This window comes from Corapipo altera, unplaced genomic scaffold (assembly GCF_003945725.1).
Source record: "Corapipo altera isolate COAL_440 unplaced genomic scaffold, ASM394572v1 65, whole genome shotgun sequence".
NCBI lineage: Eukaryota > Metazoa > Chordata > Aves > Passeriformes > Pipridae > Corapipo > Corapipo altera.
This window is the reverse complement of record NW_020884891.1, coordinates 1404125-1548303: the sequence shown is the minus strand read 5'-3', so window position 1 is coordinate 1548303 and position 144179 is coordinate 1404125. Positions and strand designations below refer to the sequence as shown.

The 144179-nt window shown below is 37.3% G+C and overlaps 1 protein-coding gene across 3 annotated transcripts; it reads right to left on the bottom strand.

Moving 5' to 3' along the window:
• Nucleotides 1-57915: 57915 nt before the first annotated feature.
• On the bottom strand, nucleotides 57916-134002 carry KLHL4 (kelch like family member 4). 3 transcript variants are annotated; one of them, XM_027645446.1, is made up of 12 exons: nucleotides 133916-134002; nucleotides 94214-94628; nucleotides 75706-75876; nucleotides 75132-75268; nucleotides 74425-74621; nucleotides 71407-71619; nucleotides 70211-70397; nucleotides 66735-66959; nucleotides 64723-64885; nucleotides 61699-61911; nucleotides 60212-60383; nucleotides 57916-59523 (listed from the first exon to the last, which is right to left on the bottom strand). In XM_027645446.1, the coding sequence occupies exons 2-12, from the start codon at nucleotides 94249-94251 to the stop codon at nucleotides 59464-59466; spliced, it is 1776 nt and encodes a 591-aa protein (XP_027501247.1). In that variant the 5' UTR covers nucleotides 94252-94628; nucleotides 133916-134002; the 3' UTR covers nucleotides 57916-59463. The 3 variants fall into 3 exon arrangements, with proteins under 3 accessions (XP_027501247.1, XP_027501245.1, XP_027501246.1); XM_027645444.1 differs by lacking the exon at nucleotides 133916-134002 and adding an exon at nucleotides 95270-95387; XM_027645445.1 differs by lacking the exon at nucleotides 133916-134002 and adding an exon at nucleotides 95270-95387 and having other exon boundaries at nucleotides 70229-70397.
• Between the last annotated feature and the right edge of the window lie 10177 nt (nucleotides 134003-144179).

The following is a 144179-nucleotide window of genomic DNA, read 5'->3' as shown; positions in this document are numbered from 1 at the left end:
TGATTCTTGTTTCCCTGCAAAGGCCATGAAGCCCTAACTCATCTAACCAAGGTTCTGATAAAAGAAATACTAATCAAAACGAATGGTTACTTTGGGTAGTGGATTCCAAATTTTTAAAATGAGCTTTGTGTTGTAATGACTTTCATATCATGTATTGATATAAAATTAATCAAGTTTATGTCCCCTGTCAGTACTCAACCATAATAAATGACAGGTTCCTGTGGTGCCAAACCATCCAAGAAATTATTTGCTATAGGCTTTGTCAGAAATCTGCTGACATTCAATGTGTTCTTGACTATGGCTCGGATATGAAATTCCAGCTTTGTGTCATATATGCATGAGTTCTTCTTTCAGGCTGTTTTGGCTTTCTGCAGCTGTTAAAAGGTCAGAGGTAATCAGATAAGCCAGTAGGATGCTATCTGTCATTCTAATTGACTTGAACCATCATACGTAGGAAATCATGCTGAATATCAATACTGACATTTAAAGTGATGGTATAGTGGTCGTGTTATTACAAATGTACCCATGTTTAGCTACAGCAGATCCTGAATTTTTCTTCTGTGTAGAATCAAGTGCTGCAAGGTGTTACATTTTTATGTCTCCTTATCTGTTGAGAATCATCTCAGCTACCCAGAAATTATGTTCCCAGAATGATGTGATTGGGTTAATCTAGGTTTGAGACATCACTGTGCACAACATATTTTATTCTCAGATGCATAATGAAGGTATTAGTAAAATATAACCCTTGCAGTTTGAATGTTTCTACCAATGAAAAAATGAATAAAGCAGTCAAAACTTGTTTTCCACAACACTGTTAAATATTTGTCATATTGAGTTAACACCAGCTATTCATGTCTTTTGCTACCCGGTGAACACATTGCTTGCAATTTACGAGGCAACAAGTCAGGGTTCTGATAGTGGTTCTGTATGTTCTCCTCCTGAGCAGATTGAGTGTGTACAAAATACCCTGTATACCTGTATTTTAGCTGCAGAGACAATATTTATTATTATTTAATATATTTATGTAATCTTTAATACAAAAAGGTACAGCTAAAAAGTATTTGCAAGACTCACTTGAGGAAAATCACTGAATTTTGTTTCAGTGTTTGAGTTTCTCTGTATAGTTTTATACTACTCAGCACTGTCTGTGAAGGGTGCATCTCAAGGATCAAATTCAATCCTCTTTCCATTCCCTTTGCCCATTTAATGTAAGCACAATTCTATATGAAAAGAAATTGGAACAGCGAAATGTTTGAGGACTAAACCATCAGATATTTTGAGGATTTTATTCACTATCATGATGGAGAAGTCTTTTTTTAATTTCCATACAAAAATGTTGATTTTTCTGCAAACCCAACTGACACATGTCCTTATAGAATGTAGCAGCTTTTGTGACTTATTCCTTGTAAGTAAATTAAATATTGGATTTTCTTGGTTTGCTATAGCAATCAATTCTTAAACCTGAATTGTGTACAAGACATGCAAGAAATGTAGGACTTTGGCCATGAACTTCCACTGCTCTTACTTATAAGTGCTCCTTACTCACTGAAAGTCAAATCATAGCATTTATTTTAAAAAATCTTCAGCTATTGTCCTTATGTTGCACAAATGTTTCGGCAAAGTGGCTGAGTTCTCACGTGAAACATAAACCTAAACAGAAACAAATTAGACAAAATTTCAAATTGCCACCAAGACTGAAAACTTACATTATTTAAAGAGTCATTAAGTAGCTTATCTATCAGTCTAATCTCAGGGGTTTGATCTGGAACAATGACACAGTATTTTCACTACTGAAAATCGCCTGCCTTTAAAGGATGGGCTGTGGTGCGTGAGAAGAACAGGAAACTAGTAAAACTCAAATAAGGAGTTGCTCATTTTCCTGTGGAAGCAGCTTTCCAGTTCTTCAAATTTGTCATTCGATCTTCCATCATTATGAAGGTGTCTTAACAGATTCTGCATAATTTTATTTATACACTCTACTTTATCAAGTTCGTCAGTGGCCTTTGTCTTCTCCTTAACAATTCCATGTGCTTTTCCTGGAAGGTTATCCATATTGCAAGCAATCATAACTTTCAGTGTGTCTCACTAAAAAGAAAAGATGGACCTTAAATTCGAAGTTTTCAAATGACAAGTCACATCTCATTTTCATTAATGTGAGGCCTCTTCCTGCAAATTGGAGAAGACTCTCCCATGGGAATTAAAACCTCACTAATTAATCCCTAGGTAAAACAGGCTTCTGCTGATAGCATTTAGCTGGTACTGTGAGAGCAGCTTTCAGCTGTATTCTTTTATATTCTATTATGTGTGAATGAGAGTTGTCTGTATTCCATGCATGTGAATAGTGATTCTGTACAGCATTTCTTTATCATAGAACCAGTAAGGTTGGACAAGACCTCCAATATCATCAAGTCCAACCTTTGAACAAGCACTGGATGACAAATAAATCCTTCTGGGACAGATGTGGCTTAGGGGGTTAGGACAAAATGTGAGATATTAACATTACCAGGCCAAGGGCTAAACTAATTCCAGTTTTTCCTGAATGCCATTTTTTTTTCCACTTCGGAAAGATTAATATGAAAGGTCATATGGAAGCTTGTAGGTCTGTAACAGCTTCACTTGAACTGGTCTAACACACTCATTGCTGTCCTGCTGCCTGGTTCTGGGTAGGTCAATACGTCTGAACTCTGCTGAAATAACAGGTTCCCATCCAGGGTTCATCTGGGGGGCTCCTGATGGCACATGGTTTGACTGTATGCAGAGTTGGTTTGGAAGTGTTAATTAGCATGAATTGGAGACATATGTAACAAAATATAATGTGATCTATGATCTCTATATATAATCTGACTGTAATTTGACATTGAAAATAGTAAAGGGCCACAGATCACTGACTGAAAAGTGATGTAACACACCTTTGTTAGTATTATCCTGTCTTTGCAGAAAATAAAGTAAAAATAATAAGGCAGTTTTTTAAATGGTTCAAAAACATACTTTTATGAAAGTGATGTGTAAACCTCAGTGAGCTGAGCCTCATCACACCAGTCCAGAGTATGGTTTGACATATGGCAGCAGATTCTGAGTGCTGTGCAGGACACTTTGGATATTAAGCTAATAGACTTTTTAGGAACAAATAAGCATTGTTCTGGTTATCCATGTCTGGGGAGGAAGATAGGACGTGCTGCCTCAGTATGCTTTTTGCCTGGGTCAGTTAAGGCTGTCTCAGTAATGTGGCAATAGCAGCAGTGCAGGGTGCTGATTAAACCCAGCTTAGACAGCGATGTACTTCTTTACAGCTACTCAATACAGTTGGATGGAATCCCATAGTTGATAAGGGCTTTCTTTTATTTTTGATTTCTTTTTTGTCTTTTTTTTAGTTATTTTCATGTTTTATTTTAAGCTTTTTTTCCCCCTAAATATTAGCCCTGAAAAAAGCTGATAAATTAAATGGTCTACCAGTTGGTGAATCAACATGTTGATAGCCAGTAAGAGCCAGAAACAATCTGTGTGAGACACACCAATAAAATATGCTGATCAATTCATAATGAATATTCAGTCAGAGACATAACAAGAGAAATTCATGAAGACAAATATGTGCTGTGCTTTGTAGCATCATCTTTCCATCTGGAAAACTTAGCTACTGCTAGATTCCCAAAAAATAAAACCCTGCACCCCAAACTTCTCACATCACTGTAATACATTATTAAAACTGGGGTTTGTATTACCTTGGCTCCTGTTAATTTCTAATGGAGAAGGATTTGTAATTGGGAGAGGTAACAGAAGTGCTGTAATTTGGAGAGAGTAGAGGGGAAGTGCAGTTTTGAAAGTGCAGAAATTCCCCTCAAGGAGGACAAAATCTGCCCAGGTTGGTCCAGGTGTGAAGGGGTAACTGAGCGTGAGGGAACAGTGTGTGTTTGGTCGGGTGGTGCTGATACAATCCCCTTCTGCACTACTTGGCTACAGACACTGAAATACCTGAGTCATCCTTTGGCAGTAGGTTATTTAAAATCTAGCAGGCTTGATGATGAGAGATCCCTGACTTTTTTTTCATGTTAAATATATTTTATAGGAGAATGGGAATGATTGCATCGAGTGTTGAGCTTTGAAGTTCCAGAATATGTAATTACATTGCTGCTTTAAAATACCTGTTAATTTAATTTGTGAACCCTGTCTCCTTGGCTCCACTTGCTCTCCTGTACCATTCCTTCCCAAGGAGCTCAGGAACACAGTGATTGTCTGAAGTCTTTTTGTGAGGATTGCAATATTCATTTAGAGTAGCCAGTGGTTTCTTGAATAATCCCTTTGCACTAGTAAAATAATAAATATATAGGTTAGAGAAGTAATTCTTGGAATACAAAAAATCTGCTGTTTGAACAATTATTTAAATATTCTTTATCAACAAAGGATTTAAAAGATCAACAGATACATTATCTTCATTGTCCTCTTGTAGAAGTTCTTATTTCTCTATGCAAAATACTACAAAAGTTGAATGGCTGCACCAAAAGGATTCTTACCTTAAAAAAAAAAAAAAAAAACAAACAACAAACTGCCACAAGTAGGGTTGTGTGCTGTGGGTTTTTTGGGGGAGGGGTTGTTGGTTTTGTTGGTTTTCTTTTTTTAATAAGTACGTATTTCTCAGATGGCCCGTAAGTTGTATAAATTCTCCCTAAATCCTTGGATCCTCCTCAACCACCAGAAAAATAAAGTTCAAGTATTTCTTTCATCACTGTCTGGCTGATGTGTTGCCATTTTTAGTGGTAGCCAAAAATTAAGGAAAATGACATTAGGAAATGCAGTGTTAGTTTATATTTCATTTCATTAGAAGTAGCTAAATGCTTGATCATGTCCATTAAGTTTCTATGACTAGAAACACAGTGAATAAATCTCTCTAAATTTCCTTTACATTTTATGTGTGTATATAGTCCATATTTTACAAGAAATTATGAATTTGTATACTGATCCATGGACAGATAAGTGTGTGAAGGAAGCAGCAAATAGACCAAGTTCTACAGAACAGTCACATAAAATTGAAATCAAATGTATAGTTTTAGGTCTAAGATTAAATTAATCAATCTTAAATAATTATTTTTTTTTGCAATTTCATATTTTTTCTCTAAATGGAAAATTGTGGTACTATATTTTCTGTCTTGAAAAACTCCTTGGAAGTTCAATGCATGCATAAAACTCCTGAACAGATTGTGAATAGCAGTTACAACTGTAGTAAAGGAACCAACCTTTGATAAGGAAACCGGGTTGAACTCAGTAGAATAAATCAAACTCAATTCAGAATCTAACAAATATTATCCCAGTATCCTAAAAATCAGGCATGGCATTTGCTTCCCTGGTCATCCATGGTTTTTGGCATTTGTATGAGGTACAGCTATTAAGTTGTGACTTCATTTTATGTTCTGAGTGGAATTTTAGGTTAGAGGCAAATCAAAACCAATGTCTACTTTCAGATTTCATTATATTGGAGTAATGAGGTTTTGACCCTAAATGAAAGAAATGTCATGGGATCAGCTGACTGCAACGTGATTTATTTCCCCTCCCACCCCTTGTCATGGATTACAGAGAATTCTCAAGAATTCATCATAAATCCAACACATGATAAAAAATGTAGCCCTTTTTAGTCATTTTCTGACAGGGAATTGTTATATTTACGTCTTGAGATGGTAGTTCTTGGAAATGTGAAGTTTTCAGATATCTTTTAGCCCATAGAAGTGGGCATAAAACACCCTGCAGTGTCAGTGGTGGTGTCCAGAAGAGGGGCAGTTGTCCCTCACTCCCGGAGCAGGGAAGCAGGGTTGCTGCTCTGGGATTGCAGCTCAGCCATCCCATCCCTGCAGTCTCTCCAGAGAACATTAACATGCTGCTTTTACATCGGGAGATATGTGTTGTTTGGTCTATTACCTTCGATTTATTTACAGCTAACAAGACGTGTTGGAGAACTCTGCTTTGAATTACTGTAACTCACTAAACCCAAATATCCAGTGATAATGTTGGAAGTTGTCGGTGTGTTTTCAGCTCCTTTAGTCTTGTAAGCCAAAGTGAAGGTTGTGAAATAATGAGGCTCTCTTGATGTATATTCCAGCCAGGATGCCCACTTGCCGTTTGTGTTTGATGGGGAAGTGTTTGATATGCAGAAAACATTGTCAGTATTCACTAAGTGCCCTTGTAGGTGCAAGGATGATGTTATATTGCTGTGATAAATAGTTTGTCCAAGTTTGGTGAAAGGCTTTAAAGTGATTAAAACCCAAATCATTTTTTCACTTACTACTTTACCCTGTAATATACAATTTGGACCAGAGCTTTTACAACCCCCCCTTATTAGTGATTTGCATACTAAATATGGTTTTAAATGAGGATGCATTTGTCCTTTGTTATTCTACTACCAACTTAATAAGCAAAGGGAGAAGTTCAATAGTATCCTGCATCTTGCACTTCAAAAATATTGTAGTATACATCTAATGTAATTTAAATTTTATTCAAATAGAATACTAAAAATGACATATTAAGTTTACTCCTTAACCCCACCATCTTCTAACCTCTCTGAAAGAGGAAAACATGTCCTTAGCTTTTCAGTTTATGAGACTTTTCCTTTCTCTTTTCTTTCCCTCCCATAAGAAAATAGGATGTTGCAAGGAAATAAAAACCTGTGTTAGAATGAAATAACCCTCCATGACCAAAGCTGATGTGATGATACATTAGAACCCCGAACTGGAACACAGTTATCATTGAACTATTTCTTGAATGACACAAATCTTTGTTATCCCTTTTTTGTGCTTGTCACCAAGGCACAATCCAGTAGCACATAATATGCCAAGGTCACTGTGGCAAGCAAGTAGTTCCTAAAAATATTTATTTCTACATTGTTTTCAGTGTATTATGGGGATATGAAGCCATATTAGTTAAATTATTCCTACCAGAAACAGGGAAGAATTTTTTTCATTGCAGAGTAAGTGCAGAGAGGACCTTGAACACCATTTATAGCTGGTCTCCCGTGCTCAATACAGAGGAATGCAAACTGAAACATACATAAAATGGAACAGAGCAATTTTATGTAAACAGCAATTTTATATAACCACTGATTTCTTTAGCTGTGTAAGATATGAATTTTTGCTTGCCCTGAATGCTGCAGAAGCTCAGAATAAATGTTACTGATGAAATGAGAAAAATAAGTGGATTGTCCATGTAAAAAAGCCTCACTAGAAGCCAAAAGATGTTTCTAATTGATTAGTACTAAGGTTCTACAGCCTTCTGCTGGAATTAGAGAGAGCAAAAATCCAATTACCTTTCTGTTGGTCTGTGGTCAAATGGATGATGTTATTGCATAAGGCAATAACAGTAAGGAACTAGATTAGATATATTCTATTTTCATGAATTTTCACTGTATCACTTTCCAGGAAGAGATACCAGTGGTGTTTTGCTGTTACAAAGCATCTCTAGAAGGACATGGTTTTTAGGCAGAGCTGATGTCTCTGATTATACCAACTGATATGACAGGGAGGGGGAGGAAGAAAGGCTACAACCAAATGCAGGAACACATTAAAAGGAAAAGGTTTTATCTTGTAAATTAAAATTTTAAAATTAATTAGAGTAAGTATCTTGAGAGCAGTGATGACCTAAGTAAAGCCTTAAACAGATGGAAAGGTCAATAAAAGATTTGAAACAGATTCTATTGTGCAGTTGCCTGTTCTAATAAGGGATTGTTTTCAGTGATATGTATCTAGAAAGAACTACTTTTAGTCCTAAATGTTCACATCTCAAAATCTCATCTCTCTTAGATGATATAAAGAGCTTTTAGATGAGTCAGGAAATGAATAGCTTATAATAAGCTCTAATATAAGGTTTATTGCCTTGGTTTATAGCAGTTACATCTGTAGTTGTTAGGAAGTCAGTGCTGGACTGTAAGTTCCTGGATGCCCACTGGAATTCAGTGTCTGGCTCTCTCTTGAGGAAGCCCAAAGGAAGTGGATGTGTCTTGGATTGTTATTCTGAGGTGTTTCCCTCCCTGTAAAACTTGCTGTATCTTACTGCAGTAAATGCTACAGCTGCAACCAGTTTGACCCAGCAGTCAAACCTGTCTGAATGACACAAGGTGACTCTTTAAAAGCCAAACAGAGAGCTTTTAAGCCCTTTTGACAGCAAGCGGCCCAGGAGGGAGGGAACAGTTTTTCAGACTACTTTGATTTGCCAAACTATAAAAGTTTTCTGGGTGAGAAGAGTAGATTTATGTAAGAAAAATGAGGCTGCTACTGTCAGGACTTGTTCTTAATCACCTTTCATCATTAAAACAATTTCTCCAGACTCTCCAGGCTGTGTGCACCAGCTCTCAAAACCTGAATCTTAAATGCCTTATTTCCTACCAACCAGAAATATGCCCGAGGCAAATGGGTGTTCAGTCACCTGAAATCAAACTCTTTCAATCATTCCTGTTGAGGTTACACAGCTAGTGAATCTGAGAAAACTAAAAATAAGTCTTTTGCTTAATGACCTGAGCATGTAGGCTTGACTGAGGTTCTGTTTCCTGGCCCAATTAATGTTTAGAACACACCTCGGAAGCGGGTCCTGTCATGGCAACTTTCTCATTCTTCTTCTCTAAATACATTTTCCTTCCCTTTAACCAATAAATCATTCTTCTGCTTCATCTAATGTTTCCTGCTTCACTGGTTTCTTGCTGTAAAGATACAGGAAAAGAGTGGAAACAAACATATTTTTAAGCTGAGGATCAAGAGAATTAATTCCATGTGATTTATTGGTTGAGGGTAGAGGAAAATTCAGCAAGCTCTAAGGACTAGAAAGGTCTCATGGTAGGGATCTCAAACAGCGACACCACATAAGCAGGAGTCATGAGGAAACTGTGCCAATGATTTTGAATAACGAGATTAAGTGGTTATGCACTTAGACTTCAGTTTCCCTTTAGTTATCATGTGCACAGAAATAGGAATTGGCAATCCCTCTCAGTGGGAACGAATCAAGGTGGGGTTGCTATCATCTGGGAGAGAAACAAGTGCTGAATCTCACTAGACAATCAAAGGGAAAAATGCACTGATACTCTTACTGAGAAAATTTGTGCAAATAAAAGCTATTAAAGTAAATCTTTTTTTTTTTCAGTGCAGTGATGTAGTTAGTCGGCTGTCTATATGCCTTCTTTATTTAATTACTTATATAGTGGAATGTAATACAATACTGCCATCTAGTGAAAGAATGAAAAATATCCAGCCAAACATAAAAATGTAAACTTGGTACTTAGAAATTAACACTTCAAAACATTGGGAGTGTGCAACTTTGACAAGCCAATACCGATAAGAACTTGTAACTTAGTTTGGTTTTGTTTGCTTGGGGGTTTATATTTGTATATTCAGTGGAATTCTTTGTTGATTTTCTGCACTATTTTTCACCTCCTCTACTTCCTGCATAACTGTTTGTATTGTGTTGCCTGCTAAATCTTCCATGTGATTTCACTGCAATTCCATGAGAATATCCACACTCATATTTTAGCATAGTTCCAAATCAAGGGAAAGTAAAAATATCTTGCAACAATTTACCAGGGGTTTCTGGAGGGGTTTTTTGTAGGGTTTTTTGGGGGGGGGTTGTTGGTGGTTTTTTTGGTTCATAAGAAATTTGCTTGTTTCACAAAACTGTGGATCTGCCCACAAGAACCACAAGCAACTGAGTCACCGGGAAAGTTTGTCTCACTAGCAGATACCGGTTTGAGATTCCTCATGTGTGTTCCCATTTGATTCTCCTGTTGTGAAAAAGCTGCTTAAGCTTTGTGTTACCCAAAGTGTTCAGTGATAATCATAACGTTTGCTTCCATGTTTAGGAAGAGACTGCAAATGTCAGATGATGTTTATACAACACTTAGAAGGTCTAAAGATCATTTAATTGAATGCAGAGAAACTCCATGACAAGGGAATTCCCAAATCATGTGGCTGAGCCTTGCAGTATCACCCCGAGTTTGTGTTTATGTGCTGTTACCCAGTGAGACTGGGCAGTTCACTTTTATAACTATTTGGGGGCAACAACCATGACCTTGAATGATAATTTATTTATTTTTTAATCCCCTAACAAAATATTTCAAAGATAATATATACAGCTCACAGTTGCCCCAGTAATTTACTACAGAAGGAGATACAGCAAATAGTAGTATGAGAGAAAGTGCATTCTTGGGGATTTTCCTCAGTGCAAATCACTGAAGCTTTGTCATCTTTATCACCACTGCTGCCTTCAATGCAGAAAGGCCTTTTGCTGCACTCTGTAAATATGTTTTCACTGGTCCAGAGGCTGCAATGTCAATTTTTTATTAAATGCAGTAAGAGACAGTAGAAGCCAAGTGTAACTTAAACCATAACAAAGTAATATAATTAATTGTGTAAACAGCACAAGGTGAATAATAGATGAGTTTGGAATACAGTGGTATAACATTGCCTTTCTTCACTTCTCTGGGATTTCAGTCCAAGATAATTAGTTTACTGATCTCATAGAAAGGGTGGAACTGTTGGCTTAAATCTTAGTTAACTCACAGTGGGCTTGTAGGTCTGCACATTATTTATTTAGAGATCTGCCTCTCAGATACACAGGTTTGTCTGTTTGGACCAGCTCAAGGCAAATGTAAGATCCAGCATTCCCAGGATGTTCAGACATGAATTGATACAGTAGAGTGATTTTTCTTTTTTTTCTGAATATATAAAATCATAGAATGATTTGGGTTGGAGGGACTTTAAAGCTCGTCCAGTTCCAACCCCTTCCATGGGCAGGGACACCTTCCACTAGCCCAGGTTGCTCCAAGCCCCATCCAGCCTGGCCTTGGACACTTCCAGGGACGGGGCAGCCACAGCTTCTCTGGGCAACCTGTGCCAGGGCCTCCCCACCCTCATACAGATGGGGTGGAGTAAAGGTGTTTGGAATAAAACCAGCTGGGATCAAAGGAGTTTGATATACCTCAGTTATGAAGAGTTGTATATTTGTGTAAAGAATTAGCTTCTTTATAAAAAAGGCTCTACTTGAAAAACCACTTTGGTTTCCTAGTACCAAGACTGCATCATATGAATCATAAGATCCATATTTTGAAGCATTCTTTCCTTCTTCAGATGATTGTTTTTTGCCAGAGGTATTCATATTTTGAGTCTGGATTTTACAGAAGTTTTCAAAATAATCTATAACAGGGATGATAAATCACATATACTTCTCCTGTAATAACCAGTACTTTTCCAAAGCGACTATTTTTTTTCTAAAATTATGGCTTTGCATTAAGAAGCAAAGATGTCATTTCTTGAATTACATTGCATATGTTGGCAATGTTTTTTAATGTGAATTTAAAAATACTACAATTTGTTTAGATAAAATGTTTTCTGCAAAAGCTCAAACAATTTTTGTCAGATGCTGACCTCAATTGCAAAAGACATTTTCAATTAAGGAAAACGTTTATATAGTTAGCAAGCTGTCATTCAGTAAAACTCATTTTTTTAATTAAACAGATGGTGATAACAAAGAAATTAATGAACACATACTTGCTTGCCTGCTATCCTAATTTGCATTTCTAAATTATTCAGGTTATGCAGCAATTAAGCTTTAATTGCTTTTAGACAAATGAATATCTCAGAATGAATGACAAATTATGATGAAATTGTCCAAGAAGCATGGTGGATTCTAATGCATGCGCTATTTTATTTTGTGACAATTTTAGAAGCCTGAATGTGGGACTGGAACATTGGGATGCAGATTTACTGCGCCGGTTCTTTGTTCCATCTGCAGCACATCGTGTGCCACTGGCCTGTGCACAGGAGATAAATGGAAGATGCAAAATCCACATGACTTTCCAAAGTGCAGTAGCACATTTGAGGCGGTGGGTTGGTGTTTCCAGCCCTCTATTCAGGAAGGGACAGATGATGGAATGACATGTGACCATCACAACTCTTCCAGTTAGGTTTCTACTGCTGCATTTATAAGCAATACTTGAGAAAGAATATATAACTTACCAAAAATGCAGCTATTTTAGAGAGGGAGTACACTAAAAGCCTGTTTTAAGATAAAAACTCACGCAGTGTGAGGGTTAGTCTGAGTCCAAAGAAATCTGATATGATTATAATACCCTTGTTTGCTTCTTTCTCTCATTTGTGATTACCTTCATTCTCTCTGGAGCAGCTACACAAACTAAACACAAATCATGTGATACCATTGTCATTATTTCTGTATTTCTGTTTATTTTCATTGATGAAACCAGCTAAACATTCAGCTCCTCATCAGTGGGTATGAGCTCACTACATTTGGGGGAAACATATTATTTTATAGGTTTTTATGCTCTAAATATAGCAGAATACTTTTGCACTAAGTATTCAAGCTGAATATTTAACTGGGGGCTTGGAACTAGATGGTCCTTAAGGTCCCTTCCAACACTAATTGTTCTATGATTCCATGATAGCTGGCAGAAGACAGATGTGTGAATGGACTTAAATGCAAAAAAAGACATTTATGAAAAATGCTATGATTGTTTTATAGCCTGTTCCTTGCTAAAACAAGGAGACAGGACAGCATTGGACAAAATAAATTTTTTAATTACTTTGGTTTTTGTTTTAATCCTACTTTTAAACAATCCATATAACAATCTTAAAGCCAAATTGCAGAAGTGTCACAACATATTTGGTATAGACTGTATCTGAAATGCTGCATGAAGTCCTCTTCTGACCTATCTCTAAGCATTTGAAAGGGGCAAACATCTAGGAACACTATTCACTTCATATTTTCATTATATTTAGTGAAGAAAGGCATGGGCTGAGCTAGTTTAGAATAAAATGGAGACTACCTGATAGCTGCTTCCTGCTGATTACAGGACCATGAAGTTGAATGAATCAACAGTGGGTTTTCTGTTGCAAGGAATAAATCTCATTTGCAATCACATGGACAGGACAGCTGCCTAAAGATGTAGAAATAATCAGGTGCTGGTTTAGGCCTGTGATTGTGATGGAGAGTGATAGCTGCCAGAGGGGGAACAGCTCAGAAAATTGGATAACCTGAATAAATCCCACTACCTGAGTCTGGACAGCACAGCAGTGTGAGAGGACTTGCAGCCTGTCACTTACAAAGATCTGTATTGGCACAGCAAATTATGAATTTACCCTCTGTACATCAGTTTTAGAATAGGAATCAACCTATTTAATCAGGGCAGATAATGAAAAGTAGAGGAAAAAACCCAAAGTAACCAACTTGAAAAGGAAGTGTCTTCCTCCCTGGCAGAACTTTAGGGTCTAAAGCAAAAATTAAGCTTTTGTCATAACACGGATGTCAATGACATTGAATGTAAATTTCTGTTGTCCAAATTCACAATGTTAGATGTATCAGGAAAACTTAGGCTAGGATTTAGAGGATTAATGGTGACACTTTTTGTGGCAAATTTCCATTCAGATCAGAGAGAATCGAAGAAGAAAAAAGTATTTCAACTCTTGCCTTATCTTTCTTATTTAGAAAGATTTATTAAACATGAAAAAACCTGACCTTGCTATCAATATAAATGAGTCACTAATAATAGCATGCCAAGATAGATATGTTCTCTGATTTTTCATTTTGAATAAGGTTTCTTAGCTTATTGGAGATCTTGTTTCACGCGTCTCTCCTGTGAGTCGATATTCCTCACCTGTCTTTGAATATCATACTCTTTTTCTTTCCTTTAGGATCTTGAAGTATGATATATAAACTAGTTTCATTAAGGCAAAAATCTCTGAATTGTTTCAATAAGTGCAATATTACCACTTTATTAATTAGTTCAGTATTACTACTTTCTTACCATCCCCTTTCAAAGCACATACTTAAATATTTATATATATACCCCATGTAGGACAACATTCCTATAGACATTTTGACCTAGAATTACATACAATATTATTACCTAATCAGAAAAGGAGAAAAAGATCCCCTTTTAGATAGCTGCCTCTGTCTTTCTATGGTTTTATGGGTAAGGCTGGTGAATAAACAGAAGTATTTACCTAGGATTTATTTCTGTTTGCACAGTGCTCACAAGGTATTAATGGTCACTGTTTGGAGCTTGAAAATTTTGCAGCTGTGTATTCATTCACGACCTGTCTAGGAAAACAGGCAATGGATTTTTCAGAGGACATCAGCACTTTTTCTTGCCAGGACAAGTCTTAGGAGTGTGACTGCATTTCCTGTGAACACCTTTTGCACTGTGGCATCCTGAAGTGAAGTTTATCTATGTGCCCAAGCCTTACCTTGGTGACTCCAGCCCTGAGACTCAGATCCTTGCAAGGATTTGGACATAGCAATGATGTCACTTGTAGGAAGTGTTCTCAGGATCTGGTCTAAGCACCTGGAGATCCTCAAGCTTGATTCTTATGTCACTGAGCTACATAGCTCTGTCATGGCTTGTCATTAGCTTCCTAGAGAAAGCTCTGGGAAGGCCCTTGGTACCTGTTTTCTGCAACCAGCTTTGCTTGATAAAAGCATTAAGGAGCCTCAAAAATTAATTGCTCAATTTCCCTCCTACAAGAAGTCCTACGTCCTCTTTATGCGTAAGATTTTAATGCAAGTATTATACTCATATAGTAACCACTGGTCTATTTTTGGTACAACTTTCCATTGCTTCTTAATAATATGTATTTATTAAGTTACAAGTGCTTAAAATTAACTAGTAGCACTTCTAGAAATAGTGAACAAACGAAGCTGCTTTTCAGCAAGTGAACTCAAAGATGCATATGTTAAAATGATGGCATTTCTTAATATCCCTTTTTATCACAGGGAGTTTTTACATTTTAATATCGACAGCTAAAGTAGCTCCATATCTCTCAAAAATCCATTGCAAAATGTTTATTAAAAAGTTAAGAAATTCCAGTAAGCTTTTTTCCAGATACTTTAGAATCTTTGAATGTCATTAAGCTAGTATATATGCTTAATGTGAAATAAAAATTAAATATTTGTATTAGGTTAAGCATTTCATCTGCATATGTGTTCTATATTAAAATTATAGTCTTAGTGATCAGCAATATGGCTGAATTAGCAAAATACAAAACGCAGAACAAGTTATTAGATTTTGGATTTTCGCTGGTTTGATTAGAACAACCTCATAAATCTTATAGGAAAGATAAATGACTCACCTGCACAAATAAAGAAAAAAAAGTTGTCTGAGTCATAATGAATCCTTCAACACCAGACATTCATTATGGCCCTAACACATGTTGCCTTTAACACAAGTGCATGATCTTGAATATTATTAAGGTTTAAACAAATTTAAATGTGACAAGCTCAAGATTAAACGTGGCACACAAATGAGTTTAAACAGCTAATTAGGTTTTGTTGGTCCATCCTATGTTTGACAGATATGTAATAGCAGTAGTGCTAATTAGAGAAACTACAGTACCAAACACATATCAATTTTATCATGGAACTCCATGTACCACACACTTCCACAGGAGCCACTTAATCCTGTCTGAGACATTTGGAAAACTAAAAGAATTCTGTGTATTACAGTTTCACAGTGGACATCATTTTATATGAAATAGGTCTCATCTCCCTAAAAATATAAGTTCAGTTCTTCTGTTTTAGAACAGAATTCCATCAGATGTATGGTCTAACTTCAAACTTAATTTTTCTTTTATTTTTCCTTTATGTATTTTTTATTTCAATTTCACAATACTGAATATGAGCATTAATATTAATTATTATTTGCACTACTGATTTAAAAAATGTTTGGGATAGAAACTATGTTTTTTAAAAGGAGGTCAGGCATGATAAAGAATCTTATATATTAATATATAACTTATCTGAAAATTTTTGATACTAATGCATTCATTAATGGTTAGTCATTCAATCAAATAGCTGTCAAGTGGTATTTATGGTAAACCACAAACTACTTTGCTGGGTGATAATGGAAGAGACTGGGAAATATAATATCATTTTTATTGTTAAACCATATTCTACTGTTAGGGTAACCCAAAAAAGAACCCCTGTAAAATCAATCCCATTTTAAATAAAACATGTCCAAAACTTGTATTATCCCAATTAATATAAAGTCCAAGTTAAAAATTAAGCAACATTTAATAAAATAACATAAATCTAAATCCAGAAGCATTGTCAGCACGTAGTGTCCTGGGTCTCAGGCCCATTTCAGACCAGGAGACATTAAGGTGGGATCCATGAGCCCTAAATTCCATCACAAAGCAACATCTGTCAACACTGGAATGTTCCAGCTTGGCACAGGAAGAAGTTGCAATTCAGGGACCAAAACCCAAAGTAAATCTTGAGCAGAGAGAGATGAGGAGATGAATTTAAAACTTCTACCTTATTATCCAATCAAGCTCCAGTCTTACAAGACTCCACAGAGTAAAGCTTGAACTGTCACCGCTGGAACAAAAGGACGGTGGCTGAAACAATCACATCAACATCTATCAAATCCTTGGACAAAAATTGACTATGTGACACAAAGCTGCACAGGTTAGGGATTTAGTAGATGCCACAGAATTAGAGATTGATGCCTCCACGATGGCCTGAAGTCTGACTAATAATCCAGAACCAATTTGTCACAGATGCCAACTCTTAAGTATTTGGTTAAGCCCTGAGCTAATAGTCTGTATTTCATCCCCTCACGGTGGTTTTATTTGAGCTGCATTGCTGTAAGCAGCTATTCCCAACACTCCTTTAAACCCTCTATTCCTAGTGCTTCTTTTTACCCTGTAAGTGAATTTATTAAACTAAGACTAAGCCCTGTTTCCTCCAAAACAGAAACAGAGGTACAAGCTATGCACCAGCATTTTAAAATCTTCTATTACGGTGATCTTTAGAGAATAGTGTTTTACTGTTTTCCAGTAGTCAGAAGATGAGGATTCCTATTTTAATTTTCTTTCATATTTCATGACATTAAAATCTCATCACATGAGATTTCATCTTTTAGTTCCAGACTATGAAATAGGAAATAGTGAGAATGAGAGAAGATCCATCATTTTCTTCCACCTCCTCCTCAGAGTGAGTAGATGGAGGTCAGGTGAGGGAAAACTTCTCTGTTTTCAGAGGCTTAGTGATTTATTTGTACCTTGTGCTATACCATCCAGGTCTTCCATATTTTTCATTTCTGCTTCCCATCTGTGTTGTTTCTTTTCTAAAATGAATTTAGCCATTTAGAAATTGTAATAATCTTTCTTCTTCTCTAAGCCATGGATAAGATATTTCTTAGCAAAGCACTCATTAAGGAGTAGTCGCCTCAATGCTCTCTACCACTTGTGATAAGAAATCAGGATACTAATTCTTGTGCATTACTGTAGTCTTAATATATTGAGCTAATAAAAAATAATCTTCAACACATTCTGGGAATATTCAGTGAGATTATCTTCCTCTAACACAATTTGCTCCTAGGAGACTGATTTAATAAAGCTAGAAAATCCATGTCTTCTAATGGTATTCTATTAATCTTCATTGACAAGTTATTTTTCTATTAATAATATGATTTTGAAATGTAATTTTATGTTGATAAATTATATTTGCAACTATTATCTGGAGCCCCTAGCACAGGATTCCAGACTTCTGTACTCTTTATCTAATCAGTAGATAATGATAATTAATAGCACTTGGAAGTGGGGGGAAAAAAATTATAAACTAGTTAATTGATTTAAAAAGAATTATTCAAAACCTCTGCCACATCTCTATAGCACAAAGATACTTTGAAATAAGAAAGAGGGGTTATAGATACTTTGAAAAAAGAAAGAGAGGTTATTTGTTTCTGGAAACAGCCTTAGTTCTGTCGTCTGATGCCATCACATTTTATAGTTTGCCAAATGACTTTAAAATGCTTACGCTCTCCCTGTCCCCCCATATAAATGAGCATCAGAAGCTGGTTTTTATCTTGTGCACTGTTTGTATGTTGTGCGTTTGAGTGCTGAGTGGTTGTGTAGCACTACCCCTGCCTGCTAAACAGGATTATTAGATTGGGCTCTGATTTGATTCTGTACATGGAAATGTAGAATATTAGCACTGAGGCCATCAAACTCAGATTTATTGATCAAGTTGCTATTGCCAATTTAACCCTGGCTCTTATGGCTTATGCTGAGCCATATCTTACTGGCCATGTGATTCCCACAACATACTAAATATGAGCTCTTTCTCATGGGATCTGAAATACTGGTAATCCACTGTTACTTGTCTAAGGAAGCAGAACTTGACTACTCTTTGAAGTTTTTGCTTGCAGTGGGTGAGACATTTACCATGAATAATTCATTTGACAGATTTTACCCCTTTAACTGTTCAATTATTGATCACAGAATGAAAATCCTCCAACGTACTAATTATTTTAAATGATTTGTGAATTATTATGGATATATTTTGCCTACAGATTGTGAGGATTGTTATGAATATTCAAAAACTTCAACTATGAGTTGCATAAATCATGTGGGATTGATTCTTTTTCTTACAAAGACTTATACTGTAACAGAGAGTATGGCCTGAATTACCCTTTGACAATTGACATAATTGTGCAACTACACTAAATGACATTGCAGTCAATAAACTTAAGTATTTGGCCTAAATTTCGCTTTTTACAAGTATTGCCACTAATAAATCTCAATTGCTATGGGGTGCTTAGGAAGTGAGAAAACATAGGGGGGGAAAAACCCAATATTTTGAATTTCTCTGCAGTGAAATTACTGCAACAAATTAAATGCAAGATCTCATTATACAAAATCTTTAGCTGAGTTGATTTTACCCAGTCCACACTCTGCATGTTCCAGGGTTGTGTGTGCATATGAGGAGTTCAGCAAGGAGAATTTGTTCACGATGCAGGGGACAAAGGATCCCTGCTGGCAAGGGCTGCCTGTGTCTTTCCAGTCCCTATTTTCTGGAAGCACCAAACTGATGTTTGTACAGATCATTTATATGCCATTGGACTCATCAGTTGTAGTGGAGTTTTATCTCTGGAGTTTGCTTACTCCAGCTCTCAGGAACATTAGGGCACTGCCTGGTTTTCCCTGGCTCAAACAAGTGTTTGAGTGATATATTTGTAATCTGCTTTCCTGTCGAGGAGCCTTTTCACCCCCTCCTGCACCTTCCATTCTACTGGTTTCAGAACGAAGGCCTTGGCACAGAGACATCTCCAGTGGTATTTCTGAGAGTGGTGCCATGGAAGTGGTGTCCAGGAGCAATGTCCTTCAGAACTATTCCTAGCTGTTCTTATAACTCCTGACTCTTTGCTTTGGGTGCTTTAACATGAATTTCCCCTCATGCTTCGTTCCCAGCAGAGCTGCTATTCCTGTGACAGATCTCTACGTGCAGATCGCCATTCACAGAAATGCCTGTGGTATTTCCTTCTGTCAGTACGTTGGTAACATGTCACTGACCTCTTCAGAACCTGTTAATGTGAGCATATTTCTCTGCCAGGTGTCCCAGGATGCCTGAGACACAGATAGTGAGTCAACAGCTGCTTTGCTGTCAGTGCTGTTTTCCTGAGGAGGGCTAAAAAAACCCTTAATGAGTTCCAATATATGAGAGCTACATCTTTGCCAAATTCAGAGGTGTGAATGTCTGAAAAACAGAACAGAAAATCATTTTATTGAAGAAGAATGAGGAGTTAACAAATCTATCTTGTCAAATGATTTTTCTTTCAGATACATCTGACATTGTCAAGTGCTTTCTCCATTTACATTTTCAATATCTGAAATACTCCTCTTCCAATCCAAATACTTTGTCTGAGCTAGGAATTGGTATCAAGAATGTTTTTCAATACATATGAGAGAGAGCATTAAATGCCATAGTCCAGTGGGAGGACTCAGAATCTTCTAGAGGGTAAGTTGCCATAGGTGCCCTGCAGAGGAGTCCATCTCTCTGCTGACAGGGTTGCAGGGTTTGTTATCTGAAGCACCTAAAGTTAATAATTTAAGACAACCCTGTGGGTATCTGTCACCAACCTCTGAGTTAAATCTCCTTTACTTATTTTACATACTTCAACTTTTTTGTAGACCTGCTGCAGTTCATGAAATAATTGAGAATAAGTGGAAATATAGCTCTATGTCAGCTGTCTCCTATGTTAGAATTGGTGATGATTTTGTTTAGAAATAGAGAGGTTGAGTCTTGGTGTTCAGCTTGATATCAGTTTTTAAAATTGCAAACAATAGAACAAAAACCAAGAGGCATCAGGTCATGAATCTGATGCCATATTACTTATATTTACTGAGATTTAACAATCAGCATCATAGTTATATAATAGAGCACAAGTTTAGGCCAAATATGAACACGGAAACAATAAAAAGCACCCCCTCTCAAAAGAAGTACTTTATTGAGAACCTGCATCTGACTCTGCTTTACTGAGATCATTAAATGTGTTGTCTCTTCTTCATTAGCCCTGTCCTGACTGTGGAAGCCTTCTCTACTATCTTTGCTTCTAATCATAATTAGGAAAGGAATAATGTGATTTAAGTAACTAAAAGACCTCAGCCAAGACTTTCAATAAACCCCAGCGAAGGATCACAGAGCTCACGTGGTACAGCAGCTTTGAAACCTGAATCAAAGAAAGTGCAACTGGGGAGAAACTTGTTATACTCAATTAAAGACTGTCTACAGCAAAACATGGCTCAATCAAGGTGAAACACGTCCCTTTCTTATTAGATGCACATTGAGGTTCCCTGTGGGCTCCAGAGCCTCTGCTGTGTTTGTTTTACTACCTGATGCAGAGAAAAGACTCAGAGAGTTGTGTTAAAATTATGTCATGGGGGAAAAAACCTCACAATTCAGATGTACTTGGAAAACTTCCGTAATTAACCTAAATACTGTCATTGTTGTAGACTGTGGTGGGTGACTGGACGGCAGGTGCCCTCTGAAGCTGCTCTGTCACTCCCCAAAAAGTATATGAAAGGCTTGTGGGTCAAGATAAAGACAGGGAGGGATCATTCACCAGTTACTATCATGGGCTAAACAGACTCAACTTGAGGAAAATAGTTTAATTTACTAGTGATCAAATCGAAGTAAGATCAGGACAAATAAAAACTAAATCTTAAAACACCTTCCATCTATCCCTCCTTTCTTCCTGGGATCAGCTTTGCTTCCAATTTTCTCTACCTCCTCCCCCTGAGTGGTGAAGTGGGACAGGGAATGTGGGCTGGAGTCAGTTCATCACATGTACTTCTGCCCCTCCTTCCCCCTCAAGAGAGGAATCCTCACACTCTTCCCCTAATCAAGCATCTGATCCCTCAGGTGGGATACAGTCTTCACAAATTTCTCCAGCCTGAGTCCTTCCCACAGGCTGCAGTTCTTCACAACTTGCTCCAGAAATGTCCCCATGGGGTCCTGGAGTTGGCTGACATGAGCTTTATTGGACACAGGGAAATCTTGCAGCAGCTTCTCTCGGGAGCCAGCTCTGGAGCCCCCCCCTCCCAAAATCTGGCCACACAAACCCAATCCATGCACAATTTCCGCTGCTGTCAGACCCTAGAGCTGTGTCTCTTCGCCCTCTGACAAATGCTGACTGTTGTGGCTCAGTGCAAGCCTTTACATGTCTGATTCTCTCTCTGGTTTGATTTCCATCAAATATTTACAGCTTAAGAAAAGCAAATTTACTGTAAACACATACACAAATCTAAAGCTGGTTAAAAAACACTTTCACCAAATAATCCCCCAAAGGGTGGGTCAGGAACTGACAACTGATCTTGGGCACTGATTCCACTGACAGCAGATTTAAGCTGTCAAAGTGCAAACACCGTTTGAAAATTAATTGGGTGCCTGTTGGAGCTCCCCAGGCTACAGAGAACTTTGCACCTACTTGGCTGCTTTGGTTTCTTCAGCTGCTCAACCTCAAAAGACATGTGTAATTCATGCAACTTCTGGAAGGATTTTGTAAGAATCTAAAGGGTTGAATATACTTTGAGGTCCCTCAAGAGAGATGTGGTCCTAAATATTGCTGCTATGGCCACAAGAAATGCTGAAGTAAAAGAAATAACACTTTATGAAAACTCAGGGTTGTGATACACCCTATGATATACCTTGTTGGCTTTGCACAGTTGAGTTGTTCTGCACACTTTTATCCAGAATTTGTTATTTAATGCTAAGAAAATCCATTTTCTGACTAGTAACTGGAGTTAAATATGTGTTTAATTCAGATCTCATTTAGCACTTACATTTTGTGTGTCTGCAAATATTTACTGGAATCTGGCAACAAATCTTGGTTCTAAGAAGTTGTTAAGGTGGAGTAAAATAAGGCTTGTCTGCAAATAGTGAGGGTTTCAACAGTGGTCCCCTGACACTGACAAATTCTTCTTGCCCTAATTGAACTTTGATATACACAATTGATAAAGCACCCCAGTGCATTAATAGAGAACATTTAGATAGTTCTTAAATAAAAACAACTGTCCAGCTTCCAGCTCATTCTGTGAAATAGTTGCAAACAATTTTCCTACTGTTTTTAAAAGAAAAATTCCTCTTTTTAATTTATTACCTATTCCTTGATATATTTCTAAAATCAATTTTATTAGGGTTAGTATTATTATTTAGTATTATTATTGCTATTAGCAACAATAATAAATAGAGAATGGGGTCTATAAAGGCACTGGTGGTTTGTTTTTAAAACAAACAAAAAGCAAACCAATGTCTTGCTTGTGATAAGGAGCATGCAAACTATTAATTGCTTTTGACACAAAGTGACTCGAGCACCTTTGATATATAATTGGAGAGCGATGCACTTTAACAAGTTTTAATTTCTGGTGCAGCTGGAAGACAATAAAGAGAAAGCATGAGAACAAATTAAACAGTATATAGGTCAATCATTCTATTAGCAGTCTTCAGGGAACACACATCTAATTTACATAATTGTATTTCTGCTGCAACCAGACATACTGCTGTGCTAATACGTGTTCTTGGTGAGTCCATAAAAACAAGGGAGATGGCCTTTCCTACATGAAAGTATGGATAACTAGGATTACAGCAGCAAATGCATTATTAATTTTATCTAATCAGTATTTCAAGGTTATCTTGACCCAATCTACAAAGGGCCCATCAACTCCACAGGTGGTGGTTTATTGAATATTTTCCCTCAAAGCAAAGATTAAGTTCTTATGTTTCTCACACTTATATGCAAATAAACCAAATTACCAACTTTTTGTTGTAAGTTTGTGAGAAGATTCTAGTTCTTTGTTGCCTCCTTTGTTAAATTTAAGCATCCTGCACTTGGGAAACTTGGTTGGAGTTTACCTGGAAGTTATACCTTCAAATTCTCATGAAGGGTGCTCAGAGACTGAGCTCTTTAGAAGCTAAAATAGTGTATTTCTATTATTTTTGTATTCACAAAGACAGCAAGTTTACCTTATATTGTATTTTTAGTAGAAACTCATAAAAATACAGAGAGATATATGTGATTAGAAGATACTTGAGACAGAAAATGCAATAATGAAAAGCAAATAAATGAACAGGAGGGGAAGACTGAGTGGGACTGCTGCTTTACTGCCCTTTCCACTAAGAAAAGTATCTAAAGCACTTCAGCAACATCTTGGGTTTCAGCTCTTTTTTTTATCTCTAATCTATGCTCTAATCCCAGTGTTCTGGATCCAGACTCTCTTTGCAAGCATTTCATCTCAAAATGCATAACTGCTGGTTATAGAGTAGAATCTTTGCCCCAATATTTTATTTTATTTTTTCATTGCATATTTTAGACAATTCTGAAAGCTTTTAATTTAAAGAAAGGTGTTAAGGTACAAATGGCACTCTAAAAAAAAACCCCAACAAACTACCTCACCACCCTGAGCTCCAGTGTTTACTTAATTATTACAATTAGTGAGAAACTTGGTGGTTGTCCCCTTTTTAACTCCAACTTCTGGTTAGTATAATAAATGATTTCCAATTAAGGACTAGCAGCACTCATGACAAGAGAAATCTGTGTCAATTTATTCTACACTGGAATAAACAGTGTAGAACATTAAAATGTTGTGTCAGGAGTGTATGCTTAATTAAACTTACATTAGCTAAGTAATTCTTTATAATTTAATAGTATGATTTTTCTTTTTTAAGTAGATTTCAGATCTGTACTTGTAGAAAGAACAGACTTTCAGCAAATTTCTGTATTCCAAATCTGGCTCATTTTAACAGCTAAATGAGCTGGAGTTTTTATTATTTAATTCATTTATTCACTCATTATTATTAGTGTATAAAGATGAAATTAGTTGTAAAAAATCCTTGCTGTTTTTTATAATATATAATAGGCAACAAAATGACTACACTTAACTGGAGGGATTGGGATTTAAGGCTTTATGGCTTATGGGTAATGCTAAACATCTGGATTTGCAAATCCAGTCCATTGGTTTTATTTTTTGAAAATTGATAATAAATCTTGTACAGAGGATGATCATCATCTTGAATACTTTGTAGAACGAAGGCTGTTAGAAGAATCTGTCCTCTGAGAAGGAATGAGTCAGTCTAAACCAAACAGAAATAGAGAAGCTACTGTGTTGAGTCATGATGCTCTTTAAAGGCAGTATTTTCATTAAATTAAAAATAACTGAATTTAAAATCAGATTTCTGGCTTACTGCTTATGTTGGGAAGGTTATTGTTAATAAAAATAGACTACAGAGATAACAAGCACTGATTATGATTTATCTCTTCACCTAATCAAATTCTGAAAGAAGTCTGGTGTAATTTGGGTGGTATCATCTAGGAAGATTACTTTTGGAGGTTCAGCTTTTCTTGATGAAATGATGTTAAATATTGTATCCTATCGTATGAATTGGTTTACATACAGTCTTTCTGCAAAAGAACATTTAATCAAAAAAAAGCTGATAGTATATAATTTGCTTAACGTATGCATGACTGTATTTTAAAGGAGTGTTTTCTGAAGTGATATTTCTTTCAGAAAAGGCATCACACTGATTTTTCTAAAATCTATAATGACTGTTTTAGTAAATGTGAAACATATAGTGCATCTGACAAGTTGGAGACAGGGATCTTTTTTATTCTTTTCTGCTACAAATTGTAGCAGAACTGCACATCTCTTGTGCCTTTCTCTACCCAGGCAAAGAAGAGCAAAAGGAGTGTAACTTTCTCACGGAGAAAACGAGAGCACTAAGAAAAATGGAGACATGAATTTAAATGGAGACAACTTTTTGAGTGTACAGTTCTAAATGTGCAAATTGAAACATAATTTTCAATTAGGTCTGGAGATGTCTTAGCACTGTCAGTTTATCTCTTGCCAACATGAAATACGGCAATGTGACCATTGCCAATGTGCCATTTGACTTGTTGCCGCTCCAAAGTTGGCAGGATATGGAATTTCTGCTCTCACCCCGGGGCAGTGAGCTTGGGAAAGGAGCACAGAGCAGCCATGGAAGATAAAATTTCACACACAGATGGAGATCTGTAGTCAAGACATGATTACAATATGCATACATATTCATATATAGACATGGTATTACTAGTTTTAATGAATATGGGTACCTCAGGTTACAATTACTACTTTTTTCCCTAAGATTTATGAACAAAATAGGGAAAATATTGCAAATAAAAATGACCAAGTAACTAGTTCACAAAAGTAGTAGTTAAAGGTTTTCTTACTGTTTTCCCTGCTCATGTGTTTAAAATCAGAGCACCTTTTTCAGACCTAAAACTATAAAACATACTTATTTTACTGTGAAATAGTAAACAAGGATGGTGTAAAATTAATGAAAGTAATGAAAGTTCAGTTGCAAGACCAACAGCCTGATAATTCAGATGAGGCAAAGAAACAAAGCATTTGATGTGAATGAAATACAGCTATGGAAGTTATTACATGTAAACCAGCTTCTTTAGCACTGCACATCAGTAATCCACACTGAACCATTTGTGAGGAAACATATGAACTGAAACCCCAGTGTGAATTTATGCAAATTAGGAAAAGTCCCATATGGAGCTCTTAGGATGGGATGCAGGTTATGATAATCACTGCAGGCGTATCAAAGAAAGACTTGGAAATTTGGCATGCTCTGAAGTACTTCTGTAAAACAGGGGTCACAGTCCTTCCTTGGTGCTATGTGAGATCTTGTAATCATTATAATCAATTTTGAAAGTGGATTTCCTCTTGGCCCCTGTTTCCTCCTCCACAGTGATAGTTCTCAGTCTTTAAAATACTGTACCAAACTACTAAAAGTGGTTGTGACAATGGCACAGCTCTTTCCTTTTCCTTTTTACATGTGGTTTCTACTTTTTCTTTTGATAAACACGAGAAGAGAGTTACAGTGCAGTACAGGATGCATTTGAGAGACACTGAAGGTCGGAGCTGTTGTTTTGTGGTGTTCATCATTGTTAAGAATCCCAGTCAGTAACTTTTGATGTGTTTAGAAAATCAGTTATTGAAGAGAAATACTTTTCCTAACATTCCGATATTTTCCCAGAAGCAGTCTGAGGTTTACAGTCCAGTTTCAGGAACCACAGCCTCTGCTGGCTGTAAAAGTTTCTCTTGAATCTCTAGTTTTAAACCCTTGTCTAGCTGAAAGTTCAAATGCATGATTACTACAAAGTATTACACACCCGAATTAATGCAAGTACCTGTGATCAACTTCTCCAGTGTGACATGCATGCTCTTCCCTTTTTAGGATTGTGGATACGTGTTTAAGAAGCAGTGACTGGTTTAATATCTAGTGAAATACTCATAAAGAAAACTTCTGATCATAAGAGGAAAAAAAAAGAAGCAATGAATGACAAGGGAAGGAGAGAGTTCAAACACAACAGACAGTAAGGAAACCAGAAGAAGCGAAGGCAAAATAGCCTGTCATCAATCCATCACATTAGCTCTAAACTGTCAGAGAAAAACATGGGTAAGCACAGCAATAAAAGCAACAGGCCCTTTCTGATTCAAAATTCACGTGGAAATACAGTCTGCCTTGATCTTTTAGAGCACTATTAGTATGGTTTCATCCTCAAATTTCTGATTTTAATTCTCTGTGACCTTCTGTGTCAGACTGCATACTAGAAAGCAATGTGACTTCCAAATTTCAGCTTCTTTATTATATGATTTAAAACCTGAGGGCCTGAATTCTTTGGTGCAGCAAAATACAAATGAAATAGCGGCATGTATCTGTGTGCTTGGACAGCAGCTTTACCTGCTCTACGTTCTTCTGGAAAGTAAATTATCATTCCTGGCTCTTGTAAACACTGAGGCAAAAGCTTTTGGGTTTTGGTGATTTTTTTTATCTGAGCCATATATGTGTAATTGCATACAGAGCATATTTTTTCTCCCATCATTACAAAAGGCTGTTTGTCATTAATGTTAATGAGCCACATGCACTTACCTGCAGAAAAGATCTCTAATTAATTTCATTATCCTTCCTTTATCATACCAAACAGTACTTTCTCTTAAAAATGGGTGAGGATATTTTGATTTTCGCAAGCTATCTAATAGTCCCTGAATGAATCAGTACTGAAATGTGCTGGTTTCAGCTGGAATAGAGTTCACAATAGCTGGTATAGGGCTGTCTTTTGGAATTGTGCTGGAAACAGGGTGGCACAGGGGATGTTGTTGTTATTGTTGGGCATCACTTGCAGTAAAGTCGGGGCCTTTTCTGCTCCCTAGTCACCATTTGGTGTGAGGGACTCCTGCTCTCCTGGGGCTGGCTGAACACCTGCCTGGGTTGCAAAGTGGGGAATGAATTCCTTGTTTTGCTTTGCTTGTGTGCAAGACTTTTGCTTTGCTTAGTAAACTAGTTTCATCTCAACCCAAGTTTTCTCCCTTTTACTCTTCCTATTCTGTCCCAGTTCCTGACACAGGGACAGTGGGTGGGCAGCTGTGTGGGGCTGAGCTGCTGACTGGGGCTTAACCCCAACATGACTAAATTCTTACTAATAAAATAATTAATTTGAATTCACTGAGGCTTTTTGGGGTACTTGTATTAAGATGTGCCTATGCATAAAAAAAGTCAGATCTTGTCTCAACAGCAAGTTAATTCCTAGTCAGGAAATCTCTTCCTTGCTCTTCTCCTGGTTCCTCTTCCCTTTTCCTCAGCATGTTAAGAAATACTGTCAGAATTTGCACTACTCTTGGGATTCATCTCCAATACAATTTTTACAGCTCAGGCAGAAAGAAGGACAAGTTAGTTCCCTTTCTGAAATTTTCATGGAGTATAGTATTTCATTAGGCATTACATGAACATTTGTTCCTTTCTTATTCTGAGCACTATAAATCCTTCATAATGTTTTGGCTTTCCCATGAGTAAGTTTTTTCGTGAATGGATTCAAAAAACAGCCCCTTAGGAGACACTGTACCATCCTCATCTTGTTGTTTGGCAGGAACTGGCTTCCTGTGAAAGCGCAAATAGGATTAAAGCAGAATGCTTCAAGAAAAATGTCAGCCTCTTCACTGAATTTAAATTATTTTGTCCTAATTCCGAGATGAATGTTTACAGCTGTAGGAACAAGTGCTCTACCATGTCTAGAAATACATTTGGTGAAAAATCACCTAAAATACAATGCAAACTGCCAGACATATGGAAGAAAGGAAAATGTGAAAGAGCTCTTCTGACAAAAAGTCATAGACCCTATTCTGACATGACTCTGGCATGTCTTTCCAAATATTAAGGAAGACTTACACAGAGCAGAAGTGTTTGGTATAATTTTAGAGAGAGGATGCTACAAAGCTCTCTCTGGTGTCCCCTCAAGCTGTAGGACTGATGAGAGAACACAGGTACCATGGCAAGTGACAGTATTGCAATTACTCCTACTCAGCTGAAAAATTCAAGATGTGACCTTTGTTATGATGTCATCTGAACCAGCAAATATTTATTGTGCTTTGGACAGGCAGAAAGCAGAAACACATTGCAAATTTTAATATGCTAAGGATCATTAAGTTGATTGTGTCAATTTGTTAAAGTGCCAAGTAATGATTTTACAGGTAATTAGACTTTAACAGGCAGAAACAAATTTATGTCCTTCTTGCTTTTATGATGTATGCAATGATAGATATACTATCATACAAGCTGTTGTTTTTAGGTACACAACATTTCTTAATGTCCTAAAGCAAATGAAATATTACATGTCAGGAACTGATCAGTGACTGTATAAAACACATTAGCAGCTTTTCTTCTTTTAGCTCCTTTTAATCGAACTTCATTCATCATGTCATAGAAAGATGGAATGTCTCAGGTTATTCCTGCTGCATGGAGAAATGGTAGTGAACCTTTAAGGTCAAGAGGAGAAGACAATAGTTGCTGGTTATTACAATTGTTTATCTATGGCTGATCCTCACGAGGCTATGGCAAATTTTATTGGGATTATTTCTCTGTGTGAATAGGGAAAAACACATCTCGGGACTGAGCTGGAAAAGGAGTTTGTGATTTAGTTGTGTTTCCACAGCAGCTTGTGTATTTGCTCTTTTCTGGCCTTTGTGTACCAGAACCACAAAAAAACACCGTGGTGGTTTTTTTTAAAACAGCATTTATGATGGTAGTAACAATTAGGGCCTTTTTCTCTCACAGTTGCACATCCGAAGTGGTGATCACAGCTCCTTAGCTCTGGAAATCGAACTTACAGTAATTATGAACCAGTAGTAACCAAGGAATAAATATGTATGTGCAGATTCCTTTGCAGTTTCTCCTGGACCCAGGAAGAGTGGCTATCAAAAAATGTACTGTAGAAATTGGCCAATTGTTACTCTTTTGTGGAACATTTCAAACTTGATGTTCATTAAAGATGGGGCAATAAGCTTTGGCTTTCAACTATGTTACTATTTTTTCCTACAGGAAGATAACATGAGGGGAGTGTAGATGGTCCTTATATTTTTCATGGCTTAGAGAAAATAAGGTTTTTGTTATGTTTTGTTTTTAATAGCCTAAAGCTTCCTATCAATCAGCTCTATTGTTAGTTGAATTGATTACTACTAAAATATAGAGCTCTAGTCTGTGTGATGCTGCCTGTTGTCTGACATTTCAGAAATTAGATGTTTACTTCAGTGAATTCTTATATGTAATTACAGTGTGGCTATTCATGACAGTGTAGTTAAAAATATGTCACACCATTGAAAGAGCTATTTTAAGTGGTGAAAACTGGAATGATGATTTATCTGTGACTGAAATTAAGTAAAAGTATCATCTCGGTGCCCTCCCTGTGACAGCTACAAGAAGACAACCCCTCTTTTTCCTTTGTGAAATTCAGAAGACAGTGACTGTTTACCTGAGCCTGGAAAAAATACAGTCCAACAGCCTGTGTGCAAATAGAGTTTTTGTGTTTCAGCCCCGAATAGATCTGCATTTTGCTAGAAAACTTTACCTCTCATCTCTTTATAGGGACCTGATTTAGTTGTGCTTTACCATTAAGTTGGAATCCAGTGGTGTAAGCAGTCCTGGTACTTTTTTAGTAGAGTCTGTTTTGGAAAAACCTCTTAATGTCCAACATAGACATAGCACTGTTCCTTTTAGAATTTATTTTTTTTTTTTTGTAATACATTTTAAATAAAGCAGTGAAAAATAAATTTAATTTAGGTTAATTCAGCTTCAGCTTGTGTATATCCAGTTACAAACAAGTGTGAGCTGAGCTGTGGCTGCGGTCAGGGAGCTGGTTTTATTTTAAATAAAAAATCTGGGAATAGAGCCTGTTCTATATTAGATACTAAGTACACTTGTGCAAAATATGGGTTTCATTATTTGCTTTGCCAAATTGAGGGTTTTGACCATTTCTCTCTTTTTAGCTGTACAAATTTCTCTTGAAGCAGCCCTAACTAACGTTTTTTTCAGGAAATAAGAACTGAACTCAGATCTTCTGTTCACTTTAACAAGCAGACATGTTGAAAAGTATAGAAATAACTGATGTTCTGTTTAAACTTTTTTTGGCAACAGAGGATGGTGGAAGTATTCTCATTATTCATAATACTGAAACCAAAGCAAGTGTATGATAAGCTGTTTACAAATAGTAATTGGGGTACTGTTTGTCTTCATTACCCTTAATTTGGACACTACTTTGGTCCACAAGAAAGGACTTACATTCCACCTTAGAAAAATAAATGTGCAATTTTTGCCACATAGGCTTAAATGTACCAACTGACTTGCAGTGCATTTTAAATTTTGAAATGCACAAAAAGAGCAGAACTAGACAGAATTTTTACTCGGGCTCCATTATGAGTAATTATCTCTGGGATCAGAGCCTACAGCTAAATTCTGCCACCAAATATTACTCAAGTCTTCTTGAATATGTTATTTTTACTGTTTTGAGTCTACTCAAGTGATTCTGTCTCCTAAATAAGCTAGTTACTCTGCTTTTGATCATGCTGTTGTTACTTGATTATGTAATGAAACTAAAATGAATGATATTATTAGCTGTGATCACAGCAGAATGTTAAATGTTTTACATTAAATGTGTTTATGCAGCGTGGTGAACACTGTAAATATTGTAGTTTTATCCTTGCATGGGTTCACAAAGAACCAGGGGGACTGTCCACAGCCCTGCTCTTCACTTATTTGTCAGACAATATTACTTGAAGTTTACAAATATCAATTGTTTGGCACTTGATAAAATATTTGCACTATATGAATTACATTAGCTTGTGACTAACACTGTGTTATTCACAAATTAAAATGTAGTATCTGGAGCAATTACAGAAACATCTATAACTGAAGGTGTGGTTAAAATCTGCATCCTCAGAGATATTCTGAATTCCTGAAAAACTTGGTCCAGCTTTGGGTCTAACTGAAATTGCTTTAAGTAAGTACAGGACCCAAACCAACCTAAAGTGTTCTCTCATTGTAAGTAAATAAAAGCAAAAAAATTGCCATTAAATTGGAAGAGAGGTGCTAATATCCACAAAAAAGGCTGCTTACTTAAATGCAGTTATTTTTCTACAGTCTTCCACACTGCCCAGACACCAAATACCACTAATAACCTAAATTCTAGAAGTATTTGAAAAGTGGTTTAGATCTCTAATTTTAAAAATCATTGACACTGCTGCTCTAGAAATGTAATTAGATTAGTTTAAGATTATAAAAACATAATTCCACATGAATCCAGCTCAAAACAATTGGTTTGACCCCAACATCCTTTGCAACCTCTCTAGTGTCCCTAAAAAAACCTGCTCTCACCAAAGGAAGCTGAAGTACACTGTTATTTTAACTTTTACTTTGGTCTGTACTATTACCCTGTAGCAATTTCCAACAGCAGGTCTGAAAGGCTGCTGCTTTCAATTACTTGTGATTTGAGTGAGAACATGACACCAAAATGCTTTAGTTTAAAACAAAACAAAAATAAAAAAATTCAAACCTGCTCCAGCCATTTGCTGATTGTTGCTGTACTTATAATTTTTCCTGTCTGGTTTATCACGAACAAATTACATTTTCTTATGATGATTACTTTATTTTTTAAATAGGTTGTTCCAATATACCAGCCTATTTATGCTGTTAATGCTCTTAACAAAATTAAAATGTCTGGGCTTCTAGCAAAGATCTTAACTACTGCATATAATCATGAGTTTTTTTCTTTGCAAACATTGAGAAGCAACTTTGTTAGGTTGTTTTCTGGTTTCTTTTCTTTTTCTATCTTTTATCCAGCCACAATCAAATAATTCATAGTCCTATAACTTCCCATTATTCAACAATGTGTAATGTACATCTGCTTGAGATTACAAAAGAGAAAGTGCTTTGAGTAGTTACAATGAGATTTATACTTTTCTGGTCATAAATTGTTGTATTTAAGTAATACTTGGACAGTTACTTTTATAACTTAGAAACTCCTGTGTTCAGAGACACCAGATACTCTTGCAGTGTGTGTCTCAATTACTCCATATAAAGTTCCAATAAATTTTACCAAGTCAAATGCCAGGACCTTGCTTATCCTTTTGTTTAACCATGAGAGAGTCAGTGTAAACTGGCTTTCACTATCCCATTCTTATCAAGTCGGTTGCTTCTGCAAATTGCAGTTTGAGGATACAACCCTTAGCCTTTCCTAGTTCAGAAATAGTTTCAAAATCCTGAGAGAATGTGGTACAGTAATTTCATATTCTTGGTGGTGGGAAGTGGGAAGACTCTTCAAATGACGATCCCCTCGCACAGACGTCAAGATGCAGTGAGAATCAGCATTTGGAGAGCAGATGCCTCTAAAAGCTACAGCCTGGTTTTCATAGTCAATTTAGCTAAAAAAAGAGGCAAAAGGAGGAAAAAGCCTGCTGCCTTTGGTCCCAAGTGCAGTCAGGTAACAAAATGTAAGGAGGCTGTGATATCTTGCTTTAATTTATGGCTTTTAAGATTAATGGGTTTGTGAATGTGTGTTTAGCATTTCGCTGGAACATAAAGTGGTCCAATATCTTTTCTTACATACTTGACCTTTGGGCTAACAATGAAGCATTGCATGAACTCACTGCCTTTATCTGACAGGTCTGACTTATTTTCTCCTTCAATATTCTTTTCTTCTCGCTGTTACAAATTGTTGCGTGTCCTGGGAACAGTCTGGGTTCCTGGTGCTTGGATTTTAATCAGTCCCTTCTCCCTTTTCCTGACAGCACCATTAAGGGAAGATATTCTTCCACCTCTGTGTTAATGCTGCCCTTTTTAAATGTTCTCTGTTTACTGAGTGGGAAAAAACCGGTGACCTGTGTTTTTAATTGAGCTGACACTTGGTAGGTGTAACAGCTCCTACACCCTCAGTTCCTCACTGACAGGTCGGTGCTCCTTGGCAAGAGGTTTAATTTGTAAGTTGGTACACACAAGGGCTTGCAGTTTCCTCCTGGTTTGGGAAGATGATAGAATGTATAGATACATTTTTTTATGATTTATAATAAAATTTTTTGATGTTTTATTTCTTGTATTTTAAGAGATTTTGCTCAGTAACAATTAATCTTATTCTTTATCATTTCCATGAAGTAAGGCCTTTCTTAGGCACAGTGCAATCAAAACACCCTGTGGTGAAGAGTTTTAATGATACAGAACTTTGATTTACTAAAGAAATTTTAATTTTTAAATTTAAGAAATCTACAGTTGAATGAAATCTGAATTTTGAAAAAGTAATTTTTAAGGAATGCTCTCTGATTTGCCCATATATTCATCTTAGTCAGGTTCAGCCTTTGCTTGCTATTTTGATAGTAAAAATATTTGGTGAAAAAGATAACCTGTAAGTAAATTTTCTGCATTTAATTTCTGCTTCTACAATAACTAAGACAGCTGAGGAGAGGGGAAGGGATGGACTGTTACAGAAGCCTTTCTTCACAGCACATTTCTTTGTAGGGAATGTGAGGGATAAACAGTTGTAACAACCACTGCTGGGTTGCTTTTACACAGGTATAATGTACTCATGTTGTGCTTTGTGTGATATAAAACTCAAAAATTAACTGGACACTGTGGAGTGTGGGAAAGGCTCGTGTCAAATATCCCATAATCAGTGGGATTGTGGCACTCACCAGCAGCACCAGCAGGGTAGTGCGTGAACAGACCCTGAGTAGCTGTGGTTATCTGTAGTGTTATAACTGCACCGATTTTCAGTCCACAATCAGGGCTTTATTTTTCTAGTTCCACCAAATAATCAACAGTAAAAGGTCTTAGCAACTGGTGATGTGTTATAGGAAATGAAGAGACAGAGGCACAAGGCAGTATTTCTATAGTTAATTTTAAAAGGGAAGAAGAACCTTTAACAGTGGATTCTACTCAAAGACAGAAGTCCTTTGCATATAAATGCAGATGTTATGAAATGTAGAGGAAAAGCATGTTTTAGTCAGGAAGAAAATTGCTTGATATTTGGAAGATTTGTAGGCTAAACATCAGAGAAAATACATTCCAGGAAAAAAAAAGATACAGTTACTTATAGTCATCTTTCAAAGGTATCACACACAAGGTGATAGGTATCAGATGCTAAATAAGGTTACTACTACTTATGCCATAGGTATCAGAAACTTCCATGTCCAGCAGAAATGATTATTACCACCTCTAGCAAAACAATCGTTCACAAGAGGCTTTTGTGTCCACTTTAGAAATATTATTTCTTTCCTTAAGCTTGTGGTTTATGAGAGGAAAGATTCTGTGTGGTTACACAGACACATCGAGAACACGATCAGAGAATGATCTATAATCCAGTGTTTTGCTGTCTGAGATTCCTGACTTTCCCTATTCCCTTCATTTAGGGCTTTCAGAGTCTTGGACTTCAGCTTAAGCTCCCATCCAAAGCTGGGGGTTTTGTTTTCTCCAAGCCCAACATAAGAATCTGCAGCTGTTTCTCTTTGCTAAATCTCCCAGAAAGGGTTGTTAAAAGGATTATGATTCATAGTCCCTCTGCTGTGCTTCATGGACTCATCACTGATTTCCAATAAAGAGAAGAGAAGGATGGGCAAGGGAATATTCTGGAAAGGGATTGCTGTTGTGTGTTTTAATTAGTGACAGAAGAGTGGGAAGAAAAGGTAGAGCTGGAACCAAAGAATTCCTAGAGGTTATTTTCCATGTTGTGATTTGAATTTGTAAATTCTTTTTGATTTTGTAGCTGTTATGCAATTAACCAAGGCACTTCACAAGCTCAGCACATGGAAATTGTCTGCAGTTCTCACTGTCTGTGTAGAGAATCACTGTGTTTTCACAGCGAAACCGTAATAGCTCAGAGAGCATATAATGATTTCTCCATAATGCTTCCAAAGGATAACTGATTTCAGATTTGCAAATTAGAAATTATCTTCTGGATTGCCCTACTGAATGTGAAAATAAGCTGATCTTAAGCATTTCATGTCAGTAAAATCACCATGATTACAGCTCTTACTAACTGACTGCATTTGGTTAAATGAGTTATTTGTTATGTTTGACTGAAATTAGCATCCAATTTTGACCCACTCAGTATAAAAGGGAAGCTGTCTGCCAGGAAGGTGCTCACATGCCAACTGCACCTCAAATGCAAGTTCTGTATATGAAATTTAAGGTTTGATCCATTCTGCAATACAGCTTCAGCAATTTGTGTTCACTGTGGAACTGGTCTGAATTGATTAGAAATAAATCCATAGGTTGTCTACTCACTGAGTAAATCATCACCTCAGTGGCCTGGTTTGTAGATCCCAAAGACCTTCTACTACTTGTCATGGTACCAACAGCACTGATTCTACAGCAACTGTGCAAAACAAGTTTCAAGTTATTTTAAAGAATTTTTATCCGGGCTTTTTGCCTGAGTGTTAAAAGAGAAAGCAGGGAAATTGAGTCCATTATAGAACACTCAAAGATAATTAGATATTATAAAGGAAAACAGGGATAGACTTATTTACAGGAAGTTATTTAGAAGAAACAACTTCTTAGGTAGAGGCATGAGGGATGGAACAGGAGTGTGGTAGGCATTTGACATTAAGACTATTCAAGATTATTGAAAACGTTAATGTTGCTGTCCTGCTCTTAGAGGTAGCTGAGATTGTTTACACAGAGCATTCTAGCAGAAATTATTTGGAATAAACCATTCTGTGTTTATCACTTGCTAATAAAATATACATTTAAATAATTAGAGAACATTCTGTCTCAAAGAAAAATGTAAATAGGCATTAGTTATCTGTTAAACTTGTTGAGAGAGAAACAAGAGATGATTCATGCAGAAACTTTTGTAGGTGTTTCATTTTGTAGCTGTTCCTGTTACTGGAATTTCAGATAACGTAGAGTTTTGTTAGCAGAAAAAGATGAAGAGTTTGTACACGTGGTAAATGTGTAGATCAGGGAACACACCACAGAAATAAAGCCTGTTTGTCACTGAAACCTTGTGCAAATCTGCACACAGGAGCAAGACACATACTGACCAGGAAACAAAACGTGTCCTCTTTTAAATATGGTTGTTATCTCCAAGGGAAAGTGAGTTATGGTGTAACCAGGGGATTTCAACTAAAAGCATGAAGTCACTGTATAAGCTAAAGCACATTAAAGTTCTTCACGGTGTAAGGGCAAGCAGTAATCCCCAAAGAGTGCTTCCAAAGAACTGCAATATCCATTAATTTAGAGCAGTCTCCCTTCCACAAAAACAGATTTATAAAGTGAAATGTCATTTCCTTGTGTAATTCTTTTAAAATATATTTTAAAACAGTCAACTTCTAACAAGTCACGCTCTCAGTATAATTAACAAGTCACCTTATTTAGCATCTGACTGTTGCAGGCCTGCTGCATCAAATCCAGTTTGATACGTGCTTTTCTGACAACAGAAGTGGAAATGTAGGGGTTGTATAACCACAGAATGTGGGGCTGAGGGAAATCTTGGGAATCATTTATGCCTGAACTCTCAGTGCCATGTAGCCCTCACAGATTACGACACAGCCGACCTGGAGATCCTTCAGGAAAGAGAGACCTGTATCTGCAAAGCATCTCAAAGTGACTGGGTGGATACATTTCTGCAGGGAATCTTTGTGATAATGCTTGAAAACAATTGATCTTTTTCATCTGGGTCATATATTAAGCAAAGCATGGGAAAACTATTAAATCAGGCATTTACTAAAAGGCCCCCAGAATTAGTTTAAAAATTGAGTAATTAGACCCATGCTGCGATGGCATTACTTGGCTGATATTGCTTCCAAATGCAGCCCAGTTTCACTGCAGCACTTTCATTAGTTGCTCTATGTAAATTAGCTGGGAAAGAATGCCACATGTTTTCAATTATATTTTAATAGAAAAGAACAAGTTATTTTCTTCAAGACTGTAAGAGTTAGGAGCGGAATATGTAGCGTGCATAAAATCAGCTTTGCAATCATTCTCGTCTGCAGAAGATTGGTTTGCAATAATTTATCTTTGTGAAGGGCTTATAATCAGCCAGATTTTGGATTTACATAAGATTAGAGTTATTTTTAAAAGTACCTGTAATACAAAGTACAGCCTAGCACCTTTTGATGAGCACTATTAGCTAAATTCTGTACCCTGGATGGGAGATGCAAAGAGATTCTAATGAGAAAGGTGCTATAAAAACAAATTAACTGATGTCAGTGACTGACAGTAGCTAAAAAAGATTCCATCTTAAATATATTTACTTTGGTACCACCTGAAATATTGAAAGACATAGCAGTTAAATTGTGTTAATATTCAAATATTTAAAAATAAAACTAACAAAAAATCCTATGAAAAAATAGCCAATTACCAGAAATACTGTGAGTCCTTCACTGTCTAAGGAGGTTTAAATAAAAAAAAAATTTATATTTCTTTATTTATAAGCGCTAAATGACTGTTTTGTGGATTTTCTTAATTAGATTGGGAAGTGTTCAATTTCTAATGTGATTTACTGTCTGTGATTATATACAATTTCAAATCATTACTCTGTCCCTTTTCTATACCTGTTTGCAGTACAGGAGCTAGATGAGATTTGGAGTTAGACAACGACTGAAAAGCTGTTGCTGTCCAGGCTGTATCCACATGAACTTTGATAGGTCTCTGCCATTTCATAACGAGTTCATGAAATTACAGTCAGCACTGGAATGCACAAGATTCCTACAAGCGGCAGGCCAGAGGTGAGTCTGCAAAATTTGACAGCATTACCTGCAGATGTTTGTCCCATCCTACAGCTGACCTAACAAACGGCAGGGTCATTTCTATATACCCACAGTATTACTTTATATGTTCATATATAGTGTGAAATTCAGTTGTGTATCAAAAAGAGTTCAGTGGATAACCTTTGTACTACCTCATTTCCAATGGTTATCACCTCTTGTTTCTCTATTTCTCTACATTAAAAATTTCTGTGATCCTTTCTGGTTGGCGGCATCAAAACAGTAGAAATGTTTTCTCACTCTTAAGCACTCAAATAGAAATATTGCCATTTCAAATGAATTGTGCATTCTGTGTCCAGAAATTGTGCCGTACCACTTGAATTAATGGTGAAAAGTGGTTGCTTGATTATCCCATTATTAACAAAAGGGAAAAAGAGAGAAAAATGCAGCACTTACTCAGGAGGAATCACTGGAATACACAGGGAGATGCAGCCACCTTTTACTTTATTGTAGCCCTTGTGTCAAAACATCCAAGGATAATAAACTCTCAGCACTTAAGTAAAGTTGACAGATTACACAGTTCTGTTGGCGCTCAGATGCTGCAGAGCATCCATTGACCTGGGAAAAGGGCATCATTCAGTGTGTGTGGGGAAAGAGCACCCCCTGCAAAATGAAATGGGAAGGGCAGAGTTTAATGGCTGCAGCATCAGAAAAGACAATGATATTTTTTCAACTTGAAGAATTATTAGATGTCAAAGTATAAGATTGGTCATTTACTGGAGATAGGAATTTGTTGTTTTAAGAGAAAAGTAGACAGGCTCACTTGATCAAAATATAACTGGGCAAAATCTTCTGATTTCAGGACAGGGAGAAATAAATCCAAGTACTGCAGAGCCTTAAAACCAAAGAAGAAACAGACAAAAAATTTCACTTTTGAAATCTTTTTGATAACTTCAGTGGTTTGGATTTACCTGGAAAGATCTTAGTGATAACAAATATTCACATTGTTTTGTTTTGAGAGACATGTTTCTGTAATGTACGACTAGCCTAGATAAAGAAAATATTTAAAAAGCTGTTTTTTCCAGGGACAAAACAAAAGTATAGACATTTGTGTGTGTGTGTGTGTACGTGTCAACACACAGACACATATATCATAATTAATAATAATGTTCTATAATTTCTGTTCTGCAGCAGCTGTTGCTACTCCAGAAATTGTTCCATTACTGCCTTTGTTACAAGGTGGTATATTTCGAAAGAGTACCTGCGATTGTTAGTGCTGGTTGTAAATTATCCTCTCTAGCATGGCTTTGTCAGAGAAGCAAAGGCACATTTGGGCTTTTCCTTGCTGCCCCGAGACTTTCTACTCCTCTATTCTGGGCTCCTGTGTGGCCACTACCCCTCAATGTGGGTAGAGCTGACACAGCTCAATGTACTGAGTGTCCAGCAGCCTGTTCCCACCTTTCTCCCTCCATCCTCCCCACCCAAATGGCCATTCCTGCTGCAGGTGATCCTGTGGGGTGGCACCTTCTCCCTTCCATGGCTTTCATTAACCTGTTCCAACTAACAATTTAAAAATATATAGATATCAAATCATTTAATTCTACCATCATTTAGTAACTTCTTTTGAGGAAATCTCATCCCCTAAAGTGAATATCTGCAAAAAAAAGTATGTGGTGAAACCTCAGGGATGGAGGAAGAATGTGATTACTGATAATAACTTTGTCTGGTTCCCTGTCAACATTCAAGCATTTCATCAGAAACTTGCTGGAGTTTTGTTAGCTCTAACTTGAAATAACTCAATGGATCTTTTTCCCTTGTGGACTGTTGAGGAGGAATTCCTCACTATAGAAAGTCTAACATACCCTTTTTGTTTAATGTCATTGAATACATGAACTATGGCTACAGATATTTCCCAGCTTGGAAAGTCTTTAAAACACTTCCACTCGTGTCATTGCATTTTTGTTCATTATCAGCTAAGCCTTTTAAAGGAGTTCAGAATTTTCTTTCATAATTATCTTTACTGCTCTCTGACTATGGGGGTTTTTTGTAGTTCTTCCCAGTGTGTGTCTTGTTTTCTTTTTTTATCTGTAGATTTCTAGTTATCTGAAAATTTCATATGTATTTACTTCAAAATTATTGAAAAAATTCCATCATAATCCTTCTCTGTAAGCACTGACATTATAATTACTCCTCTCAACGCTGTTAATCAGAATATAAGTGCAGACTTGCATGCATCTACATGTATATACAGTTAAAACGAGGTGTTTGGAAGAAATTTTAAGAACTAATTAAATATCACTGATTTGGTTCTTTTTAAATGGACATACCTTTCCTTTCATGTTTAGATTTCATATCCTGGAAAACATTACAATAATCCTGTGAGATTATTTTGTGGAGTTGTAAAGGTAACTTGCCTTTAGGGATCCTTTTTTTCTGTTCGGGGGCATGTGTGTCTTATACCTTAACTTGTATATAGGCATAACTAAGTAAAGGCTTTTGATTTTAAATTTGAATAGTTCTGCAGCCATCACCTTCCCTTGGAAGTGACTTCTGTGCTGGAAGTCTGGCAGTAAAAGTTCCTTCTTTCATGGTTGTAACTAATTTTTTTAGGTAATTCCATGAGGTAAGATCTGGAGCTGCTTGAAGCTTTGGAGATATTGGTATTAGGAAATTTTGAACCTAAACACTGTCAGAGTGAGCACTTCCTGTGTAGCTGCAAGTGCTGTGCCTTGCTGACAGAGCCCAGTGTTTTAGTACCTGCTCATATCACCTTTTCTTCAATGTTCTTTGGAGTTAAGCATTAGTACAGTTTTTGCTGAGTGACAAAGACAATGGATGGGCTTCGTTCCCGTTCCCTTTGGCCACCAGGTAACAGCAGAGAGCACAGAGGTGCCCTCCAGTTATTAGATCCTTCTCTTCTTTCGGATGGATACTCTGACAAATGGTGGTAAACTCTGAAAGCTCATTTTATCTCTGCTTACATCTCACCTTGTTCCACCTAGGCAGCACTTATTTAATTCCAGAGCCAATTTTGCCTTAATATTGGGCAAACTTTAAAGGATCCTTTGTGCTCTTACCTAATAGAGCTGCTGGGACAGGCACTGATGGAGAGTTGTTGTTGCTCCAGTCTCACCAAATCTATCAGTTCCTTCCCAGTTGCTACGAGTCTGAAATGAAGAACAGCAAATTGCTTTTGTTTCCCTCACTATTTCTTGGTATTGGAACAGGAATGATTTATGAACCTCAGTGTGTAACACTATGGAGCAAATACCTGCAGAAAAGTCCTTTAGTTGCTGCTGCTGTTGTTCCTTTGGCCTGTGATGGAGCCTCAGAGTCTATTGTGTCCCGTCCTGCTAATGCCTAACTCTGGGTGGATCAAGCTAACAGTGGTATTGCTCTTTCTTAATTATTATTTCTGAATTAAATACTTTAAATTAATAACAAAGTGAATAATCAGGAGTTGTAAAAGTGAAAGCTTTTTGAGTCAGTAGAACTGCAACATAAAATGTTATATCAAAAAGCATGAAAATTAATATTTGATAAAACACAATAAAATACACCTTTCTCTCCAAATTTAAAAATTAAACAAAGGCAACACTCGGAATAAGAAGAACAAAGCAGAAAGAATTCTGGTACCAGGTAAAATATCTGAAGTCTTAGTAAAAACAAAACTTGTAGTTTTATCAGTGTTACCATCGTTTTACCGAATATTTTAGTATTTTAGCTTATGCCACCATCTACTGGTCGCAAGCTGAAAGTGTTCAGTTCACTCTCCTGCAGATTCCACAAGGTTTTCACGTCTGTTTCAGGTCTGTTCTTGACCTGAGCTTTAGGAAGAGATTTTTAAAACTTCATTTTGCATTGGTGTAAAAGTGAAAATTGGAAAGAGTTACAAAAATTTTTTCTTGATCAGGTAGGTGCTTTTGAAAACTTCAGCCACTAATATTTCCCATATGCAATTTGGGAGCTGGTAGTTGTCACCTGTTGCTGGAAATTTTGATGGTAATTTTGAAAATTTTAATTAGTGTCTTGAGTGTGTATTGCAGGTTGATAATTCATAGGAGTTATAATTTGGCGTTAAATCACATTCTGCAAGTGACACATTTAAAGAGCAGGGTTCTGGTTTTAACAATCTATTTTACCCTTACCTTCTGGTTTTTCAATAAAATGAAATAGAGAAATTCCAAAACATATATCTTAGAATGTCAAGCCTTTAGATAAATTTCTGCAGAATTTCCAATCCACTACCATGGATTTGTGGGTTTGGCAAGCATTTTCACTCACTACATGTGAGAAATTGGATGTTACAGTAGCAAGTTCTGCACGACTGGGGAGGGAATTAGGTAATTCTGGTGATGTATGGATGTATTTCTTGTAAGCTCTGAAGCTCACACACACATACACACGCCCCCATGCAAATATAAGTGCCTGTGATGCAGTGTCACTTCATCCTTTTGACTGGTGGCCCAGAGAGTCTTCCCCAGCTTTGGCTGTTACTGCCTTTCCTTTTCCTCCCTTCCAGAGACAGACCTTCCTTTCCAGAAGGAGAAACAGAATGAAACCAGTAATCAGCCTTCTGGAAAATCTCCACCAGCAAAGCAGTTTGTTAGCCAGAATGAGGTACTAATTGTAGCAGGGATTTCTCTGTAAAATTTGCCTTCCTGTACTACTTCTCCATGGGTTCAGCATGATCAGAGGATGTTCCTTTGCCCAGCACAAGTCCTGGGTGCTATTCCTGTGCACAGCCTTGGACTTTTGTCCTGTAGATTCTGATATTTCTGAAGAGTTTGAGCACTAGGCTTGAGTTTGAAACAGCCCCTTCCCTTCTCGTGAGACGATCTGAGTAGCCTTACAGCTCTCACTGGAGTTCAAGAGTGGGTTAAATTGCCACCACACACAGAACCACTCTGGCTTCAGAAGGCCCTCTTGAACTTGAGTCAGTAATTCATTAAAGGAAATGGAAGCCTTTATTACAGACTTTAATTTCCAAGCAGCTCTAACCACAAATGAGTGTGTGAGAGTCCATTCAGGACCACGCATGAGTGGCTCCTCTGCCTCTCGCGGCTCCGTCCCTTGGCCTGTGCCCTGGCAATTTGTGAAGTGACAGCAGCCCACGAGCCTGTTATCACTGTGGCAGCCTCCCATAATAGTTTCTATAGTGATAACTTCAGGGCTCCATGGCAATGGACACAGCCAATTAATTTCCTGTCTATCCTTTTTCCTTGCTTAGCTTTCCTAATGCCAAAACTAAATGTCAAGTAGGAAAATCTGTTTTGTCCCTCTAGCCTAGAAACAGTAGAAAAAGCATAAAATCTAAGCAAAACATTACGTCTCTGGAGATTTCACATATGACTAATTACAATTTGGAAGCATATATGCTTTTAATTAAGCTCTATTTTTTAACAAACAGAGCATACTGAGCAATGCAGTGGTGAGAACCCTTAGGATGTCAGGCTGTGAATTCCACTGTAGAAGTTGATCTGATGAAAGTGGAGGGGGGATATTTCCTCTGTGCTGTCTTTTGCAGGCTTTACCTTAGGGAGAAAATAACCTGTTGTCAGGTCTTTAAGGAGCTGGAGGATATTCCTGCAGTCACACACCTTGCTGGCAATCTGTCTTGTGGTGAATCATGAAGATTTGGTATGATAATGTCCTGTCCAGTAACAATTCTGAGATTCTTCAGTGGGAAATCAAACTGGTCTGATGCTGAGCCAGATTTGTAGCTGAACTGTTATTCCTTGTGATAACTGCTATTGCTTCCTATTTGTCACTGCACAGGGCTGTCCATGCATCACTCTGACAGGTGCTCTTTATGGCAGTGTCTGGAACTAGGTCAAGGAGGTTGATGGGTAATTTGTGCTTGGAAGACCAGAAAGCAGGATAATGGGAAGGGAGGTGATTTTGAGTGGTTCTGTCCAACAGTTCACTGATCTACTGGCGGGGATTATGATAAAACAGTTTCACAGGCACAAAGCTGCCAGCCCCACTTACAGTGTTTTTTTAAAAAAATCCCTATTCATGACTTGAAAACAATATCTTTTTTTTTTTTAGCTTTCTTTCTAAGAAAATTCAGTACTGAATATAGAAAACTGTTGGGATTTTTAATCACTTAGTTAAGTCCAAGGATGTTTTTTCTGAAAAAGGCATCAAGATATATTCAAAAAAAGAATATTGCTTCATTATTATGAATTTAAACATTCATTATGGCTACAATAAAAGTAGAGAGATCAGAGAGTAGGTGGAAATGGCATTAATGACCCTTAACAGGGTCTGCCCTATCAAACTGATTTATATGTGTGAATGATTTGCATATAAGTGACAGTCAATAAAATGATAATTGTTCACTAGTAATTTTGGAATGAAATTAGTAGTATTCACACAATTAAAGCTTTAAGTATGCAGTTGATGAAGTGGGATCAGTTTGCAAAGCCCTCTTGTTTAAAGTGATCAGATCTGAAGAACGAAATCTTTCATCAAATGATTAGTGGGATCATTTGGAATGGCAGCAGAGGTGACAGGAATTTGAGGTGGGAAGCAGTGAAATGCAGTTTTAGGAGCTGGTGGATATTCTCAAACACTACCTTGCCTGAAGGGTTACCCAGTGACCAGCCATGACTTTGTTTACATAATACCTTTGCTCCCATCTGGGCCCTAATCCCCAGGAAGCCTTGGGTAAATACACACAGCTCTCCTAAAACTTCAGTCACTGATCTTCAGCCCTCAGGGCAGACAGTCAGGGCATCCTGCATTTAAATGATATGGACCTAAAAGGAGCCATTCTTTACATGCCAGCAGGAGCATCAGCTGATTTTGTGCTTATTCCTGGGAAAGTCAATGAAGCAGAAATTCACTGGCCTGTCACTTCTTGCAGGTCTGGGCATCAACACAGACGGTGGGTTTAACTGTTCACAAAAAGCTCCTCTCCTTTCCTCTTTCTTTTTCCCATCTCAGATCACAGTACAGGTTGTGAATTAAAATTTCTACAGGTCAGAATATGGTCTTACATGTGGACCAATATCTTGTACTGAGAGTGATTACAATTTGGAAGGATTCATGAAGATAAAAGAAGCAAATACTTTTTTTTTCCAGCAGACTTTTAAATTTTCTTTTTCTTTCATTGGCTGCCACAGTAATGAAGTGCTTTTACCAAGCAAATAAGGCAAACAACCCTGAAATGCTGATAATTAATTTCTAAATGCATAAAGAACTTGATCAAAAGTGTGCTATAAATGTAAAGAAACGTTCCATGAAGATTTTGTTTTGTCTTTCATGCTGCATTTTCTCTCCTGGGGAAACTCTAGACAGAAGAAAAGCACAAAATCCTCAGAATCCTCAGAGGCTCCCAGTGTGCACGAATGGATTGAACCAGGATTCGCTCTGTTATTGTCGTGTGTCATCGCTCTGTTGGGAGCTTCAGAGTCCAGGTGTGCTCCCCAGCCCCACTGCAACGTGACCAAAGGTGGCAGGGTGTTTGCTGGAGGTACCTATTCCTCTTTGGAGCCCTTTGATCCTCTTTGGAGCCCTTTCCCAAATAACCTTTGCAAATCTTCTGCGAGCAAATCCTGTTTAACCTGGGACGTGGGTTTGAAAAACACAAGCCTAGAAACCTGTTAGGCAGTCCTAGACCTAGGCTTTAGGGATGCCCCCTCTGTAAGAACTGAGTGCTAGAATAGTTCATGCTCATCTCTATCACCTGAAAAGTTTTAAGATTGAAAATATATATATCTATTTAAAATGGGAGTTTACACTAATGAAACAACATGAGAGCAGATAAAATGCATTAATAGACTGCACTGAAAAAGTCTCTTAGGCTGCTTTCACGTCTTGATTTATTTCCATTCCCCTTTCTCCAGGTTAAATTTAAATCTCATCTCAGTTTTCTAGTGTTCAAAGCATCTTTCTTCAACAGAAAAGAAGAGAGAGGTGTATGGAGCAGAAATAATGATGCATCTTTTGAGCTGACCTGACCCGGAATGCACCTGCCTCTCACTTTACAACTATAAAATCTTCCTCCCTCTTTCCTCCAGATCTCTGCTTCAGGACGGAGTCATGTCCTTCCCCTGTCTTCTAGGAGGTCTTTGATTACCATGTCCAGTTTGTTTAACATATCCAGACAGGTAGTTTTGATTTGGGGTTGTTTTTTTCTCTTCTCTTTTGCAAGTTTTTAGAAATACATTGGTAGAACTAACTAATAACACCCTTGTTCTGACTCTTCTCAGAATCACACAAAGACCAAAGATGAGATCATGAATGTTGACATTTTTCTTCTGAGAGATTTCCTTCCTCTCCTCTACATGCTTTTAAATATTTCATTACCTCAAACAGTCCTTATGTACCATGCCTGTGAGGCTGTCACACACATGGAAGTGCAAACCTTCACAGTGTCATGAAAATAATCACAAAAAAAAAAAAAAGAAATTTCCTTGTGTTTTGGTTAAAAAACTTGTGTCCTTTTAAGACATATTAAGGGTAGCTTGCTAATTATCTCATGCTGTGTTTTGGTACGAGAGAAACGAATTCATGAATTATTTTTTTTCACATTAAATTCACAAAACTATCAGTGAAAGACAGAGTTGGGGAGCAACTGGTCAAACAGTATTATCCCCCTTCCCAGAAAATGATCTAGAGATTTCCAGATTCTGAAAAAAATAAATATCCTGAATTATTATTACATCATCTACAGATGCATTTTTATCAGAAATTAGAAGTTTTTATAAGTTTAGAATAGCTCATGGAAAATTAAAGACGAAAATTGTGTTACACAAGACTTTTTTTTCAATTGTCTTCTAAGTACATTTGTACATATATATTTCTTTGTGTTTCTATCAAGTGTCAGTTCACCGAACTGTGATTTATTTGTATGTATTTTCACTTGAGATATTCTAATCTAATAAACCCTTCAGAAGTATTGGAATTAAAAGTAATCAAAGGTTTAATTTTCAATCTTAACATGAACTTTTCCTTTTAATCACCAAGAGTTCCAGATTCATGGTTATCCTTTGAACAGAATCAACATTTCCCGAAAGAAAAGCTTCAGAAATTATTATGAAGGAATCACAGGGCATATTCTGAATAAGGTAAGTGGAATGAAGTAATCTCTCTCAAACTTTGGTGACCAGAAACTATTTTATTATATCTAAGACATATAGTATAATGCCTGTCAGAACAGAACATAAATTCCTTTGACACAAAATTACAGTGTTTAATGAAAATAAGCTACAGATGGATGGAAACTTCTACTGAATCCTCTGTCAACCCCTGACAATTCTGAGAATAGCTGGCAACAATAAATATAGAGAAAAAGTGAAGAACTCTTACTCAATTTTACACATCATTTACTGTTCCTGCACCAATTTCCTTTTAAAAATGGACATTTTCCAATGTCACATGCAGTGGTTTGGAGGAAAAAAGTTAGTTTGTGAGCTGTTCAAAATGAGCAGCTTGGGCAATATTGGGCCCACCAATCAATAGGTTATCTTCTCCAATACGTGAGAATTGATATCATTTATTTATTATTTATTGATTGATATCACAATATTTATTACAGGACACATATGGAAACCTTCTGTTTCATAGAGTAACTCAATAAATAGGCTTCATTTTATTTGTCACATAAAGATTTTACCAGTGAGACAAAACTTGTGCCCAGTTTGGCTCATTTTAAAAACATGTATCTTATAAGGAAATGTCAGGTAGTTTTTGAGTACATGAAGTATGTTTTTGTGTGTCTGCTAAATCTTCCTTTCATAGGCACAATCTTTAGACACTCACTCCCTGTTAGAGCTACTGGTGTGTTAACCACCTGCTAGTTCCCAGAGTGCTTGAGGTGTATTCCTAAATATAATTCTATATTTATAGTGTAGCTAGTTGAATCCTATTATGTGGGAAGGAAAGCCAGAAGTCTGACTTTCATATGTCTACATTTTTCAGAGCCATAAAATTAAATGTATATGAGAACATACTCATATATAATGGGTATATTGGGTTTTTCACCCAGACTACTTAGGGTGAGGACTCAAAGACAACATTTTACAAAGCAGCTAAATGCATTTCATTGCTTCTAATATCAGACATTTGGAATGTCTTAATACTGAAATCATCTCCATTTTTCACTTTTTATCTCTTAAGGTCAAAATGTCAGGGGAAAAAGAAGGAAGGTCTTAATCTAGGTGCATATTAATCACCTGTATTGTGTTCTAGTTCTCATAGAACTGCTTGAATGTTTCTGAGATGTTGATATTTGTATTTCAACTCATTGAGTATATTTTTATTCTTTTAAAAGTTCTAGTAATGCCAGCTTGATATGTGTATCAGTATATACTTTGTGAAATTGTTGAGCAGTCTTGTTATTCTGAGCTTGAGAAAAATCCTCTGCCATGTCTGTGTTTGTCGGAGGGACATGTGGGTCAATAATTATTGAAAACAAAATCAAACTGCTGCTGACAGGTGGGCTTTGAAAAGCAATGTTGGTGATAAATATAAACATCAATAGATATCTCACCATTGATTCACAGAGTCTTTGTTAGCAGCAAAACACCTTTGCATGAAGCCCAAGAGGATTTTTTACAGCTTGGCTTTATCAGGTTGCAAAATATATTTACATATGACATTTATTTGAAGATTTAGAAAGCTGAGAAAGGTGAAATATTCTTTTGGATTTAGTTTACTTTCTGTTTGTTGATTAGATTTCTGTTTCTGTAGTACATTATTGGGCAGCGGGGGGGGGGGAGGGTAAGGGGCTTTTAATAGTTATTCATTTTTTCACCATCTCCTCCTTTTTAAAGTGCCAACACAACTGCAGTTGATTGAGTTTCATTCTCAGTGTGCAGTTCCACAGAGGACTGAGACTGGAATTCCAAAGCACGGTTGTTTCTGTGACTTTTCAAAAATTTGCCATGAAGGAGGGAAGCATTAGCTGAGCACTGAGATTCGGACTCCACTGTAATTTATGCCACTAGAAGGTCTGCAGGAGCATCAGTGAGCTACTGCTAAGTGCTAAGGTCAGTTGTGCATTTCATACTTCAGCTGCAGAGGCAGAATTTTATTGCTTTTCATAGTCATGGTGCACTGAAAATGTGCTTTATGATGCCACAGCCAATTAATTGAGGTACATTACCTAGAAACTAAAAAGGTCACACGTGGAACATAATTGACACCTCATAACCCCTATTAATGATTACAGAAATGCAAATTAGTGCCTTTCAGTACCCAACGAGTAGCATAACCCTTCTCCAGCTTTGAATTATGCTTCCATTTGCTTACAATCTTTACTGTTTAAAATGTTAAATTTACCTTTTTTTAAAAGTAACCTAAGGCTATGTTAAAAGTTATACACTATATAAATTATGCTATTCATAGGAAGTCTATTAAGCTGCAATTATTTTTCTGTGTAATAGGCAGAAAGAACTGATACAAATCACACGTGCAATGCTTCAGTAACCTCCCTTCAAGGCTACGTGTGCTAAAACCTTTATAGGGTTGCAGAAAAATGTTTGTCCTTATGAAGACAACCTCGTAAATCTAACAGAATTCCATGTGCTAAATGATAAATTATAGGTTTATTTAGAGGTGTTGTTATGTTATTACTGTGTACAAAAGGAGTAATCCCAACACAGAGGATGGGGAGATGTTGACTTAGTTACTGAGCTTGCTCCATTCTTTATGTCCAGTTATATGTGGCCACTTATACGGTTAGTGCACCAGAGGTCAGATCCTACTGTTTTTACTCTAATATTGTGGATCATTGGTACTTTCTGGGGTTTATATTAAAGCCTGTATCACCACAGCATGACATCATGATATGTCATCACTGAACTGTGAGATTTCCTTCCCTTGTAGTAGGCTGTAGCATTTTTAGAGCTGACCAAGACCGAAGAAACATTCTTTGTGGAGTGTGAAAATTCTTTAAAATAGAGTTTAATTTTAATTTTTTTAATATCTTCGTGAAGTTCCATCTGAAACTTAGAACCTCTGCTGCTTTTCTGAAGTAAAGACTGTGAAAGAGTAAGAATAGAGGACTTTGTTTTTCCTTGGGCCAGCTTTGTCTTGTGTGTCTTTGTGTCTTTCACAGACAGTGCAGGTTTGGCTCCTTTTCTCCTGCGTTCCCAGGGATGCCATTAGACTCCAGCAAACCTAAATGTAGTCCCCAGGCACCTTTATCATGGGCCTGTTGGCACTGCAGACACAGTAAAACAAATGTAAAGACCAACGTGGCCTTTCTTGAACTTTCTCAATATTTCCCAAGAGCCTCTAAGGACCGATCATCCACATCCAGCTCTCCAGCCTGGCTTCACCGTCAGTAATTAAAGAGTATGGATTATAGACTGACCAAATTATTCACAGAATTTAAAAAAGACAAGCATATTTTTGTGTTGAAACACACTTAACCCTTTCTGAGCAGCTTTGCTGGTCCCACATGTGGTAAGAACTCACTGCACCAGCTCTTCGGTTCCAGTGAACTGAATAACCAACAGTGCTGAGAACATCCCCCATTGGGACTGTAAAGATCATCTTCAGTAGTTGCTGACCTTTCCAAATTTTACCTTGCAGAAGCACTTCAGAACAAGGCCATCGATTTATTCTCTTTTGCCAGATGACTGGTATGTTGATTTATAAAGTCATTTGATGGAAGAATTTTTTTCTAAGGGTTACTAAACCACGGGGTTGTGCTGGAAACAATTTATTGGTTGGAGTTTTAAAAATTGCATGTATATTTAAGAGTGTAAAGCAGACATAGAGTTTTTAGCCTTCCTTGGTAGGTGTCTATCTTAGAATGTAGTCTGAATATTGGAGGTGAATGATGCAGAACTCTCAAGTGTTGTTAAATAGGCCAGAACTCCACCATAGCTCATTTGTCATTTGGTTCACTGTGTTGTTTCCCCTCTTATTTAGAAGTCATGAAAACATGAAAGCATCATGAAAGTGTCAGTTAAGGCCCTTCAATCCTCTGTTGCTAAATGAAACAAAAACCTCTTGGCATTTAGTCACTATGCATTTTAACTCCATTGCTATGTCTGCGTGTTAGATAATTGAAACGTGAATATATATATAGTTTTCATCTCTAAGGTACCAAGTATGAGATGAAACACATTCCAAACACCACGTTACTTTCTGATCTGACAAAATGATTTAGTTGGCAGGAAGAAAACAGGAAAAAAAATCTGTAGCAAATACTCCTGTATACACTTAGAGCTTCATTGCTTCTACTTTGCTTCATGGTCCTTTTTATTTCTTGTAGTAAATCACTGAATGAGATTTTTATATTGTATTTTATTATATTTAAAAGATGAAATGAAATTTGACAAGTTCCTCAGAGAATTTCTAATCCATTCTCTCTAGTTTATTTTAGTGGTTTTTTTTTTTTACCTACTCTGTACTGTCTCTTTTGGCTCTCGACCTCTTCTCCATAATCTTTCTGTTTTACAGAATATTGTTAATTAAGTGTGTACAACATTGCTTGGGAAAAATGTGCCACAGTGATTTTTCTTTATTTTTGCAGCATGTTTGATTCCATCTAGCAGCTGCAGGCCCAAGTTTTCACAAAAGAACCTGATTACTGAGCCTGATTAAAATGAATTTTTCTTTATATGGTATTCTGTTTTCCCCAACTGAATCATTCCAGCACATGTTTTTCTGACTGTCATGTAATACTTAAGGGTGTAAAGACACAATCATCACAAGACTTTTTATTTACTATTGTTCAATACAAACAGCGTAGAGTGAAAGAAACTAATGAGGTCTTTGATAATCAATTCTTATCAGAAATGCCTTGGGCAGAATGTGGTTTTTCAATTATCATCAGTTGTTCAGTAGCTGTACATTGGCTTTTTTTTTTTATTTTCATCTAGAAGTGCTGATTTTATCTTTATTTTAAGAAAGATTAACTTACATTTGAATGCTTGAAATTAAAACTGCTCCTAGTTGGACTGATTTCTTGACAACTGGAATTATTTTCTCATGCATGGTTTCACATGTGAGGAGTGTCACATAACCACTGAGCTAAAACTGTAGGAGGAAAACTCCAAGATAGGAAAGGCAAATAATTATCCTGTAGGGGTTTGGGGAATCTAAGGGCAGGTTTTTTGTTTTTAAGATATTTTTGTATGTATTCTTTGAGGATAAAGGAGTGGGTAATGCATAGAATAGTCCCTAGGGAAAGGATGCTTCTAAATTTTAGAAGAAAGCTCCTGTTTAGTGATTGGAGGGAGGGAAGGACGGCCACTGAGACTGGTTATGTAAAGAGCTGCATCCAAATATTCTCTCCAGCTTTTAAAAGGGACCAGTTGGAGACTGAGCAGTTTGGGCAGCTGAGGCAATGAATCCATTTGGATTTTTGACTCTCTTTCCATCTCTACCTCAGAAATAAAGAGGTTTGCTTTAGGGGTTTCTTTTGCCCCACAGTTGTAATTACTGAGACAATGTCTCTGGTGGGAGGTAGGTGTCCTGAAAAAGCAGAACCAAACTTTGCCATGTAATACTGGTAGTTCCGAACAGATTATTGATATATTTGTGGTGGTTTAGCTTCTCTAGATAGAGGCAAAACTCTCTGAGCTCAGACTTACCCTGAGTTGGCAGAAATCGCTCAGGAATAGTTATCCCTTTGATTAAAGTATGTCAGAGGAAAGGGCTGGTTTCAAGTGATGTAATACTTCACTTTCCCCAGTATTTTTTAAATTATTATGTATATTTAGAGCTATCTTATAAACTGCATCAAGCTGGTTGTAAACTGCTCTCTATTTTCTGTAAGAAATAATTCATAAGCTGTAATTTTGTAATGTCGTACTTCAGAACCTCTTTCTGAATTCTGGAAGCAGTATTGTTAGACTGTATATTAACTTGAGGTGACAGGGACAAATATACACAAAAGCAAGTTGCATCTCAGTGTTTTACAGAGAGATGAGATGAGATTGTTGAATCCTGGAAAAGTTGCATCCAATATCTGGGAGGAGTCCCTGCTGCAGAGGAAGGATGATGTCCTGCTTTTTTTCCTTGCAGAAAGAAATATTAGGACTGTATGAAGTTTCATTGTATTTCATGTAAAGCTTGTTGGTTTTACTTCTGGCTCCTTTTCATAACTATCCTAATATAGAAAATGGGGAAACAGAAGAAAAAACCATGTTCTATTTATGGTCTTAACATCCATGGAGGTATCTTGTACCTTTTCTAAAAGGTAGAGTTGTATAGATTATACCCCATGTCAGGGACTGCATCTTAAATATGTCTGGGTGGTCAGGGGAGGGTGGTTTGGCTAATTGATGGGGCTAATGAACTAGTTGGAAAATACAGGCTTCTCTTCCTCCGTTTGCCCCTATACTTGGTTCTTCACCCTGAGCCTCTGCAGCCAAAAGAAAGGGTTTTGTGATTTGTACTCAGGGAAATCAAAAAAAGCAATTTTTGATTTCAAGGTGCCAAAAACCTCAGGACAGACACAGGACTAGTGATACCAGCTGCGGTTTTGGGAATACTTACAGAGGGGGTTTTGCTGTAACTCAGTAACTGATTCCAAAATTGCTCTTAGGAGGTCAGCAGTGTCTGTGTTTGTGCACGTGGTGAAAATTTGCGTAAGGCAGTTCCACTAACAAGTGTAGTGGGCTCCTGAGAGTAATAAACTGTTGATTTATATTTCAAAGATAAATATTACTACAAGGTAGACCCGCGTTCTCTTAGAAAGAGCCAGGATTCTCTAAAAATTGTCACATAGCACCACCTTCTGAGCAGCCCCTGAATGGCAGCTGAGCTCATGGGTTTCACAGTACCCTCAAGCAATAGGAGCAAACTTCGGTACTCAAAACCTGACTTTCCAAGCACTACGTGATGGGAAAAGTTGTATCCAACTTGCTGAGGAAGAGCACTCGGATTATTAAGATGTGGGTCCGTGTTTAAAAGGTTCATTTCTGCCTTTACTGAAAAGTTCATGGGCAAACCTCAATTAACCCTGAGGGAATTCTCGATGAGAAATCCTATGTAGAAAATGTAGTGTGTGTGATCTTCTCAATAAAATGATCTCATGTTACTGCACCACGTAAAGAAATGTTGGACAAGTTCCAATAGTATTGAATATAGGTTTATCCAATTCTAAAATATCTAGCATTGATCAGTTGAGGCTGTGGTTTAGCAAAACTGTTTTATGCAAGAAATTAAAAATTATACTCTACATTTTCCCTATTTTATTTTTATTCCTCTTTTATGGATTAATTTTATTATTAAAAATGTTTTCTGGGTAATATCTTTGGTGATAACTTTGGCAATACCTTACAGGGATATTGCAATTTTGCATAAATTATTTGGTTTAAACCTTAGAGTATTTTCTTACAATTCATGTAAACTGAGGCTTTATTGGACCTTGATTTAGATTAAAACATATTCATTCTCTCACCAAAAAGAAGAAGTGGAATAAAAAGTTTCTTGTATTAAACTTCCTGCTGGAATAACACACTTTCAGATATATTTTTTTTAATATTAACTGTAAAAGATGAATCTATACTTAAAATAGCATATTTAAAAGATCATTCCTGGACAATCATTCCCAAGTGAGTAGTCCAAGCCATAGGTGATGGAAATATTTTCTTAGTCATGTATGGTTGGCTGGTGAAGTTAGCACCATCCTCTTCTCTACATTCCATAAGTATTCATGTACAAGAGGACAAGTTTTTTAGCTATCTTTGCATATTTAGAGTTGCAATGGAGCCAAAAGTCCTCAGGGATGTGGGTCTGAGGAAGAAAAGGTGTGGAGCCTTTAAGGACTCTGTGTGTGAATGACGTAGTGGAGCTTTACTGAAAAGCAGGAGTGGTTGAATGCAGCACTTTGCAGTCAGGTTTCTTTGGCAGGAGAGGAGGTCAGAAGGGATTTCAGAGATAAAAAGAATACAGCTTTACTGAGGGGAAAAAAAAGCAGACCTACCTCTTTCTGTGAGGAAGTGCAGTGGAACTATTTCTGTTCTGATAAAATTCCCCCCTTTCCTTTTAAGAAGAGATGGGGACTAAGAGGTGAGACTCAAATACCAACTGCAGGTACTCTCAGCATACAACCTGTTAGAAATGCTACATCATTGTGACCATTACAGAAATTCAGTTTAACCTCTTCAGCAATTAATTGTAATCAATAAGAAAATTCACTGTGGGAAGGACTCGCTCTTAAATGTACAAATAAATTCATTGCAGTTTATTTAACTGTGGTCAGAGAAACTGAGGTAATTTCAGTGAATTATTTTGCTTTTGAGGAGTCAGATACTGAAACCCAGGTATTTAGGATCTATTCAGCATCTTGAGTCTGGGGTCACGTGGGAAGCGAAAAAATAACATTGTGTGATGACATTGTACAGAAACACACATGTAGGAAGAGACAGGGTTAACCTCACAAGACACTTTATTGATTCCCTTCCAGGAAATTACCTTGGACAGTCCTTCTTGACATAAAAACCAAATTGTCCCTTTTCACGTTAAAAGATTTTTTTTCACTCTTAGAATTTTTACAGTTGGAAAGGACCTTAAAGATCTCTTGTTGCAATTCAACCAATTGAGCCTGTACTATAGAAAAGCTGGTTTTGTAAGTTCCTCGGCCAAGAAGGCAGAAAAAAGAGAAGGTAACAGCGAAAACTTGTTGATTGGGGAGCTCAAATATGCTTCAAATTTCTATGTACCTTGTTGGCTTACTGAAGAGAGTATCCACAACAGTCTTAACTTATTAACTAATCTGTGTGTTGAAATAACTGGGCCCAAATCATTCCCTAATATATTTATTCTATATCAGGGAAATAATTTATTTTTTCTGTGACAGCTGTAAATAGCTCTAGTACAGTTTCCTGCCTTGTAACCGTGTTATGAGGAATACCCCAGTTACAGTGTTGAAATTATCATTGATAAAGGGATTTTTCTGGGCTAGTTGGTTTTTATGCTCTTGGCCTAAATATCTCCTTTTGGTGGATAAAGACATGACAAGGGTTAAGCTGCATCTTTAGTCTTTTCTAGAACTGATTTTGCAGGTAAGTGGTGTCCCTGCTCCCCACACATTGTGTATATAAAGTATCATTGCTGGTGCAGTTCACGCAGAGATCACCCAGACCAAGGAGGAAAAAAGATGTTTTAAGGGCCAGGACTTAAAAGGCAAGAAAATACAATGGGCAAAGAAGATTAAGGCTCAAATCTTCTTTGGGCCAAGATTTGGGCAAAGAAATATAATAATAATAATATCATTGTTCCAGCAAAAGTCCTTATAAGAAGCCCAGAGCAGTGCAAGGTTGGGATGAGAGGGGATGGCTCCCCCTGGGAATGGCTCCCCCTGGGAACGGTTCCCTGCCACTCTGTCAAACCAGCCAGATGTGCTGCAGCTGTCAGGGATCCACTGAGCAAAGATGCTGCACAACCATTGCACCCACTCACGTTTGGAGAACCAGGAAATGGGAAGGCAGGACACCTCATCAGAGGATATCTCCGGCACTTCCTCTCACCTAATAATGTCTAAACATCTTCAAATTCTCTCCAGTTTGCTCGGTTTTCATCTTCCAGTTAGATGTCCAATTTCCTTTTGTGGATTACTAGTTTCCTTTCACGCGATTTTTCACTGCTGTACAAATAATATGAGAAAAAAACCAAAAACCTTAAACAAATTTCAGTACTAGAACCACCAAGGAACTTCTTTCTGTAGAAAATTCAGACATGTCACTTTGTTGCTTAAATTCAAATATCTGCTCAAATTTTATGTTTATGTTTTCTAACACTTAATACTTCATCTTGTGATAGTTCTTGTCAGGGTTTCATCCTAAAATAGATTATTTTGAATTAATTCATGTTTTGAGTGTGAAATATTCCTCTTACTCTTTACAAGTTGAAATGAAGTTTAATATCAACAGCTTCAAACAGCCTGTGCACAACCTGATTCCCAGCTGGTATTTCCAGACTCCCAGTGTTTGTTTTAGCGTGCCTCTTGTATGTATCTTGACATTAGTTGTACATTGTTTGTATAATTCTCATTTTAGAGTCTTAAAAATGGGCATTTGATATCAGGGCTTTCCAAACAAAAGTAGAATATATGAGGTTGCACTGGTTCCTGGCAGCAGGGATGTGCTTTTATAGGAGAACAGGAGAAAAGCAGGATTTAGAGCTTGAGTGACCCCCTCTGTTTGTCCATACAAATCCTTATTTCTATAAAAGGGTGCACATAGCTGTTGCATGATTGAAGCAGGATGGCAGCAAAGAGAGAAAAAATGATGGAATTTTTATTAATAATGTTAAAAGTTAATGTTTGCAGCAAAAAGGTGTTCTAAGTAGGGGGTCACACAGGATGAGGGAGAGAGAAATTTAACATCCATCCTGAATTCCCAAAGGTCTTACTGTGCAGATTCACTGTCAGTTTGGTGGCTGGGCCCTTGTGTTTGCTTCAGATTATTGATTTAATGGGACATTAAAGTGCCTTCCTTCTCTGATGGGAATTCTGGAACCCATGACCCATGAGCTGCCTTAGGGTTTGTCGCCCATTTGGTTGGTAGGGGTTTTTGTGGATCTTTTTCTCTTTTAAAGTACAAAATGAGATTGATCCTTTTATGTTTCCTGGTTTTGAAAGGATGAAAAAAAAACCCACAATATTGTTAAAATATAGTCTAAATTTTCTTAGCAGAGAAAGTAAATTTTATTTGAATGTAGCATGCTATATATAAACATAATTCATTTTTAAAGTTAAAAATGTTCTTCCTTTTATAAATATGCTCATGACATTTCATCTTTAGAGGCATTCAATAGGCTTAATACTATAAAGTTTTTAAAATAGCATATTGCTGAATTCTGATAACACAGTATTCTATCAGGAAAGTTACTCTACACATTCAAAGATTTTTTGTCTCTGTCCTGAATTTTCTGACAAAAGAACAACGTAACAAACACTAAGGTGGGTACTGACCAAGTGTTGTGCTTTACAGCATAGAATATCTTACATACATTCTTTTTCTAAAATACACCTTCAGCATTTGAAATGATATATATAAAAAATGAAATTAATGCAAAACAAATAAAAACCTTCATTAGAAATTGGCACACAAAAAGAAAATATCATGCATGTGGAATATCATGTGGTGTTTTCTCGTTTGATCTTGATTCTTAGCATTCCCCTAATTTCAGATAAAACATAAACATGTTTATCTAAATGGTATATAATGTCACACAGTGGATGTGGGTTTTTCCTTACCATATTTCTACTGTACATGAGAGAAAGCTGGTAATCTTCAGCTGAGGTCAAAGATTGTCATATCAATATGATATAAAAATTTCATTTTGTAAGTTATATTCAAGGAATGCAATTATATGATTGTTTTAAAGTTTAATGCATGGTTATTATCCCAAGAATAGTCAAATTAGTTCAGCACATACTGACAGATGGTTGTGGGCAAAGAGAAATCCAGGAATAACCTGACACCCAGAACAGCACTAAAATATCACATATCTGTGCACTGTGAAAATAATTTTAAATTATATCAGCATTGTGTTTTGACAAAAGAGATTTCTTTCTGTTGGCACATATTCAACAGCATGAAGGTACCTTAGCCCTACTATTGCATTATTTTGCTTAAAATGGATATTTTCTACACAGTACTACCAAAGCTGGATGGTAAATTACAACCAATTCTCTGCTTCTCTGATTTGATCTTAAAGTTAATTTAGTAGGTTTATTTCTGAATATAGAAATTAAGCTGCTCTGTAGAGAATATTCTGTTGCCAGTGATATTTATGAGCAAATATTTCCTTCTGTGCAGTTCTCTGCTGAATGTGTTTCTTAGTCATTTTCATTTGCTTAAAATATAAAAGCTCTTTTTATAAACATTTTCATTCCTGCCAACATAGAAAGGAAAAAAAGTTTATGAAATCTTATACACCTGTTTCTCACTTTACTACTGCATTTTATAAATAACAGATACACTTTTTTAACAAACAGGAACCATTTAAACATGTTACTGTATTTTGTGTTTTAGGTATAATAAAATAATTCAGTTATGCAGAACTGTCCAATTTTTGTGATGCAGGAAGACACTTTTGTGCTCTAATAGACAGCTCAGTTACTGTCTGTTGCAGAGGGTTACTGAGATGTGTGTAGTCTGTGCTGCTCTCTGGAAATGTTTCTTCTGAAACTCCACTCACTTTAGTTTTGGGATATTTATAGTCCTCAGGGCAACTTCACCACAACAACACATGCTCCAGCCCTTCCAATGTTGACAGGAACTTCCTAAAAATGGAAAGAGAAAAGAAAAATAAAAAGGAGGAAACACAGGACTGGAAGAAATTACTTCCAGATTAATAGGAAAACAATTTGTTTATTTGAACTGATGTAATGCTAAAAAAAAAAATTAGATTTACCCAGGCCTCTAAAAAACACAATTTGGGCTTTTTGACAGAATTCAGTAACTGCTGAGAGTTACAGGAGTGTAGGGTGGTAGTATTGCTGTTAACATGTGTAAAAGACCTTCATGTTCTATGCTCCAAAACAACAGACTGTGTGGCTATAAAAATACCTAAAACTACAAAAGTTTTAGGTATTTCCTCATGGTCTCAACTGTGACAATCATAAATACAAAAATTTGAAAGTGCCTCTGGAAGACACCGCTAATGACAAACACACACCAGCTCCAGCCATGGCGAATTTAAGCACTTAAAGTCCAAAACTATTTGTACAGCAGGATTCACTCACCCATGCGCAGCCTCCACCCCTTAGTCTGAGAAGTTTTATCCAATTCTTTCACAAGGCAGGCAACGGTATTTAATTCAAGCCCAATGCAGTATTACTGCAGCCTGATATGTCATTTTTCGCAGCACCAGCAATAACTTTGTGACGTGGTTTTATTGGTTATTTGGACAGAATTATTCCTTGCTGCAGGAGGAATTCCTACTATTTCCGAGGTGATTCTTCCCATTACCTCTGTCCATTCGTTGTTCTGGGCATCGTAGGACTCCACAGTGTCCAGGTAGGTGTGGCCATCGTAGCCCCCCACAGCGTATAATCTGTCCCCCAGAGGGCAGATCCCGACTGCATCCCGAGGGACACTCAAGGGGGCCACTGTTGTCCAAGCATCTGTTTTAGGATCATACCTAGGAATGTTTGATGATCAAATGTAGAGAAATACATCATAAAAACACATTTGAAATTTAAATTACTGTTATTTGCTTATGTTCTCCTATGTTGCAGTTCAGTTTATACTGGGAACTAGTAGAATTGTTATGCGAGTCAATATTTAATTCGGCCACTAGAGGGGTCTTCAAGCCCATGGAAAATGCCCATGTTTTCACTTTTTGCTCTGCAGTCTCTCCATTTCGATCCCATTAAGCAATCAATACAATTTAAACATGAATGAGACCCGAGGGAATGATAACATGGCCACCAGTTGAGTCAGCAAAGTTAATTTCAATATATTATTTTTCCTTCTTCCATAAAGCTTTTGGTTTTCTCTTTCTTATCAGAGCTAATGTTGTCACAAAATTTCACTGCAAAAGAAGTTAAACACCTCGTATAGTGGATCTAAGTTTGTCACAAAATGCATGGCAGGATCTTACATCAATGTGGATTTTATTTCTGATCTACTCAGTCAACTTCCAATGTTAATTGACGTGAATTCCAGGGTAGTTCCTGTTTTACAGCATCTAACTGAGAACAGAATCCACTGTTATGCACACCAGGGGGTTGGATGCTCTCTCAGTTTTCCTCTTTTGTCCCCAAATGACACAGGAGTCTACGTGGATACTCTTGACCCACTGAGAGCCAGAGAAGTTGCCCTCACTCATCCTGTTCCCTTCTCACCCAGGACTCAAGTGTTCTCTATCCTCCTGCAATGTGCCACATGCCACCACAGTGCCAAAGTAACATTTAAAACACAACACTTCCCAAAAGAAATGTCCAGAATTTGCATTTTCTTAAGAACTCTTCTCATCAGTCTCCTCATCAGAAAATACCTGTGTAGTGAGTACTCCCTGTTCAGCATGTGATATTGATTTTACTTTAAAATTTACCATCAATATCAGCAAATTATGGGTGGAAGACACAACTGGAAAGCATTTAACTCTTACAATATAGGGCACTCTGGGTTTAGGCTGGTTTTGGCATTTTCTATTGAGAAATAGAAAGGTCACAGGTTGAGTTTTTCTTAATACTTAAGTTGCCTTTGCCTGGCTCTTGGTCAGCTCAAGTAAAAGGGGGGAGTTGAGGGGAATTTGCTTCTGAGATTCTTTTGTTCTCACTACAGTATTGGAAACCAGTCATTCTACTCCAAATATTGTTTTTAAAAAGCAGGATATGTTTTGCTCACATAGCATTCCAATTGTGAAGAACTGTTATTCTATATTTCCTTCCTGGAATGTAAAAAAAAAAACAAAAAAAAAAAACAACCAAAACAAACAAAACATTCCTTACCTTTCTACACAGTCGGAAAGTCGGGAGCAGTGGTTGGAAGCAGGTGCATCATGACCTCCCACAGCATATAAGAACCCATTGTAAGTTGCAACACCGACTCCACCTCTTCTCTTGGACATGGGGGCACATAAACTCCACTTGTTTGTGTGTGGATCAAAACATTCCATGGACTTTAGGCAGGAGCTCCCATCTCGTCCTCCAACAGCGTAGAGTCTGGGATAAAAACACAAACAGGCTAACAACTTTAGTCTTCAACCTCTTATTTTAATAGGAGCTTTATTGGGTTAAATTCATTCAGAACACTTTAAAATTGTCATTATCCCCATTATTTGCTCTTCAACAGCTACGCTCTGGAACTTTCTTTGTAAAAGTTTTTTGCTATTTGAACTGAGTTATGTTCTCCATTTTCTGTGCAAATGTTCAAGCAAATTAAGCTTAAAAATGCATGTCAGCTTCTTTAAAAGTGAGGCATAGAAGGAACTGAATTGAAAGACACTACATATGCTTAAAATATATGGATAATATTCCTTGGCAGGGGCTCATGGAGGGGGCTTAATGTGACACTAAGTCACATTAAGTGTTTTTCCTGTGCTGCTAATACACAAAAAAACCTTAAATGATAAGAATAGATCTCAAAAACATCTATTAAAATTATGTTAAATATGTTTTCCCCAAAGTTTGCATTGAAGAAAAGCTGCTGGACAGGAAGTACCATCCAGGCACCATCTTCTCTGTTCAGCCCAAAGACACTTAGCAAACAACTGGATATTTAAAATGCTGATTCCTACAACAGGTAGGAATGAATTGTGGAAACCCACATTATGAAACATGGGAGGGTTGTGGCTTTCTGTCAATGAATTTTACAAGGCCTTAATTTCTTTGTGGTTTCAAGGTGTCCAGGATGCTGCTGGAGTGTGATAGGGTGTAATAGTAGATGTGTTCAGATGTACTGGGTTTTCTGTTCCCTTTCAAACCCTGGTTATTATTTTCTGCCATTAAATTGAGTTTACTTATTGCAACTACTTAGAGACCTGGGGAAGAGTGGACTGGCCTAGAATAAGTCACCTAAATCAGATCAGCTGAATTTTCCTTCAGAAGTACCTGTTTCATCCCAGTGACTGAAAAAGCTTTTAAACCACTCTGCTCCATATTTTAACTAGAAGATTCTTGACCACTGTTAGAATAATACAAAATTCCCAGCTCTCTCTCCTGATATTCAGTTGATAAAATTGAGTTTGGTTGTGCAGTTTATTGCCTGATCCATACAGAACCTGAGTCTTTTATTTGTTTTCTTTTCACATCATGCCATTAGATACTGACTGCTTGTTTACACAGCTTTCACAGGGAGAGGAAGTCGCTGTATATACAAACAGATTGGTTGAGTTTCTTTGTTTTCTCTAATGTGTCTATAAATATGGTATTGTTTCCCCTTCTCTAAGGAAAAGCCCAAATATAACATTATTGACTGATGTTCTCAATGAACCACTAATTGATCCAAAAGTGCTGCTCTGCAGAAATGTAAAGCCTTTTCTGGTGGGGTTGAATAGAAAAACGTACAGAAAGACTTAGGGAAACAGGAAAAGGAGAAGCATTCTGCCTGGTTAGACCACTGAGTGATGGACATTTGATCTCCTGGTATGCCAGAAATGACATCACTAGACTAACAGACGTGATTTCAGCCAGGCTGGAGACAGCTTTGTATTGGGAATGATTGAGAACAGAGTCAAGCTTGGGCTGGATTTCCTCTTTGACAAAGAGGTTTCCTGCATGTTGCTGTGGAAGGTACCAACAGGAGTTTCTGGTGGAGTTTCTGCTGAGAACATTTCCTCTGAGGTACAGCAGGGACTTGGAAAGGTGGTTCTGCCTCTCTTGGATTTGGGAGTTAAAGATTTGTCATGCCCTGTTTTAATGCAGAGTCCTGATGTGTATGTGAAGAAGTTTTGCATTTACAAATATCCCGTTGCTGACATCTCTGTTTCTGCTCTTTATCCTCCTCTTTCTCTGGAATTTACAGTGATCAGGGAAGCCAGTGAAAGATGTTCCAAGTAAATGCAATTCTCTGCCTGTATCTGTGGTGTTCCTGACCCCTAAAAACTGTCATTGCTAAGAGCTTCCCACAGATTTAAATAAGAAGGAAGGTTGGGTCAAACCATGTTTTCTAACATAGGGGTCTTTCACAAGGCTTTTGTATTTCCAGCACGAGACTGTGCTACTGAAGAAGAAAAATAGAATTTTGATTGGCATTGATTTGGAAATTGTTCTTCCTCACTCCGAAACACAACTACATTCAAATAGAGATTTACAACAAGGTATAACACTGTTCAGTACAGGTTGCACAGTAGATTCACACAGGTGTCTGTTCCCATGCAAATGTGCTTGAAAGGCTTTAGCATCTTAGGAGAATGTTTAAATACATTAACACATGATTTCAGTGTATTTAATGGAGGGAAGAACAAATCTGGGTAGGATAAGACTTACAGAGGGCTGTTTATTCCATATCTAATTAATAAACTTGTCTTCTTTCCCTTAAAGACACCATACAGCTTTAACATTTTAAAAATTATTCTTCACTGTGAATTTGTATATAAAAGCTGTAGATGCATGCAGGAGGTGCAAAATGACAGAGGAATGACTTCATTTCTGTACACATTCTTTCAAGTGGTACTTCCTTAGACACTCTGATTTTAAAGTGTAAATATAAATTTGGAATATTTTTTAAAGTAGCTGATTCTGTATCACCATAAGTTATGTTCTAGGTAAAACTCTGATATGCATGTAATAACATTTTCACATTGCTGTATCTTAAAAGGTCTGAAATATGTTTAAAACATGACTGCAAGTTTGAAATCAATTTACCATGCAGCAGAGGAAAAACCTTTCCTCTCTTATTTCAGTGCATTGTGTTTTCTCTTTGTTTTCTTGAGGTCATTAATTACTAGAAGAGGGAAAAGCAAATTGAAGAGACTGTATTTCCAAGGAAGGAAGCAAGAGAAAATGCAAAGAGAGGTTTTCCTGTTGACATACTTGCTGTTTAAGGCTGCAACCCCCACGGTGCTCCGTGGGGTCGACATGCTGGCCACATAATTCCACTGCCGTGCCTGGGGGTCCCATCGCTCCACAGTGTTGAGGTAACTCCACCCATCGTGGCCACCAACAGCATACATTGGTCCTTCAAGCATTGCTACTCCTTAAAAGATAGAATTGGGGACAAGTTATCTCATAATTTCAGTGACCAATAGTATCTTCATACTTCAATCCCCTGTGCACAGATAAGCAACTGCAGCTGGTATTAAACTATCTGAAAGCTGCCTTTTCATTTGGCAGAATAAACAAAGATAAAATACTTCGTGTTTTCTAAATAACCATTATCTTTTGCCAAAAGATTAGAGGAAAGCTGCTTTAGTTCTGATGTTCTCTTGGACTTCTATCTCTTTCGCTTCTGCTGACCTTGTTCTGAAACAAATTTGAGACTCTAAATGAGAAACCATGCTATTCATTTAAAGAAAGGCAAAATTGGAGTCAGGCAATGAAAAATATACCCAAAACCAATGACTTGTCCTAATTCTGAGCCTGCTGAAGCTCTGTAGTCCTGCCAGCATAAAGCCTGAGTGGGTGGGTGGCTGGCTGTCCTTGCCAGCTAAAGGCCCATAACACATTAATGCCTTTAAGGGGAGCACACTTTTGGATAAGAGCTGGTTGGTGTCTGCTGTCCTTGAGGCCCAGGAGAGTGAACTTGGCTGTGTCTGCAAAGTTCTTTGTGGACATATCCTGTGCCATCGTGCTTCTCCAGAGAGAAGGGCTCTGGTGCCTCCCCTTTGGGAGCTGCTGCTGCTGCCCTGCTGTTTGTTCCCTTTGTTAGGTGAGGCAAAATGTTGGAGTCTGGCTGCTTAAAAGTTTTCTAAATCTGTCTTTCAGGCCTAAATATACATGCCCTGATTTTTTCAAAAGCTCTAACTCTCCCCTGAATCACACTGAAGTTAATAGGGGCTGTGAGTGCGAGGGAGCTTTGCAAACCAGGCTGATGCACAAAGAGAAGCCAAGCTTTGGACACTCAGATTTACTGCCCTGACCTACTTGTTGAGTAGAATTTTGTCCCTGAAGCTGGTAATTGTAAAGACTTCAATGAAAATTATTTAATCTGTTTTGTCTTCTTTCCCTTTGCTACCTACTAGTATTTGGTTTTATAAATTTTGTGGACTAGCTGTTAAGAACCCTACACTACACTTACCCCACCAAGAAGTGCAGAAGGTGATGTAGGCCACAAGGGTGACCAAATAATTCTGGGTCAATCTTTCTCTATTATTCATGAAAATATTCCATGTCATTTGAACTTATCAATGATTTCTGTAAACTTTAAAGAACTCAGCTTCTTCATAAGAACTGTGATCTATAAATCCTTCAGAAATCATCGTATTGCCTCCATTAGTCTCCTCAACTGTAAACTTGGCCTTATTTTTTATGGTTCCAGAAATAAATTCTAGATTTCATATTCATAGTATTCCTTCATTCTGAATCATAATAAGGATTATTGTGCACTAAAGACCCACAGATACTAAGCCATGGCAGAGCTCTGTAAAACTTCTTGTAATTACAACATTAAAACTGGAGAAGTCGTACTTATTTCCATGCTGCAATGTTTTCTTCAGTGTGGGCAATGCCCTGACCTGAATTACAGAGGTGCTTGGTACCTATGGGCTTACCTCAAGTCATAATTGAAAAAATGATTAAAATCAGATTGTTATTGTATTGTAAATGTATCTCTTGACCATTAAATCATGTGAAGAGCTGATTATTTTCATTATTGCTTATCTTTTGGAATTTTCTACAAGCAAAATTAACTCTGGAAAACCAGTTCCAGTTAATTAATATCACTGTCATCAACTTATGATAATAGACAGCTCTGTCTTTGAAAAATATCTTCTACAAATATTTCTGCATGTTATTCAAGGCTTTAAAAAGTTACATCAGCAGCGTTTGTGTCAACCAAAATTCATTTGTATGTGCACTGTAAGGCATTTGCAAAGAGCACCTCCTACCTAGGCCGTGCCTGTGTGTGGACATGGGAGGCATTATAGTCCAAGCTTTGGTGACAGGGTTGAAACATTCCACAATGTTGGAAGTTTTCAGCCCATCTCTCCCTCCCACGATATAGAGCTTGTTGTCAATCACTGCCACCCCGAACTGCAGCCGTCTGCCGTTCATGGTGCCAATTTGTATCCAGCTGTTAGTCCTGAGGTCGTATTTCTCAATTGTAGTGGTACCTGTTAGAGATAAAAGTATTATGGGATAGCCATGAGGGGAGCTGTACCCAGCACTCAGTACAACACAAAATATGATTCAATTATAAAATATGGAAATTCTGTGTGTAGAATTTTATTGTCACTCCCTGGGAACTTCAGTTCTCATGTGAATCTAGTGAGGAAGAAGAATTAATTGCATGCACACAAGATGGGGAAATCTATGAGAGTATGCTGGGACAAGAAGATGGAGAATTAAGTTACGGCAAATTTTTGTAGCATTGAAAATTTCAGAGATAAGTTAAATCTGTTATTCATTTAAATATAATGAGAGTAGGGATTTTGTGATTTGGTTTTGGGATTTTTTTAATATTCTTTATGAATATGGTGTCTCACAACAGTCTACACTTTAACCGTATTTGTGCCTAAACCATTACTGATATTGGGATTAGATATCAGGAAAAAGCTCTTTACTGTGAGGGTGGCAAGAGACTGGAATAGCTGTCCCAGGGAAGTTTTGGATTACCCATTCCTGAGGGTGTTTAAGGTCAGGTTGAATGGGGCCCTGGTCTAGTGGAAGGTGTCCCTCCCCATGGCAGGAGGTTGGAACTGGATGATCTTCAAGGTCCCTTCCAACCCAAACTAATCTGTGATTCTATGATCTCCAAACCAGAAAAGGTTTGTATCTGTCTGTCTGAGGAACTGGACATGCATCTTCAGTAATGGGTTAGGTATTTTCCCTTTCCTGATGGATTCAGGCAGAGCTGTGTGCAAGTACACGTGTTGTTCCCACAGGTGTCCTCCCTGAGGTTCCCCTTTGCAGCAGCCCTGCAGTAGCTGCTTGTCTGCTGTAACATATAAGCTGTATTTTCCATTTCTTCAGGTCACTGAACTTCTGGTAATGCCTTCACAAGGCACCAGGTCCCTGCCATTCAGAACTGATGCTTTCCCATGCACTGGCTCCCATCATCACCCAGCAGCTGTAATTGCTCCTCTGAGAGCTGAGAGAGCCCAGCAGGGACAGGGCTGAGTCAGATCCCAGGCATAAGAGGCAATTCCCAGTGGCACATCCAGTGCACCCTGGAGCTCAAATTCAGCTCAACCAAAGGCAACCAGACAAGGAAAATAGGTTTTCTGATTTCCTGTTCTTTGACTGGGATTTGAGACTAGAGAAGTAGTATTTTGAAGATAGCAATAGGCAATTAGTGACTAAGAAATTATTTACAACAACAAAACAACCATGCAATAAGGCTGAAAAAAAAAAAAGGTAGTGTTTGGTTTAGAGATCTGTCAGAGATCACTTACTAAACTCCATAAATATCTGATATCTCATGATATCTTTTCTCTCTTCTACATGCTTTTGCACATGCATAAACTGGAAAAGAAACTACCAACTCCATCTACAATAAAAGAAAGTTCTACTTTTTCCCCTTTCCTGTCATCTTTTATTCTGAGCTGCTGGATTTCTTTGACTGTTCTTTCCATCTTGTTAGTCTGTTTGCTCCTCTTCGCTTTGATTCCTTCTCATTTATTCTATGCTAATGTGAGAGTGCCCCAAAGTTCTCCACTTCAAAGGAAATATCTCACACACTAACTCAAAAACAGGAGAAATGCAGTAAGGTATAAATGTGTTCAGACATACCCTGTGGGCTGTAAATTTTACAGAGGCTGGAAGATTTGAAAGTTTCAAAACTTAATGTGGTTCAGGCACATCCACATTTTTCAAAATTCCAGCCCAAAAGTAGCCCTTTGATCTTCTTTTGATCATTTGAATTTGAGATTTGACTTCACATACCACCTGAGATAAGCACAAAGCCTGGCATTGCCTGGAACACCCAACCTGGTGTGTCTGCCTTTATCACAGACACCGTGTTATTGCCAGAGGTGGAAGTTGCTCCTCCTCAGAGCTGTTTTTCCAGAGCATCCCGGTCTCTTTAGCTGCTGTTTCCTCTATCTTACAATCCAGGACAGGCTCAAAGTGTGAGTCAGAGCTGTAGAGGACAGCAGGGAGGAGAGGAAGTGCTGTTCATCCTACCCATCAAAAGGCAAAAGTTCAAACAATTGGCTTTATTCCAAGGTAAGGAGTAAAAGAGGCACCAACAGGAAGCGTAGATGCTTACTGAAATAACCCTTTCTTTGCACAGTCCATTAGAAAATATTACTCTTATTTTGGTAGAATTTAGCTTAAAGATTACTTTGAATTCATGGTTGTTTTATTCCTAAATACTCAGTATCACTAATGAATCTCCACTAATTGCTCCAGTTAACTTCATTTTGCTAAATTGTCCCAGGAATTAGTGTTTTTCTGTTGTGGTGGTTTTGAAAGTGTATTTCACACCTTATTTGATTGCATGGAGATAGTGAGGCAGCTCTGCAAGATCTCAGATGGGAAAAACCAGCCGTCAGCAGCTTTTTGCAAACCATGAAATGGATTAACTTCTTTGTGATTCTATTAAAAGTGAACTCACACAGCTAAAAGTAATACTGTTCAGCAAGCTGCAAGACTTTAAACTAATTACAGGTCTCTGGCTCCAAGCTCTGGGTTTGAAGTTAAGGTTCCTGGAGAAAATGATTTAATATTCTGCCTTCTAAAGAGAATAGTGCAATGTGTAAAGCTGTAACCTGATTGCAGTTGTGAAAATCAAATCATAAAAACTGGAATACAATTATAATATTTACCTTTCAACTACAAACCTGAAAAAAATCTGTGTATACAGTCTTGAAGAAAAGCTGCAAATATTGTTGCACTCATGAAAAATGCAAATCTTTCCATCTTAAATTTTATAATAAGGATTGGTAAGCATTAACTGAGTTCTCTGTAGTTTAGTAATGTTTATTGGTTTTATTTTTTTTCTTCTTTAAAAGTTTTTCCAGCCTTTTAACTTTGTCAGAAGATAGACCACAGGGTTCAGCATTAAATTCATCTTGAAATATCTAATTTTTCTTCTGATTCATAAAGTCAACTATATGCACAAATTCGTACAAAACTTTATTTAAAAATCACTATCTGAATCAGAATTCTCTAGTCTGCACTTCAAGATATATATATATTATCTACAAACTTCAGATTCTTGCAAGGAGAAAGAACTTCTAATACTAAGGATGCTGTTTTGTGATTTGCTTTTTCCTCTTTTTCGTCCCTAAATTGCTGTTTCATGAAGAGGAATATTCAAACAATTGTCATATATTCTCTGGATGTGTGTAATACAGTTAATTAATACAATGATGTCTGTAATACAGTTAATTAATACAATGACACTAAGTCCTGAACTTACCTTTAGTGGCATCCATACCTCCCACAGCATAGAGTGCACCCACAGTAGATTTTCTAGGCTTGGTGCGAGGACTCTGCATCATGGACCGTCTTTCTGGCAGCAGATGGTACTTCATGGCCTCCATGAGAAGTTTCTGACACTCAAGGTCGTCTGCAAACATTGGACTGTTTTCTAGATCGGCCAGTAACTAAGGGGTGAAAAGTGAGGATCTTGACATAGATTAAATCATTAAAATTGTATGAATTTCAGTAATAAAAGTATTGGTAGCTTGAAATACTCATTTTAAGTTCATCACTTGAGCTTTGCTGGAAATTCTGCTTTAATGAAGCAAAACTATGTAAAGGCGGAGGGGAAAGGTCTTTGAGTATGATGTCTTTGTTTAATTTTTCCTACCTCTTTTAACTTTTAAAAAGAGTTAAAATTGCAAATGTAGTACTGGACCCTCTGAATGCAGAACTCGTCTTGGTGCAAGTAACCAAGTCTAACATAGAGTGCTGGACATCTCTGTGAATATTAGAAGATACTATTTGTATTTAAAATTAAGTGTGTATAGTACTTTTTTACTTTATCCAAAGTAGAATATTTGCAGCTTCAGTCCAACCATTCCTCCTTTCTCCAGTCATGGAGATTCATAAAGTGGCTGTAGTGACCTTAATGACAGTCTTGATATTCCTGGATGTCTTTCTGATGAGATATAAAAATTCTTCTATGACACAGATACTTTAGTGACACCTTTCTATAAAACAATATGTCCATCTCTGGAACTTATTGCTGAAATGTTTCTTTCAGTCTGAAGGGACAAGTAATGTCAGTGCTCAGAATAGTCAGCAATAATTTAGGCCCTTTTATATTTGTATTGGCACTTTCTACAGCAATAAAGAAATAAGCAGTGGGTTTTATTTGTCCTGCAGTTTGATAAATCTAAATAGTTATCTTTGCATGGTATTTAAGTCACTGTGTTATTAGAAGAAAACTATTACCATTGCTACCCAACAAAGAAAAACTGCTTTTGGAATACACTGACAATTTTTAGAGGTAATTCTGAGCCAAGTAATTACAGTGGCATAGTGGGATTTCTCTTTACCTGTGTTTAAAAATAATAAATATATAGATTATGCAGGTTTGGGTTTTTTCTTTTTTTTAAAAAAAAGAGAAGAAAAAGGCCACCAAAAAACTCCAGCCCTTCATGTTCATACCTGAGGTGGAAGCAGGGGCAGTCTAATGTAGGAAAGAAGCATTCCCAGGTCTCGTTGCCGGTTTTCCAAGTCGTGCCTCACCCACATCATCAGTGCCTGGAATATGGCTTCTTCATCTGGCACGTTGATGTCATCACTAGACAAGAGCTTTGCAATTTCATTAGCTGGGAGCAAAAGAAATTCCTGGTTTTTTATTACTTCTATGAAGTGCTCCTAAAAATAGAAGAAGATTTCAATGCACTGATGATTTTCACACATAGAAATAGCTTTTTCTAAGATAATGTAGGCTTTGCATATATTTCATTCCTGTTCCATTTCACAGTATAGGGAAGTGCAATATATAAATATCCTTCTACCATTTAAAGGAGATCTTGGTTGCTTTTTGCTGCCTTACTCTTGCAGAACTGAAGAATAATGTTCATTTCCACACTACCACGCTATAGTTGTGTTTGTCAGGCTTCTTGTCAGTGCGTCCTGGCTTAGGGATTTGCCACTGGCAGGTTTGTCCATCAATATGATCTTAATATGCAGCTTTTGAACATATGATGTCTATTTTACGAATTAATGCCAAGTGGGCATTCAAAGAACTGTGTACCCTCTGTTAGAGATTAAAAGGGTTTGGGCCAATTACACTGAAACCTTCCAATCCTTTTGGAACGAGCTGTGCCAGCTGTCGATTGCAAGATCTGCTCTTACTGGTATAAAATACAGCAAAGGAAATTCAACTTACTGTTCTAAGAGTACTATTTGAGCAACAATAAGTTGGAAAAGTCGCAACAAAGAGCTCTCTTAGCTAATGCTATGATAAAAGTTACCAGCTCCAGAAATGGCCAGAGTTTTCAAATAATTATTTTTCATAAAAACAGGATATTGTAGAGTTGAGTAACAACAATATTAGAGTTGATATTAACATTTATTAAGTGTGCTTGCTTTTCTAGTTCCAAAGGCAAAAAAGAAATTTGGTGAAGAGAGATGGGGGTTTAAGTTACTTGCAAAAAAATGCACGTAGGAACTCATGTCTGCATTTCAAACACAATTTCTATTTCTGTGCCTGGAATTAATACATCTTCTTTGGGAACCAGATTGAAATAGGGCAGGTGAAGAAATTTTAGTAATTGATAATGCACTGTTTGTTTTCAGTGGTTTCTTTGCTTTCTGTATCTCTTCAAGGATGTAAATACAGAGGCAATTAAAGGAGATGTCAACTTTGCTCTGCTGTGCATATCCTGCTTTAATATTTTGTGGCATCCAGAGAATAGGGACAGGAAGGCCAGTCCATTCTTAGTTACAAATATAGCACAAGATGTTTATCAGAACCAGCTCTATCTGCACAAAAAGAGACCAGGCAGGAAACTGTTAATACTTTACATCAGTGGTCAAAGCGGTTGAAGGGGAAGGTCTCCATTGTGTCTGGTTTTGTTGAATGGGTCTGGTGTTTATAGCTCATCATCTTCTAAAAATGTACCAGTCTCTATATTTACAGTACAACTTTCCCTAAGGTACACATTTTTCAAGTGGTTGAGGTTGACATGAGACAAAACAGAATGTTTTATTTATCCTCCTCCACAACACTTGTGTGTTTATGCATTATGATCTCTTATTCTCCAAAGTTGTTTGTAATTTCACTTCAAGGGTTTGAAAGAAAATTTTCTTTACATTTATTTCAGATTTCAGGTGCAGATTTCCTCTTCTGTCTCTAAGCTGTCAGGAGCTGAAAACTTGGTAGGTGAGCTTATGGCACACAAGGTCCTGTTTCATGGCAGCATTCTTGGTCTGTGTTGCATGAAGGGTGCAGGAGGTGGTTCTAGAGGTGGTAGAAGTTGATTTCAGGAAGAAGTAGTATAAAGCTTATGCACAGTGCTGCTGAGTATCACAGATTCATCCTGATCCTTCATGCTAGAGAGTTCTTACAGACCCAGCTGTCATTTCTGTGACACCCTGTTTCAGAGAATAGTAAAGGTTTGACTCCTGGGAAAGACTGGAGGATCCAAAGGGTTAAAAAAAATAGGAACAAAAAAGGATCTCTTATTAAGTTATTAGGTTGTTAAGTCTAAGCATATGATTTTATTTCAGCTTTGCAGAAATCTGACCCATCAGTTTTAAATGCTTACAGCTGACACTCGTGCTGGGGCTATTGAGGGAAGAGAGGCAACAGTAAAGGGGGGAAGTTTCTGATTTTGGCTGGTATGAAAAGGTGTGGAGCTGCAAGGACAACACTGTTATGGACAGGCTGAGTGAACATCTATCTTAAACGGTCTTTCTCAAATTTTAAAATATAAAAAAAGGGTAGATTGCTGCTAAACAAACCATTCATTACTGTGACAAGAAAGAGGACAACCAGTGCCCTCAATCCCCACACACCACTTTCACTTACTGCAGCATGTGGACATGTACAATCTCTTGCTGAAGAGCACTCCACATTATGAAGCCTCTAAACTTGTTTTGACATACTACACTAATATTTCAAGCATAAAGCTGTCATGTGTCTCCTAACAAGTAGTTCTTTTTATATCTATTTAGCTGTAGCAGTTGCTATTCTTTTTGTGTTTGAAGCTGTGATAGCACATCTTGTTGCCCTGAATATTTATCCCTCGATTTGGTTTCACAGCAAGTTATCTCGCTTTTCTGTTTCCCACACTCTGAATATTCATTTCTTGCTTTGAGCCAGAGGAGGATTATGTTCCAGTCAAGGATGTGCTGCTTTTTAGCCCTCCAAATCTTTCCAATACATTCTATATTTTGACTTTTTTTACGTCTGTCTCACTTTAAAATCAGCTTTAGAATTTTCTCTGTGTGGAATAAAGAGCGTAAGAATGGTCCATTACTGTTTGACTCTAGAAAATAGCCGTGTTAAGGCCCCTGTTACATTTTTTGGCAGAAATAGGTACCACTCACACTGCAAATTAAAGTTCACAAAGTATGTCTTTCTACAAAGCAAAATTTTGAAAAGGGAAAAAACAGAAGTGAATATTTCTTTCCCTAATTATAATTGGAAAGTAACCAGCTTGTTCCCCTTACCATAGTGTATGTGTGTGCCACCTTCAAGAGCTCCGTGCAGCCCTGGGCATCTCCAAAGGAGCGGATCCCCAGGCAGTTGGAAGGATGGAGCTGCTTCATGAGGAAGTTGCAGCACACCTCAATAACCTGGGAGAGCTGGAGAAGGCACGCTGCAGACAGCAAACTTTCTATAGTGTCTTCTTTTAGCTCCAGGATACCTGTGCAGTTTCCATACAGGAAAAAAAATGTTAAAATGTTAAGTCATTTTCCTTGTATTTTCATTATTTGAAAGTTTGTCTCTCCCCGGTCCTTCTCTGGAAAGAAGTGTCCTGTGGTTCACAAATTCATTTTCCTTTCTTGCCGAAGGATTCTCTAAACATATGTTTTAACAGACTTACAGGATTTTGTGGATTTTGAATTGGAATTGGAACTTTTTTGTTGGAATTTTAACAGTACTAGATCTGATTTGGTTGGAAAAAAAAAAAAGTAAAAAAAATAAAGGTGTGATTAAAGAAAAACCTTTCCCAAAATGGGGCTCTGAGTAACGTGGTCTAGTAGAGGGTGTCCCTGCCCACAGCAGGGCATTGGAACCAGATGATTTTTAAGGTCCCTTCCAACCCAAACTATTCTATGAAAATTCATATATTAAATCATAAAAATATATGTAATAAGTTTGTATAACTCCAGAACCAGAAGCTGGGAGATCCCAGTGAGGGAGGCAGAATTACCTGTGTAGGCATAGCGCACCAGAGCTTTCAGTGCCTCAGGATCCACTCCCTCCATCTTGATCTCCTCCTGCTTTGCTTCTCTCACATCATTAGTGAACATGGCAGCAAAGTAATCAGACACTGCACTGAGAACCAGCCTGGAAATAGAGCAGTTTGGGACAGCAAATGACATCCTAATCTCAATAGCAGGCAGAAAATTCAGTGTTGTTATATCATAAATAGTGCGTGCAATAGAAACATTATATTTAGCGTAGTATTCAAGTCTTACAGCAGCAAGTAATAAAGTTAAGAGAGTAATTAGTAATCTAATTTTCTCCCAAAGTGCTTGTTCAGGCAGATTTTCTTCACTGATCTTGCTGCAGTGTGACAGCAGCAAGAAAAGAAGACAGACAATGCCAACGGTTTGTAGTTGAGTTTCTTTCTATTGAAAATAAGAGGTATGAAAAGTTGATTACATCAGACTGTTCCGCACTAGTTGATATCCTAATTATAGCAACTGTTCACTCATAGCTAAGCAGGGAAGGCATAAGCTGGAGATATCATGAAGCCACACCATCCATCCTGGGGGATGTACCTGTGAGCTGGAATCTTCTGGTCGCCGGCGATGAGCAGCACGTCACAGAGCTGCTTCTGCTGCAGGTAACTCTCCATCTTGCGGAATGTTTGCTCGGCGTGGTTCGTGCACTGGAAATACTCATCGGAGCCATTGGAGGTCATTCCCAGGGAGCTGCTGGTCGTGGACAGCCTGCCAGGGACAGAGGCCGTGAGTGCAGCACTATAAATGCTCATTGCCTTGATTTTTGTTCAAAAGGCAGCACAGAAATCATTAAAATTACAAAGCACTCGTGATTCTGGTCTTGCCGTGCCTTCTTCCACCTTTTTCTGCTTCATGCCTAGAAGTTTTCATTCATAAGGCTGCACATAAACTGTACTTTACTACACTTATCTGTAGTAGGTTGTTCCACTGACTTATTTTAACAGTTTTGCATCAATGATCATTCACAAAAAGAACACATCAAAACCAAACCTATTTTCCTGTGGTACTAAAAGCTAAAATATCTTTTGGTAGGAAATATTGGATATTACATGTCCTTGGGTCTTACTTCTCTTTCTCTACTTACTTTGTGCATTAAATTACATCACTAAATAGCAATGAATCTAAAGATAATTTCAGGAGGAGCATATAATTCTAGACAAATCACCAAACTAAAGGTTGATGGAATCAGTTCATTGTATGGCCTTTAGTATCTGAATGTAAATAATGAAGACAAAGTTCTCTGCCTTTCATGGAAATGTGCAATATAAATATATTCCTCCCACTCCAGAATTCTGTTAGCTCTTCCATTTATAAATACTCATATTATTTTTTCTAAACACGATTCCTTACTACCTTTTAATATGGATCAGGTTGCACATTGAAACATCTTTTTGACATTCTCTTAGAAAAATATTTCTTTTTCTATTGATCTGGTTTTTGTAAATAATGCATTTTTTATATAAATGTATACCACACATCTTGAAAATTCTGCAATATTCAAAACTATTTTAGCTAAAAATTATTTAGAAAAACATGTTGTCAGTTTAATATTGTTTTTAATTCAAATGTGAAACACTTGTATTTTTTAAATTTCCAAGCCCAACCAGGAAATAATGGCAGCTGGTTGACTAAATTTCCTGGTTGTCTTTGATACTGTAAATGCAAATTCATAAGTGACTAGAAAAGATCTCTTAATGAAATTAATGTATTAAATTTAGCAGAATATTGGATTATATCCACAACTGAACATCTAGTTCAGAAAACAGAGAAAAAAAAAGGTAAATAAAAGGGGTAAATCAGGTTGAATCAGTATTATACTTTTAATTACAAATACATTAAGATAGACCAAATCAGAGCTAGAAACTCACTGTCTTTCTTTTGAAGCTCTTTATTAGCAATTTCAAACCCATTTTATTTTACTTTATTTTTAAAGAAAAAGGGGCAAACCAAGTTCACCTATAATGTGTTTCCTTTGTAGTTTATGGCTTACAAAAATTAATTTGTCTCAGTGTGTTTAATGACTCTACTTTCTTATTTGTTTGCCTTCAATGCTTCATTGAAAATGAAGAAGCTGCAAAATTGGATTATATGCTCATTAGTTTTGCATCAGCTACTTGATACCAAATTCATACTCTGTAACATTCTTGTTTTGCTATTTTTCTCTTAAGTTTTCTGTAATGATTCTCAGAAAATTATTTTTCTAAAAAATATCTCTTCCAGATTCATTATATCCACTCCTAAGTGTTGTATCTAAGCCTTGATGTTTGCAGAAATCAACTAAAATAATACTCAACCATCCCTATTGGAATTAGACAGGACTAGTTGTGTGAAATCAATAATTCCCGATAGTCTGTATATATTTGTTGTTAGAGAATCATTTTCAGGGGCCTGAAAGTTTAATTATTTCATTTAGTCCTGGGTACTTTTCTCACATGTTTTGTAGAGTCACATTTAACTACAGCAGAAATACCACCAATATAATTAATTATTTCAAAGGCAATGGTCTTCAGAGACTGAAAAATACTGGAAGCAAAAGAAAGTGCTCAATTAATATTAATAAATATTAAAATTATAATTGCTGGTTTATCTTCAGCAGCTCGTTCAAAATGGTAGGTAAAATATATTATGGAAGGGGAAAATTAAATTCAAAGATAAATATTTATTCTCCTTAATATGTGACTGTCAAACTCAAATATTGACCTTCAGAATGTAGTAGTGGGTACCGGTGAATTAAAGAAGTCAGAGATTAAAGTATCTTAAAGGAAGAAACCAGGAAATGTATCCTTGAGTTTCTGTGTTGAATTTTATTAGTGGATGTAGCACAAAGACAGGCAAGGGAGCTCCAAGTGGGCAGGTAGAAATCCCTTTGCCTGTCAGATCCTGTTCTGTGTGGGATGGATTAATGTGCTGGGAATGACACGTTGAGAGAACTCAAGGTTTCCTACTCAGAAAGGAATCGTGTGGCAGGTAGAGAAATGCCTGTTTCTATGAAATATGTACAAGTTTGGATAAACAAAATCTGAATAAATCTGAAGAATAAAAGTTTCCTGCAGTGCGTTAGCGGTATGACGACCAAAGAATTAGTTTTGCACACAATCAGGAGGGAAAATGATCAATTAATTGCTTTGAAGAATCAGGAACCCAAATTTCTTAATGTCATTTTTGCGTTAGTGTTCAGTAGGACATGGAGTTGTGATAACACCATCAACATTAGTAATAATGGCTTAAAACATGGTTTAGCATAGAGAGAGAAATCTATATTTCGATTATTCCAAAGTAACCAAGTTCTATGAATTTCATTTTAGGTAGAGAGCCAAGTGAAATAATTTCAGAGTTTTCCTGTAAGGATTTGTGAAGAATAATGAAAATACAGTCCCATTTTTAAAAAGCAACACGGATTTTTGAAACAGATGATATAAACTGAAAACTTGAAGGGACACTCAAAAAGCATTAAGCATCTAGATGATAAGAGGGACATAAATACTAGCCAGCATGGCTGGTCAGAATGAATCATGTCAGAACATTGTAGGGGTTTTTATACAAAATACCAAAGCTTACTGGGAAAAAAAAAGGAGTTGTCAAAAGTCATCTCACCTTTTGGATGGCTCCTGACACTATTTCACATGACATTTTCAAAATCCAGCTGGGATGGCATGTTTTAAGTGTAATAAATATAAGAGGGATGAATAACTTGTTTATCCACGCTTGAAATTTCTCAGGGATTCACTTCCAAAGGCAGGCAGAGTGCTGAAAGAATTCCAGGCAAATCCTGCTCCTGATGCTGCTCCACAGTTTTATTACAGAAAATCATATGATAGAAACAAGGTTTAATTGTTGCATGGGTATATGACAGCAAGGCATTTAAATTCAGAGGGACATATTTGCCTTTGCCTCATTGACCTTTAGGCAAATTTTTACTTTTCCAAGACCCACTCCCACCTGTGTGTGAGTAATTACCTAAATGAAACACAGGGAAAGAAATGAGAGGTAACTGAGACTACACTGGACCCTGAGGAAGTTGGGACTCAAATGTGGTGTGAGGAGGTAAAATTTCACCTTTTCTTAAGTCATAATTAATGTAATAATTTTTTTGATTCATTCCAGGCCTACAATTCTTTAAGTTTCTGAATTATGTAAAATTTATCTTCTGTCTTTGTGAAGTACTCTTCATTAACCAACAGAGCACTCTTCTTTAATCAGTCTATAAAGGATAAATTCACATTTCCTCATTATTTAATTAGAACGTGATAAAACATAAATGCCATTTATTTGCCATGTCCTTTTTAAAATTCAGTATGTTCTAAAGTGCCTCATTCAGTGTGACTGGGACCAAAACCAGAAATTAAACCTGATGATAAGGAAGCTTAGAAGCCTAATATGGCATGAAAACTGGGTGATCTGTTGGAGTGTTTTAATTTTGGTTTTGTTGATAAGGCTATTATTTATGTTTTTAGGGTGACCACATCTCTTCTTGGATATTTGTTGAACGGGTATTTGTTAAATGTAGCTGTTTAACCTGCTATGATGTTTGTGAAATTCACTTTGATCAAATAACATTTCAGTTATTGGTGTCACTTGCAGATTTGGGGTTGGGGTCACCTTCCCTCTGCACTGTCAATCCCACCAGCAGCAAATGGGTACCAGTGAGGGACATGAGACATCCTCCAGACTTTATCACAGCTGGAAGCTTCAATGTGACTCCAGCACTGTGGGGCACTGTTTGTGCTTTAGCTGTGACAAGGCCTGAGAGAAAACTGCAGCTTCATCAATTCAGTTTGTTTGTGCAGCGATATTTACAATGCAACTCATCATTTTCCTTTTCTCTCATTTATTTTTTGCTTATGTAAGAAAAGTGCAGCCCCCACACAGACAGCTCTGTCTGTGCAGCTGTGTGAGCTCTGACCCTCTGTCTGCTGGGCGGTGTTGTGGGGCTGGAGACTCAGAGAGTCTGTTTTGCTACATCAATGATAGAGCTGCAGCATCTGTTAGAGCAAACCAGTAGCTAGCTGAGAGATAAAATATTCCAGTTAGGAAGCCGTTTCTGAACACAGGTAAAACAGTGGTATATCCCATACTCTGCCTTGACACTTCTACTGCAATTGTCTCCTTTATTTTTTACTCATTGCAGTGTGAAGGTTTTAGGGTACAGGCAAAAAAACTTCGACCCAAAAGTGTGTGGGAAATTGTACTATGTGTTGACAGCTGATTTAACCATTTCCTGTAGAAACCAGAAGATTGTGTGTCTGGCATGGTGAATCGATATTAAGTCGTTGTACACTGGAATTTACCATGCAAGGAATGTAAACCCTGAGGAATACTTATTGTCTTGGTTAGCAGAGATTCCAACAGTGTAACAGCAATCATCACTGCAGTGCATGATTTCCAGTTTCACATTTGTATGACATGAGTGTGTTGGAGGAAAATTAAAAGTCATGAAGTAGAAATTCAGTAAGGCTGAGCACTTCTTGCTCAACTTCCTTGTAGCCAGTGATAATCTTTCTAAAGAACAAAAAAATTGACGTGGCCAGAAGGCATGATATAGCGCTATTTGGAGCTGTCAAAATGTACAAAATGAAAAATAATGGCTAAATGCTGGATAGGAGCCTGTGGCATTTTTACTTAGAGGACATAGAAAACAAAATACAAACCAATGGCAAAAAAACTTTGGTTTTCACTCCAAGCCTGACTATTGACAGATGAAACTAATTAACTCTGAGTTTCTTACTTCATTAAACACCTTTCAGAAAGACTCCTGATGGGAGAGATTGTGGAGAAGAAGACCTGCTTTATGCTCTCCCCTTTTACTGCTGTTGGCTAAAATGGAACAAAGGGGAGCTTGAGAGATACATTAAATGTATCCCCACCAGCTGAAGGTACCACTTCAGGTTTTACTTTGTGACACTTTCACAGTCATGTAAAATTCTATGGGCTTGTTCCAAAATATCTCCTCACCTGTTTCGGCTGATCTGTACCTCATTCAAGGCTAAACACTGCTGCAATGGGGGGAAAATTGTGATTTTTAACCTACTCGACCAGTGTGCTCAGTCCTAATTACAGATTTATTAGAAAAGAGTGACAGAGATGTGTAAAGGTCTGCTCAGCCTCACAGGTAGAAAGAACATGTGAGAGGTAAATGAAGTGTTCTATTCTACCAGGTTTTGTTTGCTACATAGTTTTATCTGTGGTCAATTCCTTCCTTCTCCTATTTGTGTAATTGTACCCTGTGTTTCCACTCTGTTACAGCCAAATATTTCTATGTGTTCATAGATACAGACAACCTGATACCAAAGTATCCTCCAGCTCATTGTTACCTTCTTGTTTTCTGTCTCAGAAAACATAAATATAAGTCTGGGAAGATAATTGAATAACTTACGCTGTTGTATTCATTTCTGGCTCAGTTGAGGGGATTTTCTTTCAAATCAGTACAATCCAACCAAAATTCAGTGAATGCCCTTCCATATTTACTGGAAGGAATTGTTAATGTTATAAAGACTATTGTCCTTTATCTTTTCTTCTTACCCTTTGTCACTGACCTTCACTTTTTTTCCTACCTGAGAATATTCATTATTATGTGCATTTTTGCTAATGTCAGGAATTAATATCCGCTGAACATCTATTGTTCTTGTTCAGAAAAGTAAGTTTTTGAGACAGCATCTTACAGAAATTTTTTAGTGAGGAAACTTCTGTTCATGAGTCCACAGCACCTTTCTAAGACAGAAGGAGAATTGTCTTTGCCGCCTTTACAGATGGGATTTTAGGTTTGCTTTTATTTGACAATATCAAGTGTATTTAACACTGTTTCTGACAACATGTCTTAGTAAAACCTGTATTCTTGATGCCATTAGTGGTATTTATCCAATAATAGTGATAACTGCTCCAAGGAGCCAGGTCTGTGTCAGCCTCAGCTCACTGAAATTGAATTGGAATAAAAACATGAAATCTAAATAAAAGTCATACGCTAAATCAAAAGAAAAATAAAGGCTGAAGGTCTGTTACTGATATGAATTGTGGAAAATATTGTTTATAGTATTATTATGACAGATTTTTTCCTGGAGTGGTATTCATTATTCTAGGCTGGAGAGAGACAAAATTGCATTGTAATGTGATCTTGCAGAAAATAACAGAGCAACTTCATTGCATTTATTCAATAAAATATGTCTTACAGCTTTGTAAGGTTGTAATATAGCAATAACTAAATAAAGCATGTGATAATATGCTATATCTAGTCTGGAGAGAAGACACAAATCTTCCCTTAGATTGGTTTTCTGCCTCCTGAAGAAGGAATTGATTATTTAGGCTGCTTGCAATCTGTGTTGTTTCAGTGAAAATATGTTGCAAGATATGCCTCAGACTGTTCCCACATTGTATGATCTCCATCCTTAGAGGGTTATCAAGACCCAAATGGATAAAGCCCAGGGCAACCTGGGAACCGTATTTCTGTTACTTCTGGGTCAAGACCCTTTTTTGCTGGGGTTTTTACCTTTCTGTCTTGCCATGAGTGTACAGACCACTTACTGCATTGCAAGTCCTTCCTTCAAGTAATCTACATTAGAACTTTGAGCATGGGTTGGGCTGGAGACCTCCTGAGATCCCTTCCAGCCCGAATTTTCCTGTGACTCCCAACAATTTAAAATCTGAATGAAGGTATTAATAAACTTAATGAGGATTTCAAATCTAAAGGAAAAAGTCTTTAAGTAGTTAAGGCAAACACTTATCTGTTCCCATCTCAATGTTTTAAGGGTGGTCTGAAAGCATCGATGCTCCTTTCTGTGGAAATTATTATGTTCCAGCTTCTCCTTTGGGAAGTTTCTGACACAGTTTTCCCTTCTGGCTGTAGGAAACTACTAACAGTTATTTAATCTTTGTGCAATATCATATGTTCTATTGTGTTGCCACTGACTCTGTTTCCCCCAGCAAGATGAAATTATGAGAGCTAATCAAATATTTTAGAGGTACTCAGCCTTTCCTGCCACCTTTTGCTAAAAAGTGTCTTCTGAGAAACTCTTTATTGAATAAAATTGATTTTCCCTCCAAATTAAATGTGAAATTCAATTATTAAATTGAACAGGCAAAGCTGTAACTGTATTTATGTTATTTCTGGGTCAAGACCCTTTTTTGCTGGGGTTTTACCTTTACCCTTCTGTCTTGCCATGAGTGTACAGACCACTTACTGGATTGCAAGTCCTTCCTCCAAGTAATCTACATCAGAAATTGGTCTTCCATTTGAGAGAGAACTTGGGGTATAGGAAAACTGACAGGACCTCAGCAACAGTTTTTGGAATAAAAAAGTAAAATGAGAAAACTGTAAATCTATAAATTAGAAGTTTCACATTTAAGCTATTTTATTCTCCAAAATTGTTTTAAATTATGGTTACGATTGAAAGCTACTCATTAGAAAAGGTAAAAAATTGTAGCTTTTATCATCAATTGATTTACAAACTGTCATAGCAGTAGCCAGTAAAAGTGGAATCACAGCCTTTATTTAATGGCTTGACATATAGGGAACAACAAAAGATGTTTTAGGAACTGTAGAGACTCAAAAGAACTTGTGAAAATTTCAAGGTGACATATCAGCCTGATGCATTTTTTTTAAATATATAAGGAAATTATTTCAGATGGAGAACGAAAGCTCAGTAGTGGGTTAGTAAACACAGGAGAGCTCTCCTGCTCCACTGAATAGGCCAAACTGTCCCTCCAATCCTGATTTTGTTCTTTTATTAGTTGTGGTAAATTCAGCTTTGGATTCATTCATAACACTAAGTGGAAAAGTGTAAGGAAACTTTAAACAGCCAACGAGTAATTGAGCTCCATTTGAGTGAAGCAATAAGAGACACACAAGTCTCCTGCTTTTTGGCATCCCATGGGAGCTTCATGCTGAGTGACTTTCTCAGCATGTTGTACCAACAAGCCATCCCAAATTTTGTTTATAGGTGAATTTGGGATCCTTCCAGTGAATGAAAAAACAAATAAGATGAAAAAAATTAGTCCTGAGTTACAACTTTGTTCAGTTCTGTGCTTGTCTCACTGATTCAGTGTGTTCTGATGGAACAGCCTGGCTCCTGCAGGATCACCAGGCTGGAGCTTCCCAGGAATCTGTCTTGCACTGCTCCTAAATCCACTGTGACAAGCTCTACCAGGAGACTGTGTTGGCTGCACTGCTGGGGGATTTTACTGGGTCAGGTATCTCAGACAGAAAGATCAAAAGTCCATCCTAAGCCTCTGTCCCAGCACACAGAAGGGGGTGAGGGTAACTTATGGCATGGGAGGGAATTTCTGCCTTTACAGGGAGTTTTCTGTAAACTGAATAACGAGCTGGACAGACTGGAGAGAGTTTTCTGTGAGTGACCCCTTTGAGACAGTCCTGAAAATCATGACCCAGAACAAGCATTTTCATCTTTAAATGCTTTTTACAAAGTATTGTTCTAATGGTACATTTGGTTTAAAACTCTTAATATAATCATAGTACAGCATTTGCACATGTTCTGATTTGCACTTCAGGACCCAGAAAACCACAAAATTCCCTGGTGTAATGGGCAAAATAGAGAAATTTCTGCAGAAAATTGTAGTTGGGGTCTGAGCCCTCCCACCCTCTTGGCAGAGAGGCAGGCATCCCTGATCCCAACAGGCTGCAGCTACCTCCCATGCTGGCACCTAGCTGGGCACTGAGGAGATAAAGCAGGGCACTGTGACAGTAAACCCCACATGGAGCAGGTTATAGGATATGTTTTGGCAAGTCACATCTGCCCTAGGGTCAAAAGGGTGGCCAGAAATTGTGCTATCAGAGCTGACCTTTCTCCTTGTACTTTCACTGCATAGATGGCAAAGGCAAATTTCTTGCTCTAGGTAGATGATTGTCTAAAACATGAACTCAAATGGAAAAACATTAAGGTAACGTTTGAACAAATATCTTCAGTCTAAAAACAGGGGTTCAATGGCAAACTTTTGATTTGTCACCACAGTCACATCACAAACAGAAAGAACGAGCTTCCACCAAAGACACTGAACATGACTAAGATAGAATTACAGAGATATTTTTGTCTGCCTATGTGTATATGTGCATCTATTTCTTCACCTTCTGCAGTGCTCTGAAATGGTATGACATGGAGACACAGAGCTTTCCTGAGCATCTGTGCTAAATGAACACTGTAAAAGAGGTTTCCCTAGCAACACAAACCATATGTAATAGCTTAAAATAGCTTTTCTCCAACTCCTAGGATTTCTTAGTGGTTTGCTCACGATTTCTATTTAAATCAAGGTGTATTTGCCCAGTTCAAAAAGGTTCTTCATTTTCTCAACTTCTATTAAACGAACAGGCTTCGAAAACTCTTATTTCTTGCAAGAATGCCTCCCTTCCTCTTGACTTCTAATTTGTCAGGTAAACTGAAGCATGGCAAATGGTGACAGTTGTAGTCCACTTTCTCAAATCTGTTGCCCTTGTTTGCTGTTCAAAAGATTTTATTATAAGGATATTGATGTCTACTTAGTGTAGCAGGAAAGTTCTAGTTAAAGTAATAGACTGATTTTTGTGATATCAGTATAATGAAAAGATAAAGTGTGCAACTATATAATGTAATGAATCAGTCATACTGTATCTGAATTCCACTTTGCATCTGTGTAGCAGTTTGCAGTCAAATTCAGATAACTGAAAACCCTGCTCAGTTCTTACTGTGTCCCTTGGAAAATACTCTCTTTAACATGAGTAAATAGTGATACCAAGAGGCTGAGTGATTTCTCTGAGGTAACAGAAGAAGCAGATGAAAATTTGGGGATTTAATCCATGGATACTGATTTTCAGATCCTTGTTATAAAGTTTAAAAGGTAGAAATTAAATCAAGTGTTAATATACAGGTAAGAAATCTAGATTTTTGTCTCAAGGTTTTCAAACTGAAGAAAGGATCAGGTATCAGGTGTCCTTTTCCACTAAACATGTTTATTTAGCCTAAATGTGGTTTAGTTGAGAAAGCAAAAGAGCAAACTTTTAATCCTGTGCACTCCATGTGCTGTTTCAGTGCTGAATTAAGGCATTCCTATAGAATGGAAACAGTTACTACAATGAAGTCAAAGGTGTTTTATGCTCCAAATTATTGGATAGGCAGAATTGCTGTAAAGAGCCAGGCTCTTTGCTCTTCTTCTTTCTATTCTAGTTCACTTTGAACTGAGTTCTCTCTGTTAAGTGTTTGCTTCCAAAAGGAGGGAAGGGGGTGGGCTGGGAGCAGATTTGCTGTCAGAGCTGTGTGGGACATTCCTGTGCTGGTACATCTTTTGGAGGAGTCACTGAGGTGGAGTCTGATGTCACAGAGGAGGAAATTTGGGTAGAACTTTGTTTTAGAGATTTTTTCTGGAGTTTTTCCTGTGCTTATCTTAAGCTCTTTCTGTGAACTCCAACAGTACTTGAGCTTCATTTTTGTATCTATTTTACCTGCATAACAACAGGTATGCCCTACACGAGCCATATTCTTTATATTATCACCTGATATAGTCATTCGCTAAATATAATATCAGTATTTTACCCTAGCAGAATGAAAGGAACTAAACCAAACTGGTCTATATTGTGTTAACTTTGTTGTTTGACTGTAACAAACAAATCCCTTTAATTTTGAAAAGTGAAAGATTTCAGTAATGTTCATTATTACAGTATTTCAAAGTAAATAACAGGCTCTTGCAAGGGTGAAAATAAATAGTTCCTTTCTTTCAGAACTGTCTGGCTATAACTTTCAAACCAGCAAACCCTGTCCCCCTTTTCCAAGAATGCTTCAACAGCCATAGATTTCTTGTTGATCTTTCAATTGCATGTGCTCAGTGTGTCTGTAAAAACTGCTCTGCATGGGGCACATGTGTTTAATCATCTCCTTAACTTTTTCTGGAGACATTAAGAGGTGGTTTTAAGACCAGTAATAACTCTTTAAAAAGTAATTTAACAGCTGTCTTTGCTGAGAGGGAGCTCTATGGAGTGAAAATGAGAAGATAATTGAATCATTAAAAAATTGTTTTGAAATGAATGGAATTGTCCTAGTTTCTTAAATTACTGTTAAATGGTATTTTTTTTCCCTTGCCTGTAATAAGTCATCTTTGAAAGCTAGGTATGTTAAATGTAGGCCTGTAAAATATTGTATGTTTCTAGTAAGCCATATTATTTCTCCTTTTAGCTTTCTTGGTGGGTGAACAGTTAGACTTGATGACATCCAGAGGTTCTTTTAAGCTTAAATTTTTCTATTATTCTATTTATGCAGCTATGAAAAAAATATTTTGAATAAATATCCACTCCTTCTACAGGGTGAATATAACATTAATTTCAAAATACAAACCTACTTATCCCTTTCATCTTTAATAGTGTTTCAGCCCACTTAGATTTCACATACTTTTTGCTTTTTCAAGTTCTTCAGAAAATGTCATAATAGAAGATGAGAGTAGGAATAAAATCTGAGGATGCCTTTGAGACATATTGATTCTAATTTCTGTAGCAAAAGCTCTTGTATGAGGCCAAAGAGTTTGTTAAGTCAAAATCAATTCATTTGTCACTGTTCATTGATTACTAACTGCTGGGAAAAATGTGATTTTCCTCTTAGATTTTAATCCTGCCTCAAATACCACTTACTATAACTTTATAGATTTTCTACAGTTCGCAAACATTAGGTAACAAATTTTCTTGCTTACCCTCACCTGTGAGAGTAACCAGTTGGGAGTGAATTTCCATATAATTCTATTAAAACCCAGCTTGATGTTCGCTGAGTATCTCGTGTGCTGCGTGTGCCTTAGTTCAGTTCATACCTACAACCAAAGGGATCTCTGGCACTTGCAGATGCAGCATCACAGTGATGCCAGTGGCTGTTCCCCAGTCACCATTCCCTGGAATGTGCCCTCAATCCCTGCTGCCATCAGCTCTTCCACCCCACTAAAGCCTTGCGGGGCCATGTGGGCTGTTCTAGCAGCACCTCTGAGAGATCGGCTACAAAATCTTGAATAATCCATTTCGAATGTCTCCAGTTTCAAATTCGTATTTTGACCTTCAGCTAAAGATCATTCCTAGAAGACAATTAGTTTTTCCTTGTTCCCTGGGTAGCACTGAAGCATTTTTGTTATCCATAACGGACTTGCATAAAATCACCTTTTATAAATATACTCCTGAAATAGGTATTAAATTGCTGTAAGTGCTAAAGAAACTGCAAAATTTTCCTCAAGACACAAACATAATTTCTTTTTCTAGTTGTTAACTCTTGCCAAATTCTACAGTTAAAAGTAATATAATTATTATTTCTAAGCACTCAGAAATAAGAGAGAAGATTAACAGTCAGCAAGAATTTGCCAAGAACAACATGTCCAAGCAAAGTGAAGTGCCTCATTAATAGGTTTTAGTAGACATTATGGAGAACAGAAAAGAAGTGGTTGCCATTTATATCTTGGACACGAGAATATTATTTGACACTGTCTCAGACAGTACTAAGTTCAACCTGAAGGACTGTTTGGAGTAAACCATTATGGAATGAGTGAGAAACTGTTTTAAAATCATGCTACTAAAGTAATTATCAATGGCTCATTGATAAATAGGGAGGTAAATCAAATGGGCTTTCTGAGGAATTTAGCAATGAAGTTCCACTACAACTTCTCATAATGTTTCTGAATTACTTGAAGGGAGGAAGAAATGACTAGAAATCTCTGATAGGAACTGTATTACAACTGAAGATTCTACCAAACTGAGAAGAGCTGCAAGTGTATTTGGGCATAGGATCAGAACTGAATATTAAATCAGTAAATAAGAACTGAATATTAACTCAGCCAGTTGGAGACATTATCTGAAACATGAAATGGAATCCATTTGTGCAAAGTACTGGTTTTGGGAACAATAATTGCAAAAATGTACAGATGGTTTGGGAACAGGTCTTTGGTACATGGGCAGGAGTTTCACATGAATCACAAGCCAGTCATGAGCAATAGCAGCATGTTGTTGAGAAAAAAACCCCAGAACAACAACTGAACAGGATATTCAAACAGATTTTCAGTCAGGATGACACATAAGTAATCCAGCTCTGCACTAGAATTGCCAGACTCCAACAGGAACACATCCAGATCTGTCCCCAGTACTGCAAGTGCAGACAGACAGGCTGGGGACACACAGGACAGCAATGAAAATATCCTGCCTGTCAGACATGGGGCTTCTGAAAAAAAGACTGCAAAAATTGCAGCTCTTTTTACTTACAGCAATTTTCAAACATATGAACAAATTGTGTAAAGAAGAATAGTGTGGGAATAAAAGGCATAAGGGGAACAATATGCTACCTATGTCTATCAGTGAAAGATCAAGGAAATAAGGAGCTTAAATTGTATTACAGATAACCAAGGAAGCACCTAAACATAGCTGATCCAACTTTATCACAGTGCTGTCTGACTAGATGTCCAACATTCTTTACATTTTTAAACCTTTTGTTCGTTAAAGTTGAGATTTTTTGAAAGCTTTTTTTTCAAAATGCTGGAGGTTCAGTGAAAATAAATCTGAAGTAATTTTGTTTTAGCAATAAAGGCTGCTGTGCTGTGAGATTAGGAATCATCAGTTCTAAACTTTTACTTTGTGCATCAGAGATGGTTCATGGAACTGAATTCTTACTCATGAGGGGGAAATAGTGTCATGATGTATCACTGAATGCAGCACTCTGTCATCTCCTCTGCACAGGGCATATCACAGTCCTTCCAGTGGGCCTTGTGATTCACTGTCAGTCATTCTCATGTGTAGGTGGTAGGACTGTTTATTTGGATACCCAGAACTGTACTCTTAGTGCCAAAAACCTTCTTTGACCAGTGGTTTCATAGAATAATTCATACATTCCATTCTCACCAGGAAAATTATCACCTGTTTTCTTTTTTGGAAACTGTCTTTTGTATTGAAAAATTAGGCAGGCAACGCTTCAATGAGCACCTGTTACAAACTTTGGAGGACTTGGTGAGTGTGGAGTGCAATGACTCTCCCCAGTAAAATGCTCAGGAGAAAAAAAACCTTGACAACATCTGTACCCTGTGCCATATCAGGTAACAAAAAAAACCAGCAACCTAGGAGCAAGAAACTGGGGTCAGGTACTGCACACTGATTTTTTTTTTCATTTCCACCTTTTCAGTATCTTCTAGGATATTGCAACAACTAAAAGGATATTTTTCCTCATGGTACCTTCATTTCACACTAGAACATGAGCCAAGACTGTCATCTGCTGCTGGAATTAAAAATAGAACTCAAGGGAAAACCCTCACATAGGGGATAACACCCAAAATAGTCATGTACACGTATGTGTCTGTCAGAAACAGTGAGGGAAATAGTCTGATAGCTATTTTCATATGGCTAAAAAAAAAAAAAAAAAAAAAAAAAAAACAGAAAAAACAAGAGTTTTCAAGCCTTGAGGTGAAGTATCAAATAGCTGTACATCAAAAATAGTGACCACAGAAAAGCATTGACTTTGGGAGGATACTCCTCCCAAGTTATCAGTACCATGTGCATCAGTACCAACTGCTTGGATTATGACACCAAAAAAATTCTATGACAATTAATTAGAAGTATTTTTTGTCTCATATGGGAAATTAGAAACCATATGTCTTTAACAAAACTAGAGTTTGTCCCAAACTAGAGTTTGTCAGCAATTTTTCAGCCATGAAATTAGGGGGAAAAAATGCGTAAGAGAAAAATGATGAATGGATGATCCATTCATTGGTGAAATCTAACTGCCTTTGGGCAACAAGGAAATGAGCCTCACACATACTTCATCAGCACACATGGTGTACAATAGTATAGTTATGGAATCACAGACCTAGCAGGGACACAGAAATGGATGTGGTAGAGTAGTATAATGTAATAAACGCTGGGCAGAGTCTCACATGCAAAGGTCGATACAGTCAGGCCTGTGAGTCCAGAGTTTACCTAGGGGAGTAATCAAAGTAATTCATTTTCATGATTCTTCTTGTCAGGAGGCTCCAGTTCTCTGTCAGTTTGTGTGTTCAGTGTGTGTTCAAGTGTGGCACACAAGAGAAAAGTTTTTGTTAACTGTCAAGCAAAATCTAACAGTCAAATCCTCCCAGCTCATGCTGATGTCTCTGGACACTGTCAGATCACTGTCTTTGAAAGAAGTGGGAATGCTTCAAGGTCTCCCTGATAGAAGAGCCTAAACCTCAAAAGGTTGCATCCAGAGATGGTCCTCAACAGCTAAAATGCACAACCCTTCACAGCTCGGCCCTCTGAACCAGCAATAATTCACAGGTTATCTTCCATGTGCTCTTTCAGAGTTCATTAAGCTCCTTCTTTAAGCCAAATCTGAAATCTTTGAAGATTTTCACTCTTCATTGACATGGCCATACTCTACAGGTTTAGCTTCTGATCATCCCAGTAACCCCAGAAAATTTTATAGTGGGAAATACACTGTACAAATAAACAAAATTACTTGGTAGCTATTCAGGTTTTAGGTAGTTTCTTTGTTTTTCACCTGTGTAGAGGTCCCAATCCTCATTCAAGGAACAGATTGGTGAGAATCAGGTCAGTAAACATATCTTGGCCACTGCTCATCTTTTTTCCAGACTATAGATGCAATATAAGGGAGCAGGTCCTAGCATTTTAGGTGCTTCTAGTTTGGTACCTGTTGAGCCTGTTCCCTGAGCAACACTGACAAGACAGTCCCCAGGCACACTGGGAGCTGTCCTTACCCTTGTGCCAATAAGACATTTATTCATCTGTTATGACCTAGCAGGTATTGGTTGGTGACAACTGGCTGCTGTTTGGACAAGACTAAGGAGTTTTGGTCACTTAATCCCTCATTTATTTGTTATTTGTCATGGGATATTGTTCATGAGCAAGCCTATGAGTCAGAAGGGTTCCTTTAAGTCTTGCACTCTTTAATTTGGGTACAGGAATACCAAACTGGATTGAAGAAAGCAGAAACAAGCATATTGATGATCACGTATGCAAAATGGAACTGTTGTCTGGGACTTCCTCCTCCTCAATCAACAACCCTTATTTCATCAAACCCTGGGGTGCTCTCTCTGTATCACCGACAGCATTAAATCCTGGGGCTTTTAGAGAAAGACATTTCGAGTTTTCTGAAGAAATTCAGAATACTGGTTTTGTGTTTCCAAAGTTTTTTCCTAGGAAGCACTAAGCTGTTAGGAGAAATTGCTTTCATACTCTGCTCAAGTTGAGGTATTGGCCAGATTTTCTCTCCCTTTCTACTATTTTCAATGTCCAAGTGACACACAGCAGTGTCCTGCTGTAGAGTCCACCTGAAAATGAGACTTCTAGAGGCAGAGGCCACCTGTCTGTATTGGAGACAACATCTTTGAAGGTACAGTGCTTTTATGGCATAAAAGGCAAATATGTCTGTCTTGCCCTCAGGTCTGGATGTGAAAGAGCATTTGGCTGCAATACCTGTAATAACTCATTCTCTGGTGGCTTTAGTGGTGAGAGAACGATTCAGGGGATCCTGCAAGTGCCTGACTGTTCAGGTGTGTTTTAACGTACAACACACACAGAAAGTTTTTACTGAAAACTTCAAAACACCCCTTATTTGAGTAGAACAGTATATGATATACACATTCCCCAAAACTATTCTAAAAGCTGCACATTTAAACAGCTCAAGAGCAGAACTTTAATTTGGATTAATATGAAGGCACAAAACTTAAGGAGGTCTAAGCAGAAACTTTATATATAGCTGGAGAAAACTTCACATCTTTCTTTAGAAGACAGTGGTTTATTATTACCTCTCAAACTGTATTGATTAAGCTTTTTATACCTCCTTCTTCACCTGATATAGAACCTTATTTTGATGAATAAGTGTTCCTTATTTTTCTTCAAACTAAATTGACTTTCTTTCTAAGGTGGTTAAAATTACCTTTTTTTTTCAGGGAATTTTTACTGTCATCCAGAATGGTGTACTATGAGAATGCTGCTTACACATTCCAAACTAGTACTCTTGTAAACATACAGAACTCCCACAGTCCCACCTCACTGCTTTTATTCTGTAATGATTTTATCCAGTACATATTGACTGCTAGGACTGTTTTCCAAATGACATTTTGGAATGCAGATTTTTCTGTTCACTCTGCAGATGTTCCCTACAGCAGATGCACAACTTGAAAAATAATAACTGCTAAAAATACACAAGCTGCCAGCTTGGTTTGCACTGAGAGAAACTGTAACTTGTAACTTTGTATTTAAATGCAGTGTAAGAAATTTGAATTATTCCCAAAGACTAATGGCAACCTCATCAAATGGTGCAAATAATCACATTATAAATGCCTAATTTGAGTCCAAGGTGGGGTGAAGGTGGGGAAAAGCTGTTGCTGTATAAGCTAAAGATGCCGACATAATTTTGTAAAAGAAATCATAAAATGCTTAATCAAACAGCTGGTGTTAATATTTTATTCTCTGGTATTCACTACTTAAAAATACCTCTTCCTTTGTGCTTACACCTTTAAGGTCTCATAGCTGTAATGTTTTTTCACCTGACCTTGCAGAAAATATTTGTCTTAGTATACTAAACAAGCTGTAAAAGTACTGGGATTTCAAACAAACCTTTAAAAAAGGCAAATAATGATGCTTCCTTTCCACTTAGTTCAAGGTTAATTTTACTTGTCAGGAAGGCAGTGAAATAAAAGCAGTGAGAATTTTGAGAGATGGTTGGCAACCACACACACTGTGCACCTCCAGCAGTTCCCATTTGTCAAAGTTGCACCCATTGATAAAGTCAGAATGAGGACAGGATTTCAGGAGGCTCCTTTTTTCATTGCACTTACACATAATATATCAAGAGAAAAAATTAGTATGCTAATTTGACAAACTGGCAGATTATATTTTTATGGCAGAGTTACGAAATGAGGTACCTTAAGCAAAGATCAAAATTTCATGACAATGTTTCCGTTCTTTTTTTTAACATGAAAGTGTTCCTATTCATTTGAGTGTGGGTGTGCACATATATAAAGTGAGATTAATGCAGTAAGGAACTCTGGCTAAAAACAAAGACAGTTTCAGGGAATAACTTGGATACAAGTCTGTCTTTCTAAGAGCAGACTTTAAAACTCCTACCTCTCTGCAGATTCATCTGTATTTTCTTCTGTGATCATCTGCAAATCCTGTGGGGTTTTACTTGAATCTTCTTTACCACAGTTTTCCTCTGTGCCTGTTTTGGGAATATCCTCATTTGCTCGGAGCTGTTCTATGAGGTTTTGTTGATGCCAGGCTTGAATAGATCGGTGGTGCACCGGGGTAGGACCTGGCACGGGGGCCAGTATGTTGTGGTGGACAGGGCTGCTGTTCTTCTTCAGCCCATTTCTGTCCCGAGAGTGGTTCTTCAACCTGCTCTGCACCGGTGTCCCTCTGTGCTCATATCCTTCCTGCTGATGGCAGCCCCCCGTGCCTGTGGAGCCTTGCGAGGGGTGACTGAACCACCTCCAGCGGAGCCTCAGGATCTGCTTCACATCAAACTCTTTCTTTCCAGATACTGACATTTTTTTCAAGGAAGGAAAAAAAAAAAAAAGACAAAAGCCTATTCTTTTAGGAAGGAAATGGATTCTTTGTTATCTCTTGTGTTTCAACTCCTCTTCTTAAGAAAAGGCAACAAAAGAACAAATACCGGTAGCTCTCTCCCTCTCTCTTCTGATTAATACACTGCAAGCTCTCCCAGGCGATGCTGAGCTGCTGCTAACTGTATAGGTGGGAATCCATACTGACAGGATGATGAGGTCAGACCTTAAACAAGTAAATCAGCTTAGCACAGGAAAGCAGCAACCATAACACTACCCAGCTGCCAGGCTTACACACTCCCAGCACTATAGCGCGGCTCTAATATATAACCCAGCCTCACATGATCCTCAGGGATCCGGAGCTGCAACTTAAGATGCAGGGAAGCACATCCAAATAAAGTGACAAGACTTTCTATCTACCTCACAGCATTTTCCATCAAACCTGCTAATGAGTAATGCTGCATTCCATCCACAGAAGATTTGGAGAGGATTCTTTTAGGCAGATTTTTGGTAACGAGTCACTGTGGAACTATCCTGCAGCTCGTTTCCTTAAGGGTTTGCATTTGTTTGTCTTGCTATGAAAAATTCCTACAAATGGCCTCAGTGTGGTAGCACTTACCTAAAGGAGAGGCAGTATTTGAATACATGGTGCAGAACTGGATGTATATTCTCACCTACAGAAAAATTTCTCAATATAATTGCAGGGGGATGAGAATAGAGGAGGGAGCTCAGGAAAATTGGAGATGTGCTCCCTGAATGACTGTATCTGTGGAAAACACAGTTTCCTGGCTAAGTGCCTGTGTAAACACCCTTTCCCATCCTGCTCTCAATTTCTCACGGACACTGAAATGCTTGTGATATTTTTTTTTTAAATACCTTTCTTTGCTTTCTTTTGATAGTGTACACTGTAACATGTTTCCAGCAAATTTACTAGAGGATATGTATTCCTTTCCATCCCTTGGTTACTAGGCAGGGCTCTGAGAACTGTTCCCGTTATGTTTGGAAATAATGTACACAGAATGTTTGCATGTGCAAATTGAAGATAAATAAATGAACTGGGTTTTTTAATTATGTTATGTTCTCCAAGGTTTGCTACTGATGACCTACCCAGCTGCAAGCAGCAATAGAAAAAACTGCAACACAGAGTCAATAGAGCAGGATTCAGAGCTAAAGGAGGGTACCCCTTTCTAAGATATCTTTACTTCTCCTCTTCAGACCTTTTCATATTAACTTCCTCTTTCTCTGTCTTTGCTGTGAATTTTTCTTCTTTTTTTACCTCAGCTCTACTACCAGGATGTTGAACTTTCAAATAATAAAATCTACATTTCTTTTCTTTTTTGGCTGCATATAATACAAACAGAGAAATGTGAAGTAGAGTTCTGAGGGGAAAAAAGAAAAGTATTGGACTAAGGAATCATCAGCCTTTATGCTGGGCTCTCCAGTTCCTGTCCTATTAATGGTTTTCAAGCAAATGATATACAGCATTATGGACTGGATGCATGTGAGAGAAATTGCAGAATGAGGGAAGAAGAGTAAAATGATTGACAGGTATTATACTATATAGATACATAGAGGGAAAGACTTTGTACAAAAGAAAACCTCTTTGAAGCAGTTGCCCATAAAAGGCAGAAAGGAAGAAGTTGAGGAAAGATTTGACAGATGTAGTCAATGCATATTTGTTGCTAGAGAGAACATTGAGGCTGAGCTGTTGCAATTAAATGTACATTACCCACACTTCACTTTAGGTGTTATGGGAATAGATAGAAACTAGAAAACCTGTTCAACTTCTAATAAGTCATATTAAGAAGAACGTATATAAAAGCCTGTTCATGCATTTCGTAGGGGGTTTCATTTTAAGCTTGTTGAGAATATAAGTTAACAAAGAAGCCACTCCCAAACTTCAAGGATTTAAGAGAATTTATATGGAGTGAATGGATAAGTAAAAAGTCTGGGCATTGAGTAAGAGAGTCATATGTCCAGTAGTCAGTGTAAAATGTTTTTGAGACGTGTTTCAGATATTTTTTTCTTGCATTACGACTGTAGGTGTTTAATGCAATGTTCCCTGACTTTTCAATTTCAACCTACACACCTATGGAGGTTATTCTTTTCAGCTTCATACAAGTAATGAGACAGAGGTATCTATATATATTCCTCAGGATTGCCTACCTGCAAATCTGACATCTATTTTAAGGAGGGAATCTCTATATACCAAGTTAATGAAATAATTTATGATGAAGTCTTGTAGAGGTGGACAGAGAACACGGTTTCTCGCTCCTATTTAATCAGGTCATTGAGCTATCTCAGCAGCTCTGTCAGCTCCTCTTAGCAACAGCTCTGATACATTTAATCCATATTTTTTCACCATGTCACAAAGCTTCTGTCATTTTCCTTTCCTTAAATCCCTTTTGCAGAAGTCATCTTTTACTCCAAGATATCATCAGAAGTGTATTTCCTGAATTTTACTGGAGAATGTACAAACAGCACTTCTTTTTGTTGGATTTCTGCTAACTCAGTACATGTTTTAGCAGATGTAAAGTGTGTTTAGCTAAAATTAATATAGTAAAACTGGACATTTGCTGAAGAGACTGTCTTAAACAGTCAGCTTGAGTCAGCACAGAATATGTTTCAGGTAGAGCATAAGTAGATTATTTTTCCCCCAGCTTTTTACTGTTCTGGCTAAAATTTCAATGTGCTATACTAGGACAGTATAAGTGATTTGATACCCCAAAACTTCAGGCCTAAAATTTTTAGAAGTGGGTATGTGGCATATATATATAAAAACCTGGTGCAGCTTTATGCCACACACCTGCTTTTAATCATTTAGGTCTGTGTTCTGGTGAGCAAACTAATTCCCTGCAAACTGAATTCAATGTGAGTGTTTTACTTCTTGGCAATTTCTTTATAATCTGCCATACATTTAGGTGTATCTCTGACTGGGTTCAAGCTGCTAAATGGGAAAGTTTATATGATTTTTCTGGTTTTATTATTCCTAATTTAATAACTTTGGTCTCATTTAGATGAATAGCGACCATAACAGCGTTAATTTTTCCCCTTGTGATTGGAAGTTTCCAAAGAACAATATCTTTCAGGGCTACAGCAAATCTAGCCAAGGCCACCAAGAGAGTCAGGCAGCTGGAGCATATGATGGATGAGGGGAGGCAGCTACGACAGGATTTGTTCAACCTTATGAAGAAAAGGCTCAGGGGCATTTTATTGTTGCCTCCAGGTACCTGATGGGAGAGCAGAGAGCTGACAGAATCAGGCTGGTTTGGAGGTGCCCACTGACAGGACTAGAGACAACAGACATGTGCTGGTACGTGGGAAAATCTCAGTAGGTAGAAGAAAACTTTCTACCTGTGAGGGGATCAAGCAGGTGGGAGGAGGTTGCCAAGAGAGGCAGTGGCATCTCCTTCAGAGAAAGAAGGATCTGCTTAGGGTGGTGAGGCACAGGCACAGATAAAAACTGTGGCTGCCCCACACCTGGAAGGTCAAGGCCAAGTTGGATGGGGCTTGGAGCAACCTGGGATAGTGGAAGGTGTCCCTGCCCATGGCAGGGGGTTGAAATGAGATGATCTTTAAGGTGCCTTCCAATGCCAACCATTCTATGGTTTTAAGATCCCAAGTGGATTTGGTTGCCAAGTTATCCAAGTTAATTGGTGTAGTTGCTCTAACTGGGCTTTCTTTGAGTAGGTGTTCAGATTAGATGAACTCCAGAGGTCCCTTCCAATCTGTTCTTCTGTGACTGTGTGACATGCCAGGGAGTTTTGGAGATGTTCATCTCATAGCTACGGTAGAGCCAAGTAAAACTCATACTATTGTCAGCTGTGAAAAAGGAATACATCTCTAGAAATCTCAGCTCCAGCTGGGGAGCAAGGCAGCAAAGCATCACCACCTGCCAATTGTTCATCCCATTCCTGGCAGTCTGAGGAAAAACAAGTCTTTATTCTCTGAAAACCCTGCTTTCCATTCAATGGGTACAAGCTCTTGAGGAAGATCTTTGCTCACATTAGGAAAACACATTAAATATGATGGTAGACTGGCACCCAGCAGGAAAGTGGGAATAATTTCTAAAGGTTTGTGTAAACATGTTGAACTTCCAGATAATTTGAATGATGTGTATTAAAATTAAAGGTCTAAATAGGTTTTTATAATCATTTTAATCTTGCAAATGTAAATACCTAGTGCTTCCCTTGATTTAGCAAATTTTAAAAGTATATTTGTCATAAACCACCTATTGCGAATTCTGTCACAAATCATGTTTTAAATAGGCTTCAAAATTTACTTTTAGCTACAGCTGCCTCCCAAGTACTTCTGCCACCAAAACATCTGACAGAAGGAAGTTCCCTCTCTATCCAAACCTTTTGTTCCACAGTTTGTGTACTGAGCCTCTGCACTCACACTGCATGTCAGGCCAGACACAGAGAACAAGAAGTTGAGTATTTTTATTACCCTGTTTTGAAAATAATGCTTCAGGAGAACTCCCATTAGTCCATCCTTTGTGAAAGAGATATTCCAGGAAACATCTGCACAGCACAGCACCAGCATTACAGGAGTCAAAGTTGAGTGGAAAGGAACATGAGAAAAACAAAAACAAAGTTATATTTAAAACCTACAGGAAAGTCCAACTTTCTTTTAAGAGAAAACTTTGAATTCTACAAACACAAATGAGTTTAAGACAATCAGTTCCTTCAGATAATTCCAAACTAAAGGAGGCAGGAGAGATGATCCAGTTAAGGGAAAGTGTTGACACATTTAAACACAGTTGCTTCCTCAAATAACTGGGAGCTGTACTACAGATTGCAACCCACCTACAAAGCTGGATGCCAAAACTGGGAAAAAATCACAGCATTTCCATAAAATCCAAGGAAAAAGAATGTGAGACATGAGCCTGGTATAAGTAAGTCTGATTAACAGCAGCAATATCATCACCCTGAAAAGGCAGCCAGAATGTTAGAGTGCAATAAGAAAGAGAAAATATCCATTTTACAACCAGCTGGGGAGGATCTCCCATGAACAGGGGCTTGAAAGTGATGCCGGTAATGCAGGAAAAATAAGCTTAAACACAACTTGAAATACCTGTCACAGGTCGAGAATAAGATATAAAACAATGGAAAAAATGTGGATTGATGCAAAGATGTATAAAAATAGTTTGCATGATTTTTATTCTATTTAGTAACATTTGAGACATCTCTCTTGATCTTTTTCAAAACAGATGTGCTCGAGAAGAGTCAATTGTTACGTTAATTATTTCATTGCGTACTGATAAAAACCAGGACCACAACACAACATTTTAAAATTGGAGAGATTAAAAAAACATAATAACAATTAAGAATTTATTGGGGGGGTGGGAAATAACCTTTTATCATACTTATTCTGCTGTATACAAAATTATTAAATCAGTTGCCCAAGCTGTCAAGTGTTTTCAACCCACCAAAACACACCTATTTATTGGCTGTCAGGGACTGAGGCAGATGAGAGATAATTGCTGAGAGATTTGAATAATGAACAAAGGTGTCAAAGGGTTAGAGGCAGGATTTCTCACAATTATTGCTTATTCTGGATGCCTTATTGGAGAGATATGAGAAACACAAAGAACACTTCCCAAAACACAGTTATTTAAAGGATACTCTATTGAACAGCTAAAAATACTATTCAGCTTAGGAAATCTTGTCTAAATTTCATCTCTTCCCTTTTTACCATGGACCAGCTGACCCTTCCAACCTCATCCCTTCTGTGATTCCAAACCTGTCCAACACTAACAAGGAAAATGAACTGTAAACATGCTGGCAGTTTGCAGCATCCATCTTTGCCACCTGCAGGGAGGTGGGACAGCTGTACCCAGCCCTTCTGCTGGAGCAGGGACTGTTCCAAATCCCTGCCAGCTGGGAGGAGAGTTTGGAAGCAGCTCTGCTGGAGGCGGTTTCCCTTCAGCACCTTCCCTGGCTCCTTAGGAAGTCTGCAGGCTTTCTTGATACAGCACATGGATCAGCACGTGGAATTTTTACTGGGAGGAATTATGTAGAACTACTGCATTTATAGAAAATCTGCCCCTTATGAAGAGCAACACTCCCAACTATCAAGATTAACAGAGGCAGAAAAAGGCAATCTATAATTTTACATGTATTATATGTGGAGTAGAAACCCAATAGGGGCATTTTGACTTCCTAAGAGCCCATTTCTAAGAAAAAAACTTTTCAAGTGAGTTAAACAAGCAACTTTTCTTTTAAAACAACTTTAAATGTACTCAAGATGAGAAAATTCTTACAACCTTTCCAAAGTGAAATTTCAAACTTAATAGTGATTTACTTTTGAGGCATAAAATTACATCCCTTTACCCCTGTTAGCCCTGAGTAGCACCCAAACATCACACCTCCTAGAAATAAATGCAGAGTTGAGTCATAATGTACCTACTGCTGAGTCAGAAAGGGTCTGTTTGCTTTTGGTTTCTTGGTGGGTTTGGGGGTGTATTTATTTCATTGTTCTTGAAGTATCCTTTTAGTGCAAGTACTCCAGAACAAGTTATTTTCATTCTTCTCTCTCTGGCCCTTTGTTCTCTTCTGCAAAGCATTTTGTATAGAGTTTCTATAGAAAGCTAAGCCCTTCTACTTCAAGAAAACTTATCTGAACAGGCCATTGGCAAGTAGCACAAACAAACTTGTTAGTCCCTCATTGCTATAACCATGAACCTAAACCTCAAACCCAAGGTAGGCAGCTGTGATCTAAACATAGTTTGTTACTGCTCATGTAAAATGCCATTTCTCAGTAAAAAAACAATCAAACAAACAAAAACCAAAACCAAAACCCCAAACAACCAAACAAAAAAACCCCAAACAAACAAAAAACAAAACCAAACCAAAATACACTAACCAAGCAATTGGAAATGTAGAGATACACTGTGAAACATAAACTGTTGTATGTTTTAATTTGAATGCCTTTCTCCTTTCTGACAGCACATATGAGGTCAGAGCAGGTCATTCAAGGTTTTATCTACTTTTGTCCTGAAAACCTCTAGGACAGAAATGTTGGAACACCTCAGGAAAACTTGTTCCAGTGCTTGACTGTCCCAGTAGTAAAAACATTTTTCTTATAACCGGTCTGAAACTGCCTTGTTTTGATTTATATCCACTGCCTGATATCTTTCCTCCTCCTCCCAAGCTCTGTGAAGAGCCTTGCTTGGTCTTCTTGGTGCCCTTCCTGTAGACACTGGGAGGCTGCTGGAACTGCCCCCTCTCCAGGCTGAGCAAGCCCTGTTCCCTCTGATTTTATTCTTTAGGAGAGTGTTTCAGTCCTTAACCACCTTGGAGACCTTCTGTTGAATCACTTCAGTTTATCAACATCTTTCTTGTGCTGTTGGGGCAGGACTGTGCAAACCCAGAAGTATTTATATGTTTACACATATAACATATTTTTATATTTTGTGCTTACCTAATAAGCAGCAAAATGGTTGATGCAACTTGCATTTATTACATGTAACAGCTGTATCAAACAATAACTGATTCCTAGCTTACAATGACATATATTTTATAACTGTAAAAGCATCGTGACAGTTATGTTCTTACAGGAAATACTTGAATCTTCTGCTTACTCACTGATAATAACTCCTGTTTAACCATCAATTATTATCATTGGATATGAAAGAGAATGGAAAGGATCTGGCATACCCTCAACAAAACCCAGTATTTAGATTTGACACTTGTCAGTATAGGTCTGGATCATCTGCCATCTCAAAGCCTTGACAGAATAAGGACTTATGCCCAAGGTCAGTCTTCTCTGGTAAGTTTTTGAATGTTACTCTTGTTCATTGTATCCTAAAAAGTAATAAATGATGCCTTTAATTTCAAGAGAGGGAAATCCTTGAGGCATTTCTGTGCATTGTAGACTATAATGGTTCTTGGAAGCAGTTTTTAATCCCACAAATGCGTTCTGAGGCTCATGAAAGGTGCTCTACGTCAATAAAGGCTCATGTATGTCAATAAAGCCCCCCTCAGAATGCGTGGTCCTGCATCTCCCCTGAATCATTGACACCAGGGATTAGAGAGCATTTTGATTATTTGTGAGGAAATGACCAGCCTGGGGCAGGTGTTGGAGAGGGTTGAGACAATCATTTCATGTCCTTCTCCTTAATGACTTATCTAATTTCCAGTACACATATTGACTGGAACACAGACACACACACAAGTTCACACAAGGGTGTTGTATCTGCAAGGGTGGAAACAGGCATTCTGGAATCCTTGTGTACCTGTACATTAACACAGGCAAGAGTGCAATCTTTTTACAAGTTAAGGTTCTTACTGTTGAAGTCTATAATAATCCATCAACCTTTTCCCTACCTTCAGTTTTCCCCCAGTTGTCATCACTTTCCCTACCAATTTTCCCAGATGTTTCTCTCTCCTTTGTGATTCTGTAAGAATACAAGGGACAGAATACTTTTTAAAAACATACTTTATAAGCGTCACAGTCAAAGCTCATCTGAAAAAGTGCTGTGAACCAATATCCTTGTGATCAAACTGTCTCACAGCATCCTAACACTGTCCTTTTGGTCATGTCACCTGTAAAAGCACACAATAACTCCATTTTTGCTTTGACAAAAAGCCATACAGATCCACATCACGATATTATTGTTGTTCAGCCTGGCTCTAGCTGCTGTCAGCTGCCAAAATGCCTTGAGGCTGCACTTTTACTCTGTGATACCAGCCCAGAATATAAAAACACAAACCCACATTTAAACCACTCAAGTCCCATCCTTCTCATGAAAAAACTTTGGTTCTGTCAAGTTTGCAATTTTTAGAATAGTCAGACTCAGCATCTCTATTTTAGTGTGTAAGAAATTTTGAGGAAGTGTTTTATTTTCTGGGGAAAAAACATAAATGTAGGTACGAGCACTGCACCATGAGATGAAAACTGAAGAATTGATATTAAAATATAGTATGTGTTGTCTTCATATGCATTTCATAATAATAAAAAAGGTACTGAACAACACAGTGATTGGATTTACAAGTGAGAGAAAATTTCAGGGAGAGAGTAATGACACAAAACCTCCAAAAAACACAGATTACTCAATAGAACATACATTATTCTGAGGTAAAGCCTATTAATGACAAAGTCCCCATGGACAAGAGATACACAGCCTGCTGAAGGGAAACAGAATAACAGAACCAAACACATTAAATCTGATTATTAAGTGTCAAATGGTTGAAAAATCCAGTTATGGCCTAGGAGAGGGGTGTGACTTAGAATAGCATCTCTTGTTTTAGTGCACATTATGTTGTATTAATGTTTTTCAGAACTTCACCCAATTGTCTTTTTGACCCAGTCTCATGTCTCTTAATCTTGAACCTGAATTTATGCTGTTATTTATGCTCCCCCAAACACCAGTGATGTGAGGAGAGTTTCTGTAGGTGTAACAGTCAGGGTTTCTGTGTTAAAAGATGTAGACAAAATCTTTAATTCCATTTTAAGTCTGCAGCTGAGTTTTGGGTGTTGAAGTGAGATGCAGATAGCCAGTCCTGCCTGACTGGGAATGGAACAGCACTGAATTGGTCAGCAGGAATTTCTGGCACTTGGGTAGTAATGTCAAGTAACACCATTTCCTACAAGGTCCATTGATGAACAGTAGAAATGGATGCAGGACAGAAACACCCATCACTGCTGGGTAGGTGTGTACTGATGAGATCTGGCAATGCAAGGTGGCCCTTTTCTCTTTAATTAAGGAAAATACTGGCAGCTGCATACATTAACTATAGAAATTCTATAGCAAAGACAGGTCTGCTGTGATAAATTATATCATTTTGCAAATACACTACCAGAGAGCTGTTTCAGAAGAAATTAAGCCTAGAAAGCCTCCTGAAATTAAGCTTCTGCTGAAATAAATTGGTAATATCTAACTAATATAGTGCAGCGTATGTTACAAACGAGAGAGATGCTCTTGGTTGATTGTGCCAATTTAAAAGGCTGTTTACATCAAATAATTTTGAGGTCTCAATTTGTACATCAGGAGTTATAAAGTACTTTAGAACACATTTTAAGGTGCTTGGCACAGTTGGAGTTACAGAGTTTGGCATTTTGTTTTACTGAGTTTCCTAAATTAGTTACTGCTTATACCTCTTGTTAGTGAGTGGCTCATGGCTTTTTGCCTTCTTAACATTTAGGAATACTGGATGCTACCACCATTTTCATGTAAAATACAGTTGGCTTTAAAGAAAAAGGTCTCTAATTGAAATGGTGTTAATGTGGAATTAATGATCACAGGAAAAATATACCTACCAAATTCCACTGCTTTAAAATACAAGATTCAGCTAACCATGGAAACATGCAGAAAAGCCTTGGACACGTGATTATGTCTTAATCACTGTTAGCAGTTGATTATTTTTAGTGCTTTATTTCATAATTTTATGTCTGACGTTAATGAAAATGTTATGGGAGGAAGCAGTGGGAAATGAAAAGCTATTTGCCTGTCCTTACTCACTGACTCCTTCTTGCTGATCCATTGAGGTATTTTTTTTCCCTCTGAAATTGCTCTCTGTATGCTGGAACACACCTCATTGTTCTGCTGGTGACAGTCTAATCATTCTGGTTTGCAGACCCCTCAATAACATACCAGCAAGTACATGCCACAGAAAAGGCATTGCTGTATTACTGGGACATATAGTCCTCTTGAAAATAACACATATTTTATCTCTGAAAGGAAACTACACAGAAATTCTGAGAATCCATGATGTGATTCACATCACTCATATATTAGGATCTTTAATCACGTTCTTTTCAGGGACTCGTAAAGTCCAAGAAGCTTTAATAAACAAGTGAAGATTACTGTGCCTGGTTTTTTTTTTTAATACCAGTACAAGAATTATTTTCTTTCTGCAACAGCTTGCAAAATTACAGTTGTCTTTTCAGCTCAAAAATGGAGAATTCTTTAACTCAAATATCTTATTTTTGTCAATATTTTGATTAACACTGCAGAAAACTTTATGTAACACTGTCGATGTTTTTTCCAGTTTTCTTTGAGTTTTTAAGTTGTATATATAATTATATGCTTATAACCCATTTGTATGAAGCTTTAAATGATCACAGAATCATTAATGTTGGAAATGACCTCTTAGATCATCAAGTCCAACCATCAACCCTGCACCGCTGCCATGTTCCCCATTAACCACATCCTCGAGCTCCATATCCAGATGTTTTTTGAACACTTTCAGAGATGGTGACTCCAACACTGTCCTGGGCAACTTGTTCAAATGCTTGACAATTCTCTCCATGAAGACTTTTTCCTAATATCTAATTGAAACCCAAATCTAAATCTAATATTTAAATATTGAAGAGACTTGCCCCCTCTCGGTAAGGTTCTGTGGCCTGTGTCCACCTTGCTCTCCCCATACATTAGTGACTGGGCTGATGCTTTGACATGACCCCAGGTATTTTCTTTTAGATTTTATTACACATCTGAGTCTGACATCATCCAGCTGAGGCCTTGTGGCTGGACCAACCATGGCCTTGCTGCCCAGAGCCCTCCAGTGCAGGGAGTGTGTGACAGCCTTGCTGCCCCCACACGGAGGGAGGAAAAGAGACTTCTCCACTTCTGCAAAAACCTCTCTCTGTACTGCACACCACTCATGCCAGCACACGGGTGACTCATTAATCTGGACACACAAATCAGCTTTGCAGGACTGAGAGCTAAACCACGAAAAGCTGCATCCTCAGCTCCGGGCGTGAGCAGGGACACCGTGAGGGCTTTAATGTCAGAGGTTGCCTCCTGAAAGCCAGACTGTAGAGTCCTTGCCTGGCTGGGTTGGAGCAGGACAAAGAAGGATATATTTAGAACAAATACAGTATTTGAATTCTCAGCATGCAGGAACTAATAGTTTTACTCGGTGCTACCGTGATATTTAAGGAGAGGCTTTGCTTTGTGTCACCCTTCTTAAAGCTGTTCTCAGAGTTGTTTGGAGACATTATTCACCTGTGACGCTGGTATATGTCAGCAATATATAAAAGTAAAGAGGGAACGAGGCAAAACAATAGGTCTGCACTAGTTTTTACTGATTTTAATTAGTGTTCATCAACTGCTGCTGGTCCTCAGCTCAGCTCAGGTTTTGTGAATTAGCCCATAACACCTACAGAGAGCTTTGCAGTGAAGGACACATCCCAGCTGAGCCTCTCAGAAGGAGGGAGGTGGGTTTGAATGGCACAATAAAGACTTTTTAAACCATTGGGCATGGTTTGTGTGGCACCTGAAGCCGTCACCATGCAAACAGGCTCTGCCTGGGGGAATGAATTGTGTTAGAAGTGCTGCCTGGGCCCCGCCAGGGGAGCTGTGAAGAGCAGGTTTGGAACCCTTTCAGCCCAAGGATTAAAAAAACATGCTTAGAAAAAAGAAATGAAAAAGAAGAATTGGATTTTTTTGTTGCTGTTGAAGCCTGTTTAAAACGCTGTCAGCAGTGTAAAATGGTGTAACATGGATCAGAGCTGCCACCTCAATCTTTAATGAGTTAATCTGAAATGGGAAGATCTCGGGCACCTAGTCCAGGTCAGTGCAAAATTGTCTTTATGTGGTGTTCTCTTTAGTGAGCTTTAAAGTACTTGGAATAGATCACCCATTTCCCTGTAAAAGAGACAGCATTGAAGTAATTTTCATCATTTTCTGTGAACAGGCCAGCTTTAACTGCAAACTAAACTTTCTTCTTTTTTTCTCTGAACAGTTGTGCTGCCATTGCTATAAAGAATTCAGTGCTGACTTCCATAGCATGACTAAAGCCTTTCCTCACTTTATTTTGTTTTTAGATAAAGGTACTTTATTTTATTCTTTATTTTCCCTCTCCCTGATTTTCCTCAAAGCCAGTTTTGCTATTTTCCCTGTATTATGTACCCCTAGGCTGAATGCACATTTCCCACCTTTTTAATTTAGCAGAGGAATAGGAACACAGGTAGGTGGAAATTCCTGTGTTTTGTTATAGAACCCACATAGTTCCTTCCATAGCCTACCTAATATAAATAGGGCTATTTTGAGTTTGGGAGTCTCCTCAGTTCCTTGTTTTTAAATCAAATAAACATAATATAGAAACGTTTTTAAAAAATACTTTAGTCAGGAAATAATATGATCCACCAGTAGAGTCAATAAGTTTGGTCAATTCTTTTTCAGTCCTGTCAAAAACCTATTAGGTTTCAGTGGGTTCTCCCCAACACATAAATCTTGCCAGGCATCTTATTTCCTAATTACAAAGCCCAGACTGTCAGTTTGCAGATGCTATACAGTAAATTAAATTGTCAGGAATATGCAGTGAATATTTGTAGCACTGAAGCTGTGGTACTAAGCTGTAAGTGCTTTTTTGGCTCCTTTTTGGTACTGTTTTCATTACTTACAGTTGTGCAAACACTTTTAGGTGGAGAGAAATAAGCATATTCAACAACTATAGACTACAGTTTGCTCTGTTTTATCAGCCATAAAACTAAAGATAACAAGATACTTCCCATACTTCCTGGTATTTTTAAGTATTTGGGGTAGATTTCAAAGTCACTCTTGTCTCCTTGTACCGGTACAAAGTCAGGTCTGTGAGCGTGGGCAGCTACAGATAAGAAACAATTCAATTCCTAAAAAGCAGAAGCAATCTATCTAAAAAAAAAAAAGGATTTTTCTGACAAAAACTGTCACAGTATTGTCTAGAAGTTACAATGAGATTATGTACTGGGTAATTTTTCCTTATCTTTGATCTAAAGCTCTAAGAACTTCTTCAGAAATCTCTAAATGATTTCTCAGAAAAGCAATATTCCACTGCCTTTGTTTTACCATTTATAGATTAACTTCATGCTCTCTGTGACTCTTCTCTCCTTAAAGCAGGGAACAGAGAGCAGGTTAACTCAATAATTAATTTGATCTGACCATTTTCCAGGTCCAAGTGTGGGTGTCATCCAGAAGGAGTTATCTGGGACAGAGAATATACTGACCATACCAGAAGGTGTCCATGCTCTCATTCCAGACTCACATTCCAAAGCCAATCCTTCTCCATTCTGCTTCACTGGGTAACCAATACCCAGCAAGGCTACACCCCTGAGTAGAATAATATCTCAAAAGAAAGGAATGCAATGCAATATTTCTGTCTCATCAGTACACTTTGGTCATGGCACTGGGGAGAGTGACTTCAGTGGAAAGGTCTTTGAGCAGGATATTTGATTTACTGGAAAATAATGCAATGAACCAGAATAGATGAGTGCAACTGTTAAGCTACTTAAATTTTATTCTTAAAAAAGATACTCAAAGAACTGTTCATTGCTTTTCTTTGACTAGAGTATATTTACCTAATAGATTTTTGTACTTCAGAAATTTTTGTTACCAATCAATTCATCTGGGTAAATATCTCTCCTTATAAAAAATATGCGTTCTGATATTTAATTTTTTTAGTGAAATGTCAGAAAGTTGTGCAGCTTGTCAGGCTCTGTGTGTGCTTTCAGAGATGCCAATGAGAAACACAGTTCTCTAAACACTGATTTAAAGTCACTCTGAGCTATGAGAGAGCAGAAACTCAAAGGTTTTGTGTATTTTCATCAACTATTGAACTGATTCAAGTAGTTAAGTAGCTACATTGAGTAGCTACAAGTGGATCTGAGATGCATTTTCATTGTCTTAAGATCAGAACCACAAAAATAGAAGAGGTATTATTTTGTGTTTTTACTAAAAAAAAAAAAATCTCTTGTTAAATCTCCAAAGTTAGAAGATGCTTATTTCCTTTTGGAAATGTGCCTTTTTCCAGCACTTATGCTGCATATAATTTATGTGTATTTTAAAACTCTATATCTTAATCATTGCTATACTTTGTCAGTGAGACACAGGCAGCTGATTGCATCACTCATGGGAGAATTTTCAAAAATGCCACTGTTATGGGAGAGAATGGAGAGGTTTTTGCTTTGTAAAGCCAAGACTGAAACTGCTGAAATTTCTACTGATCTCTACTCTGGAATTAATTTTTTAAATGACACTGCAGGAAATTTTTTTTGTTTGAACTCCAGATTATATTCTGGGAGTTTATCACAGAACCATAGAATATCCTGAGTTGGAAGGGATCCATGAGAATAATCATTGTCCAAACACTCCTTGAGCTCTGGCAGCCTTGGGGCCTTGACCACTGCCTTGGGGAGCCTGTTCAGTGCCCAACCACCCTCTGGGGGAAAGACCTTTTCCTAATATTCAGCCTAACCTTCCATAGAGACCAAAAAAAGCCTGTATTTACAGTCACACTAGTTTACTAAAACACTCAAGCTGAAATTCCACTGTCTTTGAGAGAATTTGGCATAATTTCACCAGTTTGCTGAATATTTCCAGCCTTCTAAACTGGGACAGACTCCAGTAGCACTTGGGATAATTTTTTTAACTTGGTGTGTGTCAATTTAAAATTTTCTCAAGAAGATTTAAGAGATAAGGAGGAGAGGAGAGAAGAGCAATTTAGGGTTTTTTGTGAATCTATTCTTAAAAGTTCATTGGTTTTGAGCACCCCAGGGCTCCTCTCAGCCCTTCTGCAAAACCAGGCCCAGACTCTTTCCCCAAGATCCTGAAAACCCACCAGAGCTGTGAGAAGGATGGAGGTGAAAAAGGGATGCCCTGGGTGGGGGATTTACATCAATCTGTCCAAAAGACATTTCATCCCTGATCTAAATCTATAATTAAATGTAATAATTAATTATTTAATCTATAATTAAATCTATAATCTAAATGCTCAAAAGCTTGCAGGAACCCGTGAAACCTGTGAGCACCCTTTTGTCATTGGGATTTATAAGTACTTAAATATTTTACAAAGGTATTAAAGACAGAATCATTTCTTTAAATTACTGCAAACAATGGGTCTTAAAAAGTCTTCTGTTGTATTGCTTGTGCATGTGGAATGTTATCCATGAACTTTCCCCCTCTTGATTCCAGTGTGTTCTATAATCTGTTCACAATAAGCACATTTGCAGATGTGCAGACATATAATAATAGGAAGTACAAACAAGACCTCTGTGTAAAGCACAGCACAACAGGGAGCCAGGAAGGTTTGTGATTCAAGTGGTTTAAAAGACTTTTTAATAGCAGATGAAGGAGGTTCAGTTTGCTTTAGGAGAGTACATACAATAATAATACACGCACTTAGTGCAGAAAGAGATGAAGCAAAGCAATTATTCTGCTCTTAGCTGATGTTATTTGTACAGTAAACCACCTAGATGAGGTATTTTACCAAGATACTTGTTTAAAATATTTTGTCAGGCAATCTGAATTGCAATTTATGCATGAATTAGCCAGATCTGATGAGCTTTATGGGGTTTTTTTCCCCCAATACATTGCTTTTGTGAGAAACAGATCTCTCAAACATTTGCAGAAAGCTTTATGTATCACAACATGAAAACCTTAAAGGCATCTTCCTTGTGCTTCTTAGGATTTCACCATTCATGTAGTGACTAAATTGCATTTATCACAACCAGAACATGATACTGGCCTGTGCAGGAGGATTTCCTGGGTACTGAGCAGTGCAAAGGTGCAACACAAGTATTTCATTTCTAGCATGGAGATGTGCAAGGCAGACCCTGTGTATTGAAATTCTGCTTGACATAGGGAGAATTACATATTTGCTTGGCAGAGAACATTTTGAGAAGATCCATAGGCATGTCCATCACTCAGAGAGGTTTTGAAGATCTTTCTTATCTGAAGTGCCAGGGACTGTTAAACTGCTTCTCTTATTTTTAGCTGATTCCAAGTGTAGGTCCTTTTTGAAGACAAAGTGGAAAGAGATTGACATTCATAGGGGGAAAAAAACCTTATGTACTGTATCTCCTGCCATTCTCTCTCTGTACAGGATGTGTGAGTTGTTGCAGATTCCTGGGGTTTTTTTCATTGTGATGCAGTTTAAATATATTTTATCTGTTTGAGAACTTAAAGCTGGGAGTTAGAAACCCAGATTCAAATGCTTTACCAGTTGGAATATAATGCTAGAATTGTGCCATCACTGCAGGTTGTGAATGACATTCAAGCTCTCTTATAAATTTAACTCATTCCTGTGTTACCTTCTGTATTAATAAAACCTGTTTGTTAGGTCTAGAGTTTTTTCACAGTGCCCTAAATTTCAGAAAATTAGGGCAACCATTTCTGAAACTGCTGTTTCAGTTCCTCCAGGGAGATGGTAATTAGTTATTGGGAAAATCCTGGCTTTAGTTCTTCTGAGGTTCACAGGGCAGTGACCAAAGGTGATTTGAAAACCCACGGTGACAGAACTGCCTTTTAAACTCCGCTGTTTGTCTAAGAAAAGGCATTATTATCCTCTACATGTTTGAGCAGAAGTATATAAATATTGTATGCTTGATCTTAAGCCAGGCAAATTCATAGTGGAAATATAACATTTTAATATAAGAGGAGCCAATACTCAGGTCAGGAGGGCTCTGGAAGTAAATGCCAGAGCAAGGACTGCCTCCTTTTATATGTGGGATGGATTTCTTCAAGAGGAATATGGTGGTGTGTTTGCTTTTCTTAATAAGAGCTTAGAGATTTTTTGGAAAAGGACCTTGGTTTGAGATCAGCTTTTAAACTTGAGCTCCAGAATTTGGCAGCAGGCAGGAATGTTGCCACGGCAACCCATTATCTAAGGCGGTGTTACTGAACCTCCTGCCAGTTCATCCACAGTTGAATGCTGAAGGCAACCTTAGAGGGTATTATATGTTCTGTCCTGAAACAGTTCAGCAGGGCCTTCCAAAAATAGACTGGGACTTGAGAATATGAACAGCTATCTGGAAAGAAGAGAGGGGAAGACTTTTCCCTTTAAATGCTGAATGAATACATTCTGTCTTGATGGTGAGTTTTCATCATCTCAGTGAAACTGTTGGATGTGTTAGGGTGAGTGGAGGCAGTTCACAGGCATTCTAAGTTAGAAAGATGATTATGAATTTTGTTCTAGAATAGCCTCTGAATTCAGGATGCTGTCATCTTCATTTCTCCTACATCAAGAGTGCTGAGCTGGGAAGTGCTTCCTTAAGGAAGTGCATCCAGACCTGTTTCTCAGGGTGCCAAGCAGGTGTGGAAGATGCTCCCTGAGTTCCATGTCCCTTAAAGGCTGTGTGTTGGCCACCCCTTTGGTGCTGTAACTGAGTTCTGTTTATAAAATCAACCAGCTGGTTTCGGTGAAGCAACCTCAATCCAGCCAATTTTTAATATCTACAGGCCTCAGTATCATCTGTTCATTCTTACATTTTTTCATAAATAAAAACAATGCTGGTCACCAAAAAACTCTATAAAATATAGAATGAATTGCATGACTTGGGATTGTATCCTCAGGTTCCAAATCTCATGGACTGTTTCCTGTGTATTTGTTATTGCTTGGGAAATATTTGCCTCAATTTTGGCATTCCCCTTTCCAGACTCCTGTGTGAAATTAGCCCAAACACCTTTCTGCTCTGCATTTCTCTGACTGCTTCCCAAACTGTTTCTAAACTGAAATGCTTGTACCATGATACATTTGTCAAAATGTGCTTAGAAAATAAGCCCCAACTAGAAATACATGTCAAATAATGCAAAACTGACAGTTTCAGTCAAATTAATGATGACTGATATCATTTGCCACAAGCATTGAAGCTTCCAATAACATTTTCTTGCTGGCAGCCAGAAAAAAACCCTTTTTTTTTTAAATTTTTTTTTTTCCATTTGGTAGTATGAAATGAAAAAGGTTTGGCTCATATGTCCACAAATTCTTTTGTTATTTATCTCATGATCTAGTTAATATTCTAGTTAATCTGTTTAACAAAATACTACATCCCTCATGACAGGAACTTGTCTATTTTACATCTGACAAGCTGAAATATTTATATGTTTATGAGATATGTAATGTGTATATTAATACATTTCATATTATGTAACATACATATATAAATCATATAAATATCTTTCATATATGTCCATATCTATAAATTTCAATATTTTAAAGTAACTTTGTGGGTGATTTGTGTGTGGAGGAGTAGTGCTGGGAATTTATCCTTCAATCCCTACTACAAGATCACTTCTTAAGGCTGAGAGAGAGCTGTGTTATGTGTCTGAGACTGGAGCAGAGGAGATACCAACCACGATTTACTGTCAGAATTCCTGTTTGATTACAGGTGCTGTTCACAAGAAGTCCAAACAAACCTTGACTTTTGATGTGAAGGTATTGCAGTAGTAGGAAGGATAGGAAATTTCATTGGATTTCACCCTTCTAAAAGTTTTAAACTAATGAAATATGAATTCCACCTGAAGTTCATTCTCAATTTACTTCTGCTACTTGGAAGCTGAAAACCTCAGTGACAAGCACTCCTTGCCAAAACTGGAATATTTTCTCTGAGCTATTGAAGAGCAAGTGTTTTTAGTGTAGTCTTAGTTTTAGATCCTTCCTTCTGCAGGTAAAACAAAAACTGGAAGAAACATTTTATTGGTTTTTTGGGGTTTTTTTTTAATGTGTTCTGGAAAATAGTGTGAAAACAGAACTTTATCTGCCTCTAAGGTATAGAGCTGCACCTCAGCTCTGCTCAAACAGTGCTGAGCAGAGGCATTAAATCCCCCTGTGGCTGCAGGGGTTTGAGCCTGCTCAAAGCTCAGTCTCCTCTGGATTTGACCAGGCTCTGTGGGATCCCAGCAGTCCGAGGGACACGCTGCCATCCTGCAACATCCACACTGAGAGTGAGGGGCTCAACAGCCAGAGCTGCTTATCCAACATCAAGGGATCTCCAGCTGACCCAGTAAGGCTTCTTACACTAAAGAAAGCAGCCAAAAGAGAAGCCAAGGGCTGGCAGGGTATAAATCAAATCACACTTCTCACATCAGCCTTGCTTTATTTTTTTTTCCCTTTTTTCAAATGATTTTTAAAATGGGCTGTTTACTACAGAGCTGGGGTGGCTCAACTACCAACTACCCTCTCATAAACTCTGTTTGTGCCTGTTAGGAAACTGGATGTATGGATTTTTCTTGCTCCTTTGGGCAGCTGGGGATCTAAAAGAAAGCGACAATCCGTTGTAAGCTTGTCTTCCTTTAGCCTCTCTTGAGAGAAAGGTCTTTTGTCTTAGTGAGGATTATCATATAGAGGAATACATGGAAAAAATAAATGAACTTACTGCCCCATGGGAACCAATGCAAATCTGCCAAATTCAGCAGCTTTCATAATAAATTTAATGTATGTATGGTAAAATACAATATAAACACCACCAGGTATTTTATCTTTTAAAAATTTACTCTTTCAGATTCTGTAGCAGTTTCAATAGCTCTGGATTTATACCCAGGGCACAGCATGTGGTGTTTGGTCTGGGAGAGTCACAGCTGCACAGATGGAAAGTAAAGGACATCTCAGTAATTGCCAAGGAGCAAAGAGCTTTCCCTCTGCACTGGGGGTGAGCAAAATCCTTTGAAATGCCAGCTCCTGTGATAGAGGGTGTCCTCCACACAGCCCCCTCTGATCACATGGAATCACACAGAAGAGGTGCCGAGTTCTGCTGGTCATGGGCAGTGTGACACATCCCATCCCTCCCTGTGCAGTTCCTGGCTCCTCATTTTTGGAGTAACAAAAAGGAATTTTGCTGTTTCCCTGCTGAGGGGCCGAGCCAGCTCTGACACAGGGAGGATTTTCAGGTGCAGTAATAACAGCTTTTAGAGGAGAGAAAGGCTGAGGAAAACTTTCCTCTCCTCTTACCCACTAAGGCAGAAGGATTGTGTGTAGGTGTAATATTTGCATTTCATTGTTTGAATAAATTCATGTTTTAACCCAAATGCCCAAGGATATTTCAATTATTTCTGCAATTCTTACATTTATTCAATACCTATCAGGAAAACTCCTATTAAAGACAGGAGTTAGTCCGGGGTAAATGTCAGTTACTGCTGGGCTACTTTAGGTCTATTATTTGATGCATTTGTAATACAATTTAATATTTAACATTTGAAAATTAGATTGTCAGATTTTTAATGATGTTACTGCTAGTTCAGCTGTTTTCCTGTTGTCAAAAATTAAAAACATTTCAGTATTTAAAATAGCTATACTGTTCATTTTCGGGCATATGTTACTACATATGTTTGTAGCTCTGTTTTTCTGAATGTGTAAGATTTTTTGGCATATATTGGTATTTCATGCTGAACCTGGGGGAATTAATGTTTATAGTAATGGTTTGAATTCATTTTAGGTCTGATTGTTAAGAGCTCCTCTGGGAGTAAGTGAAGGAATCCCAAGGAGGTATAAATGGAAACAAAGGTAGGAGAAGAAAGAAAGGCAGATGGTGGAAACAATAGCACATCTTTTTTTAGATCATTGATCTAGTACAGAGGAGACTGTGTGTTATAAATCCTTTATAAATCCACACTCATTTTTAGTGATAGAAATACCATATTTTCAAATTTTGAGCCACGAAATTTAGCTAATAAAAAACCTGAATTAATTTCTCCAGTTAAAACTGTCTTTCATCATCTTATAAAAACATGAGCATCTGAAACTCCACGAAGCTACAAAAGTAAACAGAAAGTTTTTCTGCACCAGCAGCAAACTTGTGGTACCTTTGAGAGACCTTAGATTATTTTGTTTATTTATTTATTTATTCATAGCATCTTTCATTTCTGTGGCTTCTTATTAAATTGATTCTGCTTCTGTGTTTGAAACAGGTTTTCTTTCCCAAATGAACAATAGTCAACAAGCTCAGAAAGGAAGGAAAATAAGCATCCTTAATAATGAATTGGTGAGCACTGAATGAACTGGTTTGGTTTTGCCCTGGCTCCAGTATTTTTTCACCTGTTAAATTCTGATCAGCAGCAGTAAAACCATATGGCGATGTTTTAAAACCAAATTATCAATGCACTTAACAATTTGTGTAATAAATATTTTCACCATCTTTTCCAAGTGACCTGACAGGGGATCACTATTCTAAAGAAAAAGTGCCCTGTAATTAATTCAATAGGGAATTAGTCCTTCTTACACCCCTTCAGAACAGAATTAAAATTTAAAACATGTACATTTAGCAAAAATATTTTGATGTCAATGTGTCACTCAACATTCCTTGCCTGTTAACTGTATTTTTATCAAGATAAAAGAGAAAATCTCATATAACCTTTAACATTTAAAAAACAGATTTCAGTTTTACTTTTGCAAGCCACTTAAATGACTAAATTCCATTTTAAACAACTACATCTATATTCTGACAGCCAGAAAAGCTGTAGGTTTGTGTGTTATTTTTTTTCCCAGATTCTGCCCGTTCAATCAAAGGACCTCATTACTGAAGTTGATATAGAGTGGTTATTAATACTAAATGTGTCCATTTCATATTAAATGTATTATTCTGGCACAAGAGTATTTTCATCTCCAGATCATAGCAGAAGCAATTAAAATTCAAGGCATTAATTATACTTTAATTAAAGTAAACCATATTTCATAGGATTGTTTTGGCAGTGTGAGGAAGAAGTCTGTCTCCTCAAGAGCTCGTGAGCTGGTTATGACAAATTATAAAGTCACTGAAGCCAAGTAGAATTGTTCCAGTCAATTAAGTGTGTCTGTGAAGGAATAGCTGCCCTATGTAAACAGAGGGCAGAATATAGTGGTATTTTAAAGGTTTTTCAGACTTAAGCAGCTGTTGTTTAAAATCGCAAATATTGAAATTTGTTCTTATTTCTCGCCATGCTTCTTAAATTTCTCATAATTCCAAAAACTTCTAAGAAGTCCATTGATTTTGGTTGGGCCAGTAATTCTGTTACCTGCTAGACATTAATGACACGTTAAGTGATCTGTTAATTTAGGTTTCTCTAAATTACAATGGCTCAAAGCTCTGTTTCTCTGTATGAGAAAATGTGTTTAAAAGCAGAGAAAATGCCAAAACTTATGGCACACAATGCTTTGAGACTTAATGGACCTCTATTTTATTCTTTTTTGCCTTCATTGCTTTCTTTTTAAATATTTTTGCATCCAGATGTAGATGTGATCTACAAATGTTTGTGATTTTGTGATTAGAATTGAAATTATAACTTTCATTATAGCTTCAAAAATATTACTTAGTTTTGAGAGGCTTTGGGGAGGGGTTTTTTTGTCATTTGGGGGTTTTCTTAGGGATTTTCGTTTTTCCAGAATGTGAGCAAGTGTTAATTGCAAATCTTTATTATTATTATTATAGACCAGATGACATAGGAGGCAGACAGATTTCCCAGATCTCCTGCCATGACACAGAGCATTGGAGCAGAGTTATGCTCTATGCTGCTTACAGACAGACACTCTAAATGCTTTCTCAGGTGCCTCTCACCCTCATCTTTTCAAACGTAAACTTTCATGAACAAGAGATATAAATATATGATTTTTTTTGTTGAGATTTGTACTCTCTTTTGTTAGTTGTGATCTTTGTTTTTAAAAGATTCCTGTAATGGCTGGTGTACAAATAATAGTGGACACAGTGAGACTTTGGTACGGGCTGCTGGGAATTTTTAGTCAGTAGTGCAGCATTTCACATCTTTTCCACAGACTTAACTAATTGTAGACAAGACTTGGAATCTGGTAGTTACCACCTTCTATCTTTATTGAAATTAGTGAGGTGAATAATTAATACTCGGGGGCTACTCAAGGGGAATATCTTTCTCTTATATATTAAAGAAATTAGATGTTACCAAGGCAAATGTTAAAATGGCAGATTATGCAAAATCGTTTGAAGTGTGTGAAAAGTATTGACCAGGTATTGGTCAATACTTGAAAATCTGAGTTGGAAGAATGTATTTAACTTTATTAAATAAGAATATTTGAGTCATCATGGGCCTGTTGGGGCATATCCAGCATATTTCAGCTCTCTTTCTCTGTGGCGACAGTGAAGTTATGGAGCTCAGTTTGGGGCAAATGACTTTTTTAGTCGTGTGGATGATGCTTCCTGCAAATTAGTTTTTCATGGGAAAAAGAACTGGGCACCGCCAAAGGTATTTCTTGTCAGATTGGCATGGATATTTTAGAACTCTATATAAAATGATTTGAGGATATATCAGCCACATGTACAGACTAATATAGGTGTATGTAACAGCTGAAGTTGCATCTGAACTTTATTCTTCAGTGCATGATCCAAATGGATCCATATCAGGGATCTTCCTGTAGCTGCATCAGAATAAATATTGTCCTTTTCCCCCATGATTTTCTGACAAGTGGCTTAGCAGAGTGTTTGTCACAGCTCGCTAAGCACTTCCTGTTCCTAAAACTTCCAAGAAATTTCTAATTAACATTTGCATACAAGTTCATTAGAAGCCCTGCATGATGTATGACAATGGCTGCAGAGGGATTTGAGCACTGATGCTCAGTAATATGAAAGATCCCATATTATGTCATTGTAATTTTTCATAATAGTCTCAGTTATTTCCCAAGTTTCTCATACCTGAAAGTACTTAATGAGTAAATCTTGACTCCGTTCAATGTAATGACCTTTTTTAAGTGGAAATTGCACAAAAGATGCAAATTGAAGTAAAGCTTTGGAATCTGATATGATTTTTTTTTCTGTGAACCTACCATGTTGTTGAACTTTGATTCAGTCCTCTTGTATGAGAACCAGACTCTTAGTTTTAAAAAAAATCCATTTTTATTTTGGAAAAGGAATTGATCAGCTCAGAAAGGCCAACATATGCTTTGCAAATTGATCAGTTACTTAATCTGTTATGTTTTAAGCTATATAGCATGGAAAAAATCATTATATTACTTCATACAAATGCCTTCTCACTGCCATTCCATCCTGCTGTGTTAATTTAGAGTATAGTTAGTGGACATTTAGAACCATAGAATCATTAAGGTTGAAAAAGACCTCCAAGATCACCAAGTACAACCTTTGCCTGAATGCCCCATTGCCCACTAAACAACATGAAGTGCCACATCTCATTTTTTGAACCCCTCCAGGGATGGTGACTCCACCATCAGATTAAAAAACACCCCGTTACAAAGTCCTGGTTATAGAAAATTCTCATAAACTTTTAAATATCACCAGAGAGAAAATAAAAATACACGGGTTGATTGAACATTAAGACTTTTGAGCGAAGCTTTTTAATCATGCAGAGTAATTATGGGAATGAACTTTTAAGTTTAATATTTGATGGCTTAGTTCACTATTGCTGGTTGCTACTCTTCCAAGTGCTGTTTATCTGTTGGAGATAACTCCGTATTTATCACTGACTTTTAACAACTTTTTCTTTCATAATATTGCTTGTACAATGGAAACACACTTAGTGATTAATTTAGCTATGGAGTATTTATTCTGTTCAAGTACTGGACTTTTTTCCCTTCAAAATCTTACATCTCCCATTTAATTCACACACAGAACACAAAAGTTCCCATGAAAGAAAATATTCAAGGTTGCTCTTCAAGTCTCTGTGAAATATTGAACTGAGGGTTAAAGGGGACTCCTCAAAAAAGAAATGCAGAGACAGGGCTGTGAGGTGTTTGGCCACGTGAGAACAGATAAAAGGCTATTTTACAGTGAAAGCCTCTCCAACACGTCTGTGAGAGTGTGTTAGCAGGACTGCAGTGCCTCCTTGGATATGACTCACAGAGCTGTTTCTATTTAATTAGACAGGAAAATTGTAAGGCTTTGCCTTAGAATAACAGGAGTGTGGAGCAATTTGCATTGAATATCAGAGCTGTTGCAGAAGGCAAAGTGAAGCATAAACATGAAATTATTTATTTTTTATCAGAAAATAGCTTTTTTTCCCCTTTTTTTCTTATAGTATATGAACCTTTACTATTTGTTATATCATTATTTTGGCCCTTTCCTTCCTTCTGGTTGTCTCTTTCTGGCCAAAGATAAAACCACCTGCGAAGTCAGCAAAGCCTGTTAAACAACCTGTCAAAACATGAACCTGGGAGCTCAGTAAGAAGGACAATTTTACACAACTTAAAATTAAAGTCTTTCAGTGTCACCTTGTCGGAAAGCCTGGAGATAGATTGCATGGAGCTCCTGTTCATTATGATGCACCTGTAGGCTATTCAATTCAAATAAGAAATGGGGAGAGAAACATCAGAGTCACAGCAAAGCCAGCGTGATAAAAGGGAGGGTTTTTCTTCAGGAACATGTTTTAAATTAAAATGAAAAGATTACAAATGGGGTTCATAGTGTTATAGCAGGATTTGGGTAGAATCATGTCAGATATCTCTTGGTGTGGTAGAGAATCCTGAGTTTCAGATATGTGAGAAAATAGCACTTTGAGTGAAAACTCATGTGCTTCGGAGCAAGTGTTCGACTTGCTATCTTAGCACTTCTAGCAAGGGCTCTCTTCTGAAGTCTGACTAAAGTTAACTTCTTACTTGATGAGAAATTCATGTTACATCAATTCCATGGGTAAGCTGCATTTCATTTGCACACATGATAGTGTGAGAACTGACTGAAAGGTACAAAAATTAAATACTGGTTGTAACTAGAAGAAGCGGGTCTTATATTTATTTCAGTAGGAATAGTTTCATCTTAAAGCTAAGAACCCTGACCTTCATTTTCTTTAAAATTCAGCTATTAAAATCTAACCCTGGTCACATGGAAGGCAAAGGGCAAACTGAGGATGAGGCTGTCCTGAGTTCTTACTTACATGTTTCATTTGAACAAGTTTGCTCAAATGTCTCCAAGCCAGAGAATATTAATAGGAGGTGATTTGTAAATATTTTTCTAGATCAGTAGTTCTTATGACCAAAGGAAACTTTTTGGATAATGAAATACTTGCAAAAGCATTATCACTTAGAACTGTGATAGCTGGAGTAGTCTGTCTTTGCTGAAGCACTAATGAGTACTGACATCCTAGAAATTATCTAATTATAGAGCAGGGATTCCTTGTAGAAGTTTTGACATTTGTAAATACAAATTTAGAGTAAAAATGCAAATGGTATTGACTTCTTCAAAACAAACTTCTCAATAGAAATCAATATTGATTTTTAGGACAGACATCTAATAAAGGAAAAAAAGCTTGCTGTTGGCTACTTATGGAAATGGCAGTAGAGAATAAGGGGCAAAGCTGGAAGAGAAATAATGAACGTTAACCCTGTGGTTAGGAAGTGGAGCAACTCAGCTTTCTAGAAGAGCCCACAAAAAAAAACAATTCTAGTTGGATTTGGCTGTTTTGCTGTTCTAAGAGGCTCTCAAAATCACTTGGTACTGAGCTAATACAGCCTTTTGTCCTATATGGGGCATCATAACACTGAAAACAACTCCCTTTTTGTAGTTTTGACAGGTATCTGGATGCCAGAATTAGGTATCATCAAAACAAATGTGGCAAACACTCAAATGTGGCAGGTTTTTTCCAGAATATTTTTCAAGGAAAGGCCTAGGTAGGCTTTACAAAGCAGCAGGACCCAATTCAAGATTAGATTTGCTTTAGAAATACGTTAATCTGATGTTGCATCTGAGGTGAGAAAAATTATAATGTGACTGACGAACAGCATTGAAAGTCTTCCGTCTCTAACCAGAGGAGCCTCATTTCCCATGTTTTCTTGTCTGCTCTGATCTGTCATGCAGCACAGTTTCTGATTGATTACTCATTTTATCCTTACATTAAGCATGCACACAAGCACCAATAATTATTGAATCCCTGTGTTTTCAGCTCCTGCTGTTTGTTCCCACGTGCCTCATCTGGATGTTTCCTGGTCTGCATATCCTCTTGTGACACATGATGAGAAGAAAGGCACATAAATGGATAAATAACTGGCTAAAGTGAGAAACCAGAGGTAGGAGTGCAAGGTCATCTTTAACCTTGAGGGAAATCATTAGTAGAGTTACATGAGGCTGTGTGCTCAGAACTTTGTGTCCAGCATATTCCTAACAATCGGTTAAAGGATTGAATTATAAATTGGTAACATTTCCTGATGATACTGAGCAGCAGGATAACAGAATCAGGGCCTGGCAGTGGAGATTTGAGCAGAAAATTAGCAAAGCCCAGTAACTGGGCAATAAAATGGCCTGTGAGATTCAATATAGAGTAATGTCAAATTATGCAGTGATGGAACGATGGGCTCTGAGTTGTGTGTAACTGCTCAGGAGCACGATCATGGGTTAGGATTACAGTCTCATAAAAACTTAAAAAGTAGCCCCCACCAAAAAAAGATTAAATTTAGAAGTAGTTCTGGGGATGTTCAACTGTGTGCTTGCTCTGCTTTCCCAAGCTTTGCAACCTTTGGTCAGTGTGGGAAGAAACCTTTGGTCTCCCCCCAGTGACCACCTTCATGTTCTCCCACTGGCAGTCCTTGCTCTGAAGGTAGACTTGAATAGAAGAACTCTAAAGCAGTGTAAGACAAATGAAAAAGAGTGTAAGAATACAAGTAAATGAGCAAGTCTTATGTTTCTATCTCATTTCAGACTGAATTTATGGAGTGAAAAGAGGAACTCGCAGTAGATTTCTCTTTGCAGAGCTATTCATTTAATAACCAAAAAAAAAAAACCCAAACATGTGTTGAATTCTTGTTTAAAAAAAATGGACCTTGTAGTTCCCAGATCCCTGGGTGTAAACCATTTACATTTTGTAAATGTACACTCTGACAGAAAAAGTAATTAGATTGAGCATAAAGATCTATGCACAGCCTCAATAATACATCCTAAAGCAAGAAATATAAGTTAAAAAAACCCACACAACATAGCAAAGGAAATATCAGAGGTTTCTTTATTTTTTTTAAACCCTTCCCTCCTTGACTTCAGAAATAGCCTTAATAAATAATTTCCCAGTTACACTGACATTGTTCCAGCCAACAAAACCAAATGAAATAGAAGGATGGCAAACAGAATAGCTTGGGGTACTAATACAAGAATTCCTGCTATTTTTTTATGCCTTTCAGCTGAGTTCAAAGATTAATGCTGTAAGCCCAGCTAAAATCTATCAACTGGTGGAAAATTAATTATTAATGTATTTTAGCAGAGATTATTGAACTTCAGCAGTTTTTAATACAGAACAAACAGTAATGAAAATTATTATCATCATGAATGCCAAAAAAAGAAAGACATTTAAAAGACCTGAAAACAGTCCATCGCTGTGACATGTTCTGTGGGTTTGCCTAAGAAAATTAGACCCTTTGGTTGTTTTTCAGGAGTAGAAAGCCATTGGTCCCCCATGGAGCTAAAAGTAGATGGGACTTTAAAGGCAGTATTTTCACTCTGAGAGGTTTTTTTTTTTTAAGTTAAATTTAGTTTTCAGTTTAGGTTCTGAGCATCATCTGTAGTTGATCTGCTAGTTGGCCTTGGTCAAACCCCTTAGGGTTGAGATCTTATTGATCTTCTTGATGAATGTCCTCCACTATAGGCTGAATTGCTGTTTAATGAATAAATACTTTTAAAAATATATTCCCTATAATGAGGGAAGAGTGACTTCAGGGAAGACTAAAAAACTTGACAGCTTGAATGAATTTGCAAGCATTTGTTGCTATGGCTGTAATTAAAATCCTGAATGATAATCAAGCTTTTAGGCCAACTCATGCCATCCATAAAAAAACAAATACCAATTTATTTCAAGAAATAGTCTTCAGTTGTTTATCAAAACAAATATTGATGTAAACACCGAATTGATTTCGTTAATTATATTCCCACCAATATACCAGAGAACATTCTCTCAGAATATTAATTTCTTTATGTAAATTAGGAAAGGGATTTAGAAGTAACTTTGCTGTTGCAAACCATTAATTTGTTCTATGGTGTACAGAGATCCAATTTCAACTGATTTCAGGATGATAATCCTGGGTACTGTCACTATTAACTGGTTCTTTAGAAGGGAATAAGTTTTGTGGCCTGCAAGACTTGTATTTTCAAATGGAAAATTTTTGTGTGGACCTCATTCAATAAATACTTAGAATTTCCAATCAAAATCAATTCTCATTCTTGCTTTCAGCAGTCCTGTGCTCACAGAACTCATTGTTGGGCTTGTCATGCACTTTTCCATTCACATTTTCTTCACAAAAAGAGAACTTTTGCTTTTTCAGACCAAAATGGAGAGGTGGTAAAAATATGGTCTGAAGAACAGTTCTTTTGTTCTCTGAGAAACAGTTTTTATTCCATCTTTCTGTGAGCATTTATCTTGTGGGCTTACAGGCTGGCATTTTTTTAGTCCATCAAATTCATCATGGTGAGGGTAAGTTTTGCTGGGTCCATTGCCAGGCCTCTGCCCAGACCAAAATATTCCTAAATGACTTCAAGGTAGAAACCAGAAGAAAATGTCAGCTTCTTTGTCCTCAAACAGGTTACTTTATAGGAAATCCTACAACTCCTGAAACTATCTTTCCTTTGCTCTTTATGTGGCAACAAAGGCCTTTCTATTTAAGGATCTCTTGAACTGTAGGCTCCTGGATCTCCACTGGCAGCACTGGCCACCTCCTGGTGTGGGAGGTCCATGAAATAGGGAACAAAAGGGAATGGGGATGTAATGACTGAACAGTCCTGGATTTTCATCTGGTTCTCATAAGGATCCTTCTGCAGTATTTGTAATACTGAAATATTTCACAAAGTCCTAAGTCTTTAAGGAGGAAAGTGTGTCATTCCCCAGAAGTCCCTAAGCAGAAGACCAGAGGTGGACATTTCATATTCATATGGATAAAACAGAGATAAAATTATAAAGAACAATTAGATCTCTGCACTTATTTGTTAGTATTTGCAACAAGGAGGCAAACTGTTCTCTTGGCTTCACTCCAGTGACAGATACAAACAGATTTAGCTCTACTGTGCGTTTCAAAACAATAACCTGCAGATGCTTCATCTTAATAACTGTACCTTGGTTTTTAAACACAGTTTCTTGAGGATTATGTGGCTGTCTACACAGGAAACACTGTGAGATAAACTAGAAGAATTTTTTAAAACAAAAAAAATATAATCTAGCTGTTTGTATTCATGCCTTTGGAAAAATACAAAAGCTTGTCTAAGTTTCTAGAAGCAATTAAATAGATAGTAAGTAAAATAGATAAATATTGCATTTTAAAAACTATTTTTCCCCAAGTTATTACATTATATTCCAAAAATTATGTATCTCTGACAAGAAGGAAATAGCAGTCTAGTTTCACATGGTTTAGGTTAATCAATCCACGTTCAAAGGTGTGTAGTGCACGATACATTGTAGAGGAATTGTTGCCAGGTTTGAACTTTCAACACAGTGATGATGTTTGTTGTGTAAGATTTGGCAGAAAGCAAATCTATCTAATGAAACGTTCTTGTTTGAAGCATCTGTATACAGCAATACAATCAGTTCAGAAATAAATCTACACAGCTGTTGAGACAAAATTGGAGGAAGCAGAAAATTGTTCCAAATGAGCTGTCAGGAAGCTGTCGTGGAGCCTTCGAGGGAAAGTGTAAGGAACACCTCAAAGGGCCACCGAAGCACGGCCTTGGCTCCAAAAACAGGCCAGGTTGGAGGAGGCACAGAAACCCTGTCAGCTTAGAGACAGGTAGGAGGAGATTTTAGGGAAAAGGATCTCCAAGGTGCAGGACAAGGTTAAGTTATTGTGGCATCGGTGCTTTAGACTCTTTGCCAAAGCAAGGGTGAGGGCACAGTGGGGTTGTGTTTGCACCGCGAACAGCAGAGCAGTTGAAAGGCTGGATTTATGAGCTCAGCCACGAGCTGCTCACAGAGCTTTGTGTGCAGCACATTGTGCTGTGAGCTCAGCAGAACAGAGCACATTAATTCTAGGGGATGGTAATGAACTCTCTGAGCAGGGCAGGAGCGGGATGAGGGGAACCTTGGGACACACAGTAATGGTTTCCTAACTGTGGCTTTCCCGGGCCTGCGCTGTGTGTCACAAAGACATTAAAAGAGATTGGTTCTCAACAATGAGCTTTCTGGAATGAACAGATCTCTTTGAATATAAACTAATTTTTTGCCTTTTACAACTTAATAATACCGACAAACCTATTGGCCCCTCTTAAAATATAGTTATAACATTTATAAATCTATTGTGACATAACGCTTCCCCACAGCAGGAACAGCACTGGCAGTCAATTAAAATGCTGAAGGAGAAATTAACTGTGGGAGCAGATGAACCAAACAGATGAAAGATGTGTAATTATTTCTTATCTAGGAAATACTTCTTCAAACAAAATAGATTTGAAAGTAGTATCACTGAGATGTTTACATGGAGAGAAAATGGTTCCTTAAATGACTGACTTCTTATTTCTTGGATTTTAAAATAAGGCCTCCAACTGTTTGATTCCCCTTGGAAGCTAATTCTCTTTCAGCAATTCAGCAAGAGATACCAGGAAAATAATTTTCAGTATCTATTTAAGCAACACGAGACTTAAATCTTCTTTATGAAGATGCTTCTAAACATTAAATTTTAAGAACAGAGTAAATTTCATATAAAATAGACTCCTTCTACTTCTGTCTTTTGGTGAATAAGGAAAGAGCTATACTTTCATTATTCTTTAATTGCTGTAATTTTTATCTGACTTTGAACGCATAGAGCTAATGGCTTAACAAAACAATTCTGAGATGAGAATAAGTATCCAAGAGCCAAGGACAATTGTTCCTAACTTGCTGTTAAAGCATTTAGTGACTTTAGTCGGTTACATTATGACATGACTTATGTATTTGATCTCACTTCTAGGAGGAGAGTTTTTGTTACTAGGAATGGAAATGGAGAGAGATAGTGGTTTCATTTCCTATGTTTTCCAATTCTACCAGTTCTGCCCAGTCCCAGTTCTGTCCCTTTGCATAAGTCTTTGTGACCAAATAAGTGAGCTCTTGCCCTGTGCATAGTAAGAGATCTCGCTTTGCATACAGCTTTTCCAGTACATTAAAAGCATGTTCAAAAATTAATTATTTCAAGTTGGTATATTTAAAAATACCTGTCATCAAATTACATCAGTAATACCAAATTAATTTTTATGGCCCTTTTTTCTGACCATCTCAAATAATACTCCAAAATGCATTAGGATTTAAAGGAATTCAGTTTTAAGCCTTTTGCGGTCACGTATTTACTATTTTTAGACAAATACTCATGTTAGACTTCATAACTTAATTGCTGAAATAACTTCTTTGAAGCATGACCTGAGTTTACTTCTATGTATGAATATTATATGAAAGGATTAAGACTGGCCTTTGGAAAGCAATCCTAGTTCTCTTACAAGACACCATCCTTTTTTCAGGCGGCTTTGATCTGCTATTCTTAAAAAGCTTTTTCTTTCTTTAATAGAGGTTTTGTACTGGATATCTGCTTAGGAAACTAAGTGATATATTCAAATTCTTAATTAACATTTAGTGAAAGACTCTAATCCATAGAAGATGTATAAACAACCACATATGAATAACTTAGAATAACTCCTAATGATAATAACTAACTCAGAATAACTGAGTAAAAGATGAATAATAAATGCTGTGCTCCAAATGGTACAAATATTGCTGTCAGCAAAGAAGAACAGAATTTCTGAAAAACTACTCAAACCATGTTTCAAAAAAAGCCTCCAGACACTTTCTAGGGTTATGTAAGATTTCCTGCTTCTGTATTTCTCCCTCTGCTCAACCTTACTGTCACATTGCAAACCACTCTCATCATCTCCATTCCCTTCACTCACATCAAAGGCTTTACTGTGGCCAGGAGTTTGTAAAACTGTGAAGTGAGCAGAAAACGTGGGCTTTCTGTCCTGGCTTTCTACTCCTCTGCAAGCTGCTTGTTCTCACTGAGGAGCAGCTGGAAAGGAGGAAAGATTTTGCAGGACTGATAAAGAGAGTGGGGTAGGTAAACAGAGAAAGGCAGCAAATTGAAAGGTGCGACAGCCAGGTGCGTTGAGGGAAGGGATGCACTCAGGGATTTGGGATGAAAAGGTCCTCAGCCAGTGGAATGGAAGGAATTTTTGTAAAGTCTGAATGAAGAACAGCTAGTGAAATGCTGAGAAAAAGGAAATAGTTTAACTAGTTAGGGAAAAAGAAATAAATAGGTGTATCATTTTGACTTTTACCCCACAAAGCATTCAAGTGTGTTTAGCCCAAGTCCCACTGAACAGTCATGTAGATAAAATGAAAAAGCACTTTGATGACTTACTGACAGGTGAATTAAGTCAACATTCAAAAGTGGCATAGGGAAAAATTTCTAATATTCTAAGATACATTATGCCTTCCAAAGCAATAATGGAAAGTAAGACAGGATCTAAATGTATTTCAAATTACTTGCAGGGTACATCCTCAAAGGGGCAAAAGTTCTTATAGCCATCCCAGATTATTTATCTGCTATGGGTTATCTTGTCTGCTCTACACCATTATCTCTGCCTATCACTGCTCCCTGCTTTATGACCTACAGCATAGAGTTTGCTTGCTGGATTACACGAGTAGCTTCAATACACTCCTGGTATCTCTAGAGACTCACTGTGTGTGATATCAGCTCTCACAAGCTGATAACGGTGTCACATGTTCTTTTCCATTTTGATGGAGTGTAATACAAGCTGTTATACAAGTTTTCATGTCTCAGGCTTTTTAATACAGTACATTTATTTTGTAATTCTAAGGGTTCTCAGACACCAAAATGAACCAGAGAAGTGTTGACAGCGTGAACAGTAGGCACAGGGAAAAAAAGCAAAAGCTGGAACCGAAAGAGAGAATTGGATTATAATTACAGTTTTTAGTATCTGAGTTTTTTAAAAAGGACATTTTTATAAAGTTAAGATGCTTAAATCCCTCAAACTGAAAGTTGAACTATTATCTACATTGCAGTTGAGTTTTGTCTTTGGATTTTGCTGGGGTTGGGAGGTGTTGGTGGTCCTTTGTACCAAACCGTTTCAGACAGTAAATCCACACCAAATCCTCATGTGCCAGGTTGCCTGTGAGTCACAAACTGTTTCCTCTCCCAAATGCATGACCTGTGCTAGTTCAAAGAACAGGAAGAACATTTCCCTCTGGTAGAAAATTGCCAGTCTTGTCAGCCTACATTCAAATTGTGATATTGTCTAGCTGTTTTCCCCACTGTTGATAAACCAGATTCTGCAGGTATGTGCCTGGATCAGACATACAAACCTTGATGGACTAAGACCTCCAGAGGACATTCCCAGACTGAATTATTCTGTAATTCCAAACTGTTATACATGTAATTGCAAAGATCCATGGAATAGACTGTGACAATCCAAGTTTGCCCCAAGAGACAGAACCTGCAGAATTGCTGCAGTTAAAGGGTTTATCATTTTTTCAGTGACTTTCGAATCCACTCATTTATGAATATTGTTATTGTTTAACAGTAAAGTTTGAAAAGAGCCTTAAAGATTCTGCAATCTTTAATCATGCTTTATTTACTTTTTTTATTTGTATTGATCCAGCCAACTTTAAATTAAGTTACAGAGTAAAATCAGCCCACTGCTCAGTTCAGAGCATAAGAATTCCTAGAGTTTCACCAACACTAAGCAGACAGCTGCCTTAAGATGCTGACTTTTTATTTGCTGCATATATTTGCAGGTTATTTATAGCACAGTTATTTGTGGTGTGCACTCAGAGAAGGTGCTATGTTGCATTTGCATACAGGGAAAAATGACAGCACCAGCCAGACTCTGCTGCTCTGCCAGATGTGTGTCCATGTGCTTTGGGAAGAGAGAAGGGAGAGAGGTGCCAGTTCTTCCATCCCATTGACCTTGTTCACTGAGCCTCATCTAGATCATGTTATACCAGTCATCATCCACTTGGATCTGGTTGTAAATATGATATGACATACAGACTTTGATGGAGCTGATTTCCCCTCCTGGGTGTTTACACTCCAGTCTGTGGGCTAAATTTGGGGGCCTTTCTGTCTAAAAATTCTCTACGCAGGATATGCAGCAGAGAGAGAGAGGAAAAAAAAACACCAAAACTCCTCCAAGGGGTGGTGTTTCTTGATATTATTATTCCTTGGACATTTTCCATGTAATTTATAGTATCTTCAGCTAGCTAATGGAACAGAACTGACACTGTGTTATTATTTGACAAGCTAATTATCCAGCATGTAGTAAACAAGATTTTATGTAAGGACTTCATATTTTCTTAAAAAAAAAGAGAAGTAGACAGTCCTATTCTTTTTCTGAGCAAAATGTTCAAATGTTGCACACTTCAGACTATGCCATTTTATTTCTTGATATTGTAATCAAATAATTAAATCCTGCCTTTGAAAACCTGTTGCATCACCCTTTTGAATATAGCTGTTGAACACATAGTAACCATAAGGATTAATTTATCCTGATATGTTTTGTGGCCAAACTGCTAAATTTCTATAATAATATATAAGTTTATAATAGCTATATATCATATATGTGTGTGTCATATAGAGAGAAGTCACCTTTTCTGTACCCCAGGAGTAAGTTGGGTTTAGTTCTCTGAAATGAACATCTGTGGATTCAGTTGTTTCACATATTGTGGCCTCACTGCCTATTTTTATCTTCCATATTTACAGAGACTATACTTGACCCCATACAGCTTTAAATCAATTATGTCTCAGCTGAAGAGGCAGAGTGTTAAGCAACCTTATTCTGCACGGCTATAACTGTGTTAACAAGCAATTTCCAAATGGAAACTGGACAATTCCCCAGGAGTTAGACACTTAGTTCCTGTTTCCCTGCCTCAGAGCATATTCTGTGAGTACAGAATACTTAGCAGACATGGTGTTTGCAAAAATCATACTTAAAATGATGCATTATCTTGCTCTGTGCTGAGTATTTTCTGAGGAGTATTTTTTGTTTGGTAGTTTTTTGACAGTAAACTCTAAGTGTGAGTAAAGGTAATATGTTCCTGTTGCAGTCTGAAATTGGTCAGATTTTAACAAAAACAGTTACATTTCTTAATTCTAGGACTGAAATGCAATAAATATATTGGCTATTTTTCAGTAGGTGGTACAATATATCTACCAATAATGATAAGTAGAAATCATGAAGTGTTTAAAAACAAATAAAATACCCAGACTGATGGTTCTTACAATCGAACCCCAACCTTCTGGATATTCATGAAATATTTACAGGAAGAGGAGGATTAAAAACTTCCTCATCACTGTGATATTCCCAAACTTATCCTCCAAATCTGATCCAAAGGAGGTCAACTCTACTACATAAGGGAATTAGGTAAGATTAGTGCTTTTTATTTATGCTACCAGCAAGGTGGTGGGGGTTTTTGAAATCAACCCTCCTAAAGAAATCATCTGAATCTGATCTCTCACTTCACATGTTTAGTCAGCTGTCATCACTACCTACATAGCTGTAGGATACCCAGTGCTTAAAAAAAGGATAGAACTATCTAATTATATATAAAAGTCATGGAAGTCGGAAGTAACTGGATTGTTCTCTACATGTATAAAGCTTCTCTCTGTTTTAACTCCTTCCTCCCTGCCAAGCCATTTGACTTATCTAATAAAAATGAAAAGGACAGTACAACAATTACTTCAGCATCCTTTTCATTCATCCTTTTTATTCACAGTAGAGCTGTGATACATGTTGGCACCAGAGGCTGAATCAGAGGCTTTGGAGCAGCCCCTGGGGCTGTCTCTCACCACGCTGCTCTCCATGCATCCTGCTTCCCTATGGCAGGAAACTGTGAGGTGTCCTGCTCCACTGTGCACTCAGGTTTCCTTTCAAAGGAGCTGTTGGAAAATAAGCTGGAACTATGGTAGTTCAGTCAGTCCCCTGTGTGTACAGTGGGCAGGTTCAGGGCTCTCAATTCTGCTTTTGAGGTACCTCCAGGATGTGTGTCCTGGAGCCAGGATGCCAAGCCCTCTGCAGAGTATCCAAATAGGATCAGTGCATGCCCAGGGATCCAGCTCAGGGAGCTCCTCCCAGTGTTGCAAAGTGGAGCACAATGAAATACAGAAATAAGACCAAACCTACTGAGAACATCTTTAGTGCTTTCTGACGTGGTCACCTCTCCCAGCAAATTCGTGTAATGACTTTTCTCTTTCAACCAAACCCAGTTGAAATTTCTTCTGTACTGGTGTCCTGCTCTGCAATTCTGTTGCATTCTCACTGTTTTACTATCAGATTTATCTGCATCAGCTGTGGTCACTTTACCACTCTTGTTGTTATCAAGCTTTTTGAATGAGATACTTTTAAACTGTTTTTTCCTCACTGAGGAGATGCTTTGTAAAGATCCATTTCCTCTGCTCACTTACAATAAATTAAAGCCTACTTCAGAAATGTTGTAAGCATTTAGGCATGTGAGTACACTATCTAGATGAATCCTCTTGGTGAAGTCATTTATTTATCTACATTGTAAATTAAGGAAATGGTGAGGAACACATGGTGCTGTAGTTTAAACCAGAAAGTAACGTGAGGGGAAAGATATGGAGAGAGAACAATGGAGACAGGAGAGTAGGTAGACAAAGACAAGCACCCAACTGAGAGCAAGATTGCAATCATGCTGATTATTTTCCTTGTGTATTGCTTCTTCCTGGCTTGAAATTTTTTTATATACTCTCTTCACCAGCACTCGTAGGACACAGTCACTTTGGTACCAGGAGCCCTCTGAGTGCAATCAGAACTATGGCTCTAATTTGGTTGTCCCAAATAACCCTCTGGAGGAGCCTTTCTTTTCTGTTGAAGCATCTAGAGAGTATTGTTTCATAATACTGGTATCTGGAATTAAACAGTGTGAATAGTCCATATAATGAACTTCTCTCTCTTTCCTACTGTGTTTTCAGACAAGCCTGGAAAGCACATCTCAAACCGAGGGCATTACTTCAGTTTCAGTAATATTTGATTGAATAAGAACTCAAAGGTGCCAGAGTGCAAAGGATAATGCAGCACTAATTGCAGCAGTTATGATTTCTAACTTTCATTTTTAACTTTGAGAAAGCTTTTTGTTATGAAGGATATAAGATATGGCTGAAGGAAGGATTGTTAGTGTATTCCCCTGTATAAGGACTTACTGTTCTATTCATTTGACATATATTATTATGATAAAAATATCAGTAGTTAGTCAATAAGCATCTATTTTTCACTAATATAAGCAGCTTTATGACATGTAATGAAGGTATTCTTGTGATTAAGCACCTGTATAGCCAAGTATTTCAAGGTTAAAAATGAGATGTTCAGAGCACAATCTCTTTTTATTCCCCCATACAAGTTCAGTGTTGCATATGAGCAGTAGGTTTCCTCGTTGCTCCCAAAAGCTCTGCTCCACCCCTTGTCCAAACCTTGGCAAGCTCAGAGGTGACACCCTCCACAGAGGTGGACTCTGCCCTTCTGAGAATCCTCCAAAATTTTGGCTGAATCACTGGTATTTTTCTACAGACTGTAAAAAGCCCTAAAGTCAACTGCTACAACATTTCTGAGATGTATTGTTTCCGTGATAAGCTCATGGTTTTCCTATGAGTTATTCCAAAGGCTCAAATAATAAACATGCCAATGATAGGTCGAGATAAGAACAAAATTAAGCTTTTTATCCTACCTTTAAGAAGTTTGGATTGGAAGTAGCCAGCTTTCAGATAATGGCACAATGCTGCAAACAGATCTTGACTTGTGGAAGGCTTTAAAATAAAAGAAAAGCCAACACACGAGTCTGTTTTCTCACATTTCAGTGACAGATTATTTCAGAGAACTCTCTAGCCCATTTCCTATTTCCTTTGCCCTTGGTGTGCTGAGTAATATTTGAATTTTTCCCTAAACAAGCACATCTCCTCTCTGGACGGAAATTTCTGATAAATGTTTTCCGTTGAACTTCCTTCAGCATCTACATTAAACAAGGCCTTTGCCAAGGACCATTTCCTGAGGCCTCTGCTTTCTCCTTGCTGAACAACACATGGCCTCAAGATTGTGTGGTGCCTGCCACTACCACTGTGGGGTACTTGGGATTGCAAGGAATTCTCCAATTTTTAAATATATTTATTTCAAATATCACTCTGGAAATTTTTACCTTACTATTCCTTGGGCCTAACTAATTTTAACTTTAATGTCATTTTAATTTACACTTTTAAATAATCCTATAATATTGAATGAAAAAACAGTGGCAATTTGGGAACTAACAATGGAGATACTTTCATTGGAAAATGCTGAAAAAAGATGATGCCAGAAGGAAACTTCCACTTATTTTTAATTGCATGTTTCCGGTTTGGTTGGAAGCATGTTCCACGAGGACACACTGATGTAAAAATTTATCCAGCTAGTTTTGATCTTTGGAATACTGGGCTGTAGAGGTTTTAACATCATCACTGTGACTAAATTTCTCCATGAGAATATGACACTACTTTTCCCTTGCTTCCTGTGTGAGGGCTGTAGTGTTGGTCTGCTCTGTAAATAAGTGTGGCTTTTTCTCAGGAGCTGAGGTGATTGCATTAGAAATGTGATAGAAAACTGTGTGTACCTCTGACTTTTTATATCTGTTTGCTTAAAATGTCTTCTAGATTAACATAGTCAGGTGAGAAAGGTAAATACAGACTTGAATTTCATCCCTACTTTCTGCAAAGCATAAATCAAAAAAGTAAAGCAGCACTGGTCAACTTCAGGGTGCCAGATACCTTAGTTTAAAATTATCAGACACAAAACTGGACTAGAAAATCTTACTGGAGCTTGTAGTTTGTTTATTTATTCCTACAATTGCACCCAAAAGCCTAGTGAGATGAGGAATCTTTCTAAAAATTTTTATTCTAACGCTTCATATGTAAACTGAATTTTGCAACAGAAAATTGGTGGAAATCAGCATGGCTGGCTATGTAGGCTGCCTCCTTCATTTTTTATTTCCTTAAAGTGTGAAGAGAAGTTAAATCTTTATTTTTAAAGTGAGGAGCCATCAATTCCATCAGTTATTGAGTTTTGAAATGGAGATATAGATGTCTAAACTCTGTTGATTTTTATTCACATTTTTATTTTCCAGAAATCTGAAAATTTTGATTCTGCTTTTCCTCATTTGATGTCAATATTGACTTACATTCAAGTCTCAAAGCAGAAGAGACTTTTATTAAACTCTCATCTTTGGAGGGTATATTTTTGGGATATTTCTTTGGTATAGTCTTTACGTTTGCAAGGAAAAGGTCAGTAAGCTCTCAGATTTGGACTTGAGGGATCCTTCTCTGGATTGAACCCACATTCAGTGTTGAGAGGAAACCTTGAAGAAATGTTAAAATCTTGGTAGAACATGAAGCTTTCTGTCAGAGGAGCATTTGCACATTCCATGGCAGTTCAGAATATCAGGATGACATATGTGTCTAGGGTAGTTACTGTGTAGGGAGCTGACGTGGAAAAACTCATGGCACAGCCACTTACTCCTCTATGGACACTCTTGGTGTGCACTGGGGAGCCTTGGGAAAGGTCACACAACCCCCTGGAAAGGTTGGCCAGGTTCTGCCATCATCACATGATCCAGTAATTTATCCAGGAAAAGTTGAATTGAACCGTGAGATGTGTGAAGTACAACACTGCCCTGTGTGAGTGGAAAAATTCAGTTTTCAAGTGAAATTGCAAAACACCTTAGCAAGGTACTCCAAGTCTCCTTGAAATGATAAAAATATTTCCTACCAGATAGTTGCAAGTGCAAGAAAGAATAATTCTTGAGAGTTACAGATGGACTTTTTTATTTTTTGGAAACTAAGAATGTCCTTTGAGGAGCAAGATGAAGGTAAGATGTTCTGTTATTTTATGCCCTGTTATTGGTAGGTGGTTTAGTATTTTAGGAGACCCATGAACACACTGAGATGAATTATAGTGAGGCTGTTTGATAGCACTTCCATTTATTTTACCAAATAATATTCAGCAATATCCCACCACTTCCAGCCTGCTGGAACCACTTTCTGTTTAGGCTCATCATCCTCTGAGTCAAATGGTTTAATAACATTTCATTTATAACATTTAAGATTCAGGTTTATATGAGCACGTTTCAATGGCAGTTATTGATTCATTAGAGTTTTACTGTGAAAATAAAGTTGCTAAGTGAGCCACATCCATAATGGAATTAACTTTAAATTTAAAAATCTTTTAAATTAGTCTTTTCAAGATGACATATAAAATAATTAATACTAAGGTGGATCTTGCCTGTACTGTAATATTCACTAAAAAGGCCTGTCTCAAAAAGCTATTTTTTGCTAAAAAAGAAGCATTGCCTACAGAATAACTTTTTCTCTTCCTGAATTTCTCATTTCTCCATATATTGCCCAAGTTTTGGAGTGTCATCAATGACTTTTATTACGAAACTTACATCATTTTCCTCTACAGAAAAAAAATATGAAAAATTCACTTTTAAATGTTATCTGTGAGCACATTTTTCATTGAAGACTTTTACAAAGAATTACACCCAGTGTGATGTATTTTAGCTCATATATTGATGCACATAGTCCCTCAAATTTGTAGTGCTGGCTTACCAAGAATTGTTTTCAAATCTCAGTAATTTATCTTGAAAGACTCTATAATCAATATTATATAGCACTGTGAACCTGCTGCTTTATTATCTTTTTTTATTCAAGTGTGGAAAGATAAAGTATTGATTTTTGTTTGCTTTGTGTGCTGTAAAAACAAAGGAGAAATGTCATTTCTGAATGCCAAGGGTATGTGAGTATTGTTTTATTGATTTTAAATTAAATAAAAGTTATGTAAGGCAGCAGCTGACGTTGCTTTGGGGAAAAAGAAATGCCATTGAAATAAATTTTAAAAAAGTCAAGCAATACTATTGAAAATAATTTATTGAAAGATCATCTCCCCAGCTGAGCTTTCAAACACTGTTATGCCATCAGATTCAGAGTAGTGTAGTAGTGTAGTCCAGGTAATAGTGCACAAACCTTAACAACAGTAGGGGTTGACACTACTAAAAAAGAACAGTACAATTCTCTATTTTGGTTTTTTATGGCTTTGATGCCTTATTGTGATGACATTACAACTGACTTCTCCAAGAAGCAAACTCAGATTTCATAGTTCCTCTACCCCTTTTTTCCCCCCAGTATTAATAATTTATTCTAATATTTTTATTTGCTAGTTAAAGTAAATTTTATCCATTCAGAAAGGCCAATTGTTGAAATCCTTGGTGTCTTGTAGGATTAAGCTCTTGAATTTTTAATACAGGAGGAAGGAAGCCACCTGCTGATGAAAGATAGAAAGTAGTGTACTGGTGTAAAGGCTTTATAGTAGGGACAGCTTTATAGTAAAGATAATGTACAGGGAGAAATGCTATTTTTAAATTCATTTGGAAGTAAATTTGTTATGCCTGTGCTATAGGAACCACGGTGTTTGATTTGGTCTCCAAGCACCCTGATGTACTGTGAGTTCAGCTTTTAGCAAATGAGGTATTTTCTATGTCATATTTTCTATATCATAGAACTATTCCAGATCTGAAATGTTCAGCACTGAAGTGCAGTCAGACCATAAGCTTTAAAAAATGAGAAAGATTTTTTTATGAACCTATCATTCTGAATTTGTATTTTCCTCTATTTAACTGTGCACTCCAGAAATACATTTAAATTACTAGGGAGGAGTTTCTGTAATCCCAAAATGCCAAGAATTTAGCTGCTTTTACTATGGAAGTGGTGTAAAACTTCATAAATTAGAAATGTGGATGGACATTTTTACATATATATAGTTATATATGTAGTTACATAGTGAGATATATGCATTAGTGTATATATATATATATGCACTATTTAGAGATCTTCAACTTTCAAATTTTACTGACCATATGCTTTCTGCCCAGCAAATTCTGGTCATCTAATGAGATTTTCAAACTAACTTGCAAGTTATAGTGCTTTTCCCTACATGATGGTAAAAAACTCACCGTGTGTCAGCTAGATGGGAATTAGCATCTGCCACCTGTCTTCAGTGTGATGGTTATCAGCACGGGGGGAGGAATAAAATTCCTGTATTGTACTGGTAGATACAATTGGATTTCATTTCTTTCTAGCAGTGCTTTGGAACAGGATACAAAAAGTACTAGGAATGTGAAAAACAGGGACTGAGAGAGCCTGTGAATAAAGAACATTTATTTTTAATGTTTTAGTTTTGGTGAAATACTAGATGAAAATTTTATCCTGACAAATTATCAGAACTTTCCTGTCAAAAAATAACTCTTTGCAAACTGTTTTCTGTTATTTCCCATGTTGCTGTTCTGATACATTTATAAACTTCTCCATCTTGGCACATGTAATTAAAAAAATATTTCCCTAAGGGTTTTTTTAACCCTAAGTAAATTTTTGTACATCCATCAAAAGTTATGAGAACTTGAAAGAGATAAAATCCTTTATTCTGACATCCTGACAATCACTTTGTGCTGCAAGGCCATGCAAGTGTAAGAATGTTTGTAGGAGAACTTGAGTTCTTCAGGTGACATAAGGGAATGGGTGAGAATTGCAGGTAGAGAAGGAAGGAGCTTCAAAACAGCCTGAAGAGGAAGGAGAGGAATTTTTAGAGAAAGGGCACAGTGGAAGTATTATTTTGTGTGCAGGGAAACGGCTTCCCTGTGTTTGCTGTTATTGTAATATCACTGTTACATTAACAAAAAGGAGGGATTTTATATCCTCATTAATAAACAGGTTCAAAGATACACCTGCCATCAGTTCTCTGTTTAATCACTGTAGTTACTGGATTGGGGATTTTGTCCAAAGAGGTACAACTGTAAAGGTGAGAGTTTTACAGATTCCAGGCTACCTTTTGCTGTGCAAACATCATTTATGAAACATTAATAGTGATTGTAATACTTTTCCCCACAGCTATTTTGTGTCTCAAAACCTTATTGAGTGTTATTAGGACATAGCAAAGAAATACAACCTGGTTAAATTTGTAATGAGTAGAACCTGATTTACTTTTCAGTCTTGCTGTAATACCAGAACTGTGTTATGGCCATTTTGGTAAAATAGCCTTTTACATGTAATTAGTACCTTAGAGCATTGTAAAGCACTGGGAATCAGACAGCACAATAAACTCTTTTCTGAATTTGCCTTTCCAGAATGCAAATTCTGGAATTCAGCTTTACCTCAGAGCTTACTTTTTTTTTTTTTTTTAGAATAAATGTTCTAGAAACTTGGAGATTTTGTCATATCTCATTGTGAATAAGCACTGGTTATAATGGTTTTACCACTTATGAATAGGTAGAAATAATATTCTGGGAGTTCACAGAATCGAAGAATAGAAAGCAGAAAGTTATAAAATACCAAGTTCCTGTGAAAAAATTAATTGTTTCTACAACAACATGACTGGGTAAGCTACCATGGTAACAATTGGAAAAGACACACTCCCTGATCACATTTTCCCTCAAATTCAAGATGTGTTTGCTGCAGAACTGTACTTTCTAAATATATGTGTTTCAGCACCAGTCCCTGACAGGCTTCAATTTCAATGTTACAGGATGAATTCAGACATTCTCTTCAGTTTGACATTGTTCTCGTATGGTCAAATTCCTGTGGACCTCCTGTTTAATTCTGAGGAAGGTAATGGTTTAAATAAGGAAGAGACAATTTGTGAGATAAGTTTCTGCTCCTGACACAGCCCTGTTTCCTATTTTACTCTCAGGTAACATCATACAATATGACTAGATCATTTTCTTGACTGTAATACTGACATAGTGCTATTTAGCAGCTTGCTACCAGTCAGACTAAATAATATGTAATGAATGGTAATCTTAAAATATCACAGCTTATCCTTTTATTGGAAATATAAGAACACAAAAAGAGTTACCATTATTGTGTTTTAACCTCTCTGTCTTGTATCAGAAATATTGCTAATTTGTGTGCTCTTACTATTTAGACACTATCTGGGACTGTGCCTAAATAAAACCGTTGTGGGTTTTGATTCAAGGGTTGTTTTTTGGATGATTTTTAGTTTTTGACAGAAGGAGTCCCTCTGCTGGCTTGTTTCATAATTCCCTGCAAAGGTTTGGAGGAGTTGCCATTATGTTTAAAATAAAAGTGACACAAGTGTGACACTAGTAAAATATAGTGACACAAAGTATTTTCTAATGATGCAAACAAATACTCATTAAATAGTGAATACAGCTGTCTTCATGTGTTTTTAGAAATTTAGTTTTATGCAAGAAAAAGAGTGGGGGTTTTTCTAATGATATTTTAATGATAAAATATACTATGATAAATAAAATTAGCTATAACTATATTTGAAGAAAAATATAAGGAGGATATTGTCTCTCTTTTAAATATTAATGATTTTTTAGTATTCTTTAAAATAATCTATATTGGAAGCAAAAAAATAAGGGTTTACCTGAGTAAAGCAATATCCCTGTCCTTGTTTCGAGCCTAATGCCATTTATGAGTTAGATTGCCTATAAATCTGTCAAAGATATTTAGAAGAGTAATGCATGAAATTTTAGTGTTTATCCATATTATTTAGATTTTCAGTGAATATGAGACATCTGTTCTAAATATGAATATTAGCACTGGGCTGGGATTTTGAAGATGTAGGTTCAGTTTTCAGTGGTCTGATCAAAATTTCTGTAAAAAGCACTGAAACACCAATAATAATGTTTGAAATTATAGGTAATTAGATAATGCTTCAATAACATAATGTTATTGTGACTTCTTTAACTGTTTTAGGGATTCCCACTACCATATTAAGAATTTGAGTGCAACTGCTTTTAATGGAAGCAAATTAACTTTTCTTGAAAAATAGGATTATGGAATTTTGAATGAATCACATAGCAGTTTCATTCTATGTATGAAATATATTCAGGTAAAAAAAAAATTTTTCTATTTAGCTCAGCAAATTGAACCCTAATTGCTGTTATTCATAAATGTTCAGTGGTGCAGTCCTAAAAAAATTATATTCTGGCTCCATGCACAGAGTTCATTGGGACAATCATACACTGTCCCTCTGCAAAGACTTATCTTCCTGCAAGCAGGATCTCTAATCCCCTTCCATCCAGTTTGACAGCCCAGTGTGTTATAAACCTGCCATTCCCTGATGGAGCACCCGGAGCTGTGTGTGCTCAGGACACCCAATTCCTGGCTCCATCCCTGGGGGTTCAGCTGGGCCTTTGTGCAGTTTCCCTGTCAGAGCTGCCACTTCCCCAGCAAATGATCACTCCCCAGCCATCACTCTTCTCTTTGGAGGTTTGATGTAGAGTCTCAGGAGTGTGTCAGATATACACAATTATATCCTCCTCCGCTGATGAGAACACTCACAGTGAACACATTTGTCAGAGCTCAGACGTCTCCTTAGACAAGCAATTGGATCAGGTCAGAGGGCTTTGAGTAGTGTTTCTTTCACATCAGGGTATTCACACTTTGTTATGTCCACAGTGGCTGTGAGGTTCTCCTGAATAACCACACAGAGATGATCACAGACATTTCCACCGTCATTTATTACTAAACTAATAAGGGAAAGCAAGTTCATTCGAGTCTGCTGAGAAGACAAGCTGTGAGTGTAAAATGTCACCAGCAAAGCCCAGTTCTAATCAATTCCCATACTCATCTCTTCCAACCCTCCTGGGAGCAGTTGCAACAGGAATCCACATCCATGTGAGCAGATCTCTCCCACAGCTCCCACAGTCAGTCTGCTATGGGTTTGTTTGCCCCCAGGATCAAAACTAGGTGTCACAGACCTTGCTAAAACACAGGGTCAGGAATTTCCATCAGATGCCATTCTGGATGAAAAAATTTGAAAGGTTTCTGTATGTTTTCCCTTGATTCTCTCTCTTTTGCAAATATAAAATATGTACAAATTGAGGGTGCATGTGACGATTGGTTTTGTTTCTGTATCCCAGCCTAGAAATGCTTTACAACACCATGGCAAATAATCTACTGGTTACTGTAGAACATGTGTTTCAAGATATCATTTTGCATGGATAATCTTCACTCTGAAATTACTTATTATACTCAATGTCATAAATACGTAATAGGAACCCAAACACAGCATTTTTACTGCTCACTGCTTGCTTACAGTTTCAGTCAGGAGTGATGCTTTGGAGTCACTTGTAAACATAAAATGGTTCCCCCAGTTTTAAGTGTTTGTACCTGAATTTACTGAGAGTGCAGGAACATACCAGGAGGAAACAGCATCTGATTGCACAGCTGCCCCTGAATTCCATTCTCTTAAGTCTCCTATGAGTTTAGATTTAGAGCTGGATCTCAAGAACTAGCTGATGGTCATTAAAATGCTCCTTTAAACACTCAGCAAGGTACTGTGTGTGTAAAGATTCCTCAGCACTTTTCAGTTATACTGGAGAATGCTGCCTTTTGGGGGAAAAGTTGGGCTGGAACATCACAGAGTACTTCTGCAAATTCACATTGCTTTACTGATTGTTGGATATTTCAAGCAAAAAGGTGAACAACTACCAAGGAAAATTTGTAAATATAGTAGATACTGCCTGACAGCATTTCCTCCAGCTTACCAATGAGCAAAACAGACTTGAATGAGGGAAAAGTAATTTACTTTATCAGCAATTACAATAGATTTGTGTAGTGTGAAACGAAGGCAGTGCAGAAAAACACTTTCACACTCATACACACCTAGGCTCAGCCTCACTCCTTCATTTCCAGCCCTTCTACTTTCCCCCACCCTCTTAGCAGGGCAGGAGCAATGAGGGGTTGCAGTCAGTCCTCAGCAGATCCCTCAAGTTTATCCTCTCATCCTTCTCCCTGCTGTTACACTTTTATTGTTTAAAGTTTTGGTGATGTTGGGGTTTAGTAGTGAGTTTTGTCTGTGGGGCTTCAGGGAAACAACTGTTTTCTCAAACTTCTGAGAAGATCTCTGAAATCTTAGAGGGAATTGTTAAACCCTTTACACTGTCATTTCTGTAGCCAAGGTCACGTAGCAGAGACATCTGAGGAGATGGGGAGTGGAGATATAGAAACTGTCTTTTTAGAGACTTATGATTCTCATTAGACTTTGCAAAGCAGGTAATTACATAAGGAATGGCAAAGAGTGACTAACAGTCTGCATTGTGTGGGTTTGCCTTTGATGCAATGATTTTTGCCCAATAAACTGAATTTAGAGGGGCCTCTCTGAAGCCTCAATACAATGAAGAACTTGTTTAGTTTCAATCACGTTCTTCAGTCCCTTTACTGTTTGTGTATGTCAAAGTGCTGGTTTCAAACAGAGTTTCAGCACCCCATTTCAGACTTGAGCATTATGTAAAATATAAAAATGGGCTGGTATATGCCTTGCAATCCTAGGCTTTTGTCACTCCCTAAAGAAGCTGGGCACTCGAGGCCAACTCCTTCCATTATCTAAATCCACTGTTGTTGTCCTTGCCTTAGTCCTCTCTTGCTGACAGAAAAATAACAAACTCTGACCCAGAGAGGTAAATAGGTTTATACGTCTGAATCAATACACCTAAGTAAAATATTGGCATTTAGATTGAGAAAGTAATTCATAGTAAGTTTGGACTGAAGCTTTAAGTACTCTATAATGAGTTGCCATTTATCTGTCACTCTTATAATTGAAAGTAGTGACACTTGTTTTCTTCTATATTATGCAGGTGGAATTGTTAGTTGTCATTTCCACAAGGACAAAATTATTGAGCAGAAAAAATACAGCAGAAAAGTTGTTTGTACAGAATCAAAGTTGTATCTTTTTATAAACTACAACAGGAATAAAATTGCTAGGGATAAACTACTTATGAGATCCAGGGTTATTGTGGTCTCTCATTTCTGTTAGCAGCTTCATTTTACAGAGAGCTGAAGTTGTAAAAAAAGTATCTGAAACCATTCAGTACTTTGCTTTCATTAGAATATGGTGTGTGATCCTTCAGTAACAAATGGGATTTGATAAGGGAATTTCAGCACTTGCTG

Excerpts from the sequence above, each read along its gene's own strand:
- KLHL4 (XM_027645444.1), bottom strand. The coding sequence starts at position 95,297 with ATGTATTCAAATACTGCCTCTCCTTTAG. Across the intron at positions 94,629-95,269 it reads AAATACTGCCTCTCCTTTAG|TATCTGGAAAGAAAGAGTTT; the intron begins GTAAGTGCTACC and ends AAAAAATGTCAG. Across the intron at positions 74,622-75,131 it reads GGTGCGCTATGCCTACACAG|GTATCCTGGAGCTAAAAGAA; the intron begins GTAATTCTGCCT and ends GAAACTGCACAG.